Source organism: Mercenaria mercenaria, chromosome 8 (assembly GCF_021730395.1).
Source record: "Mercenaria mercenaria strain notata chromosome 8, MADL_Memer_1, whole genome shotgun sequence".
In the NCBI taxonomy this organism is placed as follows: Eukaryota; Metazoa; Mollusca; class Bivalvia; order Venerida; family Veneridae; genus Mercenaria; species Mercenaria mercenaria.
Window position 1 is genome coordinate 52,921,588 of NC_069368.1, and position 144,179 is coordinate 53,065,766.

Genomic DNA, 144,179 nt, shown 5'->3' on the forward strand with positions numbered 1-144,179 from the left:
GGTGTGGAATTTATTCTGAGTTCTTACCTGATAACTGCAATTCATTTCGTAGGTAAACAAGAAAGCAGATTATGGCGTAAAATTTCGATGGTTCCAATGCAAATTTATTGTGTGAAAGAATGTGTTGTGGGTAATTATGTAGAATTATGCCATTAAAACATAATAAAACATTAATGAACTTTAGTACTTGTAACTCCATCAAGACAGAGAATGATACATTATCTGTTGCCATGACAGTTTTACGATGCTTTGATAGGTACACATGTGTTTCACTTAAAATATACCAGGTTACCTGAAGTATTAGAATCCTACTTGCACACTTTTTTGATATCCTTGTTAAATCGAGCAGAAAGTGTTTATTGACGTTCATATATAGAATACTTCTATTAGCTAAAGAAGTCAGACATACATAGCAAGCTTATAGTTATTTTAGACGCGTAGAAAAACGTGTGAGGAAAATGTCATTTATGACAGGCTCTATAATCAAATATATCTTTTTATAAATTACAACACTTACAAGAGCACAATTTTGATTTACTTCTCATGAGAAAATACAATTGTAAACAAAATACACCCTGTTGCAACGGAAATGGTACAGTGTAGTTTTTTTCCCGAATGTCTCTATTTTGAATTTTAAATATGTTGATATATCCAGTACCAAAATGTTTTATTTACTTTTTTATATATTTGTTTTGCAATTTGACAATATTTTGCAATAAATCGTTGACCAAAGAACACAGTCAGAGTGGTAAAATAGGAAAATGAATGGTTGCAATTTAGTCAGTAAACAATAACTTGAACTGTTGAACTGTTATAATGACATGTATTGACTTGACGTGTCGTGGTAGAACTGAAATTGAATTCTAAACCCTCGAAACAAAGTTTAATTTGTAACACAACTGTCACAGCTTCCTGCTGTAAAATATTTGAGCCGTGCCATGAGAAAATCAACATAGTGGGTTTGCGACCAGCATGGATCCAGACCAGCCTGCGCATCCGCGCAGTCTGGTCATCTTGCTTTTCGCTTTTAAAAGCCTATTGGAATTGGAGAAACATGTTAGCGAACAAGACATGGACGCTGACAGATGCGCGTGCGAGGTGGTCTGGATCATGCGTCGCAAAGCACTATGTTGTTTTCTCATGGCACGGCTCTCATTTGTCTACATCATGACCATCCTGTAAGCTATCACCAGTTTAATTCTCCTGCCTGTCCTGTACATAGATACCAAAGCAAGATCCAGGTATGTTTCAGTGCATGTTTCATAACATTTTCCCAGCAAGTACTTCCATGAAAAATACGAAAGGCATATAACAATCACACTGCTATCATAACAACATCAGTCTGTCATTTTCAACTGTTAGGTATTGCAGTTCAGACATTTCTACGTTCAGTGTGAACGGACCCAGTGTGTGTTTCGCACGCCAAAACCAGCTGGAGAAATGTTCGTCCTTAGGATTTGTTCCTATTTGTAAGTAACAACATGCAACTAGATTTAGACTTTTCTATATTCTTTGAAGGCAGTTACAATGGGGAGTAAATTGTACGGCATTTAAAAGAAATCCTTGGTATCGATAAGCTCCCATTGTTGCGCGTTAACATATTAAGGTATTTTTGTCGCTGTATTGTATGCTTACGTGGTAACCTTTATTAGCTATCACAACAACAGTCTTTATGTGCTGATTGTCGGCCGTTAATTGTCTCGCCTTGCATGGACTTAATGTAACTATAGGGAATCTATCCCTCTACGGTATCAAGTAAAATGCTCATAACAATACATACCTTGCAAAAAATATGAAGTTTCGGTTTAGACCATGAGCATGCGACAACCCCAATGAAATTCGGCGCCGGTCTTCGTTAGTGTCAATAAGCGTCCATCGGACAAAAAGTTTATCTATCCTTCATCTCCAAAATGTCTGTCAGATTTCAAAGAAACTGAGCAGGAGCGATTAATACAAAACTTAGTCATACATATCATTGACACGTCCCTTTCAGATTAGTTTTATGTTCCCGGGAAAAGAGCGATTGAACTGTCCGTTTGTCCCTCGGTCCGTACGAACCTATTGCCTACAGCCTCCTACATAAATGACCCGATTTAAATTACGCTCACACTCAACAATCCTTGTGGCAACACCTACAAACTGACCTATGTATAAATAACTTTGACCCTTATAATGACATTCACTTCCAAACTTAAAACATGAATACACTACATTGTTGGTCCTACATCCCACATATCATGACCCAGTTAAGTTCATACTCACACTAATTAAAACCTTGTGGCAAGACCTACAAACTGACCTATAAATAAATAACTGACCTAAACCTTCATCCGCCGCCTATAGACCACATCGATTACCCAATTTAGCTTAATTATTTCTTTGGCAAGTCATTTTAGCATGTTTTCTGACCAGTACCGAACGTGCGGCTAACAACCTCGGAGCTAAATAAGAAAATCAGGTTACGGGGGAGTTTGCGCCATTCCATGTTTAGCTTACTTGTCTACAATATACTGTTAAATCATTAATATTTGGTGGGATACTTTTTGAGGATTTCAAGAGTACGTCAATCCAAAAATCTAAATACCGAGTAATATTAAAAATCCCCATTTTTTATCCAGATAAGTGGAAATCCATGAATTAATATTTGTTATTTCACAGATATGACCGTTAGGTGACCATCTTCGAAGCCATTTCTCTTGTCTCATAAACATGGCAACCACTGGACTGGTCTGGTTTTCTAAGTATTACTGTATGAAACTATATTTCCTTTTTTGTTTGCTCTTTTTTCATCACATAGTTTTAATTATCCATTTTGAATATAAAACGTTCTTATGTCACAACGAAACATAGTCACAACTATGCCCACAATCATAGCCGATGCAGTTGCATGCCCTTCTCGTAATTTGAGCCGTGCAATGGGAAAACCAACATAGTGGGTTTGCGACCAGCATGGATCCAGACCAGCCTGCGCATCCATACTGTTCGCTTTCAAAGTCTATTGCACTTAGAGAAACTATTAGCGAACAGCATGGATCCTGACCGGTCTGGATACATGCTGTCCGCAAAGCCACTATGTTGGTTTTCTTATTGCACGGCTCATTTATTTACCCCAACGAAAAAGACTGAAGCTTTCCAGTATCACAGAGGTTTGTTTTACCTTGCTTTTTGTGCTGTTAGCAATTGCAACATTACCTACGGCAATCAGCCCAAAGATATTTTTTCTAAAGGAAAGTTGTATGCTGTCTATACTACAAGATATATTTGTTTCGACATTTATTACAACTAAACTTCATTGAAAGTTAACTTTAAATCTAAATCAGGTTAGATATGTAAAAATAGCATGGAGAAGACGCTTGTTGAAAAAAAAGTACATTAAACTAATGTTTCTGTCATTAATATGTATTAATTGTACCCTAAGTTTTATCAGGTTTTTTCCCAGGATTTTATTTACTTTATGACTGTCTATATGTTCCATGACCCTTGCCTTCGAGGTAAATGCGGATACTTCTCAAAATAATATCATAGTCACAGATCTTTCAGTACCGTTTGGTTATGTTGATCAGTTGCATAAAACTCGGACCGCTGACTAGTTTCAAGAAAAAAGATAAGATTGTTTCTATATCATGTCAGGCTACCCAACACCAATTAAAAGAGACAATGAAGTAGATTCTTTAGTTTGCAATATGGTAATGGTTGCTGAAGTATCATCTAAAGAATCATTCTTTATGTCACTGCTTTCACTTCAATGCGCTTCGTTACTCTTAACCCTTACCATGCTAAATTTCTATAATGGACTGGTCCATCTTCCAATTTGGACAGTACCATTTATCATTTGAGAGGGCGTTTACTGAAAATTTACCGACTGAATAGCGAACAGTGCAGACCATGATCAGACTGCATGGATGTGCAAACTGATCTTGGTCTACACTGGTCGCAAAGGTAGAATCAATCGTGTCCAGCATGGTAAGGGTTAAAGCCCACGCGCTTAGTTCAGTATGAAAAGCCAAATCTACGGATTGCGGTGTCGTGAGTTCGATCCTCGGGCGAGGCTTAGTTCTCTGTGACGATTTCATAAAAGACATCGTGTCTGAAATCATTCGTCCTCCACCTCTGATTCATGTGGGGAAGTTGGCAGTTACTTGCGAAGAACAGGTTTGTACTGGCACAGAATCTAGGAACACTCACTGTCTGGTTATGTTAACTGCCCACCGTTACATAGCGGAAATATTGTGGAAGAAACAGCGTTTGACCCGACAAACAAAATCGTCACTCTAAAGGTACATTTTATTAGAATGTCATTGTTTACAAATGGTTGCTACAGTGGTTTTTATGGCGTTTCAGTTAATGAAGGCTGTAAGCACGCGTGTCATACAGGTTGATCGTTTTGTATTCGGAAGCAGTGTAAATATTTAGGTGTGTACGCTTGAAGTAACACAAACACACAAACACATCCACACATGCCCACTATATTATCAGACAAACGTTTCGGTTTACACGACGATAGAACTTCTTTGTAAACAAGTGGCAGCGTTAAAAAGATTCACCGCAACAAAGAAATCGCTATACTTCAAGTTGACATTCTAGGTGGAGGAGGATTCCTTTTTATTACATCATACTTTTATTGCACAAAGAAATGCTATTTTAATGCTCTTTCAGGCTTAAACATATGCAATGCGTAGAAGACACAGACTTTTAAAACACGTTGCGACGTCGTTATCAAACAAAAGGGACGTCATGTTGAACATGTGTTGAAATAGACTTTGATGATATTTTCAGTATGTGTAATATATGCATATCAAATTAAACTTTTTTATGTAAACAATTATTTTCATATAACTTTTATAGGGCGTTTACTCAAAATAAGAATTATGAGCGTTTGAAATGGTAACAGATTTTCTTGAACATCCTGTATGTTATCACGTAGGACGTCATGAAAACAAAATAACGTGAAACAACGTTTTCACTAAAAATAAGTAACCGTTATTTAAGGCATTCGAGTATTATTTCACACACAATAACTGTGGTAAACTAAATATAGGAGTCACATACGCGCTTCAACATTGTGACGTCGTCTGTTGTATATATTGTATATATGTATTTTGCCTTTATCTTAAACATGAACGTTTCAACCGAGCGACGGTTTAAAACATGCGTTAAATTTGTACATTTTAAAATATATATTTTTTTTTGCAAAACGTACATACGGTAAGCTATTACGGAAAAGCCTTTTATTAACGAATCTACCTGTATATCATTTTTGCTATTCACTAAGAAAACCCGTGGCCGAGTGGTTAAGGTCGCTGACTTCAAATCACTTGCCCCTCATCGATGTGGGTTGGAGTCTCACTCGGGGCGTTGAAATCTTCATGAGAGGAAGCCATCCAGCTGGCTTACGGAAGGTCGGTGGTTTTACACAGGTGCCCGCTCATGATGAAATAATGCACGGAGGGGCACCTGGGGTGTTCCTCCACCATTAAAAGCTGGAAGGTCGCCATATGACCTATCATGTGTCGGTGCGACGTTAACTCCAAGCAAAAAAAAAACGGTTGAAAACGGAAGTCGTTGACTTCAAACCACTTGCCCTTCACCATTGTGGGTTCAAACCCTCGCTTTAAGGTGTAAATTATTTCATGCGAGCAAGCCATTCACTGAAGATCGGTTGTTCTACCAAGGTGCGGTTTTCCTCGACCATTAAAAGTTTGGAAAGTCCCGATAAGACATAAATTGTGTCGTTGTTACCTTAACCCCAACAGAAATTGTAGTGTTAACAAACTTCGCTGAAAATATATTAAAGAGGTAAGGCGAAACAGTTGACGTCTGCTTTATCAAGTTATGTCTATACCGTCTTTACCGCAGCAGTGTCAAATACAATGAAATTCGGAGCCTCTCATTAATACATTTATATATTTATTTCTAAGAAATTTACAGCTAACTGTAAAATTAGTTCTGCAAAGAACGTTTCATCGTAGTATGTCCGCCAGTGTGTTCTGTATGCCATCCATCGTCTGCTCGAGCTTCATCATCTAGAGGAAAGACAAAAAAAATAAGTTTATGCTTTAAACATCGTGTCATAAAAAATGTATTCATTGGCAGAAGATGTCGTTTAACTTACACAACTGTACATAAAAGTAATACATGTATATGAAAAGACATTAACACAGCTCATCTGAGTCGTTTCTGCGAGCCTGTTATTTAATGAACCATCCCATAACTGGAATCATACCATACGCGTCTCGTACTATTTTTAATTCAAGTTTTATATCTTTGAATAGACATCTAATGCAGTGTGTATTTCAGTAATATTTTAAACGTGAATAACCGCGGGTAAGAAGCGGCGGATAAGTACTGACTGACTTATCAAACAAGAAATTCTGGAGAGGTGAATGATATAAAGCAATCTGGATTCCAAATTTGTAGAGGTGATTGGTATGAAATCATTATGAAAAGTGAATGGTTTGAACTCAATCTTGATTCCGGTTTTGGAAACATGATTGTGGCAATGTTAAAATTGATTCCAATTTTGGAAAAGTATTTGGGACGAAATAAGTCTTGGCTCTCTTTCAAGATGCTGAACAAATATAATAAATGAAACTATTTTACCTTTCGACCTAAGTTTATTATAGCAGCACTGTGACCTGGAAGAGAATTGTACATACATTGTATTTTGAAATAGCATATGGGAGATACACTCATAATTATTCGAAAGCTCAAGGAAATGAAATGGTCCCCCTGGTTCAATATTTTTATGAACCGATACCTTTCCTTTAGTGATTTCATGACTGAATCTATATTCACTCCTTAAATGCATATTTTGTAGAGCACTTAACCTGGACAGAGCAGATACTTTGAATGATAATCAACGAGATTTTCTAAAATTACTATGTATTGGTTACCGTAGTATCTAGATATAGGATAGAGTTGCATTCAACACTTTACTTCAGCAACGCTGTGAATTTCCCAATGTGACGAATTATACCGTCGTTAGATGATATTGTACAAGCATTCAAGAAATAACATCGTGTCATACATGAAACTTGTGAAGATACAAGTGTCGTAAAGCTGAAACTGGATAACAATACAGATTTGTAAACGTATAAAGAGTGGGTTAAAATCCCCAAAATTACTAAATGTGGCGAAGAGACTACCTTTTAGCAATTGAATGTCATTATGCATTTTGACGTTGTCCTCTGCTAGTGTATTAAGCACGGTTTTCACAGTCTTAGTGTCAAGTTCAAGTTTGGTCAGTTCCTGTTTAATAGCTTCAGTCATGGCAGACTGCCGGCTCTCCATCATGTGCTCTTTCGCTTCCATGTCGTTTACTTTTTGCTCTATAGCGCGTATTTGACCAAATGACCCAAACTGTAAAATTCACATACACAATGTATTGCTATCTCTATTTCTTATTTTAATTGAATTGACAGCATGGTTAAAACAACCATCTATTTGTTTTTATCAAAAATTAGAATGTTTTCAAAATTTACAGAATTCTGGTGAGGAAAATGTTATATGTTTCAAAGAGAATTTTTCTCGCAAGACGATCATTTCGGATTCGGTTAACAGTACGCTTATGCATAAAATCGGGCAGGCATACTTGAGAATAAAGTCTGAAAGTTCCTTTTGAAGCATTGAATACAACCAATCAAAATAATAGCAGACTTGGTTTCATTGAGTCTGTTCATGAGGAAGCAAATATATAAACACAGTAGTTTCTAAAGAAGGTCTTTCAGACAACTTTGAAACAATTATCTGTAAAAATATCTTAAGTAAATATCAAAGACGTATTAAATCAGAAAATGAATTTTGACTTGTATAAAGGTAAAAGCTGTTTTTCATGAACCTTTAAGTAATTTCTACAGGTTTATTGAGAACCCGCTATAGCGCTTATACAAATTTCAAGTCTAGATTTACAAGAGACCTCAATGATTTCACAACAAAACACCTGAAGAAGGTTCATATGAATCTCTAATAAACTTTCAACCGTACCATTCCCAGCTGTATATTAAAACATGGATAAAGATCCAATAGACATGGCCGCCTAAAACCACAGCCATACAGAAGCGTATACATGGATGTAGAGACGAAAAGCACCAACTCAAAAATATTCAGAGTGAAATATCTAGACCACGGGGACCAGTAGGAGTTAATGGCCGACAAATAGGATGCTTTCAGTTGACAAAACCAGTAGAAAATCATATGTCTCCTAGGCTTTATTTATCATTGCCGCATTTTTGTGCATATTTGACGAGCCAAATAGTTCAGGATATGACGCAAATCACGTTGAGAAATAGTTTTGGTTTTTAGGCGGAAAATTCCAATCCAAACAGAAGCACACGAGTGAATTGACCGAACTCTTCAATTTAAAGTGCTGGATCTTTGTTACGTTGGGCAACTTTGAAGCGTTGAAACTATTTCGAGTACCGCCTGCCTATGTAACTGGTTTCATTTGGGCGGCAGAGTTCATACACCTTTGAGAAGTACTTGAAATCTCTAATTAGGCACGTTGAGCTTAACAACACGTTCACTAATTAAACATGCAATTATCATAATACTATGTAATGAATTTCGAGGACGTTCTTATCAACAAAGCAAACTAGCAAATCCTATATTCAAACAAGTTTAGTGTTGCTGACTTTTCCACTAATTTTAGAAATTGCATATTAGGAAACAAAATACCTCAAGAACATGATCTTCCCAAAAAGAAGCGTGTGTCAGGAGATGATAATACTTAAGACTAATAATGATCTGGTTTGCCTTGTTCAAATGCCTTTTTTAACAAAATGTTTGACAAAAAGGAATAAATAATTGCTTTAAAATGACATTTTCTAAAAAAGGGCCATTTCACATTGAACCATATTTCAATGTTACATCTTATTTCTTGTTTTTGTCGAACACGTTTTATGCTGTTATGTTAACAATCACAATTTATGGCAACACTGAATATTAATTTCGACGATATACAATCGATGTGTTTGCAGGAACATTTAAAATTAAAATCATAAATAGAGATGAATCAGAGAAATACTTGATATGCACAAACTTATCTGTTAAGATAACTAGTTGTAAAATGACTTTATCGGAAACTGGTGCTCTACAAACTGTTTGACGAATGATCTTACTTTAACAAAATGTACCATACTTTCGGAACTTACCTGGCTTGGCTCGTAACGACCGCTTGGATCAAAAGGTGCTCCAGCACACGCAGCTACCATACAGAGAATAACAATCTTTCCAAACATCTTCAATAGAAACAAGAAGTATCTTTAAAAACAATACACGGCCGTATTAGCCAATGTTCACTTTAAAGTATGAAACGTGTATGCACTCTGCACTTTAACATGCGATCGGGTATTTATAAAGCAAAACAAACTGTAGTTTTTAAAGTAAAATCTTCATGTGCTTTATGTAGAACATATTTTACCGAATGCCTATTTTTCATTATGATTATATAAATCAAAATCTAGGAAATTTTTACACAAAATAAGACTAAATAGGAGGGGATCAAAAGTGGGTGACAAAATTACCAATTTGAAATCGTCAAGGGATACGAATGACCAAAATGGGGACGTGTTGACTGGAGACAAGTTGACTAGTGGCGAGTTGACTGCAAATCGTTTACGGGAGATCACTCCGTATCAGAGTGGCAAAGGTGGCAAGTTTGTAGTTGAATTCGATACCGAGGGGATTTAGGTTTATAATGAAAGCTATTTTCATAGGAGTCTTGCAACGGATTATACTGTCTAACACTACAGCTCGGAGCATCCGCACATCCTTTAAGAAAATATTATCTATTCCATTCGAAAACCTTTGGAATTTGTCATCCGCCAATCAAAATGCCCAGTTTTATTCAGCTGTTAAATGACCTTCACCCCAGATATTTACAGGAAGTAAAGGTGAACACGGCGTCAAATCAGTGAATCCAGTATCAGCCCATGCTTTTTCAGCATTCCATTAAGTTTATTTGGTAAAGTTATACTTTTCAAAATCTGTTGAAATAGAATATTGATATAATTGGTGCCCTTGACAGCAAATTTATTTACATAACATGTTTTTATAAAAAGTACAATGGCTGTGATGGAGGTTGATGTTTCAAACGACTTAAAGGTGTAACGTTCTTTTGAAGTGAAGGCATAGCAAGCATTACACAAGGGTTTTACATATTTACTTGCATTGCAGACGACAGATAACGCATTCAAGCTCAGTAATTCTAATTACATATGTCACAACATCTTGCTTAACTTTTAATTAATGTAACCCGTTGGAAAAGTGAAAATATGGAATGAATTAAAGTTTATCTAGTTACTATCTGACTTTATTATGGATCGGAATGTTTAAAGCACGCACTGAGGCGTTCATATTAACATTTTCATTATATATAAACTAACTTTCTGCCTCAAATATAGCATGTATTTCACTAACGGATACAAAACCCTGTTTTCAAATCCAATCGAATACAGACAAATGACGTAATATAGTGGCGTCTCGCTGTTCAATGAGTCAAAATTTTCACCATTTCAAATGAGTTTTCAATCTTACGTATGTCAAATAGTACTCAATTTTGACTGGTACGTATAATGTAAGAGAAGTTATTTTTAAGCGTCTAGCGGGATCGTGGACTGACAAAGTCCGCTCGAGCCAAATACAACATGGCAGATCAAGGCACTGTGGTAGTAACCCTGTTTTATTAGCATGGTAATTATATATCCACAATTTATTCCTTAAAGATATATTCTTGTTGAGAAACACCTTTACAGTTTATAAAAAGTAACATCTTAGCATTATGAAATGCTTTATAAACCAATATTTTAATACCGAATAATTTAAAAATGGAAATGCAAACATAAAAGACAAACAGGAAAAGCCGCATTTCAAGAACACAGCTGCCCATCAAGGAAAAAATAACAAGAAAAAGCAAAACTCTCTAACCTTACAGTAATGTTTTTAAGGATAAAATGCAAACAATTAACATTTGGAAGAAAGTGTAAATAAAATATATTTTTTCATGGTTAAAACTGACTAGGATAGTTACTATATATTTTTGGCGCAAATCTATGATCATGTGAATATTTTATTACTGAATGGTGGATAATACCACAATCAGTTAGCTACAGCGATAGGATGATAATTTGATAACTAAACTGGCCATAGTAGGGTCGAAGAAATGATAAATGTTATTCAAAAATTTCTGCAGCGTTTAGCTTCATTTGCTATCATACTCTTGTTTTGTATATATTATTCATTTTTTTGTACATTAGTCACAAATATTATCCAAAACATCTTTATGAAGTGGCAGGTATCTAAAAAAAAATGCTTTTTCACAAGGCAAATAACTTCCCAAGGCTTTTCGCCGTTTTCTGACGTAAAACGTATTAAATAAAGAAAAGTTATTCTTGTAAGGTATGGGAAATATGAAAAATGCTACCTGGAATAAATTGCTAGCTTATATTTTGTTCAAAAATAGAAAACAACTTGTACAAAAGAGAATTAATTACTTTCCTTAAACGTACCTGAATATATATGACAACGGCGGTAAATTTGAAAGTGGATATGAAAAAAAAGCAGTTCTTGAAAGCTAAAAAAATTGAAACAAATATTAAATAATATTTCTTTGTGTAAAAAAATAGCATAGGTCCTTTAATAAATTAAATATTTTCTATAAATGTATTTCAATTATAAGAAAAATAAAACAAAATTCCGATTAAAATCTGTATGACAATCAAAACTCTATTAGCGTTTTCTTTCTGAAAGAAAAAAAAACTTTCCTTAAAGAAAAGATAAAACCACAATGTATACAAATTAGTAATTACCTTGTAATCGTCCTACTTGGAGCTTCTGGAGAGTGAAAAAATAAAGTACTACGCACTTGATTATCTTATTTAGTAATGAATGAAAGCTACTTTGATAAAGGTAAATAAATGTGTTACCGCTAAATGACTTCTGACACTACAAGCCTCTGATAAGATGTTCGCTCGGCAACATTCCTTTCATTTGAGGTACTCGGATTATTAAACAAATAAACACTGTCGTATTAAGACGGATGGTCTGGCGGCCACATTCCCCATTAAGCTAAAATTAATTGATACTGTGTTGGTCAGTCATACATTTCGGCATGTTAGTTACGTGTACAGATATGTACATCAATGAAGGTTGATAATATTTAATACGCAAATGACAAATGAACGTACTTGATTAACAAAACATAAATGACGTATACATACATGAAAGGCATTTAGAAGAAATTTTATAGGCACTATTTAAAGTAGCTGAAAAGACCACACTTAACGAAACTTTTACGCCTCCCCATTATCTTCGCCAATATTTTTCATGTTACGAAAGACGAATCTTGAAGTTGTTGACATTTTTAGAAAACTATTATGTAAATAACATATTAAAATTTCAACAAAGCTGGAGTGATGCTGAAATATCATCTAATTTATTCTACTGCCTTAGTCCAATTTTAGAAATGTCATAAAACTATACGAAACATTCTAGAATTTGGAAATAATCGAATTCTTACAAGCAGGAAAATCATGACAAGAAAACTTCTTTATCCTGTCATATCTTTGGAACAATTTTAAATTTGCTTTGATATTTGATCATATACATTTTGTATTAGTAAAAGTCACAATGTATTACTCAGTATATACTTTAGCTCGTTTAAAAAAAACTTCATCTGTGTTTCTTTAATATGTGAATTTTATAGATTCTATTTAAAAAGGATACATGTCCTAAAGTAAATAAAATAATATCTTTGCACTTTATGATTTGTTGAATTTTATTACGTTATCAACAACATATTGTTATAAATGTTTGAAAAAAAAGATAGATGTATTATTAGAACTATGTAAGATATTGCTAAAGATATCAAGGGGGTGAATGTGTGTGTGGGGGGGGGGGGGGGGGGGGGCGGGCATCATTGGATCTTTATTTTCTACCATTCAAATATATTAAGTTTGGTTTCATACAGAACTGCAGAATTTACTTCTGTTCATTATATAAATGAATGAACGTATACCACAGAAACCTCTTTCCTAGTGAAAAAAAATAAGATCCGAAGCTTATCTGGGAGATATGATTTAAGGTGTTCGTACCATATTCACTTCGAACAATGAAATATTCACAAAGGTTTCATTTAAGCACCGGAAGTAGAGACACCAAACAGTCGGTCACTAACAATTACGCTTTTGAACGGAAAGAAAATTGAAAACTCTAGCTGTTGAATATATTTTTTTTTTAATATATATGAATATTATCTTCAATGTTCAACCGTTGACAAACCTCGTGAATATTCATACTTTGACAATTAAAGGTTGCACTATGATTTCGTCGCTGACTCGTTTTTCGTACACAATACTTTCTAAATAATATAGGTACATGTATTTTAAAGGCATTTATTTTCAAGTGTTTATCTATGTTTATAAAGCTTTAGATCCCTACGGACGATTAATTATTGTGTAAAATAAATGATTGCTTGAATCGGGTCTAAATTACCTGAGATGACAGAAGTCAAATGGAACGAACACGCTCATCCATCTATCTAGATTAAGTTCAATTTTGTGCAAAAACGTTAACGGTTATTAGACACATTTCTTCCCACCATTGTGTTCGTCTGGTCACATGCTTAAAAATGTACACTTGTTTTAGGCCAGTATTTTAATAATAAAAGGGACAGGTCGCGCTAGGTATGCAATACGGACCATTTTGTCTTTAAAATTTAGTGGCCCGGAACTTAAATTTTACTCGTTTTATCATAAAAAATACAACGGAATTGGCAGGCTGAAAATTTCGCAATATGAAGTGCTAGGTATATGCAATATATTCCCTCTACTCTCCTCCGACAATTCTCAAAACTTTTTTTAATTATTCTTTCTAGTTGTGGAACTTAAAAGTATTTTACGTGCATGTTATCAGATATACGCGTGAGGTCATGTTATCAGATACACGCGTGATATTATTTTTTATCACTTGTACATTTTCTCAAGCTAATTAAAGTCCTCAATAAATGTGTATGATAGCTGTGAAATGATTATGTTGCGTAGATTGAAACTTACGCCAGAAATTAAGTAACTTTTAATGGAAAAGTTTGCTTATAAGTTAACTAACAAATGGCACAAACTGTTTAAACATTTACGGAAATGGGACACGGATTTGTTTCGAAAGATAACAGTCATAGACGTTTATACACTTCTGTGTGATCACAGACAAATATAACCCACCACAAAAAAAACTGTCACCTATGCAGAATGGGTATCTATATTATACCTACTTTTTAAATGTTTAAAAGACAATATGAAAGAAAAAGTATACACTTAATAAATAGTCTTTCGGCCTTCAGTCAACAGCAAAACTATTTGCCCGAAGTCGGACCTCGGGCAAACGGTTTTGACAGTTGACTGACTGACAACCTATTCTTATTAAATGACTTGTCGGTCAATAGTCATATCCATTGCCCGCGGCGAGAAAGATTAAGGGCCAAAAGGTTTGACAATTGACCAACCAGCCGTTCAGTATTTTTTACAATAACACCAGGACTAAATTTTCAAGATTTCGAGAAAAAACATATGTGTGTTTCCAGTCTCCTTAAAAAATTAGGTAGGTAGGATTTTTTTTTTTGTATCGAAGTACAGAACATTGAATAAAATTCTCAATTTATAACTAACGCAATATGGTGTAGACACCGAGGGAGAATTCCTTACAGAAAAAGTAAACTTGTTGTGTGCAAAATCCTATAGAATTATCTGAAATTAAAGACAATTTGATACTTGGAACATGTTAAACGGTGTTATATATTTTCGGGTCTCCTGGGACCTTTGTTGAATTTCTTTACAAATATAATATCCTGATATCAAGAGGATTTTTCTAGGGGATCTCGGGTTTTTTTAAGTTCTAAACCGTTTAAAGTTTTTACCCATCTAGAAGAAGAAATATAGGCATAGCCACTAATAAAATGAAGCAAAATGTACATAATTCTTTTTATACAGTTACATACTCTTGTATAATATTATTACAGAGCAAATAAATTATGGTGTCTTGTATTATGCGCGTCTTAGTGTTTTGGTGACTGTTTTAGTGACTTAGTGTTTTGATTTTTTTTCAAGTTTTTAAATATAGATTGCAACAATCAAAAAGCAGAACTGGCAAGCCATTCGGTCCCCTGCAGACAACAACCCAGTTAAAGCAGAGAATCCAAAATTACAGTAAAGCTGCTGTATTTTATTCTGTTCTTGGAAAGTGCTGATGTCTAACCAGTTCTTACACAAATATCCATGAATCAAAGGCAAAGCAAACTCTCTTCTCTGGTAGAATTTGATCCAGTGTCCCCCGGATCTTAGAGTCCGCTGCTCTGCCACTACTACATGAGACCAGGGAGTCCAACATGTGGGTGACATCATACAAGTCATGTGAAAATAATGTTCACCCAAAAATAATTTGATGACACAACAAATTTTAATTATATTGATACATATTGTATTAGAAAACAATGCAAAACTTTATGTGCCGGGACAGACTTCTGGAAAGTCATTGGTCCTGACCGGAATTTTTGCCCTAGATCAGACGATTTCTGGGCAACTGCCGGACCGTATGTACGAAGCTTTGTGAAAGAAATACTTTATTTAAAGATGGAATACGAATCCAGTCATACCATGTCAATCATTCAGGATACAATTCCAATTGTATCTGATAAATGCCTCACTACTGACACATTCTTCTCACATATTTTAGTGTTTACATTTATTAGAAGTACCTCTTCTTAGGAAACCAAAAAAAAGGGTCGACTTTCTGACCGGAAAGTTTTCGTTTGGACATTTTTTTTTTGGCTTTGTCGGTCCGTATGACCGGTAGATTTTTTCAACTTTTTAGAAGTCTGCGGGATCGGTTTTCACATGCGTCAGGCTTTTGGATGCACTGATATACAAATCTTCTTGCGTATAAAGACAAAAATATTTTACATCAAGATTCACAACGAATATCTACAGCAAAAACATGACCGTGCAGGGACACTGCCATTTAAATCCCTGTATAATTACCGTTGCAGTATCGTAACGTACATGATCCGTGTATAATAACCGTTACCGTACTGTACCTTTCTCTACGACTGCTGTAGCGCTTGTCGGTGTGTGCCACCATAGAAACAAATTTTGATTTTTTTTCAAAACCAATCAGGTCGGGGAGAAATGGTTCAGGTCAGTCGTGAGACTGGAAACACACCTTTTTTTTCCTTACTGTGACAGGATGTAGAAACAAATACGCAAATGCGCAGACAAGCGCCGAGTTACAAAAAATGCTTCTTTAAAACATTGTTTTTACATTCTCTTCTTCACTTCTGTATTATTTTTGCACTTCATATAGGCGTATATTCCATGTTTTATAGAACTTACTATTTATTTACAAACTAAAAATAAAGACACTGCGTATTCTTTTTGAAACCTCTGTCAATTATAATAACATCTAAATGATCTTTACATGTTTAAAAAAAAAATCCAAAGTCCTTTCGCATTTTGAACGGCATTGATATCAAAGAAGCCGAGGAATGCGTTCATTTAAAGGATGTACAAAAGACCTGAGATTAAACTATATTTTATAGTAATCTTTTTCTGCTTTTTTCATTTCCTTCTGTTTACCAACTCGGTTTGATCAGGAAACTAGGGTGATGTCGTATAGTTAAAAGTTAGAGGCTATCGTCTCCCGCCTCGCTACATGATCATTTAAACTATGTCGGTATACTATCAAAATATTTGTCTATGTGTGTGAAAAAGAGCGATAGATAGCTATTTCACTTTGATGCACACACATTATTTAGACTTCGTTATTTCGATTAAACATTCCAATGGGAAAACCAATTACATGCACTTTGGCTAACAAAGGTATGTTAAAACAAAAGTAAATTTTGATGTGGGTTGTTTGGTGTAGAACAGCAACAACAAAAACGAGGGGCTTTTTTCAAGTGCACTATAACACGGTACAGGAGATATTTTCATGTACCTTAGACAGCTTCTTATTATTAGAAAGTATATAAGAAATACTTTCTTAAAATGGTCAACTGATAAAACAAATCTGACCATAGAGCAGGTAGTTACAAAGAGAGATTAGCGTTACCCACAATACCAAAAACGTTTAACCGTGTTTTTACAATAGACCCTGTTGGGGGAACCGTGACCCGGTTTTTGAAACATGATTTGTTTTTTCCAAATTTTATTAGGCTGACCTTTCATACGTTGAAGTAGGTATAGTCCCCGGTTACTGCAGATATAAGGACATACAATATTTAATTACAGGTGGTTCCCACAGGCAGAGAATACTGTATAGAATGTGGTTCATTTTCTGTGGATTTTAGGGTTTCATCCTCAGTAGAAAGCCTTGGTTATAACTGATAACTTGTAGGACATTTTATTCTCTTTAGTGATATTACGCAGTCGTAAGAAAGATTTCCTTTTACTGTTCAGAAATTTCAAAGACCTTTCCAAAACTACGTAGGTTTATTTTATTAGCGGGATAGGAATATTAAAAAGTGGCAGACTCACTTTGACTCTTAAAACCATGTAATGTGACCAAGATTTAAATAATTTGTTATCTTGTCACTTCTGACAATTCAAAATAAATAACAAATGCTGATTATATATGGGTTAAGGCCGTGACTTTATGATTATAACGCTATTAGAGAAATTTTGTAGGATGTCATTGCATATTGTATGAAATATAAGTATCATGAAAATAATAAGTACTAGTCAATGAACGCTAGGCAAGTCCGGTAACAGAAAATCCAAGGATAAATGCACCACGAATTTTCAACATAATGATACTATCTTAATGGGAACAAGAAATATCTTTAAAAAAAAGATGGTCGTCGAATTGACAAAACGTTTATGAGATTTTCATATCATTTATTTTATTCTGTCATCTATAATAATTACAACAATGGTGTGGAAGACAATTCTCTACCTAGAAAACCTTAATCGATCGGGTAATCACACCCTTATTAATGTTATACGAAGACCGTATTTAGCTTTTTCTATAATTTCATACATGTTGGTATTTGAATAGGTTTTTGTTATATTTATTAAACTTATTTATCTTTTTTTTTTAGATTTATCAACATTTTTCTAAATATACTGAGCGAAACGTAGCTTTAAAGCTATAAACATCGTCATTAATAACAAACGCTTCGTCGCTTCGTCTGTCATTTCACTCAACGTTGCACAATCAGCAGAGTGAAAAGAGAAAACACCCTCGTCCAATTAGGCAGTGTTGCAAAAACCTTTCATTTTGATAAATTATCTATAATGCGTTATCAAGTAGTCTGATTTTCAACTTCATTCACGTAGCATGGGTCAGTCCAGGTCACGAATTCGTTCTTAGAGGGCGTTCGCCGAAAAAAGATATGATACACTTTTATATCTAGAGATCAACATAGAAAGTGCGCATGGATTTTTGTGATACATCCTTTGTGTCAAAAGCCATTTAAAGGTGTGTCGAAAGTTTTAGAATTATATTGTTAAGCTTTCTAAATTTGAGAATGATGAGGTTTCACAATGAGATAAAAAAGTGCACTTTTTTCAAATAACTTGGCATGAATGTGTACCACAGTAAGACGACGTGTCGCGCGCAAGACCCAGGTCCGTAGCTCAAAGGTCAAGGTCACACTTAGACATTAAAGGATAGTGCATTGATGGTCGTGTCCGCTCCATATCTTTGTCATCGATGAATGGATTTTCAAATAACTTGGCATGAATGTATACCACAGTAAGACGACGTGTCACGCGCAAGACCCAGGTCCGTAGCTCAAAGGTCAAGATCACACTTAGACGTTAAAGGTCATTTTTCATGATAGTGCATTGAAGGGCGTGTCCGGTCCATATCTTTGTCATTCATGCATGGATTTTAAAATAACTACGCATGAATGTGTGACACAATAAGACGACGTGTCGCGCGAAAGACCCAGCTCCGTAGGTCAAAGGTCCTAAACTCTAACATCGGCCATAACTACTCATTCAAAGTGCCATCGGGGGCATATGTCATCCTATGGAGACAGCTCTTGTTATTAATGTAATAGAGGTATACTAGACCCAGATTTCATATTTGAAACATAAATTCATCACGTTTATATGTATGAACAGTAATATGCATTAGGTTAGGAATAGTACACGCTGTAAACATGTGTGGCTGAAGACAGTAAAAAGTGTACACTGTACTACCATTAAAAAAACTGGAAGTCTTTTAAACAATCAACTAATTCTGAATGACATTTAATTTTGAATGTAGCTCTACATATGCAACTGATTTATATATTTAGTAAAGTTAAATATATTTGTTGAGGATTTTTTACATTTTAAGTAAATATCTAAATATGAAATATTTTAGTGAAAGATAGCCATTTGATATCCTTAATCTTTTCTATAAAACTACGTTTTACCTTTAGCACAATGAAATCAATTCACGTTAACATAGATAAGCGACGGAAGATACAGGTTGTGTTAAATATCAAATGGTCATACATCAGGATGTGTATCCCAATATAAACAATCAAATATGTTTGAAACACCTAACACAGGGAATATTTACAACCAAATTGTAAAATTAAACATTGTGCGTTTAAACATATGTTATTATAACAAACCACTATTGCATTACAGTTTTTGCGTGCAATTATAAAAGGCATGTATTTCTGAACGAAGGTCAAAGGCACACTACTGGTCCACAGCTCCATTTCTGAATAAAGCATAAATTATGTAGTATTTGGTAGCAATATGGCATGAGTCTTGTATCAGAATTCTGCCATTTGGCGTTTCAGTATTTGCCAGAAAACTTTTTTGTCTTACCAGAAATTATTGCTCCTAGGATTTTCTTCGCTTGTTTTTTTTATAATCTACAAAGTAATTTTGTCGATAACTTAATTGTGAAAATCATTTGAGCCATTGTCATTACTTCCATTCAAAATAAAAATGCATTCATCTTAGCATATTTTTGTATTACCTTATCTTGAAGTTAGTATTCACACTGAAAGTCTGTTCTTCTCCCTCGGTTATTAGCTCACCTGAGCCAAAGGCTCACGGTGAGCTTTTGTGATCGCTCAATGTCCGTCGTCCTTCGTCAGTCGTCCGTCCGTCTACATTTTCTAAAAAAATCTTCTTCTTGAAAACCACATGGCAGAATTACACCAAACTTCACAAGAATGATCCTTGGGTGGCCCCCTTTCAAAATTGTTCAAAGAATTGAGTTGCCATGGCAACCAAAAGGAAAAACTTTTAAAATCTTCTTGTCCAAAACCGCATGGCATGGAGCCTTAAAATTTGGCATGTGACATTATCTAATGGTCCTCTATGAAGATTATTCAAATTGTGCCCCTGGGATGAAAAGAGGCCCCGCCATGGGGATCCCAAGTTTTACATAGACTTGTACAGGAAAAAACTTTGAAAATCTTCTTGTCTGAAACCGCAAGACCCATGCCTTTTATATTTGGTATGAAGCATTGCCTTGTGGTCCTCTACCATGATTGTTTAAATTATGCCCCTGGGATAAAAAGAGGCCCTGCCCCGGGGGGTCTCAGTTTTAACATAGACTTATATAGGAAAAAACTTTTAAAATCTTCTTGCCTGAAACTGCAAGGCCTAGGCTTTTGATATTTGGTAATGTTTTATTGCCTTGTGGTCCTCTACCAAAATTGTTCAAATTATGCCCCTGGGGTGAAAAGAGGCCCTGCCCTGGGCGTCCCAAATTTAACATAGACTTATATAGGGAAAAAAATCTTCTTTTCTGAAAGTTCAAGGCCTAGGCCTTTGATATTTGGTATGTAGCATTGCCTAGTGGATTTTTAAGAAGATTGTTCAAATAATGCCCCTGGGGTGAAAAGAAGCCCCGCCCTGGGGTTCATTTGTTATATGAGTTATATAGGAATAAATACTTAAATATCATCAGATCATATTTCCTAGACTGTTTAATTATAATTACCTGATGACTCCATTGGATGACATGTACAGTTTTGCACACCAATCCTATAACTGACTTTCAGTGACCGTGAATGAGACCTACTGACCTACTTTCTAATATTTTAGCGTCAGTTTGTCATTTGAAACATGTGGCTCATATTACTCAGGTGAGCGATTCAGGGTCATCATGATCCTCTTGTTTTTATATTAGGACAGATAGTAATGGAACTAAGCATTAATGTACATTCTAACACCTTAAAGATTGTCTTTTATATCAACAAACAAGGATTTTACCGTGTATTGTCTTGTCGATTAGAACACGTTTCGCAAAATGACCTACTTTTGACTATTCCGCCTGAAAAAGGAATCCAGATTAGTATCCCTTCCTGGTGTAATTCGAACGTGTTAGAATGGATATAGATTTTAGTTTTGCTTGCTTTGTTGGCAAATAAAAGACGGGTTTTAGTTCAGATGCGTAGTAATCTAATCACGAAGGCCGAAGACACGTCTGAACGAAAAACACGTGTTTTATTTGCCAAAAAAGCACGCAAAACTAAAATCTATTTCCATTCTAACACATTCGAATTACACCAGGAAGGGAAACTAATCTGGAATAAAATGCGGTTTTAAATACGAGAGAGTAAACCGGAATAGCCAAATGTAGGTCATTTTGCGAAACGTGTTCTAATCGACAAAACAATACACGGTAAAATTCTTCTTTGTTTATATAATTATTAAAAAAAATCTTAAAACTGTTAGAACAGCAAACAATGCACGCAAAACTGAAGTTTATTCCCAAGTTAAACACTAAAGACGTCGCAGCAGAGTTAAAAAGTATAAATGTGCAATTATCTAAGTTATGACCAACTGAATGCTTACTATTTATAAATCTAAGTTTCAAACTTTAAATGATGACGAATTTGGACACTAATAAAACTCTAGTTCTGAACAAATTACTATCAAAATTAATTTATATGTTCATAGCTAGCCGTTTATTATCTCGTACCGAAGAGGGTTTCCTATACAATGGCTCTCTGAGCTTTTAGGCAGGTAACCCGAACAAGAAAAGTTACCCGAATTTTCGGAAATAGAGAACGTCAATGCCAATTTGATATCCAGCATGCTAAAATCTCTCACATGTACATAATGCCATAGGTGTAGATATTTACGCCGAAGCTTGTAAAAACTTCTATCATCAACTGGCCCTTGGTCTTTAACCCTTACCCTGCTAAATTTCTATAATGAACTTGTCCATGTTTCAATTTGGACAGAACCATTAACTGTTAAAAGGGGTGTTCGCTGAAAATTTACTGACTGAACAGCGAACAGTGCAGACCATGATCAGACTGCACGGATGTGCAGGCTGATCTTGGTCTGCACTGGTCGCAAAGGCTGAATCACTTGCCGCCAGCAGGCTAAGGGTTAAATACTGTACCTTTAGTCACGAATTTTGAACGAGGTATTTAAAAGTAAAATAACCTTTATGACAGAGAGTACTATTTAAGTTAAACCTGAAAATAGATCCCCTGGAAGCAAAGAACGTTTGACTGAGATTCTGTGACAAACCGTGGCAATAGAATGTGTTTATCCCTCATGCCCACCGACATTGCGAAATTCTTTTATGCAGCTTCACAGAATGGACTCATCAAAGAAGTCGCTAAACCATTAAATATCTGTTTTATTTTTATTTTTTAAATACTGTTAGGTTCGTATGTACAACATGAAGAGTTTTATGTTCATTGTATAGAGGAAAACATGTTCAAAGGGAAATTGCAATGTAAGTAATATTTTGTTATTTTTTACTTGTTTATTCCCCTTTTACATAATTCTTTCTCTACTGTTTGCGAATGTCTTGTACAGTATTAATGAAATTACATCATTTTTACTTTATTCGAAGCGGGTGAGACATACATTTTACTCAATATTTTACGTTTTTGATGAAAGGGGTATGGGCACCGTTGACATATTATAGTAGAAGTTTTAATTCTTGGGTTTTGTTCAACATCAACGTGAAAAGTCAGGCTATGTCTTTCATGTAAATAACATTCCTGCGCACTGATAAGAAATAAATCAATGGTTTCAATATCAAACGTCACAAAAGTAATATGTAAAAATGTTAGGTCACTGACAGTCTGTCGATCAATACCAAGATAAATACTACGGCAGCAGTAATAGTATTACCTACTTGAGCAAGGTTGCCGTGATGAAAAAAAAACACTACATCATATGAAGTATTGAAAAACAGTCATTCCTAGAATGCTTTTAAGCCGATTTGCAATAATTACCCGCCACCACCCACTCGACAAAAGTGGCAGCCAATATCAAATGATATGCGAAAAACCGAGAAAAATTAGAAAACAAAAATATGTTTGCAGAATCGTTAACACACTTGGTCATTGCATAGGCCTAAATAATTATGGCGATTAACGAATTTATTTCATTTCAAACATACAAGAACACATTTAACACAATTAATCCAATGTCTTGGTGTGGTATTGTTTTCATTTCAAGTTAAAATTAAGTGTCTACATATGCATTTCATTGTCAAATATCTACATTAAACTATCTCAGTTTCACCCTAGACGTAGTTAAAACTATTAAAGTACTATTCAAAGGTTAAAACTTGGTTCAAAAAGTACGTAGGGAAAACTAGTTCAAAGCTTAAGAACATGCGACATGACTAGACGAAATTTGAAAGGTAGAGTATTTCATCCAATTATATGGTTGATGAAGAACATGTATGTTGTTTGCTTACCGGAAGCAAACCAGATGTCTTTATTTCATTTCGGTGGGCATTGGTTCAACAAACCGGATTTGAGGTGGAAAGAAAAATATTCATTAGACTCATAGTGAGTTCGGATGGCAATAAATCTTTCAACAATGGTTAATGTGTAAAGAATAGTTACAGACATGTAATGTCATAAAGGCAGTGTCCGCAGCTCATACAGCAAATATTGTGTATTCATAAAAGGGCTGTAGCTTATTGCGAATGGCATAATGTCCTGTTCTAAATTCGTTCCTTTATTTATATGTAAGCGCAATAGCTTAGTTCCAATTCTTCATAAAATTTGAAAAATCTAGACAGACCGGACAAAAGTACCAAACTTTGCACGGAGGTAGTTTGGACCAATATAAGACTTTTGGCTGTAAGGGCCAAGGTCACAGCTCTTTGGAATTCTATTTTTAGAACATTCAAAATGGCCGCCATTGAAACAGATAGCTATTTTAGTAAAAGTTAGTTTTTATCTTATTCTTGATACATATTTATGTGTAAACTGATTCATACCTACTCTTAGAGTTGAAGTGATACATTTGCAGGAAGTGATGTCAATTTTCACGTCTGTCTGTCTGTAAATCCGTCTGTCTGTACGTTAAAAATGCCGTTTATAAACAGTATACTTGTGGTTATAACTATAAGATGAGCCCCGTAATGTGCAGCTTGACTTTAATTATGTATTGGTGCAGCTGAAAAAAAGTGTTTGACCAACTTTTTGGTGAAGCATGTTATTATTTGTTCCGTCCGTCTGTCCGTCCGTCCGTCGCAAAATTCATATATCTCAGAACAGCTGTTTTGGCTAAATCTGAAGGTTTTTTTAAGAGTTTTGAAATTATCTTTTACTATAAATTGTTAAATGCCTATTGCTTTTTGTAATATTGAAGTGACTGTTCCTGAAATACCCTGTTAAAAATGCCAAAAAAAAAAGGAAAATGTTTTGAAACGATTTGTTTTAACTGCTTAAATGGCTATTATGGTTTCGTTTATTATGTGACTGCCGCATGTGCTGTTATGAACATAAAATATTTTAATAACTTGTTAAATTTTATTTGTGATACTTTATTAATGACATATTTTTCAAAGGTATTTATAGTATGATTCACAAAGTATAAAGTAATACTGAGTCCATTCTTTTTTATTACCTCCCTTTTATGTAAAAGGATAAATACATGTGCAGTACTGAAAGAAGTGCATTTCCAATCACGTAATTATGCATATTCTCTTTGTTTTTGAGAGTTGTTGTATCGGATTTTAACATTATGGAATTTTAACACAGTGCGTGACAAAATATCCTACTGAAAAGTACTTTAGGCATGTTGAACAAGTGTTAAAGATGGTTTAGGGAAACATTTTCTTAATCTCTATTCAAAATCATGTTTGATACATATACCTATTTGTTAATGTCTTGTATAGAGAGCACCATTTGCTACATGTACCTATATTATCTATAACAAATGGGTTATCTTATGGCAACGTTTTTAATGCATTCTAGGGGTTATTTAAAGGTTAGAGAGTTCGGTGTAAGGTCATTTCATAGAATTATTAACTGCAAATTGCTTTATTAATCAATGTAATGATGATTATTGTATAACAGCTTATGTATTGTACCTGTTGAGAAAGAATGCTATGCTTATAAATGAATTATGTATAGATCAATCATTAATTTAAGTAGACCTATATCTGAAGTAAATTAGCTAATTGCCCGAACAATGCCATTTTAAGCCAGTGTGATGAAAACATACTAAATTAACATTGAAGATAAAGGGAAAATAATTTCTCCCATTTCTTTTATTGCTGATGCAGATAGTGTATGCTGCTTTCAATCTATTAAGACATGTTGTCGTCGTTTAAGAAGGAATTGAGGTTATTAATCTAAGTGGGACATTTCTAAGTATTTAAAAGGCAAGATATGTATGCTGCAATCAAGGCTTTGATTGTTTCATTATGCTTTACAATTTTGTTGCATAGTATTTCCATTTATTCATAAGGAATATGTCATAAAGGTGCATATACTTCTGATGATATAATTTGTAGTGAAATGGCATAATTATTTGGGAGCTTTTAGTGATAAATGTCAGCATTCTATATCTATCTTTATCTTCTTTTGGCTTTTAATCACCATTCAGAAGAGAATGTCTAAATAAAAGAAGAGGCTTTTTAAAATAAAAAATAAATCATTATATTCACAAAATTCATGTGCATACATCTAGTCCATCTCTTTTCTATATGAATATCTATAGCTTTTTAGTTTATACTAATTTATCTTTAAGCTCAATTGTGATGAAAGCTAGAAGCTTATCTGAACCACACTCGAATCCTTTTCCTGGAAAATCGAGTACTGGTGTCATTTGAGAAGGCTTGGTTATGATCCATGTCGGTATCAAACTCTGGGTTGAGCAGCCGACACATTAAACTCTAGACAACCGCTTCCCTTACCTATAGTTTCTTAACGAGTGACTTATCCCAACAAAAATGTTCTAGTACCAGAAGGCTCTGGCGTGACCGGGATAAACATGAAAAGTATCAAACCAGAAGACGTCGGTTTGATGATTTGAACAGGAAAAATGTCCTGTGTGGTCAAAGCTTTCAGTTGCAAGTAAGGTTAAATTTGTTTGAGGTAACTATTTGTTCATGCAAAAGAAGAAGTAAGGGGTGCATATAAATCATGTAAACACCTCTAAATGATAAATTACAACAATAATCCAGTAAATAAAGACATAATCATTAAAGAAACGTTTTAACTTTCCATTACAATAAAGCTTTTCAAGATACATGCATATAGATATGATCAAATATTGATACTTAGCTATATCAAAATAAAACTATTTGAATATAGAGATTTTATGTAAATATATGTAATATGTGTTCTATTATGGAAATTACAAAGCTTATAACAAAGCTTATTTAGTCGCCGTATGACCTAGAGTTGTGTGAATGCGATGCTAAAACTACCAAAAACAAAAGAGCAAACCTTATTATTAGATACATGTATATGATGCAAAAGAACCATAAATGAAAATGAACTATGTCTCCCAATATAGCTTTATTTCAATAGAAGGATGAATGAAACTGGCATCTGCATGTCATCTGAGGCCCTAGCGGACATGAAATGCTGCCTTTATATCATTTGGTCTACAATGTTCAACAGTAATATAAATGTGATGTTGCGTTCCACATGAGGTCTCATTATGACTACAAATACAGAGTGGACACGATTTTGCGATAGACAGACAGACAGACAGACAGAAAGACAGACGGACGAACAAAACAAAATGGAACATATCTTCTACAAAAATTTAGTCGTTACACATATTTATCACTTCTAGATCAATCGAGATCAAACAGCGCGTCACAGGGCTTATGATGCATACACGTAAAGGCGTATGGTTTTAAAAAAGATGACATTTTTAACGTACGTACGGACGAATATACAGACTTACCGTTATATAGCATGACCTAACTTTATGCAAATATATCACTTGACCCTAACAGTAAATATGAATTAGTTTACACATAAATATGTATCAAGAATAAGATAAAATTTAACTTTTACTAAAATAGCTATTTGTTTTAATTTCGAATGTTCTAAAAATAGAATTCCAAAGAGCTGTGACCTTGGCCCTTACAGCCAAAAGTCTTATAGTGCCCCAAGCTAATGTTGTGACCTTTGCCCTTACTGCCAAAAGTCTTATATTGTCCCAAGCTACCGTGGTCTCGGTATGACTAAAATACAGAGCGGACACGATTTTGTGACAGACAGACAAACAGACAGACGAACGAAACAAAATGGAACATATCTTCTACAAAAAAATTAGTCTTTACACATATTTATCACCTCTAGATCAATCGTGATCAAGCAGCACATTATAGGGCTCATGGTGTATGTTTGTAAAATCTTACGGTTTAAAAAAAAAAAAAATTAACGTACGTACGGACGAACGTACGGACAGGCCGTTATGTGGCATGACCTAACTTTATAAAAATGCATCACTTGACCCTTAGAGTAAGTATGAATCAGTTTACACACAGTTTACACACAAATATGTATCAAGAATAAGATAAAAACTAACTTTTACTAAAATAGCTATTTGTTTAAATGGCGGCCATTTTGAATGTTCTAAAAATAGAATTCCAAAGAGCTGTGACCTTGGCCCTTACAGCCAAAAGTCTTATATTGTCCCAAGCTATCGTTTTACAAAATTTGGTACTTTTGTCCAACCTGTCTAGATCTTTCGAAATTGGCACTCTACTACAATAGATGATCACATGCTAAGTTTAAACCGAGTTCCAACAGATGTTAGTCTTAGGAATCTGTCACAAAATATTTCAGTCCACCGTCAAACTAACAAAAATAGAAAAACGACACCTTCTTTAAATATACTCACGAAAAATGTCCAACAGTGAGTGCTACAAAGTAAATTATATGTTCCGTGATCTAGGTATAACAGATGATTATTATTTGTTTCGTGATCTAAGTATAACAGATGTTGACATTCACGCATGCACGTATGCACGCACGTACGCACGCACACACACACAAATGGACGTAAGATTGTAATTTGCAATATTTATGTACGAAATACCTGCTATCACGTAGAAAACGTGCTAGCAGGTATTTAATGATTGAGCTTTTATGTTCACGTAAATTAACTACAGCATTTCTAACAGAGTCAATATTTGAATCCGATAGCATTCACAGAAAGCAACGCACATCGATCTTAGGCTTCCGTATATTGATAAAATATCTGTCCACGTGATCGTATCGTATTGATAAATTTCATTAAGACACGGAGTATTTTACGTGTACTCATTTAGCAATTACGGTAATTATGGCTTCAGGTGAAAGGATGTTGGATTTTTCCGATCGGCTTTCAGTTGTTTGTTTTTAGATAATTTTTGTTTGTGTGTTTATATACTATTTCATACACATGTAGCGAAGTACATAACGTTAGCTATTACGTATGTGACATTTTAGCGCAGTAATGACATTTAAAATGAGTGCGTTTGGAATTAAAAACAGTGGCATATGAAAATTAAAATCTAGCAATATGGTTATACGACTTTTATTTGAGATAGTTGTTCGGTTCAAACAAACAACTATGAAAATATTTGGAGGATTGATTTGTACCAGATACAACTGATATGGGTTGTTCGGCATCTGTAGATGAGTCCACAAAGGTTATACATGCATGGGCTATTCCAAGATCGGTGAATAAGAGGCGACATTGGCCAACACCTGACAAAGTTATTTCAAGGTTGACACCAAGGAGTTGGACAAATATTAATTTGTCAGCGATTGGAGGAGGCGGAGCTAGTGTAAGTGGACTTTATACACTGAAGAAATAATAGTTAATAAGAAAAATGTTACTGAGTACTCAGAAAAACTGGAATGTATCACTTATTTAAACAAAACTTTTGAGTTTCTGTTATATCAAATATTTCCAATTAAAACTCTTTTCGAAGTTATACAACTATTATAAACTCTTTACAATTTAAGTTCTTAAAATGAATAACCTTTGGTACTAGATTCATTTCTTAGTAAGCCATTTTAAGATGAAAAAAACTGTTGTAATGATAATAATTATGATAATAATAACGATGAAAATAGTTACCACTGTAGTATGTTTGCGTGTTTATTGAATTGAAATACCATACACATGGTTATTCATACGGTAATTTTGAAAATAGAGGAGCACCACGGGAGTTCCCCAATGCTATTTATCCTGCCTGTCTCGAATCGACTACCTCTCTACAAGCCAGCTGAACTCCTTTCCCGGATAAATTACTTCGACCTGTGCGCCTGGAACCCGTAGCTGTGAGGGCAGACACGAAGGGTGGCATACTCGGTTACCCGGCTTAGTAATATTTTTTAACGGAAGCCTAAAATATGAAAAAAAAAGCACTAAAAAGTCAACAGTTAGTAAAAAAAAAAGTCCTAAAGGGGGAACTTTGTAGGAACAGTGTCATCTGCTTCTTAATGGGTACATTTGTATACTGTTTACTGGCCTTTGATTTTGTAATCACTTTTTGAACCGTTCTTTCTATCGTTATTCCATATCTGAATTTTTATTATCTTATGTCTTTAAAAAGTTGCTCGATCCGTTCGCAGTTATGATATATTTGCCACGTTTTATGAAAAGAAAATCTGTTAAAGTTATCAAACGGATAAACTACATATTGCCATAGCAACAAGTAATGTTTTGATTTAGCAATAAAAGAATGTACACACTTATCATCATACAAGATTGACAACGATTAAAATACCAACAGATATTTCAGTTTAACGCAGTATCTGCAGATTTTTAAATAACTGTGGTCCATTTAAAGACGCTTATACTTCTTTATTAACAGTCCAGTAATTATAGCAGGTCACATTATTAGCAGTCAGATCAATTCCTTAACATTTTCAGAGTACATGTATTTACAACCGCAAGGTGAGTTACAAACATTGTTTTTGCATGTAATACACACTTTTAATGAGTTTTTATCTTCTCTTTTATGACACACACATACATATTTAAACCCGTACATATACAAAATTAGTAATGGCATCCAGAAGGTTTTCGAATGAGTTTCTTTGACCGGTGTTTAAGAAGGTATCATCATTCGCAAAAAGTGTTTGCTTATATTCCTTACCATTGATCGTCGCACCTTTAACAGAACTATCAGGGTTGATATAATCTACTAAGAATGAAGTACATATGAGCCGCGCCATGAGAAAACCAACATAGTGGGTGTGCGACCAGCATGGATCCAGACCAGCCTGCGCATCCGCGCAGTCTGGTCAGGCTCCATGCTGTTCGCTTTTAAAGCCTATTGGAATTGGAGAAACTGTTAGCGAACAGCATGGAGCCTGACCAGACTGCGCGGATGCGCAGGCTGGTCTGGATCCATGCTGGTCGCAAAGCCACTATGTTGGTTTTCTCATGGCACGGCTCAATTATTATGAAAAACACAGATGATAATGGGCAGCCTTGTCTAAATCAGTTGGGTTTAAATTAGACCTACGTCATAAAATAAATCTCTGTTCGGCTCATTACCCTGAATGTTCGTTTCGCAAATTATTTCGCTCATTAGCAAGATTTTGCTTGAGTGCTAAAAAAATCAGAAGCTTTTTTATTGGTCAAAAACTTTACTTTCTTTCCAAAATTTGTATCCTAATACTTCGGAATCTGTTATACAACAGTATATGGAGCGTTTCCGTTTATTTTCAATTCCGATTTTATGCCTGGACCTTCAAATGTCACCGTGACTTGAAAACTGACTGGTCTGCAAATTAATTTAATAAAATGTAGTATATCCACTAATATTTTCATTCTTTTTTTTTTTTTTTGGGGGGGGGGGGGGGGGGGGGGGGGGGGGTTACGGCGCACCAACACAGTATAGGTTATATGGCGCCAAACAGGACTACAAATTTTGATTCCACATCTCATTTACATTGAAACAAAAACATGAGGTATGGAATCAAAATTTGTTTACCTGCTGGAATCACAGAGTTACAGCAAAACCAAGTGTAAAGACCCTATTAGTCACCTCCTACGATCATGCAAGGGTAAGACAGTGGTTCCAATTCTTTTCATACACAGATCGTCCCAGAACCACATATTTTCATTCATATATGAACACTAATTACAAACGGTGTGAAACAAGTAAGACTAGAAAGTAAATGATCTTATCTGAAATTTCACCTTAGTAATTAAACAGCTTGTCCCATGTTTAAAGTAAGTCGAAGTTTTACATTTTTAAAAAATTAATAATCGCACCTTTTCCAAAACTACAATAATTTGTTTTGGTGTGAAAAGTCATCAGAAGCCACACTTTCGACGTCTTCTTTTCTAAATTGTCTTCGTGGGACACCAACGGACTCCTGTAAGCGTTCGGGATTCCTCTCGTATCATCTCCTTCAGTAAGCTGTACTCCTGGAGGGACAAATAATTTGATGACTTATAAAGTGTAAGACTCCATGACGTTTTTCTCCTAAATCCTACATACAACGGACGGAGGGAGTTGAATTGTGTCTTGCAGCTTTCTTAATCATGCCCTTAAAAGCTAGGCTCTTGGCGCTCTGACTTTAGAAGAGTTGTTAAGTACATTGGCGTAATTATACCTTACATTACCTTAATTTTATGTTTTACTTAAAAATTTGGTATTTTTCGCTTATGTTAGAGCCTTTCTCAGCGGGGATTTTATTTACATTGTGTTGTCCAACTTGTTGAAAATAGGGTAAGTGCGAGTAAGGCATGCCCTAAACGCGTTTAAACCCCCAGTTTCCTTTATATAGGTTACTGACCGTTCCAAGGCGGTGCCCCTTTTTTCAATTTTTTAATTTTGCCTGCTTTTTAATTTTGTCTTTTGACAGTTCCTGTGATACGCAGGCTCCATAACCTCAGATCCCCTTCCTATATTCCAGTTTGTTTAGTTCTGCCCATTGTTTTCTCGTTTGGGGCAAACCCTTTACTTGATCTGGACCAAACGCCGCTCTTCATGGAATTACACGCCTCAATGTATCATTGAAGGTTTCATGTTCACCGCCGTTTGAATACATATGCTGATGTCTCTAAATTGCTTTTTGTAATGTTAGCATGTGTAAATGTTGAGTTCTGCTCAACCCGGGGCTAGAGGGCGTGGATGCATTTACACTACCGTCCATGAACAGGCTCAATCAAACCGAGCCTGCAACCTGTGAAGTTTCCACTTTTCTCTATTGTTTTTTCTTCGTTGCGTCTATAGTCTTGTTTGATGCTGGCATTTATTAACGGTCAGTCTTGTATTTTGGTGTTGCGGCTGTTATATTTCGATCTTCTCAGATCGTTCAGCACGACACGACTTTTATGTCGTGTTATTGGTACTGCTTAGTCTCTCGGCTTGAAGATTTCGGCCTGGGTGGTTCCAATATATAGCTTTGAGTAATGTTTTTCAATATTTTACTTTTGCCTGCTTTTTATTTTTGTCTTTTGCAGTTCCAGTGATATGCAGGCTCCATAACCTCAGATCCCCTTCCTATATTCCAGTTTGTTTAGTTCTGCCCATTGTTTTCTCGTTTGGGGCAAACCCTTTACTTGATCTGGACCAAACGCCGCTCTTCATGGAATTACACGCCTCAATGTATCATTGAAGGTTTCATGTTCACCGCCGTTTGAATACATATGCTGATGTCTCTAAATTGCTTTTTGTAATGTTAGCATGTGTAAATGTTGAGTTCTGCTCAACCCGGGGCTAGAGGGCGTGGATGCATTTACACTACCGTCCATGAACAGGCTCAATCAAACCGAGCCTGCAACCTGTGAAGTTTCCACTTTTCTCTATTGTTTTTTCTTCGTTGCGTCTATAGTCTTGTTTGATGCTGGCATTTATTAACGGTCAGTCTTGTATTTTGGTGTTGCGGCTGTTATATTTCGATCTTCTCAGATCGTTCAGCACGACACGACTTTTATGTCGTGTTATTGGTACTGCTTAGTCTCTCGGCTTGAAGATTTCGGCCTGGGTGGTTCCAATACTCCCGCTTTCATAGCTTTGAGTATTGTATAATTACCCCTTGGATATGGTGCCTGCTTTTTATTTTTGTCTTTTGGCAGTTCCAGTGATATGCAGGCTCCATAACCTCAGATCCCCTTTCTAAATTCCAATTTGTTTAGTTCAGCTCCTTGTTTTCTCGTTTAGGGCAAACCCATTATTTTAACTGGGGAACATACGCCGCTTTTCATGGAATAACATGCAATTGTATCATTAAAGGTTCCATGTGCATCGCCATATGAACACATTTGCGGATGTTTGTTTGTTTGTTTGTTTTGGGTTTAACGCCGTTTTTCAACAATATTTCAGTCATGTAACGGCGGGCAGTTAAGCTAACCAGTGTTCCTGGATTCTGTACCAGTACAAACCTGTTCTCCGCAAGTAACTGCCAACTTCCCCACATGAATTATCAGAGGTGAAGGACGAATGATTTTAGACACAATGTCTTATCAAATCGTCACAGAGAACATACGCCCCGCCCGAAGATCAAACCTGCGATCCGTAGACCAACGCTCTCCCTACTGAGCTAAGCGGGGGGTGGGGGTATCTGCGGATGTCTCTAAATTATTTTTGTACTTGAAGCATGTGTAAATGTTGAGTTCTGCTCAACCCGAGGCTAGAGGGCATGCACGGTAGCATGCATTCCACTACCGTCCATGATCAGGCTCAATCAAACCGAGCCTGCAACATTTTCGTTTTTGTCGTGTTAAGCGACCTGTGTTACCACTTTTTCTATTTTCTTTATTGTTAGCATCTTATTAGTACCGTCTTGTCCAACTTGTTAAAAATAGGGTAAGTGTGGGGCTGGCATGCCCTAAACGCGTTTAAACCCCCAGTTTCCTTTATATAGGTTTCTGACCGTTCCAAGACGGTGCCCCTATTTTCAACTGGTTTTCTGTCTGTCTTGTATTTTCTGTTGCGTATGTTGTCTTGTTTGTTGTAAGAGTTTTTTCTCCTCCTTGCTCCCACTGTCGCCCCCTCTGTTCCCCTTGCATTTGCACTCCCCCTTTTTTTGCGTCCCCTCCGCCTTTACTATAAGTTGGTTTTCGTGCCCCCGCCCCCCTCCTTTATTTTGGCAGCCGGGGTCTTGGAGCGGTGCACGATTGTTTTATCCTGCTTGCTTTTGTGCGTTTGTGTGCTTGTGTGTCTAAAGCCGCGGTGCCCTGCAGTGTTCTTATATCTTACTTGTCTGTTTTTCTATGTTAGTTAGTTGAGTGTAGTTGTGTGCTTATCTTTGATATATGTGTGTCTGCGCTATTTTGGTTTACACTGTAGTGTAACTGTGACTAAGGAACGTGACATTCCCTTTGTATATTCATTCTTGTTCTACTTTCCCCCTTGGCCTCCCCCCTACCCCTTTCTACCCCTTACCACTTCATCTCCCTCAATCTATATTTGACATTAATTTATATGTACTTGTTGGATTTTTGAAGCAACCCGTCTGTAATATTTTTCCGTTGCGGCTACTTTTTGTTGTGGGCCTGCTTTGCGAATGCGTGGCTCTGAGGCTGTGTTTTAGTGCTACGTGCTTCCTATAAATCTATAAGTGATCCTGGCAGCTGCTAAGGAGATCTGATGCTTCACAAGTGGCGGCTTGCATAAATACAGGGACAGAGATTCAATAAAAACTGTCACTCAAAGTCTTATATTAATACTTGTACCGGTATAAATGTGTACATTTTGAAAATAAACACAAAAAGCAAGATAAAACAGATGACAACAAACACAAACAAAAATTTAAAAAAAAAAAAAACAATAATAAAGGAACAAGGGGAAAACTGCTCTGTTACAGTCAGTTACAGAAACACCACTGTGGAATTAAGACTGGTTAACTGTGCAAAAAACATCAGTCTAAATGCCAACCATGTTCCAGATTACTAGAACATTTGCTATCCCCACTGGACGAATCCCTCGCGCATTTAATGTCAACAGATGTCAGGGGATGTAAAACAAAACATGCTCGTGTAAATGTATATAACATGCAAGACTAACAAATAAATGCAACATTCCGTTTCAATATAAACAAAATTGAAATCTACTTGAAATGAGTCAGATGCCGAGGCTCCTAAAATATTATTACTGACATATTTAAAATCTTGTTCATAGTATGACATTTAGATATTGTTCGAAACGAAGCACAGAACACCCATTAATACAGTGCACTGTCACGAGGTAGCTCTGCATCGCACTGGTACAAAACGATGCAGATTGGTACTAGAACGTAATCATATATTCCAGGTATCTCGGTATCCAAGGGATTGAGCATGTGTGTTTGTTTCTTTTTTTTTTTTTTTTTCCTTTTTTTTCCTCTTTGTTTTCTTTTTTAGATAGCCGTTATTAGACTTATAACGATATTTTGTTCACTCGTTAAAAGAACGGGACTTGAAAATCTTCCAGAATTCTTGGATAGGCGAGTTCGAGATAACGAGTTTCAATTGTATAATATGACAAATTTTGACCTTGTACGTAAATTGGGGGAAATGGTACAAAAACGTATTGTTAAGCGTAGAGTAACCAATTTAGTTGGAGTTAAATGCTGTTAAGTATATTATTGTCTTTTCTTCAGAAATCAGGCATAAATGGGAGAAAACAAACTGATGGTCTGTTTGTCGACGAACTTTTTCCGCCGAGTACAGAATCCATATTCCAGAAGAAATGTCTTTTAAAGCCGGTCGTCTGGAAAAGACCAGCGGTAAGATATATCATTATACCCTTTACGTAAGATTTATGTTGGACGATATCGTCTATTTTTCTTGATTGATGAGATATAAGAGACTTTTCTTATTGACGTTGTATTGCAAATATCTTACAAAATCTATGCTTTGCTTTGTTTACGATACAAACGACTAGTTATTCAGTAGTATATTTCTTCCACAAAGTACGTATTGTCCTGTCCTTATCATATGATCAAACATTTAAATGTTGTGAATGTTAACGACTTCCATGTTTTTTGTTTTCATTGTCTGCCTTTCTCAATACTATTGATTCCGTTAGGACTGTATAGTCTGGAATCTAGTAAAAATAACAGAAACAGCTGGATTACTTAAACTGGCTGTGGGCGTTTGAAAGACAGTCTTTAATTACACTAGCCTACGATATTTTCAGTGCTTCTGCATTTGAAACCATTAATATATAATTATTACAATTTCCTATAAACACACTTACTTCTACGTCTTAAAACAGAGATCATAACGTTCGGTTGGCTACGATTGCTTATATAAACTCTATGGTATAGGCGTTAGCCATAGAAATGTGCATTGTGACGTAAGAACGTCTGATTTTTGCAATAGAAAATGTAGTTGATGCTTTTGTTTTTACTTCGAATGTAGGCCTATGCAATAACTGACCAAACTCTGAAAGCAAGTTACATATCTTGGTTTAGTACTTTCCATTTGAGAATGAAGCACTGTTAAAAAGTACACATGGAAGCAAAAGATTTATTTCCTACACAAATACAAAATACTAAACTACGATTTATATGTTTAATAAAATATTCCACTTAGTAAAATTTTCTTAAAGTAATATCCCTGTTTATTTTATGTTTTCCAGTGAATTATAGAGTTTTCTCAGTGAAATAAAAATGATAATCCACAGTTTTAAAACAGTAGATTATCATTTTTATTTTTCACTGTTTTTGCCGAACTAGTTCCGGTCCTCAGTCGCGTTGAAATCAAATTGTATACCGAGCGTTTATCGGGAATATCGGGGACCATAATGACGATGACGTCGTTAAAATGACGTCATTTGTGTAATGCTTTCTGCTGACCTTTCCCGCGATTTTCGACATTTTATAAATTACGCAACAAAAGTAGAGTTTTACACATGAAATAAAAAGGAAATTTGTTTGTGTCAGTGAAATATCAATTTTATTTCACAAGTGAGCATCAAAAACTGATAGCCACTCGTGAAAATATCAGTTTTTGATGCTCACTTGTGAAATAAAATTGATATTTCACCGAAACAAATAAATATCCTCTATGTTTCGGGGTTCATTCAATGGTAACTTGTCCCCCATTATACATCTTCCCTCAGTGACGTTACGTAATATATTTACGGGTTTTGAAACAGTTCAGTGCAAATCGAACAAAATTCTTTAGCCTCTTTGAATCAATATATCTGAACTAGTTCTTTACAACTTTAAATGGTTATCACTTAGATTAAGTGCATTTTCTCGCCGGAAGCTTTCTAATGGATAAAGCAGTCTACTTTTCTAATCAATTAAAACCCAGACGTAAAAGCAATAACCATTTTTTAAATTACTAAATTCTCGACTTTAGTCCGAGTAGTATAGCGTTTATGGTTTTTTGATCAAATCTACAAACAAGACCCGATGAACATAGATGAGTGGGCAAATGAGTGACGTGTTGACTTCATCCCTGAAAAAATCTCATTTCTCGTAACATGTACAAATCCATAGTCTTTCTTTATGTAAGCGTGGTGTTCCATCAATTGAGGTGACGTATTACAAGCATCGTGTAGTAATATTTTCAAATGATGGAAACTGGCACGGACATATGAGCCGTGCCATGAGAAAACCAATATAATGGCTTTGTGACCAGCATGGATCCAGACCAGCCTGCGCATCCGCGCAGTCTGGTCAGGATCTATGCTGTTCGCTAACGGATTCTCTAATTAGAATAGGCTTTGAAAGCGAACAGAATGGATCCTGACCAGACTGCGTGGATGCGCAGGCTGGTCTGGATCCATGCTGGTCGCAAAGCCACTATGTTGGTTTGCGGCTCATATAGACAATTTCAATTAAAAGGCATAGAATACGAATCTTACAATTTATTCTTGACTGCAAGACTCTTGAAACAAGCTATCTGTCTTTTTTACGACCCCTTCTGGAGTATTCTGATGTCGTGTGGGATAAAATTAACTAGGATGATGAACTTTGAAGCATGTAAAATCATCACTGGAGCGACCATATTCGTTTCTTTGACAATCTTTATTTAGAGAATGACTTTTAACTCCCCAAATTCTGAGACCAAAACACAAACTCACTCTTTCATCAAAATAAAAATCATTCTTTAAACTTCACTTCTTTCTTTCGTGATACCTGAAACAGTTGCACAAAAATCCGTATACAATCTTGGAAATGCATTTGATTTTAAAATCCTGCTTTGTCACACTTGACTCTTTGCTAACTCATTTCAGCCACAAACTGTCACTGGCTGGAACCAGCTACCATTAGTTTAGAATCTTCAAAAAAATGGCTTTATTCTGATGTACTGAAAGGCCATTGTCAATATTATTGAATAAAATAAATACCAGGTTCTTCATGGAGGACTTAGGACACACTGTAGCTCTCTGAATGAACAAATTTTTTTTCAAACAAATACTGTAAACAATCCATCGTGTGTATGTGGTGATGTAGAAAATACACATCATTGCAGCTGTTCAATATATATCAAAGAGAACGCACTCCTAAACAATATTAGGCCAGTAACAAAACTGAATAAACTGTTATACGGTTACAAGCACACTCAATTAGTCATTTTATCCATATGTACAAAAATATATACAGAAAACTACAGATTGATATATATATGTGTTAACCTTTAGCCTGCTGGCGGCAAGTTATTCTGCCTTTGCGACCAGTGCAGACCAAGATCATCCTGCACATCCGCTATTCAGTCAGTAAAGTGATCACCCCTTGGAATTATAAATGGTATTGCCTAAATTGAATGATGGACCAGTCCCATTTTAGAAATTTAGCAAGATAAAGGTTAAAAAACTTACGGATAAACGAAAACACTGCAAGCAGATCATGTACGGTGGATTATTTATTTCGTTACCATGGTTACCGTTGAAATTACATTATGTACCTGAAAAAGCTTATTGCTCTGTGTTGATATTTGTTATATTGTAAAAATTGCAATTAGGACAAAAAGATTGTTTAAACCAACGTTTAATTTCATTTTACGCATGTACACTCCGGCTTATTTAGTTTAGTATAAATGCATACACGAGTTGCAGTTAAAGCTGTTGTGGTGAAGCTTTCCATGTGTTGTTAATGAATTGATCTATGAAGATAGAAATGTCAAGGGTAGAAAATGTAATGAAATTACACCATGAAAAAAGGGCACTTTACCATTTATCAGGTAGATGTTGTTAATATAATGGGAAATGAAACTGATATAAAGTTTATTGTCAAGAAAAGTTTTGATTAAAATAGCACAAACAGAAAAAAGTGGAATCGTTAATATTTAGGTTATTAATGTTCAAAGAGATGACATTTGATTTTTATTTCATTTTGTGCTCTAAACAACAGCAAGAAAGAATAAAAGCACGCGACTGCTGCAAATATCTCATTTTAATGATTGTTCGGTTAAACGGTAAGATAAGAAATGTATTAATTTTTATTATAGTGACATGTTAAAGCAAACATTAACAAATATAACTGTAAATGAAGCATTTTATTTAAATACCCACCACGACATAGTGACCTACTTTTTTCTCCCACAAGAACTTCGTGAAAATCATTCTAATAATACTGGTAAATTACAGCTATATTACATGATGACAGGTGAGCAGTTTAGGCCCTTCTTGAATTAATATGTTTTCACAACTTCATCTTCTAACTTATTCAGTCAATCGCTTTTCAGTATAGCTTTAAAAACATAGATAAAAATACTATCCTATCCTGTAGAAACAAAGTTTGGTCTAAACGCAATTTAATTTGTCAAATACTGTTCTTAATGCTATATTCATCAGGTACAATTTTTAGACATTAAACACATTGTCTTGGCCTTAAATACGGCACAGTAAATGTGTTAGTAGATACTTGTTCTTCTCATTTTTTTATGCAAATCATGTATAATTACTACCATGGAAATACAAAAGAATGCAGTTATTTTGTGATGCGTCTTTAAGGTATTCCTGCACGTTCGAATAATTTCCGTTCAAGATAAGCTACCGAAATTCAATTCGGAAGATAAAAAAGAATTTGAAACATTTGCAGCCTTCGCAAGTTTTTATAATGGTACGTCATGTAAAAGCACAATCTTTAGATCATGTCGTCAATATAAATTTTTCTTCTTTGTTGTAGTAATTGTTGCTTGTTTTTGTTGGGATTAACGTCACGCAGAAACTATTATATGAACCATGCCATGGGAAAACCAACATAGTGGGTATGCGACCAGCATGGATCCAGACCAGCCTGCGCATCCGCGCAGTCTGGTCAGGATCCATGCTGTTCGCTAATAGTTTCTCCAATTCCAATAGGCTTTAAAAGCGAACAGCATGGAGCCTGACCAGACTGCGCGGATGCGCAGGCTGGTCTGGATCCATGCTGGTCGCAAACCCACTATGTTGGTTTTGTCATGGCGCGGCTCATATCATATGGCTACATTCCTGCTTTCGATGGAAGACCCTAGGTGTCTATCCCTGGTTTATTTCAGGCACGAGGGGTCATTTTGATAGAACCACAAACCTCCCGTAGGCCAGCTGGATGCCATTTTCACTTACGTAAATCAACACAGACTTAATATTCAGTTTCATAAAACTACATATGCAAGTTTCGCCGTTCGCACACAACAAAAAACTGTCTCACAAAAGTGTTTTAATGTGCTTCGATTGATAGAGTAATTATTAACATCTACGAAAACATATTTCTGTAAATTATGTGGAATAAAACCCGCAGTGTCACTCACACAGGAAAATAGAAGAAATACTATCTCACCAAGAAAATAGCGTTATATTGATTTGTAAATACACTTTTAGTTGTAATTAAAGACGTTGCTGTTTTATGTTCATCCGCGGAAGAATTTCCGTTCTTTTTATCTTTATCATCAATTTTTGAAACGTAGGTTTTGTTCCGAATACCACTGTATTATTATACAAAAGTTTAAGTGATGATTGTTGTCGCCACAATATGCCAAACATGCACAGAACATTTAAATCTATACTGAAAAGTGCATACACAGTTAAGTTTTGAAATAAAAAAAGTTAAATTGCTTAGTAGTATGTGTCTCATTTGTCAAGTTATATAAATTTTAAGTTAAAGAGAAAATCTATTAGCTTTGCGTTACATTTTATTCAAATCAATACGTCACTCCTTGAAAACTATTTTATTGGTTTGATATTGCAGTTTTACATTTAATCTTAACTGATATTAAATAATAAAAAAATCAGCAATTCTTCGGATTACTTTACATTGCCTACTTTAACCTTTAGCCTGCTGGCGGCAAGTGATTCTGCCTTTGCGACCAGTGCAGACCAAGATCAGCCTGCACATCCGTGCAATCTGATCATGGTCTGCACTGTTCGCTATTCAGTCAGTAAATTTTTAGTGAAAACCCCTTCGAATAATAAATAGTAGTGCCCATATTGAATGATGGCCCAATCCATTTTAGAAATTTAGCAGGCTAAGGGTAAATAAAGAACATCTGCCTTATAACAAGTTTCCTATGGCCTCTGTTGTTCTCACCGTTCTTGAACCTATCGCACAAGAAGTGTACCTACATTCGTAGGACATTCATACGAGAACGTTTAGAGGAACAGGCTCCAGGATAGTAGACAAAGGTACCAAAGGTCAATATAACTACATCTCAAAAAAATAACTAATATGTGATGTATGACGATGCCTATTCATAAATTTGACATTTTGTTTCAAAATTTTACTGTGAAGTCCGGAGTAGTTCTTCACTTTCAAATTATTAGAAGTTTTTTTTTTCTTAATAAACAAACAAAACATATGAATATATCCTAATTGTCTATGTTCTGAGGAAAATAATGCATTTTGTGTTAAGAACTACGACTGTGCAAAGGAAGTAAACTATGCTTGTTAGGCAAGAGTTATCGTGAAACATTTTAAAAACTTCAGTAAACGTTTTTGTAAAATTGTCTTAAATTTGCAATATAATACAGCCAGGTTTGAAAGAATTATAAGTTATCTATAGATAACAACAAATAACATTTAAGGAGGGAAGGAGTGGTCCGGCTGTTAGGGTTGCGTCCACTCAACCCAGAGGTCTTGAGTTCGAACCACGACCACATCTCATGTGTCATAAGTACTGATATGAACTTGAGAGTGATTCATATACGTTTCAAGCATTCATCACAATCTAGATTATAAAGATTTACTAAACTTGATGTGTCTACACGGCCTCAATTCTGGACAAAATATGGAAAATAATTCCAGGAAAAGCGCTGAAAATGCACTTTGCTGTCATATTTATATAATAAAGATTTTCTATTGCAGGTTTCAGATAAAACAATGGAACATGCTCGAAATTTATCATAAACATTAAACAACGATGCCATAAATTCACATGACATATATATTTTTACACCAAAAGTATATTTAGTAAATGAGGTTGATTGATGTCATAAAACGGCGCAAAATCGAATGAGCTGCGTGCCTTTAGGCATTCAGAAATTGTTCATTTTAAATCAACAACATCATAAGCAATTAATCCAACATGCAACAACAGTAAAAGCTTCGAACCTGCAAAAGCTTAGAGTGTTATACAAATGTATAATTGTGACCAAGTTATTGAAAAACGAAAGCTTGAAATGAACTTGCTCTGATGGAAATAGGAAATTGAAATATCGCGGAAATAGGATTGTTATTCCCGATGCACTTAATGTCGAGTGTGCGAACCTGCTTGATATCCGTCAAGGAATGACTGTATTTGTAAAACGCATGTTTTAAAAATATTTACAGATACATAGAAATGCTCTCACAATGTTAATAGCAATAGCTCAGTTAACTGAAGGTCCAAGGGGAAAAGGTTGCAAATTATCTTTTCCAAAATAATAAGTATCGGCTGTAATCGATAACACTCTAGATGTTAAATATAGAGAACAGGGGAGAGAAAATTTACAATCACACTAAAACACTAATTTGTTTTCGCCTTTTCTTTAAAAGTGCTTTTTATTATCGTTTATGTTAGATATACAGTGACGCTAACACAATTCAGTTCATATGGCGACTTTTCCAGCTTTGGATGGTGGAGGAAGACACCAGACCTCATGTTCACGCAATATTTTCAGTCTTAGCTGAGTTTGATAATAAAACTTTATTTGTCATTTATATCTGAATTACATTTTTAAAATTAAATGTTCAGTTAATGACTGTTTTCAAGTGACTGTCCAGTATAGATATAAGTCTCAACTGCATTTTTATCTTGAAGTTCTAGTAAAACTTGCTTTCAAAATTTCAATCTCAAACTCAGCTGAAACCGAAAAATGTTTTGTGAACATGGAGCCTGGTGCCCCCCTGGGCATGGATTCAAGATGGGCGGGTACATGGGTAGAATCCCGATCTTCCATATACTAGCTGGATGGCTTCCACACACGAATCATTCTTCTATCCGAAGCCAGGTATCGAATGATCTGAAGTCAGTGACTTAAACCACTTGGTTACAATCAATGTATTGTAATTAGGAATATTGTACTTGAAATTTCCGCGCTGCATATAAAGTATACTGTCTTGCACAATGTCATAACTCTACAATACACAATTTCACATTTGTTATTATTTATTTTGTTGGTCTCTTGGCGTAGTGGTTGTATTACTAATTAATTAAGGAGACGATGTTATCACGGAAACAAATATGCAAAATAGAAAAAGATTGAATAACAGTAGCTGTATTCTAAGAACGCAGCCTGTCTGAAAAACAAAACCTAATATATCGGTCCAAATGTATAAATGTTTTACATTTAACATTTACACAAAATACAGGGAGAAAAAAAAATAAAACAGGGACAAACAAATAAAGGAACGAAGTTGGAACCTTGGAACGAAACCGCCACTTGGGGGTAGGGAATAAACCTGTTTAAGGTGCGCATCAAACCCAGATCTTAACACCCAACATGTTTCAAAATCACAGGACATTAAAGCTATCCCCTTCAGATGTTATAACGTGACAGACAGAAACTATTTCAGTTACATTGCTGCATTTATTTTGTAGAGTATACATCCAAATGCGACTCTGATATCAGATGGTACCAGCAGGCATGATATGAAACAAGGTGACTTGAACGATTGCTGGTTCTTATCTACATTATCTGCTATAGCCGAGAAGCCACAGCTCATTGGAAAGGTACGGACGACATTCTTTTTCCAGGCTTTACTATTTATGCACTACAAGTTAATGTTCAATTGGGAATATAAAGTTAGTGCTGTTATAATAGTATGAGGTCAGATACAAAATGTTAAAAAGGTTTGTTTTTTGTCTGACGTTTTAGAGATTCTTCAAAACTTCCCACTAGTTAGGCTTATTCGAACATTTAAAATACATGTATGTGTTATTATTTTCTTTGTTTCAGTGTAGCAGATTACCTAATAAATCAAAAAAGACTGTGGACTTATTGGTTATGATTTTACTTTATGTCAGTCAGCAGTCGCTTTGATCTCATTGTTCGCTTGAACACTTCATGTTTTATCACAACCTTACCTGTAAATGAAACATTATGTCAAGCACTTAAGTAACAGACATTTTCATCTATATTGCCGACCGGTTATTATGGGCAGTATTTACCACATTCCCTTTGGATGTAGTTTTCCTGAAGACTACTATTACATATACCTAAAATCAGTCTAAATCTATGCATAATGCATTATGGGACGTGTGAGTTCTTGTACATTTTATTGCGTTTTCACGAACAGACGGTTATTAACTGTCTTGGCTGCGTTCCAAAATGACCTTTTGCTGATTTTCATTACTCGTAAAAACATTTTTTGGTCTGGTAATCTATTTCCAGATTATACCGGATGACTATAACATCGGATATAAAGATTACAACGGGAAGTTTCACTGCAGATTTTGGCAATTCGGTGACTGGACAGATGTTTACATTGACGACCTGCTACCAACTGTAAATAACCATATACTCTTTGCACACTCATCCGCACCTGAAGAGTTTTGGATATCGCTTGTGGAGAAAGCTTATGCAAAGTGAATACAGTTTTTGATTTGCCGTGAAGTAAAATTTCCATTTACCATAAAATACTTAATGGCACGAGGTATAATTGGCAAAATACCTCTTTGTACTTTTACATAAAGTTACCCAATATAGAACCAAATACAAGAGTATGTTCAACTCATATCGATCAAGCACTTTTAGATCCCATCTTGATTGTTTCTCAAGGTATTGCATTTCAGTGACATTAAGCTGCTGCATTGTCTCTAGTATTAAAACACAATAACATATTGGCTGAATAATTACTGTGGTTTGGAAAACAACCTGTAATATGATAGTAATTGCGATATTATTTCTACGCTTGCTTTATTGTGATATTTTCTCAAATAAAAAGAGACAATAGAATTCCAAACGATATCTATATGGAAAGGTTCTTGAAAAAGGAACATTGTACTTACTAGATAAATTGGAAACCTTTTTTCTCACTAGAAATCAATTCACCCTTTGTTCATTACTAAAAGAGCGGTTCTTTAAAGATGTTGAATACCATTCTTTCATGTTATCATTTATACTTCAAATGTAGAAAAGCCACATCAATTAGATTTCACTGTTAAATTACCAAAGATGTAGATTGAATGCGTATATTTAGCTCCATTAATAATAAAAAGTCACACAGTAACAAAAAAAGCTTCCAGACTTTAGTGGTAGTAAACATTTACATTATATTTTGCTAAAATACATGTATTTAGTGTGTACTGTTTTAAACAAAATACAAAGTAATGTTAATACACGTAATCTTGTTAATTTTATGTATACATAGACCATATGTAGTAATCATTCATGTTTGCAAATATGAAATTTTGATGTTGTATACCTTTACAAATTACCTCAGAAACTTCTTTGAAATTATGAAATATTTTTAATCAATGATAAGAAACAATCCAGACTAAATCATATTTCAGATAATTCATTTTAGAGATATGCACATAATTACTAAACAAGAATATACACTTCTATATACAGATAAACTAACAGACTAATGCTTACTGTAGAGAGAACAGACCTTCTTTAATTTTCATCTGTCTGTGGCTTTATACTAAAATTTATGCAAAGAAAAATTAACTTATTTTTAGTTTTGTTAATTTCTCCCATCTAGATTTACCACAAGCAACATCCTATGAGAAACTTATTCCTCAATTTAATAATATTTGCTTTAGCATGTCGTCATATTGAAGACTTCAATTAACGTAATCAATATAACACCAAAACACTTCTTCAACTGGGCCGACTGCGTAGCTACTTTATAAAAATGTATACATGTGTTTGGCCAATGGTCGCGCGGATACATTTCATTCTAACCCTATTGCATTTCGAAAGCTATTGCAGTTCTGTTGTGGTTTTTCTTGTTGGACATTTGCTCTTATTGTTTAAAAACTCGGTCAAAATTGATAATGACTGATGGAGTGTGATGGATGATGAGAAATGATAATTCTGGCCTAAAACTAAATGTAACATTCCAAACACAAAGGAAAACAAGGTAGAAATCTATTCCAATGAGAATAAAGTATTTATGTCATTTTACACAGTCTGTTTTCCGGATGTTTTCCATGCTGTCATGGGAGTTGTTTCAATCATTGCTATATGTCTTTTATCTTTTCCCATTAAATGATAAAACAATATTGGATTGTTTGAAGAACTCACAGCATCAAATTGAAAATCGATCATCTGTCATCTCGAACAATAACAAGTATAAGCATTTCATATTTGAGCCGCGCCATAAGAAAACCAACATAGTGGCTTTGCGAACAGCATGGATCCAGACAAGCCTGCGCACCCGCGCACTCTGGTCAGGATCCATGCTGTTCGCTAACGGTTCCTCTAATTGCAATAGGTTTTGAAAGCGAACAGCATGGATCCAGACCAGCATGGATCCAGACCATGGATGCGCAGACTGGTCTGGATCCATGCTGGTCGCAAAGCCACTATGTTGGTTTTCTCGTGGCACGGCTCATTTAGATTGATTGCATTTATAGCATGAACGTAATTTCGTTGCTGTTTAAGGTGCGATGTTCAGAAACTTCCTTGTTGTCAAGTTGCAGGTAGAGAGAAAAATGCATTTTATAAAGAATGCAGGAGTGGTAATTTCTCAGTTCCACCGACTTTTGTCTCTGTTTAGTATCTAAGCTGACAAGCACAAGGCATTAATTGTTATGGTTGACATGTTCCAGAGGTGAACTATACAGGACGTTTCTAAGCTTTAAATTCCACCAATTTGTCCAATACTTCTGAAGTTTGTTCACAAACAATTAACTTTTCATTTCTTTTTCCCCATTATTTTCTGCATTGAATAAGTGAAGATAAAACATAGAATGACAGATTTCTTTTTTTGAAATATCGCCAATAGATTGTTGGAAATATATCGAAGTTAATGCTTCAAAGATCAATCAAATAATCTGTGAAAATAGGCAATACTCGTTTTTAACAAAAGTGACAATTTCAGATTAAATGGGTCCTATGAAGCATTAGAGTACGGATTCGAGGCTGACGCGTTTACAGACCTGACTGGAGGACTAGCCGAATGGTATAATCCTTCGGACTTGAAAGAAGATGATTTTTATCTGGTCCGTGCTGCTTTCCAAAGCGGAGCTGTGATTGGCTGTCTGAGTGTTGTAAGTTGAATAATCATAGTTTAAAATAGTGGCGAAAGTCTAATGTGCTTTTAAAACATATGTGCACAGGGAATTATACGTTATTTTTTCTGTATTCCAGTTATACGTTATATGTTTCTGTAATCCAGTATTTAGCTCGAGTATTCAAAGAATAGATAGAGCTATTGAACTCACTCATGCGTCGGCGTCCGCGTCTGCGTCGGCGTCGACGTCCCGATTTGTTAAGGTTTTGTATGTAAGCTGGTATCTCAGCAACCACTTATGGGAATCGATTGAAACTTAACACACCTGTTAACTGTGATAAACTGACTTGCACTGCACAGGTTCCATAACTCTATTTTGTTGTTTCTTTTTACAAAATTATGCCCCTTTTTCGACTTAGAAATTTTTGGTTAAGGTGTTATATGTAAGTTGGTATCTCAGTAACCACTAATGGGAATGGATTGAAACTTCACACACTTGTTCACTGTTATGATCTGACATGTAATGCACAGGTTACATTACTCTACTTTGCATTTTTACCAAATTATGCCCCTTTTTTGACTTAGCAGTTTTTGGTTAAGTTTTTGTATGTAAGCTGGAATGTCAGTACCCACTAATGGGAATGGATTGAAACTTCACACAATTGTCCATTGTCATGAACTGATATGCATTGTACAGGTTCCATAACCCATTTTTGCAATTTTACAGAATTATTCACCTTTTATATTCATTCAACTGACAAGGATGTTGAATAGTCGAGCGTTGCTGTCCTCCGACAGCTCTTGTTTCTTTTAAATTATATGTTTCTGTAATCCAGTTAGGAACTTTTGTCAAATTACTTGTTACAGAAGCACGAAACAAGTTATGTATTTTGTTATGAATCTTATATCGAATTTCGTGTTTTTAAGTGACTTGTCATACAAAATGCCTGCTACTTCAAGTTTTCAGTTGTAAATAATGCAAATAATATACAACGGCGGGGTACTCGCGGCACAGGTCCCCTCTAAAATTTGGCATAACATCGTATCAGTAGTACTGGTAACTGCTTAATGGGTGAAATAGCAGTCAAATTTAAGGCAAACATTTTAATCATACTACCACCAACATCACCGCCAATCATGATTATGTTCTATGTATGTTCCGATGAAATTCAAATATATTCAGTGAATATTCCATATTATCTTTACATAAATTGACGTTCTCATGTCTTAGTCTTTTTGTTGTTTTTTTTTTGCTTACATTGATGATGTCATAATTTATTCAGAAGTCTAAGCATGGTTGAATTTGCACTTACTCTCTAATGGTCGTAATATTTAACATTACATCTCTTGAACAGACTTAATTTTTCATGTTTCCGCGGGATATTCTTACGGATTCATCCTTTCATTGACGTCTTATTTCGTGAAATTTTGATGTGCCAAGGACATCGTTTTTTTTAAAAATCTGTTTACATTACCTTTACATTGCATAACAGAAATTTAATTATACCGTGTCGTATCAATGACATCATAATTCTGTTGGCGAATAAATTACACAAGATTTCTACAGTTCAGGGTTGATTATGTTACAATCATTTCATGCTAAATACCTTGGAGAAATGTTTTGTAGTTTTCTAATGGGTATAACTTCGAAAAGAGAGTAAAGGCACACGTCAGATAAGCAGTCCATTTTATTACTAGTTTCTTGACTTTGTTATGCACATTTGTGCTGTAGATCGACAACGTCTCGGAACGCACCCTTCTATAAAATGGCTGTCTTTGAACAATATTTTTATTGATTTTAATATACAATGAAAACGTATATATTTTGTTCAGGATAAAGAAGGCCAGGCATTACGTGACAGAAGGGGAATGGTATCAAATCACTCGTATGTTATCACTGGTGTAGAGGAGGTTCAGTATCTGGATGGTACAGCCAAACTTATTCGTGTCCGAAACCCTTGGGGCGATACAGAATGGGAAGGAGCTTGGAGTGACGGGTAAGAATTATTTTTATGGTATTTTCTCTAAATTTGAAGAAACAGGTAGAAAATCGAACAATGATCAAACTCCTGATTATTAGTAAGATCTTCAAGTTAAAAATATAAAATATCCGCGCGATCCATACATAGTCTGATTCATGTCATCTGATTTCAGTAATCAGGTGAATTATTTCATGACTGTCTATTCGCAAGGAACTGGCAATGTTAGCCGGATAGGCATGTATCTAATGGATTTCTGTCTCCCTGTTCTTAGAAATTTCTTTTACCCTGTCCCTCTGGTCAGATGGAAGTTGGTGTTGAGGATACACTTGGCGCCCTGCATGCAAAAGTGCTTTTGAAGGTGTTTGTCAGGAACAAGACGTCATATGAGCCGTGCCATGGGAAAACCAACATAGTGGCTTTGCGACCAGCATGGATCCAGACCAGCCTGCGCATCCGCGCAGTCTGGTCAGGATCCATGCTGTTCGCTAACAGTTTCTCCAATTCCAATAGGCTTTAAAAGCGAACAGCATGGAGCCTGACCAGACTGCGCGGATGCGCAGGCTGGTCTGGATCACCCACTATGTTGGTTTTCTCATGGCACGGCTCATATAAATCTGGTAATTCATGAATTGTTATACACGATCTACGAAGAACAAACCTTTCTTCTCTCTTTGAAAACAACCTAAAGGATTAGATGATGCACTTTTTTTTTGTTGGGTGCGTGTGGGGGTTGGGTTGGGGGGAGGGTATGGGTTCTGGTGAATGCTTCAATTCATATTTTTCTTACTTACGTTTATTCATCGCGTAGGCATACCATTTCAGAAAATACACCAAATCAATTATCGACAAAGACTTATGAATATCAGACCTTCTTTTACTCAAATTTACTTTTTTGTAATCATTTTATAGAATACTTGGACATAAAGTATCAAAGGTCTGTTAATGTTTAAGGAAAGAATGTAAACTTAATATGTTTGATCACTTGTTTGAATGAACCTTGTAATGTACACACATACACTTGGCATAAAAGCATACCTAATAAAACAAATGAATGTTATAATTTTACAGAGGTAACAAAAGAAATAGAATGAAGACATTTTATCAGATATCTAAAGCCTTTATCTGGCAATATATGACACCAGGAAAGAATATAACAATCTCTGTTTAACCTTTACCCTGCTAAGTTTCTAAAATAGATCGGTCAATCATTCACTTTGGGCAGTGCCACTTGTTTATCAAAGGGGTGTTCACTGAAAATTTACTGACTAAATAGCGAACAGTGCAGACCATGATCTTGGTCTACACTGGCCGCAAAAATTACTTACCGTCAGCAGGCTAAAGGTTAAGAGCAATGGAAATGACTAACCGAAAAATCTAAATAATCTAAATAATTTGTCTTGATAATTAATATTAGCAATCACAATTAAAATAAGACAGAAACTCATAGTATCACGACAAACTACTTCTTTTATCTTACTCGTACAAAAATACTATAATTAAATGTAGTTAACAAAACTGCGTTCTGGTGATCGAAATCAAAATGTCTGTACCCAACGCGAATCAAAGTGCATAAAACACCATAACTACCACTACTGGAGCTATATTTGGATATATTTATCCTAATGGCGTGGCGCAAATTTACACTTTTGTCATTAGGGAGTCATATTTCATATGGGTGTTTCCGAGCTCGGGGAATTTCTCATGTAACATTTTGTAAATAGTGTTCATACGACACGTTTTTTCTGTTCTGATTAGGGAATAGAAATGTATATTAACGTTTTTTCTGGGGGTTTTTTGTTGTGACCAAGGAAGTGCGATTGCACATGAGTTCATGGGAGATTTTGTTCCATCATTAGGCAATAATACCACTTTTAGCGGACCATCAGTTAACAGACTATCCTGTTTGTCTTATATATGGTTCGCCAGCATAAAGAGCTGTGTTGAACTGTAGATTTCGCAGAAACGAAATCGCCAAACATGTGAGGAATTCGTGCGAAACTCTTCACAAAGTTGAATAATGTGAGAATATTACTTTAAGGGGAAATGTCATAGCTGTGTGGGTTTTTATATAGGCAAAGAAGGAAAATTTTAACTAGCGGAGAGAAATTTTTAAACTTTGCATGATCATAGAGCATCATATTAGAAACAAATTTATGGAAACAAAACTGGGGGTCCCGGTGCTACTTTTTGAGTTATCTACACCTGAATGCGAGATAATATATTCAATTGTTTAAGCAAAAACTCGTTATCCTCTTTAAGAAAACTTTTTGTCTGGAAATTCTAGGACATTTCTGGCAACCAGTAAGACGGATTAACCCACTATAATGGAGTGTTAATGTATAATCCGATGGCCGATATTTCGAAAGGGTAGTGTCGTAACTGTGTTAACAGTAACAGTGCATAGTCCCCTTCTTCCACCCAGATCGTGATTCAGTGTTAATAAAGTTTTTGGAGTTGTACTCAGGCTTCAACTCCGAATTACTTTACAGTTTATGTTGAGATGTTTTATTACAATCTTACCGTTCAGACTCGGGGTTCAAATCCCCCATTGTCGAGATCTTCTTCAACAACGAGTCAAATATTGCCTTAATGTTTAGATTTGAATTGTTTTGATCATTCGTCTGGCAACTTGCGTTAATTTGCGGGTGCCTACAGCGAAGAATAATGTATCTTTTCTCAGACAATGCACCTTGACTCGGCCTTAATCTATGCACGGCAAGTTTTAGGTGGAAGACGCCGGGTCAATCTCATCCACAGCCCCATTCGTCATCGGTACGGCGAATTGTTTTGTATTTCTATCATAGGGCCCGTTAAGAAAAGAACACGAAGGCACAAAATAATTTTGAAAATTTAAATCGTATTACTTTCATGTCACCACTAAGCATTCGTGTTCCGTGACTTTGTGCATTGGCTAAAGACCGAAGCAGCACGGATGCTATTGCACAAAGGTGCGATGATGAAGTCTGGAGGTGGAAGACGAAGACATGATAGTGACGCACGATAGTTGAGATGGTGTTGCACAAAGGCGTATCGTACCTTACCTTGAATGATCGCTTTGATGAGACACTTTTACTTTGAAAGTGTCTCGTACAAAAAAAGAAGAAAAAAACACATGAGCTGAAAGATAAATGCAGCACTTGGAAGTTACTGGAAAAATTGGAGAAAAATACAACTAATGTGATCAAACGCACACCTGGAACGTATAGGGAGATCATTTTGACAATACAGCTTCTCTGTTCTATAACATCCTTACTGAACAAAAAAAATGAAATAGCTTGATACAAGTTTTCGCAGTGCCCGTCAACAACTGACACTAAATCAGATAACCATCCTTGTGACAACTATGTTTAACTGACCACAAACGGCACTAACAAAACCTTTCAGGAAGAAGCAAGAATGTCATGTCATGACGGTAAATAGTATAGGCTTGTGATATTATTTCTAAATTTAGATCACAGTAATTCAATAATGGTAAGTGGCTTTCTGTCGTCGAATCAGGAACACTACAATTTACTATGAATCAACCTACCAAACATTTAACTTGACCAAAATGTAATATTGCATATTACAAAATCGAGGGCAATAACAAGGTAGGATGTTTGCTAATTCTAGGACTGTAACTTTGGTTAAACCGGTACAATCTGGACAATAACAAAACTTTGCCGAAAAAGTCGTTTGGTTTTAGGCTGACAGGGATTGTTGCAAAATGTGGGAGCTGTATAGAATTAGCGACAAACTAGCATGTAATCGGGCTGTGAAAAATACGTTTGTATAAAATGCTGAAAAACACGAACCTGTATGTCATATTTCAAATTAGTTTATTTTTGGCTGTAACAAATGTGTGAATTCGTTTCTTTGAAATTTACTACGTATTTTAATCAAAGTCATGTCCAAGTAAATGCTAACATATAATGAAGATTTAAATAAAATACATAAGATCAGACAATTTTTTTGTAAAAATCATTACTTTATCTGACGATTTAAAGAAAACCTGTCACATTTTCTGGAAAAATAAAAATGTTTATTGAGCTTTTCTATTCATTTACAATTCTTATTTTAAGCATGAAATTCCAAAACTGTTTCAAAGCGGCAGTATGTTACATAAAGAAATGTAAGAATTGGACTATCAAAATTAGCCCCTCCTGCTTTCACGCTCGTGAGACCCAACGAAGGCGCAGATAACTAATTCTATTTCACAATGAGCACATGATAAACGCACATTTTAAAAACAAGAACAGCAGTAAATACTGGCATATTTATCTAATAAATAATAGCATGGGCAAAGGAAGTAGTTACCTCTGCCTGTTTTTACATAAGTCTGACAGATATTTTGGGGCAACAAACCGTTCGATTTCGTCGAACTTAGGCAGAATGCTGTCTTTCGATGCTTTCTTTTAAAGCTCGTAGCGTCTCAAAGGCCTCTTCTGTCTGTACACTTGTAACTTTCAGTTTTTCGGGCTCAGAATTTTCCGCATATTCATCATCATCGGGCTCAGCTGATCGACACTCACTCAACCCAGTGATTATGTCACAGTCAAGGAAAAATGAATATATCTCTATGTACTCTATCAACCTCATCAGCTTCGTTGTGCTTAATGCAAGACGGTATTGCATACTACAAAACAAAATTGTGCGACAGTCAGCTTCAAATTTTAATTAAGATAACAGTGTGTTGTCTGATAAGAACAGTGCAGCGAATAATATGATGATTTACATGCAGACGACACGATATCACTTCTGTAGAGCTTATTACCATATTTTAGAAATTGTATTCTAACCTAAGTTTTTACAAGGCTATTTTATGCAGAAAATGTAAATATTACTAATTAGATTTAAAACACGTAATCAGATTTGAGTTTTCTATAAGCAACAAGATATTCTTAATATATCTACCTTTTTCAGGTAATTTTGAGCATTTTCGCAATAAATTATGGACTGTAAGCAATTCTTCATTGAAAAGTGTTTCGTAATGGCTACCAATGGCAACAGAAGCTTTACATAAATATAAGAATTTTACTAAGAACTTTCAAATGAGTATTAGCTCTACATAAACTACATTATAATAAATCAGAGCGTCGAAGGTAAAACGATATAAAGCACGCTATGTACTTTTAACTTGAACCAGTAGTAACTGTAATCTACTTGGTTTACGAAACAAAAGTTTGAAGACTATGATGGGTGTCCAGCATTGAGCCCAACTTGTAAAACCCCCGTCGTTAATTATCCCTTTAAAAATACAGGGCGTATCGACCAGATATTCTGCATGAAGCAGAATTCAGTCATTCGACGATGCTTCAGCTCTATGTTATTGTCCAAAAAGGATAAAAATTCACTCGACTGTCAAAACCTGTGCATTTGGTACTGCCTTCAAGGTGCCCACGACGTAGATTACTATCCTTATGATCTGCAACAAAAGCCCTTTGAAATGTTTCCCATTAAAACAAACGGAAAGCGATATATTTATAGAACAAAACGAACGGAGCATATGTCACATTGTAGAGCTGTCTATGTCATTTTAATTATCTCATGAATACCGAATTAAGCTCTCTCTATACATCGAGTGATTGGTGTTGCACTCCCTGAACAAATGTTTATGGTTTCAATCATTACTAATTTTTCTTTCAAGTTCTGATGAATGGACCCATGTGCCAAATGACATAAAAATAGAATTAGAACTGACGTCACAAGATGACGGAGAGTTCTGGATGTGCTACAGAGATTTTCGGCGGGAATATTGCAACATGATTATATGCAATTTATCACCTGACTTTGACCACGACGGCGTGAGTGATAAAGCCGGTAATTATATATTTTCAATACTATTGACTAAACTCATTAAAATGGTGAAACTCTTAACTTAGGTTTGGTAAGGCCAAAATATTATTTTTGTTCACATATATATGCCATTTTAGAAGTCAAGCGAAGATTATGTACCTGTATTAATGACTTATTCCAAAGGAATTTCTTCTCCCTTTTGACGAACATTCAATAATAAATCTATTAGATAAGGGTATATAATCTATGATTTTGATTGGTTGAGCGCCGTTTTTCAACAGTATTAAAGTTATGTAACGATGACCGGTGTTCCTGGATTCTGTACATGTAGCAAGTATATGAATGAGAGATGAAGGACAAACGTTATCGGCAACAATATTTTTGATCAAGCGCAATGGAGAACAGATCGGATTTACACTGCGATCCGTAGATCTGCGCTTTCCCTATTGAACAAAGCAGGCTGACATTGAGCGCGATATATGTATACAAATGTTTAAACTCGATAAAAATAATGAAACATACACCATCCTTTTTCATGAAAGTATGCGGACGATGTCCCATTTTAACGCAATATGAGGTCTGTGTCCATCTTATATACTTTTCTAGATACATACATTTATTACATGAAAAAATGACATATATTTTATATATGATAGTATAAATATTCCAATTATATTTAGATTATTTCTTAAAGAAGTTGATTACTGTTTCTTTCAGAATATCAGTTGAGCATGCGTGGACGTTGGAAGGCTGGATTTAACGCTGGTGGCTGGCTAGAATGTCCATCATTTGTGATCAATCCACAATACATTATTACTTTGCATGCTGACGGTAACTGATTCTTTAAAATGTGCTGTCTCTCAGAGTATTTATCTAATTAGTAACCATACTTACTATATCTTTTTGACATTGTAAACAGTGAAATTGTTCGTCACATGTCACACGAGCTGTCAGGATAATTCTTATAGCTCAATTCTTATCAGATATATTCAGTCCTCACTTTTTGTATTTCGTAGATATTTCATCTAGATCTTAATACGTCCTGTTTTTTAACTGTGACTGTAAAGATCTTAGGCTAATATATGTCTCCAATGCAGCCGGTCAGCTGCCTTTAGGCCATTATGGAATCATTTAACACGTTGCCGTTAATCTAAACGGTTTTGACATAAACGTTAATTTCTTCGTGACATAAATTCATTGATTTCAAATTATAAAGATGGAAGGAATATGACTTTTTTGTTGTTCGGTTTAATTGAGTTTTGTGAATTCACGCAACCAGTATTTGGGAATGTCTACTTCCCTGTAAACGATTCTAAAGTTCTAAGCTGTAACTCCAAACCATTCGAGTAACAGTAATTGTACTGCAAATTATTTTTTATCTAGTGTGAAGAATTAAATATACAACATGACTAAATTTACCGTCATGTTTTCAGCGTCAATCCAGCGTCGTTTTAGTGGTCGTCTTCCTTTAGTGGTTTCGCTGCTGCAAGTTTACCGCCGACAGCATAAACTCGACGGTATTGGACTCTATGCAATAGGATTTGAAGTATTTCAGGTAACACTTACTAGTACATGAGTTCTGCCGTATAGGTGCAGCCGTTCCGTTCGTTTTGAGTCAGTTTGTTGAAGGCTTGCCTAATATAATAATAATATGCAGAAACCCTTCTCGGATGACAGAAGGGCAATATGTTGGAATCTAAGAGAAATTAGTAGCTTATAATTCCCCTAATGTACTGCCAAGCGGGTAATTTCTTTTTACATTGAAAATATTTCTGTAAAGGAAATGCAAATTTCAAAGATATAATTATAATCTGTCTTTTTCTTCATTCTAAACAATATTCGTTGACGTTTTCTGCTAAAGATCGCATTCACAATACCATCTGTAATGCTTAGGCATCCGGTGGTCATGTTTCCTGGAGTTACTGGTCCGTTAAGTTTTTGCTTCCGTATTGTACCAAGAGTAACACCTTTTCTCTTGTCATAAAGTTAATGCAGTCAAAATCGGAGGGAGACCAATGTACACATCCAGGGGCTATTTCAAGCACGGATGGGCTTTTATGGGAAACCATCGCTATCTAATTGTTTAGGAAACCAAATTTGGATTTTGAATACAGTGGTCTTTGGTCAGCAATTTAGTAATAAAAGAAGTAGGAATTGAGCAGGCGGTTCTGACAGATTGTAGCTTAGTTTAAAAATGTAAAAAAATATTACAGTATTGTATTTTGTGTAAAATAATAGCGTTGTGACAAAAATGAGTGATAGCACTACATTATTACTTGAAGTCATCACGTATCTACTTAAGTCTTCCCAATTGATCAATAAAGCGTGGGCTTAAAAGATATATTAATGCTTGTGAGGTAGAGCTTTCAGTCAATACGATTGATTTCATTTGATACCCTATTTTCACAAATGAACACGACGGTGATTTGACGGCATCGAAAGGATAAATGTATGCACAGTTGAGGCTGAAATAGGTAAATGAAAAATAATGGTGATGACGAAATGCTAACGGCATCGAGATTCATTAGTGTCACTTTCAAGTTTATAGCCTTGACTGACGTATCTGACACAGTTTTAGCCGTTATGTTAGGATTGTTAATTTCATTCGTGTTAACTTTTAATTTTTTTATCTTCATGCAGAAACTAGAAACTAGCATATTCTTATTCAGTTACCTAATTAAAAGCAAATCAATTTTTACAATATTTTCTTTTTGTCATGATATCTGAAACTTGAAAGCACCCGTGCACCATTGAAATATAGTGTATAGAGTAAAGGCCCATTATGATACCAAACCTATCCGCTTAAGTATTTATTTTTCGCATAATTTGTAATATAAATTACTCATTATGTAACGCCATGCACGACGACGTCATACTGCTTCATAACGTTCTTAACGTCACGCTTTTAAATGCTATCGGTAACTTACTTAAACGTATATAACGTAAATCTTGAATAGTGAATATAATGTTTTCAAACTTTCAGATTTAAAAGGTAAAAGAATGCTTTTGATGAATATTTTGTTATCTCAATTTTGATATATCCACTGATACGGGTTTTTTCAAGGAATGTTCCACTCGTATATACGGAACTACTACAGTCATTACTGTACCATCCGTTAATCAAATAAAAATCATATTTACTTCAGCTAAAACATTGTGTTATACAATTTCCCTCTAATTCTTCTATTCTAGAGATATTCCTGTATAACGGGGAAGATTGGTAAATCATTTTTCGATCAAACAGACCCACTTATGCCAGAAAATGAAGAAACCTATGCTGAATACAGAGAAACATCAGGTTGTAATTTACTTTCTTAATTTTACCTTTTTCAAGTGTTAAAGCTCGAATGAATTTAGGCACGAAATTTGAAAGCGGCCCCTGAGAATGATGATAGGAGTATATAGCTAGACCTTTGGAGTGTTATATGTTTCGTGCACTGATGCTGTCAATATACGCCTGTTATGGATTTAAAGCATTGCGTTATTTGCATAAACTTAGTTGGATGGGGGAAAGTGGCGTTTTGTCGGTAAAAATGGAGTGAGTTGTCAGATTCTGTGTTGTTAAGTGCTGTCGAGATATATTTATAACCCGTTCTTGGCTACTTGATTATCACAACGGCGCCTTTTGTTTTGTATATGAGAATGCCTGATATCGTGCTGACGTTTTGGTCATTTTGGACAACATATAGTGTTGTTGTATTAACGCGGTAATCGGAATCGTTATTGCTGGGAGCTATGGCAGTGTGCTGCGGTATCTTTTCTTGGTACAGCCTATTGGATCGATTCCTGCCATCTGCTTCTATCATTTATATGAATGAAGTACTAATAATGTAGTTAAATAAGACTTTAATAGTGACTGAATGGTATGAAATAAGGGAAGATATAGAATAGTATATATGAATACGTTACATGCTTAGTAACGTAAATGGTATTAATATTGAAACGTTTTTTCCAGGTCGATTTTTCTTGGATCCAGGAGAATACATTCTAGTTCCAACAACTCAACAACCTAATCAAGAAAGATCATATCTTCTTCGCCTATTTGCAGTTGGTCATATGGAATGCAGGTAAATAAATCTATTGCTGTTTCGAATGGCAGCCGATAATCTCATTTTATTTATAACCCAGACTTTATGCCCTGACTAAAATACCATGAATAATTTGAACCCTGACATAATATACAGTAAACAATTTGAAAACCAGTAATAACATACATTAGTGCAAAGCAAGATACTTAAAAGCTTCTCTGTTTTTAGCCAAGATTCCTTTAAACGTAATTTCAGTATCAGAATGATATTAACTCACTTATCTGTTTGTTTATCTATACACCTTTTCGATGCCATAAGTGCGAAGACAAAAAAACAAATTTGATTACTTTGTTTGCTCGTTTATTAAACGTTATTCTATCATTAATCAAGTGCATTGATTTTAGCGCTTTATTCCGCAAAGCATTTGTTTCGAATGACAAGAAATCGCATTTTAAGAAATGTGTATGTGCAAACTATTACTAATTGTTTAGATCTAATAGCATGTTTGCCTATAATCACATACAAGGGAATGAGGAATAAGAAAGAATCAATCAGTTTGCACAGTCAGTTAGATCTCTTCACATGTTATGCAAGTGCTGCTGCACTTTGTGACTTTGTTTTCTTTTGATCTGTCACATCATTACAAATACAAACGTATAAGCATATATCAGCCTTATCAGCAGCTTTTTAAGTTAGAATTTCATTACTTCAAGCAATAACGTCTTTGAAAGATGCTTTTGAACGTAACAAAGATTTGTGCAATTCATAATTAAAGAGTTTCTTGTCTATCAACACTGACGGTTATGCTCTTACTATTGATACGGCATGTTCTTTGGATCCCGAACAATGTTTCTCTTATGCCCTCTCTTCTGCAAAGACGTTGTGTACATGCTAGCTTTTTATATCAACTTACAAAGTGTACCTTCTGTTGGTACTGCCTTTGTAAGGGATTCACTGGACGATGATAACTTTAGGACGGTGTTGTGTTCAAAAAGTTTGATGCACAATTAACCAAAAGCAGTTCCAAATTGATGCCCAGGTGCGTTACCATATGTCTTCGTTTTGTCCTCACTGTAACTATGTTTTACATTATGTATGATTTTTTTATAAATATATTATCTTGTACGCATACATACAATAAAGGGATGATGTTTGAGGTTTGTGGCTTTTCCTGCTGAATATTAATCCTTTTGATTATTGTCGCCTACTACTGGGACTCAGAATTTTATTATTCTAGTCATATTGTTTCATTTTGTCCTTTCACAGTATAGTAGATGTTCGGTTAAGATGGCACAAGGGAAGTCATTTTATTACCTTCTATGAACAGATTCAGTCCAACCCAGTCTGCTTTCATTTTGTTTGCTTGTATTTCATACATCTAAAAAATCTAAATAAGATAAGTTTAATTTGATTGAAATGTTTTCTGGTCGATTTGGCAGATGCTGTGATCTGTAGGTAGTTGATATCAATTTTGATTTTAAAAAAGGATTGTAAGAAAGTGCGATTTGGACATCCTCCTCAAGCAAAAGAGTTCACTTCCTTTTTTGGGAAAGAGCATGGGACTTGTTATTAAGTCGAATATAACCAACAACTGTCTTGAACAATAAAACATAATCTGTTTTGTTTGCCGCTAATCGAAGGCGGTGCTCATTGCGGGTCATTTATTTGTCTATAAACTGAACATTTATACAGACATATACCCTCCTGTTCGGTATCGGTTTCAGGGAGGATGCGTCCTGTTGTATATCCTCCTGAAGGGTTGCACTTTGAAGGATGTGGGTTTAGGGGCTCCGTCTACGGTACCTTTCGTTTATTATTCTTCTGTTTTATCTAAAGGGCATTTGACGTGACATGATGTCGATATAAGTTTGACGTACTTGGATTCAGTTTGTATATTTTCTTCAGAGTATAGAGTCAATCCAGTATCTATGTAATAGAGTTTCACTTTAGTCGGTTCTAGGGGGCGTGGACTCAATCAAACCGAGTCTGCTATTATGCTGCTTGGTTGCCTTCTTTGTTTCCAAAGGATCTTTTCTCAAATTTTATTGATATATTATAACAATTTAAGGGGAAGAAGTGAAGAGATTAAGAACATAACTGTTATAATTAATAAGTGTTTACTTTTTCTGATTTACTTTTCACTTTTTTCCGGACAATAGCTTTAGGTTACCGAGAGTTGATGCATCCTAGAGGGCCATTATAAGCCTTCAAATTAAAATATAAATCACCAAAAGCTGTTCCGGTTATATTTGTATTTTTTCTTTTTCGGTTTAACGCCGTTTTCAACAGTATTTCAGTCATGTAACGGCGGGCAGTTAACCTAACCAGTGTTCCTGGATTCTGTACCAGTACAAACCTGTTCTCCGCAAGTAACTGCCAACTTCCCCACATGAATCAGAGGTGGAGGACTAATGATTTCAGACACAATGTCGTTTATCAAATAGTCACGGAGAACATACGCCCTGCCCGAGGATCGAACTCAGACCCCGCGATCCGTAGACCAACGCTCTACCTACTGAGCTAAGCGGGCGGGCTAGTTATATTTGTAATAAATGTTTTACTCTAATATTCCATAATATTAATCGACCCTTCTCTTTAATGTTTTGATATATTACCACTAATTTGAAACATGATGAAACTAAGGCCTGCGGTTAATGTTTGACACCTGTAAGTACAATATACAATGCCATCATGTTGATTAAAAAGCTATTGATTAAACGTTTCAAAGGCACCCAAAGATTAATCTGTTGACATTGGATTGATAAGTAGTTTCATTATAGTTAATGGATCTCCAATTCATTCCACCGTAATTACTGACTTCGTCAAATTTGATCAAGTAAAAAAGGAAAAAATGTGATAATTAAAAAAGGGGTAAAATATCATTTAGTGTGTAAGTTGCATCAAATTTCATAAAATACTCGCAGTTCTGTCAATATCGCAAGAATTTCCATTGGAACCCGCGCCATTAAAATTTATAAATGTATAATTCATTATTTGTTATGATAAGGGAGGTCCAAAAATCAATGGCCAAATGGCAAACATTGGCATAGCGGCGAAACAATTACTTTCGGAACCAAATAAAAGAGTTTTCGAACAAATCTACAACACTTTTACATTGTTATATATGTTCTACACTTTTGTTTTGAAGTTATATATAATATTCATATGAAAAAAAACTCTTTATAATCGTATAAGTGAAATAGATAGCTATTCATAACTATTCACAAAACAATTAAATAGAACACGTCATTAACACTACTGAAAACTGGACATTTTTTTTCACCGTCTCAGACGGACAAGCAGTACAATCTATGATCCTTAATCATACATAATAGTCCATCTAAATTTCCAGTCATATCATTCTACAGTGAACAGGCTTACAGTTTTATTCAAACTAATCAGTTTCATTCTACAAATGATTACGAAAAAGATATTTGGTTATGTTTCAGACCATACGACAACCATTACGAAGGCGAGTGGGATGTAGATCTGCACTGAAGGAAGAGTACTGCAGCTGTTGAGTTAGTCTTGTACAAATAGCCTTAACCATTCACAACATTCCAATGGGTGAAATGATATTTATTCCAGCAGGAAGGAGGATGACTGACGCTGCATCTAAACCGTACAATAAAACACTGCTGCAAAACTGTGTAGCAAAACAGTACAGCAAAACAGTGCAGCAAAACTGTATAATAGAACTGTGCAGCAAAACAGTACAGCAAAACAGTGCAGCAAAACTGTATAATAAAACAGTGCAGAAGAACAGTGCGGCAAAACAGTGCAGCAAAACAGTTTAGCAAAACTGTATAATAAAACAGTGAAACAAAGCAAACAGTACAGTAAAACAGTACAGTACAACTGTCGGCATAAAAAGAAAAGGCACGATTACTGTTCGGACTGGAAAATTACCACCAAGTGTCATTATACCACCAGATATGTACAAACCATACAACATTTTGTCCATCCGTCCATTTGTATTTTGTTCCCGCTTCATATCTTTTTATGCCCACACATATGAATGTTTGGGCATATAGCGTTGCTGCTGTCCGTACGTCCGTCCCGAAACCATGCGTGTCCAACTCCTTCAACACTATTAGCTGATTTGCTTCAAACTTTCACAGATGAACGCTCTTGCTATGCAGTTGATCATGAAGGGATGAACGTTTGCTGTGACAGTTTTACCTTTTGATAGTTTTGCTAGTTAGAATATAGAGAAATACCTTGTGTGTCTAACTCCTCAAACACTATTGAAAGGAAAGGCTTGAAAATTTCACAGATTAACAAGTTTGATGCGAAAATTACCTTAGATAATGGACTTTTCCGCGGCCATTTTTTCTTAAAAAAAATTACCCTTTCTGAATTTCACAAACTATGCCATAGTGGAGAAATTTGTTGTGTTCAACTCCTCATATACTTTTTAAAGGAATGCATCCAAAGTTGCTCTGATGCGCAATCTTTTTTAGTCGAACAACTTCCTTGTGAAGATGGTTGGTACTAAAATCTTTGCTATTTAAAGGATGTCGCAGGATGTGGTGGCCTCCGTGGCCTATGGACACAATTCAAGTTAACTACAGGGATTTTCATGTAGTATCAGTTATTAGCCTCATCAGTCCGACGTACAGAGCGCACAATCAGGATCCAGGGACACACTTGGAGATTAAAGGTTAGATAGCTTAACTTTGTGTCCGTTCCATATCTTCTAAAACCACTGGGAAATTTTTCATAAAAGTTGCATCAACAATTTTCATTTTGATAAAACCAGCATCAGTTGCTAAACTCGTCAAGGCGATAAGATCGCACAACCCAGGTCAGTAGGTCCAAGGTTCAGGTTACAATTAAAAATCAAAGATCGTGTACACAACATTTACTTTGCCTGTACCAAAGCTGCGTATTGGGATATCAGTTGCCTTCGGTGATAGCTGTAGTCAGTCAAAAGATTGTCTCAGTCCGGTGTTTCCTTGAAATCATATAAATGGTACATATATATGTTCATAGAATATATTTTTTTACCTTTTTAAAGATCGTTTTACATGTAATTTGACAGTGAATGAGAGCTACTACTGTAAATATCTATTTTTTTTAAATCTTATTTACACCAGAACTTTTATGAAACAGCTAAAATGATACGATATTCAGTTAGTTTAACCTTGAGAATAAAGTTGTAAGAAGCCACTTTAATCTAACATATATTTTGTACACTCCTCCAGGTGAAAATGGACGCTTTTCAGCATAAATTCTGTACAGATGGACTAGATATTTTTTCTAATGTATCTGACACAGCATAGGAGCATGGTTTGATAGCCTGAATATGTAAATAAAGAATTTAAGTTTGATTATATATACATATCCATTGTCTTCATATAGATGATGAAGCCGGCTATTAATTCTAAATACATATGTACATTTCATTGTTACAATTGTGATAAATATATGTTTCATCTAATATTGTATTGTATCTTTACTATCTCTTGTTTTACCATACCCCAGAAGGTGGGTATATTAAAATCGCACTGTCCGTCCGACCATGCATGCATCCGTGTGCGCGTCCGTGTAAATTCTCTTCCGGGCTGTAGCTCTGCCATCCATAAAGGGATCTTGAAATAACTTTGATGATAAGACGACGGGTCATGTGCAAAACCCAAACCCTAGCTCCAAGGTCAAGGTCACGCTCAGAGGTCAAATGTTAACAGGGACTGTTTCGTGTCCGGTCAATAACTCTGCCATCCGTGAAGGGATTTTGAAATAATTTGGCATAAGTGTTTACCATAATAAGACGATGTACCATGCACAAGACCCAGACCCCTAGCTCTAAGGTCAAGGTAACACTAAGAAGTCAAATGTTAACATGGTCCGTTTCTTGTCTGGTCCATAACTCTGCTGCCATCGATGAAGGGATTTTAATATTACTTAGCAAAAATGTTCCCTATAATGAGATGATGTGTCATGCCCAAGACCCAGACCCCTTGCTCCTTGCACACTTAGAAGTTAAAGGTTAACATTGTCTGTTCCGTCACTCTGCCCATTTTTATGAAGGGATTTGAAAATAATTTGACACAAATGTTAACCATATTGAAATGTGTTGCACTTATGACCCTGGTCTCTCAGGTAAAGGTCACAAAATGATACATACCTAAACTATTCTGGTATCTTTTGCACAGACAACTGAAGCATTCCTGAGCACGCTTTGGGGGCATTTGTCACCAGTAGTGACAGCTCTTGTTTTTTTTTTCAGAAGAACATGTTTTATCAATCAAACTAGCCTGCAACATTTTCGTTTTTGTCGTGTTGAGCGACCTGTGGAGTTTCCACTTTTTCTATTTTATTATTTCAAGTGAATTTCCGCACTTTAAAAATCGTTCGTGATATCGAGCATTCGCACCAGATATCGTTTCTGCGAGTCTCTCGGTAATATACACCAAATACTATTCATTGCTGTCTCCTGAACCTTGTATGTCACACAATCTTATGCTGTGCACATACCAAAATTTTCAAGGTAACCGCAATATGTGTAACAGTAACAGTAAGTTTGGGCCCTTGTACTTTACTGTACTACATTTGTACAACTTCTCTCTGTGTTAATCTTCCAGAGGATCGGCAGCTTTTACCAAAGCTTTTCAGCTGCTTTTGTTGCATTTTAAGTTCATGCCGGATTTTGTGTAGCCAGTGTCACTAATTTAGATTTATATTCACTGGCTTTAAGATATATGTAAACAGATGACACTTTGTGTCGATGGTTGCACATGCCTGGTTTTGTGAAGCCATTGTCACTAATTAAAATTTGTATTCACTGGGTTTAAGATATGTGTAAACAAATGACAAGAAACTCTGTTTCAATGGTTAGCACTCTTCACCATCTATATCCTTTACTGACTGGCGACGTTCTGTAAGATTCTCATTAATTTGTGCTGGGGAATAGATTCCATAGACCTAAACTCATCTTTGATGGCTACATATATTCGCTTTTTGTCTGTTTGTGTTCTTGTTTTCCTAATTTGCAAGAAAACTAATTACATCAGATGAAGCTATTGTTTTGTAAAACCTCATTGATTTGTCGCCATCTCATGGTTGGGGCGATCCGTTAGATTTGTATTACTAACATTGTCATATGAATTCTTTGAAGGGAGAGAAATGGGACAAAAATGGTGCACTGGGAAGGGGGATAATGAAGAGTAGTCCAACTATGTCACTTCCAAGAAGCGATACGGATTTTATGATAAAACACACTGGGTATTTCACCGGTTAGCATAAAAACAAAATACAACTTTGTTTAAACTGGACAACAAAGTACCAAGAAGCTTATTTAAACGTCAAATATTTTGTAAACACTTTCAAGACAGAACGATGATTTTTCTGATTATTTATAATTAAAAAGGGAGGTGTAAAAAGAATTTTGGGAATTTGAAAGAAAATTCTGAAAGAATATTTGAAAAGGTTGTCAAAATATAACAGGAAATTACAAATTATGTACCTACGCACTTCGCGTGTCCTCTCACAAACGCGAAGCGCGTGGGACTAAGTACGGACGCAGTAGTCAAGTAGCGGCAATTTCTGACATCGAAACTAGGGATTCGAACCTCCATATCGTGCAACTATTAATTAATAACTTTGGGATAAGATTATTTCTGTATGTGGGTGCTTTACACCTCAGTCCTAGCACGCTTAATTCACTATCCCCCTACTGAAATTCCTACTGGAATTACTAACAGTCTTCTGTAGGATACGCCCATGTGCGTTTCAGGTGACGACTATAGATAAATCTAAATGCAAACAGTCGAAGATGAAAGAGGATTTCAAGAGATCAGAACCGGGCAAAACTGTTTCCGAGAGGCTTCGGTGGCGCCTAGCCATATGCTAGAGGTGCGGGGATCCACATAATCCTCCTTCTGAATCAACGACGGGTATAACACACGGGTTCTACCATTTGTCGTTTGATATTATATGTGCATTTTGTACGTGAGCACTGCATTTTCATTCCTGCCCCAAGTCATACGTTGAAGATATTTGAAGACCTGTTAAAAAGGTTTCCAGGCGCCTACATAGACATGATGCAGATCAATTGACACATTTATTTCTTACACATAAAATAATTAATTACAGAAACGTCGACGTTCTCGACATTAGCAAACAGATGAAATACAGAAAAACATGAAACCATATAGCTAAATGAACTTAGAGGATTCATCAAGAGTAGGTGGCTACTAATGTACGCTCGTAGATGCAGAAATTTAGAAGAAATATAACTACACAGTCAACGAAATGCAATTCATTTTCACACAGGCGAGGATAAAGAACGTTACATCATCATCATCATCATCATCACTGCTGATGTTCACTGGCGAAGCGCGCAGCTTCTACCGTCATACCTTCACGAAACGCGAATGTACAATAGAGGAGTTTGATGGTATAATCTTTTCACTTCGTGTTTCGTATGTCCCTTTATAAATGCGAAGCAAGACTGAGCTGCGGCGTAGCTATGCTGGTGAAGCTCTCAACTTCGCCATCATATCTTTGCCATCGTCCTTCCGCGCTTCTCGTTTCTATAGGAAAACGCAAAGCACGAAGTCCGATTGTTCACAACTTCGCGGTTTGTTTTTTTCGTACTCATCCGTTCGCGCTTAACATTTATAGGGGATCACTCGAAGCGTAGTGGTTATAGGCGCTAGCGATGACGCACTGATAAAAACTTCGCGCTTCGCCATCATACCTCCGCGCTTGGCGTTATACATGGAGCATGTGCTGGCCCTAACGCAACACTGTACAATACCGTAATAAACGTTTCAACCTAGGCTTGTTGTGTTGCCTTTCCTTTACTCACCAGAAAGACTACTAGTATACTTTCCGTCTTCTTGTCTTGTGCGATATAATTTGTGCAAAATGACGGACTGCTCGAGTTATCGATATTTATTGAAAGCGTATGAAAATTGTATAATTAAAACACTTTTACCATTCAATATCTACCAGTCTCCGAAAGACTGGATACACAACAACGTTGGTAGAAATAATTTATTATGTTATAACTTTAACAAACGTCTTAACAAGTTATATCGCTCCTGTCTACGTTTTACATTGATTTGGCGACCAATACGTCACTATTATCAAATAGAAATTGGAAATGATTACAAGAAATAAGGTCATGCGTCTTTTTCTATTTAAAGCCAACAATTCAGTCTATAGATATACATTTGCTAAATTATCAATAACACTGACAACAAATACAAACGCTTCAGTTTAAATGGAGCTGACATGTTCTTATTCATTACAGAAATATAAATATAATTATACTGAAATATTGTTGAAAAACGGCGTTAAACACAAAACAAACAAAACAAACAAAAACATTATGTAAAAATTAAAACAAATGTAGGTCAAGTTTGTTTTAAAACATTTATGCTGTATTATGTTTAACCCTTAGCGCATGACAAAACAAGAAAATCAAATACATTTCAATAGTCAGAAAAGTAAACATAAGGACGCTATATATTCAACTTACAATAACTTTGTTTACCAAGTACCTATACTGCCGAAATGCTTCTTAATTGTCTGAAATTGTAAGAGCCGCATTTTTGAACATTTTCACACTAGGTTAACAATCATAGATTGCAAAGATTATTTACTCTGGGGACATTGTTGAATATGGCCCTTGATCTTTTGCCTTGCAATGTCTGAGGTTTTTCTAAGATACCAATAGTCGATGTCCATCATTGGTTTTCAAGTTTATTTTGAAATAATACCTGTACTATGAGATTATTTCTGTGGTGGCTCTTTTCTGTGAATATAATTAACTGACCATCGAAATATCAGTGTCTAATAAAGGGCGTACACATGTACATGTTATGTGGTTTTATCCAAACAACTTCTTTTATGTAATCATAAAATTGTGTCAGGTGATGCTTCAAGTTGTAGGGATATTCTAAGCTATGATGATAACAAATGTCACATGATTAACGTGTGTCTATTTAGCAGAATAAAGTGGAGAGATTTTTCTGTCATTTTTCATGTAAATGATAGTCGTTCTAAACAAAATAAAAGATCTTTTCTAAAGTATCTAACAAGCACAAAATATGTGAAACGGGCATAAAAATCTGTATGAAACTTTATGCAAACCACATGAATAGAACAGACAGGTAGAAAGCCGCCAGAATGTGTTCATGAGTAATACATTGGTAATACAATGTGTATATTGTAAATAAAAGTATATGTAATGACTGTAGCAGTATACAAATTATAACCGACTCCTTGCAGTCTTTCTCTTTACTGAGGAAAATGAAAACGTAAACCATAGCTTTAAATATTCAGTCAGACATATAGTGACGTAAGCATTATATAATTCAATATAAACAATACTAATATGCATTTTCAAAGAATGGAAGACAAAATGACTGGACAACTTACAAAAGACATGAATAACAGGTTGAAAATTACAAACAGAATTTCACCCCAATTGAAAAGGGAGATAGAAATGAATAAATAAATAACAATATTGTACATAGTTAGTATCGTCTATGTTTTCTACCATCTCTTCCGAGATATACGTCTGGTGTTTGGACATCTGTACGAATTGATGTTGATTTGTAGTCGGGCGTTCCTGATGTTCTATAGGATGGCGGAGGGCTTCGTATATACACATCTCTGTTAGGATTATAATAGTGTCGTATTTTCTCCTGTGGTGTCACTGGTGTAGCTGGAGTGAATCTTCTGTTGTAGGAATAATCATGGTTCCGAACTTCGTCGTATTTCGACGGTCTGTAAACGGCTGTGGGTCTGATTTCCGGTTTAACTTTCAGTGCCTCGCGACCGCGGCGTTGCTGGTAATTTCTTATATCCGGTATCATTAAAACTCCCGCCAAAAACATCAGGACGAAAGCAAGAACACAGAGTCCAAAGGAATACCCAAGATAATGGTTTGAGGGAACCTGGGCGAGCCAAACTATCATTGCTATTACACCGAATGTAACTGAAAATACAGAATAAAATGAATACAGGTCAGTCAAATAAGCAACGGCTTCTGTGAAACTGCATGGCTTACATTCGTATTGTAAAATACCCATAGCGACCTACTTCGTGGTACTATTCTAGTACTATATTAACAATTTACCACGTGAGTTTTTTCTGTGTTGAGACTACGAGTTGTTACTTTTTTAACGTCAATTTAGCAAAATAGCATTTTCAATAATTTACGAACATTTCCAGGCAAACATTTATGGATAATGTTTTGGAAATACCAAACAAATGCTTGTTCATTATACTTTATTCATATACATTGAAATATCAAAATATCCCTACTCCAAAAAGAGCCTGTAAATGTTCCATTCACTGACACCGAAAAGTAAGTAGAAAGATAAAGAAACAGCGATCAAATCGGATTGTTCTATTTCTATCAATTGTCATAAAATCTTTGCGATTGTTCCAAGAAAAATGATAAAGACTATTTATCTAAAGAAGATAACTGATATTCAAGTGCATTCTGCTACAGTAGTTTCCCTCTGCCCATCAATTAAACGCTAGGTCATTGTATGAAAAAAGGTAATGTTGTTATGATGAAAAGAAAAATCAGCAGTCACGTTAAATTTGCAAGTTACCAGTATGTATATATAACAGTTACAGAATTATAACCTAGAATAGATTGTTTTAGAATAAGAACATTAATGTGTTACAACTAGACGATATTCAGATAAAAAGCTGGTCTGCACCCACAGACCTGTAGTCCCCACAATAATTCAAAGGCCCAGTGTATTCCTTCTATTTGGACTGTCTTTCTTATCAAATTGTTTTGTGTTGTCTATGCATTTTGCATGAATGTCAGTCATTGATAAATGCACTACCATAGGGCTTGGTATTAAGGACGCGGCAATTCCTGTTGTTTTCAAAACCACTTAAGTTCGATTTATATACAGTAACACCGCAATTCATTATTTGGTTTAGGCTGTTAAACGCATATTACACATAATGAATTTTGACCTCTTAATCGTATTTACGCAAATACTACGTCAATTTTTACAGACTTTATTTTTCAAATGTATGTGGAAAACAGCGGTAGATTTACTGAAGTTTATCATATTTGTAAAATACTTTCATGTTTGTATTGCTTTGGAATTGATTTTAACATTTTAGGAGAGGATCACGTTTCCTACATCTACTTCGCATAAAAGTTCCATTCAAAACTGATGAAACGTAAACGATTACTTCTTATGCAGGAGTGTTCTATAACCCAACAAGAGACGTTAGAGTCTTGTCTATGAAGTTGATTAACCGTTGTTAACCTAGTGTAATTGTACACGACACTACTCATGTCAGTTTTATTATTGTGCTGGTTTAGTATCGATGGAAAATAGCCATGACAGGCGTATTCCTATAAATGCGTCTTATGTTTAAAGCATCTTTCGACTTGAATATACGAAAATACACCCAGCACCCTCAAACAAAAATAAATTAAAAAAAAGGTTAAAATTTAGGACACGTTCACTTTGGACTTTTTCATTATCCATATTCTTTGTCGTCCAAGTAAAGATATCAGTTCCAAAGCGTTGTGTGAATTCTTTTCGCTGCTTGAAACAATATGTCTGTCTGGTATCAACCAACCATTATTTATTAGTAGAACTTCAAAACTATTAAAAATCTATCAAGATTTTTCTGGGGTATAATTGGAAGCGCCTGGAAGCTCAGTGTTCGCCTCTGTTGAATTAACTAGTATACTTATTTTAAATGGTGATATAAAATAATTAGCAGATCAAATATGGTTGCACTCTTCCTCTGCACCTCTATGGTCCAAATATGTCGGCTGACGCCGATACTTCCGTGTTTCAATGGAAATCCGAAATGTGTTCGGCTTTTATTCATATTAGGAATTTGTGTTGATAATTATACATTACCCGCCAGAAAAGACACGACTGCAACGCATACTGCAATAGACATTTCACGGAATCTCTCCGTTGCCACATAGAGAGCAGCCACCACCATTGCGATTGACACCAATATCAAAATTGTACACTCAAATCCTCTCACCACGTTGAAAGAGGCTGAAATATAGATCATTTTTTTTAAAAATCATGCTTTTCAGATTTTTTAACTGAAATATAGCCAGACGTATTACATCACTGGCAACTGCGCAGAAATATTTAAATTTGAAATACAATAATAAGGTTGTGAACCGATATAAAATATAATCAATTTTAATAACCCATTTCTCAAAGAAACACAGCTTCGATGAGGTGTTATGCATATTGAAAAAAGAAATTGTGTGCCGGTCAATCTTTTATTCGTTACATAATAGACAAATACCGCATATTTTGTCTTCTTTGACGTAAGTTGTTTTTTTTTCTGTCATCTTTAATAATATTTTATTTCTACTCTTATGATAATCATAAAGTAACATATTTCACATATAAAATGAAATTTAATCGTATTCGTAATTCATTTTCTACATTTGGACACGAAAGAACATTATATAAATACCATATGGCAGCGTGTGTGACATTGATATTGTCAACCCGAGGGCAGAATGTCACCCGAGGCGAAAGCCGAGTGGTGACATTCTGTTCCGAGGGTTGACAATATCAATGTCACACGCGCTGCCATATGGTATTTATTTTATTATACCGAACAAAACTAAACACAAAAAAAAATAAATATGTTTTTGATTCATTTAATTCAGTAGTTTCACCTTTAGCGCGGTAATCAGTTGTGTACACATTGAACAGCGACGTCATTATCATTACAATATGATATTCTGTACAAGGGAGGCAATCATATGGCTAAAAAACTGAAGTAGTTATTTGCCCTTATATGACATTCAAAATATCAGCGCGGTCACATGACCTGACAGTCACTTTCGCTTGGTCACGTGTTAAAAAGATTAAAAATGTTTCTGACAGTCAAAATATCTCCTTTTCGGGTAATGGGATTTTACCATTGTAGACAAAAGTGAGGTATAATAATACTCAGTATCGATTGGTCAAAATAATTCAATATCTACATGTAGATGAATATTATTTCTTGCAAAAACATTTAATTAAACAGGTAATTAAGTCTCTTAAGATATCATTTATTGGAGAATAGCGACTATGTATAAAAGTAGCATGTTTGTGTAAATTTAAACACAAGGAATAATATCTGTCCCGCGGAATATTTTAAGGATTGCATAGACCGAGTAACTTATTACAATCAGTGTTGTTTAGATTGACTAAATCACACCTCTAATTATGTCTTCTTGTGACGTTCTAGGCAAAGTATGACAGTACTATTTCTTGGATAAATTAGATAAAGTCAGGTTCCGTACATACAAAAGATATAGAAATGATGAGGAGTTAATGTAATGGGTAAATGAGATGCGATACGCAATAGGTGATCATTGGGAATTATACGTAGTGGAGAGTCAAATAAACTAATATAGATAAGAACTGATACTAAAACAACGCCAGTGTATTCTATAAATAATTCCGATCGAGAGGATGAACAGTCTTTATTCGTGTCAGACTCGAATTGCACTCTCACTTAATCGCTCACCCATTCACTCACACGCTCACTCTCTTTTCCTTAACTCACACTAATCATATTGTTTTATCTCCATGAGCTACTCAAATTTTGTGCAATGATGTCTCTTTTCTTTCCCAGAATATATAACAGAATTTTTTAATTTTTTTTCAAAGGATATCTAGTCTGTAGCCAGACCACCCAAAGAAATGTAAGACGTATGCAAAGCAATCCTGGTGTGAACAAAATTGTCTTAGAATTTCCAGTATACTTGCTGCAAATATAGAAGCAGGGATATTTTGACTGCATTAAATAAAATACAAATATTTTCCCTACCAAATTTGGCGATGTTGCGTCAATAATCATCATGTAAAATAAATGATGAAAAATGGAACCGAAGCCAATATATCTTTTTCGTATATATATAAAAATTCCTCCCAAAATTACGCCAAGGAATCATAATTAATACAAGTATTGTTAATTTGTAAACCAGTTATTAATATCTGTTAATTTTTACAAAGAAGTAATATATTAAAATGGATCCTTTTGTATTCATCAATTCAATTACTTTTATGATTTATAATGTGCTATTTAAAATATAAGCTATAGCAAATTTAAACCCAGTGAACTGGGAAATTAAGTTCAAATCTGATAAAAAAAAATGTACTTTGATAGGGGCGTTCTTTTTTCAATACATGCATGCATCTTATGGGATCTTTGTTATCAATCTAACATTGTAGGTTTTGCCATTTCGCAACAAGCAAATACAGCAATGTATACACGATATTACATTTCAGAAGTAAGATATACAAATGTCTTTTCTATATTTGTTTAAAATGAATCGATTCGTAAAATGTGCATATAAGCCTCGGGTTCTTAACTTAGTTAAAGTACAAACTAAGAAGAAATTGTGCGAATTCATCTTCCTTCTCCTCTTGATTTTAATTGCTTATTTCTGCTATCTTGTTCTGACGTGTTGGAAGGATCTTCATCTGGCAATTTGTTTTATCAGCATTGGTGTCATTATTGTAATTGAACTTGCCAATACTTTATTCACATGTTGGGCCAAATATGCAAAGTTTCAGATTTTATCTAAAACTTGATTTAATTTATAGATGCGTACAGCTAAATTTGTTCAATTTGCTGAATTTGCAATAGAAAACCGTAATTGTTATATTAAGATAAAAAAAAAAAGATTGCATAACCATGTATACATTATGGTCGAGGTATAGTATGAGGGGTTACACAGAGTTCATTAATCGAGTTGTTTGACTGAGAATAATATCTGTTGTGGAAACCCCGAATGTTATACCGAGGCCATGATGTATATAGTTTTATTATGATTTTGTACGAATTTCTATTCTTTAACTGTTTTATCACAGGAGAAGTTTGTAAATCAAAAAAAAGGAGGATTGGCCATAAGTAATTCATTTCATTTTTACAATTTCTATTTCCTCTTTGAATCCCAGCCAGATTTTTTTTACAAATTATCAAGATTATTTAACTGAAAGCCTAACTATGTATATTTCAAGGGAACGGGAGGTCAAACCTAAGAAAACAATTTTTGCGTCAGTTTCATCCTTAAAAGGTTTATTTTCTACCTATTTTTTGTGAATAAATATCATCAGCGCAAAATGAAAGCTTTCACGCATTACTAGGCATGCCCTTTTGCTCGAGACCATCTTCAAACATACCACTGTTGACGTTACAGACCACTAGTTTTATTAAGAAATTTAAAAAGTTCAGTTTATGTTAACCTATGAATTAGGAAAACGAGCGCATAAGGACCGGTCACCAAGCTTACAAGTTTATTTCATTTTCATCCAGAAGGTCTTAGACCCATGTGGCTTAAACAACAGTATAGACAAATATGGTGACAAATCTTTGAATGACATCATCTTAAAACAAGTACATATCTAATGTCTACATAATTTCAAGTCAATTACAACATAAAAAGTTACATTTATTGTACCATACAATTGAAACTGTACATGCGTGTATAGAATTAAATGCTTATTATTTAAATAATTAATTGCTCTTTATACATTTTGTATTCTATCTTAAAATCTTTATTTTCTTTTGTGATGTTATTTTAGACGTAATAGCAGTAAGCCCCATTCTGTCACCTTTTGACAATCTGAGCATGTTCTTCAGATTCTAACCTGTGCTACAGACCATCAGTGACCAGAGACCACCTTGTTCTATAGACCAATATTTTTTTGTTCATAGAACCAGGAACTATAATTGGAAGGTGAGATACAATTGTTGTACGTGGCGGGTGTTTTTGGCTGTTCTATGGAAAGCAAACCACTCATTTATGTAGCAAGCAACTGTAAAATGTAACTAACATAAGGATTAAGATCTACTCATAGACCTAATACCTAATGCATTTATTCTTTATTTATTCTATTTATTTCTTTTTTTTATTATTTATTTATTTTTTTATTAATTATTTATTTATTTTTTTTATTAATTATTTATTTTTTTAAATTATTTATTTATTTATTTATTTTTTTATTTTTTTTTTTTTTGCTTTTAGACTTTTATACGGGTAGCAATCATATTCCTGTAAAATTTCAAGTATCAGAAGCGCATTCATGGGTTCGCAAAAAGTCCAAATATGTTTTTAATCCGTGGAAGATCAAAACTGATCCGGCTATTTTCACTATTGGAAGGCGAATTAAAATTGTACTAAAATTGTACAGGTGCGGATCTTTCTGGTTGTTCTGTTTAAATAATGAAAAAAAAATCGATATCCTGAAATGCATTTCGATTTTCTAATTATCTTTGAAAGCAAATCACTTATTGTTGTACAGTCCATACAATAAACAAACGTGTTTGTAAACATGAAAGGATCCATACAGTAGGGGAAGAAGCATTTTATAGAAATATTTTGATAGAAAATACAATACATATCGTATACCTGACCAACCTATAACCCGGATCAGTCTATTATATAAGTACAACAACACGGCTGACCCATTTAAATAAGCTGTAGCAAGCTACTGTAAAAATATGAATATAAGGATTGAATGCTAAATGTGTGCGCTTATTTGGGACTTGTAAACTGCCTTGGAAATTACCTGATTAAAATATTTGCAAGAAGCCTCAATGTGATTTATACCGTTATAAACTCATTCTGTTCTTAAATAATCTACATGCAATCACTGGTATTAAATACCATGCATAAGAATTTTCATTATCTCTATCTATGTTCGATTAAAATATAGAAATACTGACCGTTGATATAGGAATCTGGAATAGAAACTTTATCACAAGCTGAGTCATGGCCTCCTGAGCAGTTCTGTGCATTCCAAAGTCCAATATCGTACACAACATTTTCTTGTATAGTTTCTGTTTGTTGCCAGTAATCTGTTGCAAAGCCAGCAATTTGCAGAGCAAAGGCGATAACTATCAACACAAGCGCTATCTTTGCCCATACTGTAGCTGTTCCAAATAAATTCATGTTGTTCCCTGAAATTAATGCGAACATTTTGCTCTATTTTACTTATATTATCAAATATATCATAGAATTTATCGAAAAGCTATCAATCGTTTCAATAACCAATTTGTCCCAATATTAATTTTTCTATTGTAGAATAAATCAGCATTATCTACACAAAACGTATAACTGAATGTTTTTGGAAAACGTTCAGGTGTACTATAATTAGACGTTCATGAAATCATAATGGCAGAAAACGGGATGAATGTTCTTGATGTTGAAGAGATCATGGAATCCGCTATGTGTTGTATATAACGTTCCATTCTTATGTTGTATCTTACAAGTTAGGAGTGTGTCTTTTTGAAATAATTTCCAGTCATATAAACGACGATGCCTACTTACTAAAGTAAACACAATGCCCAGCTTTATAGCACTGCCTAATTGGAATATCACGCCGTAGACATGTGACATGATACCACATACAGTCGCAGGGTCCCGTTCATACTGAGCGCCACGCGAGGAGGCTACTTATACTATTTTTCAGCCCCCATCCCCCTCCCCCAGTCGGCTGAGAAGTGACCTATACTCATCAAAGATGCTCCCTACTATTTAGGCAATTTGGCAAAGGAATATTGTTTCTCAAAATTTAGATCCTGAAACGCACCAAAGGCCACCATTTCATGCCTTTATTTTATAATTTTCCAGGGTTAGAGCCGCTTGATCCCCCATCAAGAGGGGAGTAAACCCTCCATTACCTCAAAGTTTAGACTTAAAATGCATGTCTGTATTTCAAAAATTTCCAAGGGGAGAGCCCCCTGAACCCCCTAATATGTGGGGAACTACACCCACCATTAAGTGTGCCAGAGGACAACATTTTATACCTGTATTTCAACAAAATTTTCAGGGGAAGACCTTCCTAACGTGGACAAAGGCACCCCCTAAAATACCTCGCTATGCGCCTCGGCGGTGACATCTTCGTTCTAGACTGGTGCCCCCCCCCCCCCCCCTCCCACACACAGAGTCCGGGCCTGTTTTTCACTACTATTTAGAATACCAAGGCTTATCTTGTTTAGTCACATACGTTCATATATTACTATATAAAATATGTGCATATTTGTATACATTGTATCTGAAATTTACATGCTTACTTATATTAGAAAGTATAATTTGCTTTAAATTATGTATCGTGACATATTCTGTTTAGGCACATTTAGGCTATATCTTACTTTTCCTCATCATGTAAATTGTTAATGAAAATTTATAGTGATTATCAATTTCTGTAATTTTAATATACTTTATATGATTGTACTACCATAGAACAAAATATACTATGCATCGTTTATATAAAATGTGAACTCACGGGTCTATGACCTTTTGTTCAATCTATCTATCTATCTATACATGTATATACAATGAAACACCAGAAACGCAATAATTTTAAAAATGTTCTAAACATTACCGCCTATACACAAACATTTATTGCATCAAGAGACAGAAATGTAAGATTATTGCTATTTAATTCAAAATGTGAGATAATGTTCTATTTTCTTATTTAAAAACCTGCGAGGAAGTGGTTGCACCCATATATTTAACTTAGGAACTCTACTTTCAGTGATTTGACAAACATTGCTGTAGTAAAAACAAAAGCCATGGACACGGTCATTCCCACGCCAAAGCAAATGTTTGTTTTTTTTTTTTTTTTTTTTTTTTTTTTTTTTTTTTTTTTTTTTTTTTTGCTTGTTTGTTTGTAAAAGAGACCGAGAAGACAAATTATGCATATAAAAAGGTTATCAAAACCTACTGAGTTCAACATGGTTTTATACATACTGTTACATAATTGTTAAAGGCTGCATTTTAATGGCATTGCTTTAAGGGATATTTACGAAAGTATGAGCGACTCCGAGACACTTGTATATCTTGTGAACAATTGTCCAAGAAGATTAGCTAAGTTCTTAGTTCCTAAAAACATAGATATTGTCTGTTTCATTGATTAAAACACGATCAATTCACTAATTGTAGATTGCGTCAAACTGTTGTTGTTTATTATATTGATAATTTTGTTCACCCTGCATCTGTATATATAAACGTCAAACGTTTTTGTATAGATCTTACTACGATCAGAGTTTCTTCTCGCAAATTGCATAATGAAACTGGCAGATGGACTAAGCCAAACAGTGCACCTCTAAATGAAAGAAAATGCTTTTCTTGTGATGTTTTAGAAGATGAATATCATTTGTACTGGAATGTAAAGTACATAATGTTCTAAGGAAACGTTTTATTCCCATGTATTACTGGAAAAGACCAAATATGCCAAAATTTATTGAATTGTTAAATTCTGAAAATGTTTGCATAATACGAAAGTTAGAGAATTTTGTGAACAGAGCTTTTGCTTTACTAAAAGAAAGGTTATACCCAATTTCTGTTAATGAAAATAATGATAATGGTTCTTCTGTTACAGATGTATGCATTTCGTTCTGTAGTTTGTATAGATAAATAAATGATTTAATTAATTCAGCAAATGAACATATGTTCTATATACGCCTGAACACGGCATACTATACACTTTTAACTAATGTTCTAACCATTCAGTAAATGAACATATGTTCTATATACACCTGAACACGGTATACTATACACTTTTAACTAATGTTCTATATACGCCTGAACACGGTATACTATACACTTTTAACTAATGTTCTATATACGCCTGAACACGGTATACTATACACTTTTAACTAATGTTCTATATACGCCTGAACACGATATACTATACACTTTTAACTAATGTTCTATATACGCCTGAACACGGTATACTATACACTTTTAACTAATGTTCTAACCTCTCATTTATAGTCATTTTAATTTGTATTTTCTTAAGGCAAGCTGCCATTAGAATCATAGTTTCTTTTGTGCGTTGTGTTAGCTATAATTTACATTTTAATTGATATGTTGATCTTGTGTTTCGTTTCGACAAGATCAACATTCAAGTTGCGCTAAGCACTGATTTATGTCACTTAATAATAAATGAAATCATTATTGCTGTATAATCATGTGTAAATGATATGCAATTTATTATATACCTTCTCCGACTAACTATACCATTGTATGCATTTGTTAAACACTGTCCTCTCATGTATTATGTTTTGTTTGTCCTCATGGGCCATTAGGCCTTATGGGATTTTGGAAAATGAAACTTATCAGACTCATCAAACTTGTATATGTTAAAATAAGAGATGACTTATAGGCCCACAGGGCCGGATGCAAATATTTTGTTATATGAAAATTGTGTTATTTATTTGTAAATTGCGCATGTCATATTAATAAATATTTACTTACTTACTGCAGTTTATTAACTGTTCTTTACTTGTAAAGTTTAAATAAATCCATTCAAAAAATTAAAGAAATTTACTAAATGGAGATAAGACAAATTGCGGTTTATACTCTACGTGGCATTGCTATGCTTCATTGTGTCTGAAAGGGCGGATGGACCGTTATTAAACTTAAACACTGACAGATAAACCAAAAACTCAAGAAGTAGAGTTACGGTTCGTGTATTGTGATAGGTTATAGTAAAATTCCTTCAGTAGTTTTTAAGTTATGCTCCGGCCAAAGTTTTAAAAATAAAATAAAGGGACATCTTCAAAAGATGAGCATAGTAGAGAAATGGTTCTTATAATATGGCATTTGCTTACAAGCAATGCCCTTCATCTTTGTATGCAGTTTCAAGAAGGTCGCATGAGAGAGTATAGATCATATCATCGATAACAGAAATATACTAAACAAGAGCTTCGCCTAGCGGGGCAATATACGCCCGAAAGGTTTTTTTAAAGAAGAAGGGAAGTAAAATTTAAAGAAGACACATAAGAGTTTTTGGCGGGGCATGTAAGGGAATGGGAGGAGAGGGAGAGGAGGATTTGTGTGTGCGGTACTGGTGACAGGAGACAGTTTACCAAACAGCAAGAAACTAAATAGAACAAAATACAGGGTGCGGGAGTGTTTGGAGTTTGGATGTGACAGAATACTAAAGGGCAAGAAGCTAAATGAAAAGAAAAGGCAAAAACGAGGAAAAATAATTGGTGGAGTGCGGGGTTGGTGGGACAGCGAGCGGGGTGTAAATGAAAATAAAGATGTTATTTTTTGTAGGCCATCGGATGTATATGTTCTGGATATGAAATATGATGGGGACATTTGACCTTGATCTTTGACCGTCCACCCTAGTTTCAACACTGCATATCGTCTCATCACCACATACCTACACCCCAAGTTTGAAGTCGATACCTTGAATGGTTAATAAGTTTTTTCCCGGACATGAAATTAAACTAAATAAATTTCATCTTTGAGCTCAATTTGTGACCTTGACCTTTGATCTTCAGAGCCGGTTTAAGTGCTCTGTACATTGTCTTATCGCAACCTACGAACATGCCAAGTTTGAAGTCAATACCTTGCATGGTTATTTAGCTATGCTCCGGACACGAAATATGATGGTCAGTTTTGACCTTTTAGCGCAGTTTTTGACCTTTTTGACCTTGACATTTGACCTACAGAGCCGTTACAAGTGATCCGCGCATCATCTCATCGTCATCTTCATATAAGTTTAAAGTCAATACCTTTAGTGTTTACAAAATTATGCTCTGGACATTAATTATGACGGACTGACAGACGGACGGACGGACGAACGGACGGACGCACGCAACGTCACATATTTACGTCCGTTTTTGTTGGGTTTTTTTTCAAAACCGGCGTATTAATAAAATGCGCCGCAGCTGGCCGCAGATTGGTCGCAAAATAGCAATTTACCCAGAATTCTTTCGGACAAATATTTTAAGCAGATAGAATAAATATTTACGTTTTACTCAAAATTATTATTGTTGCATCGAACAAAACTTTTTGGGATTGAACAAAAATATTAAATTTTTGATAATTATTTTGTGATATACAGTTTTTTTTTATTTGCAATAAATATTTTGTAGGATTGAATAAATAATTTGAATGTGAATACATATTTCAGTTTTACAATAAATATTTTATGACATTGAACAAGTTTATAAAGATAGGCAATAAGTATAGAAGATATAATATTGCAACACATTACATGCTATAGTAGAGGTATGGTTCTTGTACAGTGTACTTCCTCTTATAGCGACTAACCCACACATCGTGGTGTCAGATTTTAAAAATTTAAACTTTTGCTATATTCACCTATATGCTGCATATTCGATGTATTTTTCATCAAATTCTGTTGAAAATCGTTGTTTTCTTAATAAATTTAAGATAAAAACATTCGTGTACAATTATAAGGGTTTACCGGTTTATATAAAAACGGAATTCCCGTCAACAAACATCAAGTGATTATCAATAGAGCGCAGACGTATAGGTATCGCACACTATTGTGACGTTTTTGAAATAAAAACAAACAAAACAATAACATAATATGAAGTCAATACTCTTTGTACGTTTACGCTGCAGTCAGTGATTTCCCGTTGGCCAGAGCGATTACTGTATTCGTATTATACTTTTTTCGGCGTGAGTTCGATTCCCTGACCCGTTAAATTTCGTCTTTATTTCTTTTTTCTTGAATACAATTCAATGAAGGTAAAACAAGTTAGTAAATCTAGTTCTAACAAGTTCACTAAAATTAAATGTTGCAGTTGACATGCAATTATGTCTAAATACACTCAACCTTTAATATGATCTACTGTTTTCAAGCTTTCCTGTGATATTTTTTAACCTGTATGAGTTAGTTTTATAAGTTTTATAACAATCTTACACTTCACTTTAATGAAAGAATTGCTCGGCCATAATTTTAGGATTGATTGATTTATAGATACTACCAATTTTATACGAAAATAAGAAACCAAACAATAAATTAGAAACCAGGGGAAAACAAACTTACACTAAGTATGTAATGCAAATCGAACTCCCGGCAAAAATGTTTAATAGAAATACCGTAATCGCTCGGCCAACGGGGAATCACTGACTAAATCATAAACGTAGTGCTTTGACTTAATTTTATGTTATTGTTTTGTTTTCACTTCTAAACGCCATAATATTGTGCGCCACCTATAGTTCGGTTTTGCGGCGAGCGATGTTTGTGTACTTTTAATATGGTGGCATATTTCTGCTTACCACATATCCACTTATTTAATATGCCGAAATTTTTCGTAAAAATGTCACTTATTCAGTTACTACTGCCATCCACACACCTTACGTTAACTAGGTATCTTGATTTTTGTCAGTTAGTCAGTTATGATAGGCAATATCCCGTAATCGTCCCCTTTCATTACGGAATAAATGAAAATACGTAAAGGAACATATCAATTATGCAAATTTATCATTCCAAATCCTATCTATCGGCACAAACCATTAGGGGTGGCGGTAGGGGATGAGGTGGATATACACTATTCATTCTGAAAAAAATGTGAAGCCAGACCTAGACTCGAACCCGGGGCCTAATGTGAAGCCAGACCGAGACTCGAACCCGGGGCCTCGGAATACTGTTCCGTTAATCTACGGACTGAGCTACCCGACCGCCTACACATTTCTCCCCGTTTCAATATTCAAGTTCTATACCGTGACAATTCCGTATTGGGGATGAATAGTCTAGCCGTATTTCCCCACCATTTTGAAATTCGTCCTAGAATTTCAGTGGGTACTGAATTAATCAAGCAATTACAGGCGTCGGAGACTAACCAGTGTAATGCCGTCAATGTCCAACGTTGGGCGCCGAATGTCACAGGATGAGAAAAATGTGCAGCCAGACCGAGACTCGAACCCGGGGGCCTCGGAATACCGTTCCAATGTTGCACCGACTGAGCTACCCGACCATTTACTCCCCGTTTCAATATTCAAGTTCTATACCGTGACAATTCCGTATATGGGACGAATAGTCTAACCGTTAATCGCCAATTTGGGTACGAATATTAACTAGATATCAAGAAAACTTTCACAATAACCACTTTTATCCTGTCACTTGCAGTATTTACGACCCAATATCAGGGTGTCGTATATCTTTCTTGATATACCGTCAGTTGACACGTGACCAGTGATATACGGTCACTTGATCATGTGACCTTATGATCGATATTGTTGTCATAAGAAATTTTGATTTGAAACAATCACCGTTGTGTTGGAAATGTCCGAACTAAGAAAATGAGTGGTCAAATAATGAAGTTATTGCGATTTTGTCGGTGATTACGTTATTATATAAGTGACGTCATAATGAATATGACGTCATTAAAACGGTTGTCGCACACTTGTGTTTTAAAATTAAATTGCTAAATATCGGAAAATGAAGTAATGACAAGATAAATAGAATAATAGGTTAGTGCCTAAGATGGAGAAAGTTTATCTGGCTCGGCTCCGGACGTTATCAGGTTCGCCTTCGGCTCACCCGATAACCTCCTCCACCTCACCAGATAAACTTTCTCATCTACGGCACTAACCTATTATTCTCTATATCTATGTGAATATGTGGATGGCAGAAATGGGCAGTTTTGTCCTGTTAACACAACTATCTGGATAACACGCAATTTTGCCACTTGCCAGATAATAACTGGATATGTGACATTTTTTGAGAAAACTGTCTACATAAATAAGTGGATATGTGGTTGGCAGAAATATGCCACCATATTTTAATAATGGAATGGTCCGTTATTTAGGTAGTGTTATTCGGTACGATACATTGGTTCTTACCTAAATAAGGCAAAGTAAATCATGCTGACTTCCCTAATCGGTAGACGGGTATATAAATTGACCCATCAAACTACATGTGCACTTTTGATTTGCTGCTCACTTGATGATAGCGTCTAAAATACTGTCGCGTCTCGTTCTGTATTTATCAATGTTTACAAAATAAAGCGTTATAACGGTTTATAAAAGTACATGAGAAAAACTGCTAAAAAAACTCAAATGCTCCCGTAATTCTGGAAACTATAAACTCGTCAACCATTAAGTTTCATGCAAACATATGAAACAGTGGCGGAATTGGCCTTTCGGCGATAAATTATTTTAAAAATACAATTCACAATGTGTGGGTTAGTCGCTTTAACGTTCGCCGTCATTGCCTGAAGTTGGTTTTGTTTTTCGTGACGTCACTACCGGAACCGACATTGTATTTCGCAGTAGAGCAGGCATCATTCAATTGAACAAAAAGATTAATAATATTAATCAGAAAAGAAATTCTTTAAGAATGCCGTCCATTTAATTGATGAATTGATAAAAGTATTTCATAAATAATTTTTGAATGGAAATGGAACAAAATTGTCATTACTGCTAGAGGCTAGGAGTAAACGGCGCCATGCCTATTGTGCCCGGCGTCATTTGGTTACGGCTGAGGTTACCCGGGTGAATAGTGTAAATTGTTGCTAAAAACCATTGAAAAGAAATGAAATTAAGACATGCAAAATCAGAAATATTTTTATATCACGATTTAAATTTTGCAATATCACTCTGGTACTACAATAACAAAACTGAAAAAAATGCCTAAGTATATCAAATTAGAATATTTTTTGAAAATTTGTTTCATTCCTAATTTTTGCAGACAAAGAACAAAAGAGGCTTACTGAGCAGACACAATAACTGTACATGATCGGGTGGGCAACAGATTATCAAACGGTAGTGGCGTAATTAACACTCCTAATACATATATTTGATCAAGGGCTGCACCTTCGAGCAAAGACTTTAGTCGTGCTTATAATACTCTTGAGACCCACCGTTACCGTTTAATAAGGATATAGTATAAACTTATTGAACGGTTTGCCGGTCATAGTCAAAACTATTGCCCAAGGTCCGAATGGCTGCTGACTGACAAGACATTCAATTTTTGTTTTGTAACATGACATCAGAAATTAGTTTTTACAACTTTGTTTTTAATTCAAAACACATTTCCCCAGTTAACATGTGTTGATTTTTTCCGGTCGTATAACACAAACTATGGATTGGCGATATGTATATTCATTAAATGATAACTGGTATTGGGCGGTTCGGACGTTGAAACTACAATCGAAATTAAATTAGCAGTGACATTGGTGGGACGGTGTTTGATCGGACTTCGGCGAACGACATAACAGCGTAAACTTGTATAATATAACTAAATATCACATCAATTAATGCAAATGTTCGAGTGTCATATGTACTATGAACCTAATCACGCTTTCAACTATTACACATTGTTCAGAGAGACTGCATTTGATGTTGAAATCTTTATATTTTATGTGCCATTTTGTTTTTGTTTTTCTGTATCTTTTTTCGCTACTTCGGTACAATACTACGCCTTGGGTTTGTAACGAGAGCGCACGAGGTTGTATCAAAGCACAAGTTCTGTGTAGTAGTATTATTTGAACATCATTTTCTATGCAGTAGTCTTTTTGATAAGAACGATTACATTTGAACTACTTTCTTGCACGTATTTATGCATGAAACTTATGTACATAAAAAGTACGAATAAAAGATTTTAAAGTTTTCGCTGAGGCGTAACTTTCCTTGAACATATAACATAACTCCACCGCAGTCGGGTATATGTTTAAATTGAATAGATTTTGCTTAATTCGCTTTCCAAGGCGAGTTTTAAATGATGTTATAATAAAAACTTATCACAGCGGTGACTTATTTTCAACATTCAGTTATAAATGCGAAAAAAAATCTTAAAATTACTGCACGTAAAAAAATTCGTAGATCAGACATTTCTCCATATGCACTAAGCATTAAATTTTAAAACCATTTTTGAGACGAAATTGTATTCACAACTTTAAATGTTTTAAATAATATTGAATTAAGAATAGCGAACTTACTTATGCGAGCAAACTATCCTGAAGATTTCATTTTTTTTTAAAGTTGATTTTATCCCAATATGTCCTTCATGCTGTATTTATTTAAATGCTTTACTCACAAATTAATAGATTGAAATGATGTATATATTTTAAACCGTCTACGTAGATAGATTATGTTAAATTATAAAGATCAATATATAATTATAGATGCGACATCAATAATCGAATAACCTAACGACAATATTTACGGGTCTTTTTTGTAAGCATCATTTTTAAAAGATTTCTCTATTCCTGTCAAACCAGCCATGTCATACCAAAAGAATTCAAAAAGATTATTGACTTTAGTATTCATCTACTTTTTAAAAGTTATGCTACCACATTGTGTCGTGTTTTTTTCTCTTTCTCTCTCCTTTTTGATATCACAGGATCCCCCATACTATGACATTGAATAGCCATCTTTTAAATCTCTTTTGGGAATGTAAATAAACCCAATTGATAAAGAAGTCTTTCACAATTTCAATGCAGTAATCATATTTATGTTTGAAATGAAAATAAGGCCATGTACGTTTCTTTTGCACCCAAAATAAAGATAAATAATGAAAACAACAATGGAAATGTACATACAAAGCCAAATGAATTGTATATTATCTGTAGACATTTAAACTTCAGTATATACCTTTTTATATAATACCACGTTTAACAAAGAAGCCACTGGCTTAAGTAAATAACCAACACTATCAATTACCATCAAATTTCCATTCGATAAGTTTAAAAGTGTACTGAAAAAATAAATCAAAGTCTGTTATAACGACAAGTTTCATTTAAGTTTCATATGTAATAATAAAAATTTATCTATCTATGCCAATTACATAATTAAGATACTGGTACTTTTGTACCATGATACCAAACCATTATACATGATAATTAAAGCAATTAAATGATAATATATAAATTATAACCATTGTAAACCAGACTATTAAAACACTGTATGACAAAATATCCAAGTCAAAGTATTCAAACATGATGATTTTAAACGAAACACCCGGTGTCGAAGACAAGGCCCAGAGTTCACGAAATATTTTTCGGTCTCAGCTGAATTTGAGTTTGAAATTTTAATATCAATTTTACTTAAACTTCAACGTTAAATTCCTACTGAGACTGACCCATCAATACTAACTAGCTACTTGAAAAAAGTTATTAACTTAAAATTTTGTTTTAAACATGCTATTTAGATATAAATGACAAATAAAGTTTCATTATCAAACTCAGCCGAGACTGAAAATGTTTTGTGAACATGGGGGCAGGATAGCACATGTTGTGTTAGACTGGCATCAGCCGTTTGAGTCCTTTAAGATAAAGGAATTTATGTTCTCTTGAGAAATAAATTTATGTTATTTTTCAGTAGGCACGCAAGAGCTATAATTTCTGCTTCTGTTATTCTAATCCAGTCCATATAATTTAACGTGCCTCGATTAATCAATTTCACGCACGAGCAGTTCACGAGTGTGATCATTTTGGTCATTTTATATTTCAAACCGGTTCATTCCTTCGCACAAAACTAAGCAGGCAAGTCGACACTTCGTGTACAAAAAGTATGTTCATGACATGTTTGAAGAGCCAGCGTTTTCCAGTAATGTTGCCACAGAGAGGATGCAAGCAAAATGCAGATAAGTTTTTGAACAAATTGTCTTTTTAATTTATCGCGTATTTCATTAAATTAAAGCTGAATGGATAGATATAATTATTGGTCACTATAGCTCATGAAAACATTGTAATTTCAAATACTAGTTCATGCGTTATTTAGGTCATTGATTATTTACGATAGCAAAAGCTGGGTTCTTTTTTAGGGAAACCCCCGTTTTTATTGAAAAGTAGCAACAATCGTCATTCTTTATTTGTTACCATTTTTTTGAGACATTGTGTTTTGGATATTGGATGACGGTTTTACATTTCTCATGTCCTAGCTTTTGACACGTTGCAAAATTCTAATAATTTAGGGTGAAAACCCAAGTTTTCACACTGCTTGTACAGTCAAACCTGAACGACTATCCTAAGCGAATGAATGAAATGCTTTTGAACATTTTAGGACCGAAGGTCTCAATGCGTGCATATTTTATAACAGCATTATCAACAACATTTTATTTGTTTCAATACTGACTTAGATATACACTCTATTAGAAATGAAATGCAAAAATTAAAAAAACATGATTGTAAGTTCAAGAATGAACGAACGCATCTTTCTATGGTTGTTGATACTATCAGTTGAATACTTTGAATGCGTGATAGTTTATCATGCTGTCCATTATGGTCATGTTGCTGTCGTTGCAGATGGTTATAATACAAAGAACACTAGAACGGATTTAGTAGATTTATGTACAGAAAAGAACGATGTTGATGAACACGACTAGTGGTCAAGACGATTCTTATGATGATGTTGGAATGGACGAATTTGATGATGATCACAATGATTATAATTTCTATTACTGACGTTGTTATTTAAGAAATATAATATTGTTGTTATTTACTAATTGTTCTATTTCATCATTTTCAAATTGATGGTATCTACATGATGATGATGGTGATGACGACGATGAGCTATTAATCATACTTTTAAACGCAAAAGTAAAATATGATGATGATGATGGTGGTGGTGGTTATGATGATGACGATTAGACTATGCATTTTACTGTTCATTGGGTGAAAATTACAGCAATACTATGTTGACCTTCTGAAACGGGAAATGGTTCAAAAATTAATCGTGCATTAAGTATAAGATTGTGTCACACTTTGTTCAGTATACAGCAGTACAGTCTTTTGTTTTGTTTTATTTTTAAGCAGGTATTGAAAGGAAATTTCTTTTGGACCATGGGCAAAGAAAACACACATGTGGACAATAGAAAGTTATGCTGGTATTGGGTAATGTAGTTAGAATATGTTATTTGATAGCAATACCTGAAGGTAAGTAGTCAGGTAAAAGCTATATGTTATTGAACCGTTGTCTTTGGTCCCTTTTGTTCTACCATCTATATCGGTTTGTGTCTAAATTATTTATGTTATCGCTTGTTATTAAAACTATTTTGCTGTGGTTGTTGTAAAAGCGGAAGATAAAATTTAAGTATTATTGAAACGTTGTTGTTGGTACATTTTGTTCTACCATATATGATACAAACTATACATTGGTTTATGTCCGTAATATCTATGTTAACGCTTGTTATTGGTACTCTCAAAAGACTTAAGTAACAGGTATATAAGATGGACAGCGTTTTACTTTTTCAAAAGCAAAAGATAGTAAACACAAATACAAATGTACACAATTTTATTACTGAACTTTAAGAATGGCAATTTCTGGGCGCGGCTCCACAGTTTTTAAAAGAATGTCAATATTTATCCATTTTTCCGCACTGTCAACGTCCCAAGTTTCACTCAACGAGCACAATATTTCACTTTTCACAATTTTAAATTTTCAACAACAATTCGAGATACTCAGTCATTACAAAGGACCATTTAGGGTATCCCGGCAACTATGAGTTCATTAAAGTCACAATAACGCCCCACATTGGCATTGTTTAAACAACAACAGCAACAATTAGTTCCAGTCGTTCGGACCATAGAGGATTTGAATCAGGTTAGTTATTGTAAATTTGGCCCTGAGAAACAGAGGCTTATATCACATGCAAGAGGTAAAGTTATGCGTCCGAAGTTCGCTGGCCGCTAACATAAACGGGGTCATGCCGGGATTCCGCTTATTGCTGAGGTTTTGGATTTCCACCGTCCTGCTGGAGCCGTACCTCGATCCTGAAGTCCTTTCCTGGTTTTTATGGATGCACTCTGAAATCATACAGGAGAAAGAGCGGCAGTATCTACAATTCAAAATGTCAATAGAATCTATATCTACTTTTCGCATCTTTTTGAAGTGATAAGGGAAATTTCTACGAAACCAAAAGAAATATAATTTATCCTTTAGCTGCAAATTCACACAACATATAGAATTTGTAAATATATCCCAGTAAGTCAAAGAGGATGGGACCGGGTGGGTTTTAAATTGTCTGAATTTCTACGCACCTTCCTCAATGCAGCTCAAGGATGAAAAGAATGTGACGTAGTACGATGACGTGGTATATGCGCCACGGACAAACACCACTAAATTTGCTTTGACTTACGGACATATACCACTAATTTAATAACCCAACAAATAAGATATCGCCCAAATAACATGGGACTATCCATATGAGATAGTCCCCATTATTTGGTACTCTCAAAAGACTTAAGTAACAAGTATATAAGATGGACAGCGTTTTACTTTCTCAAAAGCAAAAGATAGTAAACACAAATACAAATGTACGCAATTTTATTACTGAACTTTAAGAATGGCAATTTCTGGGCGCGGCTCCACAGTTTTTTAAAAGAATGTCAATATTTATCAATTTTTCCGCACTGTCAACGTCCCAAGTTTCACTCAACGAGCACAATATTTCACTTTTCACAATTTTAAATTTTCAACAACAATTCGAGATACTCAGTCATTACAAACGACCATTTAGGGTATCCCGGCAACTATGAGTTCATTAAAGTCACAATAACGCCCCACATTGGCATTGTTTAAACAACAACAGCAACAATTAGTTCCAGTCGTTCGGACCATAGAGGATTTGAATCAGGTTAGTTATTGTAAATTTGGCCCTGGGAAACAGAGGCTTATATCACATGCAAGAGGTAACGTTATGCGTCCGAAGTTCGCTGGCCGCTAACATAAACGGGGTCATGCCGGGATTCCGCTTATTGCTGAGGTTTTGGATTTCCACCGTCCTGCTGGAGCCGTACCTCGATCCTGAAGTCCTTTCCTGGTTTTTATGGATGCACTCTGAAATCATACAGGAGAAAGAGCGGCAGTATCTACAATTCAAAATGTCAATAGAATCTATATCTACTTTTCGCATCTTATTGAAGTGATAAGGGAAATTTCTACGAAATCAAAAGAAATATAATTTATCCTTTAGCTGCAAATTCACACAACATATAGAATTTGTAAATATATCCCAGTAAGTCAAAGAGGGTGGGACCGGGTGTGTTTTAAATTGTCTGAATTTCTACGCACCTTCCTCAATGCAGCTCAAGGATGAAAAGAATGTGACGTAGTACGATGACGTGGTATATGCGCCACGGACAAACACCACTAAATTTGCTTTGACTTACGGACATATACCACTAATTTAATAAACCAACAAATAAGATATCGCCCAAATAAAATGGGACTATCCATATGAGATAGTCCCCATTATTAAACTGTTTTGCTGTGGCTTTTTGTGAAATCGGATTTTCTACGGAGGTTAAATTGATCGAACCGAGTTGAACGGCATATGTCATACACATTTTGCTTTCGTATTGCGACTCTGACTGTCTTTTCTGTGCTAGACGCTTCCTGTGTACACATGTGTACGCAAGTATTACGTAAGAAAATAGTCCGTATTATACTGCCCATGGCTTAGTCGCACAGGAATTGCAGTAACATTGAGTATTGCATCAGTATGAAATCTTACTGCCGCCATCTAGTTAATGATTTTCGTCCAAAGTGCCAAAACTAGGGCTGTGCGCTTTGTGACATTATCGTAATAACGAAATCATTCATCAGTAACTGATAACTGTATAATATTTCTGTTAAATAAATAAATTTGATATTTGATTCATTTTTATTTAGATGTTTGTGTATGCAGCTTCTACATCCTCTTGTCATAGACGTTGTGGTGTTGATATATGCTATTATACCGGAGCCAAGGAAGAAGCACTGCCGACTCAAACAGTACACTAGGAATAGAAGGGTGGCATGAGAGCACTGTCGAACCAGTTGGCGGATCTCATGAGAGACTTTGTCAAATCTAAATATACACTGGGAGTGGCAGGGTGGCATGACCTCGGTAGAGTTCTTTTACCTTAGACTGGTGAAAACTAATGGAAACTTTGCTAGCAGGGTAAGCAAAAGACTATTAAGTAAAATTATTGATATATTCAAATATACGTAATTACATACTTGAATAATGGCTGGATTATAAAGTACCTGACTTATTAAGATTACTGCCTGGTCTATTTCGGGTTACATCCAACAAATTTATTAGGAAAAAAGTAGCTGCTGCATAGTGTTGATTAGGTAAAATCAAGAGAAATTATGGTCAAATACAGCTGAATATAGCTTATATTGTCATCTTTGAAAGTAAATAAGCCGGAAAATCTGATTATTAAAGAAACGAATGTTTGCATGTCAGTGGCTATTCAGTAATTAGATGTGATATTCAATGTACCATCTTATGGGCAAATTTTATTTCATAAAATATTTGGTGGCCCTCAATTTTAATACACTTTGTACATTTCGGTATGCAATATTGTATACATAATCATTAGCATACATTAGGCAATCAGGGCAAAATCCATCATCATTATGTTGAGAATTCGAGCATCTTGGCCTCGGATTTTTAGTAGCTGAACTTGCTAGCACAATGCATTCTCCTTGCATTGTCTAGTACATGTGTGCTTATCATAAATAGAGCTTCAGCGTCATAGCGTTGTCTATCTCATACAATATTCCATGATATTTCATTAATTTTCTATAATGATATAATAATAAAAGTCACGGCCTTATCCCCTTCAATCACCATTTGTTATTTATTGTCAATAGAAGCGACAGGCTGCTCTTACTGATATATGGTTTAAATCTTATTACAGATAGCTTGATCTCAACAGACTTTGTCAGTCTAATATTGTTTGAACTGTTTCCATTTTATTCAGATGAAACTTGGTATAAATCTTCAACACCGAGTCGACATACGCCTATGCTTTGGGGTTTTGTGTCAGTTTTTTTAGTTAGCCCCCTTTTTACATTATATTTTGTTCCATCAAGCATTATCGGGGTGGTGGAGGGAGCTTATTTCATACAATGTTGACATCAGAGTTGTTGAATGGATGCAGTTTCCACGCAAGCATTAGTGCAAAACCAGTCACTGAGAGATATAATTGTTCTAAGAAATAATTGGTTGTTAAAACAAAAACACAAGATATGAAAAATCTAGCTGGCAGTACCCTTGGAAAAAGTGTTTGAAAGTATGAAGTCTTGGTTAAAAGCTTTTACAAGTAAGAAGACTCGCAGGTCCAATATTATCAAATAGGGGCATTCACAAATTTATTAAAAGAAAGTGTTGTTGTTGTTGTTGTTGTTGTTTTTTAAGACCTTAATTTCCTGAACTATCGCCAAGTTTTCTTGTTCCGCTGACGTACACAATTGCGTTTAACTTGCTTTTCCCTTATTTTTGTTGTTCTTTTTTGAAAATAATGTTATGTGATACAAAGGTCCCGAAGGTCACTTTGGAGATTGACAAAACTAACATAACTTCAATTTACTGTAGTGTGATTTACGAATGCAAACGTCAGAACAAAAAAAAATGCGTCTGTAAGGGCTGATTTCGGCGATCTGATTTTTTTAAAATGCCTTAATCTTGGTTTACTCATATCATACTGCCTATTTACATTTCTGTAAGTAACGTTCTTGTGCACTTTGGCTATAAAAACAAATGTCAAGAATTTTACTTCAGATGCAGGTTGATTTTTCATTTTGGCTCGTTAATGTAATATAAGTATAACATTTTAGATCAACATATTTATTTTTACAGGCTTGTCTCGCTGTCAATAGCCTGAAGTAACCTTTAATAAACAACTTAGGCAAATTATATGCTAAATGCACAGCACGACAGTCACTGGAGTATTGAAAGTTAGTGACGGGGCGCGTTCACATTAAACCCACAGACTGTATATCGTTAGTATTTGAATAGCGAAACTGTAATGACCCTAGAAACCACACATATGAAAGAGCACTTCTAAATAACATTAATAGTGCGAGAACCCCGTACATACTATAAAAACAGCGGAGGTCATCCCTGATGGAGGACTGGATGGGGGTTAGGAGTTACATTCCGCATACAAGCCTCCCCTCCTGCCGTGAGACACACGACTGATAGTCACAGAAGACAGTGTGGTTCTGTCGGAAATTACGCTAGGCAAATACTCCGTGGCCGAGTGGTTAAGGGCGCTGACTTCCAATCACTTGGGGCGTTGAATTCTTTATGTGAGGAAGCCATCCAGCTTGATAATGCATGGAGGGGCACCTGAAGTCTTCCTCCACCATCAAAGCTGGAAAGTTGCCATATGACCTATAATTGTGTCGGTGTGACGTTAAACCTAACAAAAACAAAATATGCATATCAAAAAAGGTCATTTACCTTTTAGTAAGGATTTTCTATTAAAAAACTTATGGGTGCATAATGTACCTTTATGTGTATCAATAAAATGGCTAAGCCTGTAATCACATACGGTCTACCTTAGTAAAATATATATCAATTTCAAAAAAAAAAAAATAAGTGAATAAGTTTTGTCACAGATCATTAAAATGTACAACTCTATTAAATTAACAAACTCGACAAGAACCAAAGTGAAAACTGTGTTGCTTCATTAAAAATATTCTGGTTTATAACTGGGGATCGACCGTGTTTTTGTGTGTGTTTTTTTTAATTGACACCTGTATTTAATAAAATAAGTACCTAATTTTCTAAAAATTTACCTTTACACACTTCAATTGAAGCCATGTACAAGTAAATATACTTACCGGTACATCATCTGTAATTTCTTCTTCAAATGTTCGCGTATCATCTGTGTTCCATCCAGCATTTTTGTTACACACTCACGTTCCCCTCTTCACCTCTACCTTACGTATAACATATTAAAAGTAATTGATAATACGCAACACATAATACATCATACATAAGAGGTAATGCATAAAAATCTAAGACAAAATGTCCCGAATAAGCTTCCGTACGTTAATGTTCTCTAAGTTTAACATTTTAGATGAACATATTAAGTTTTCCTCGTTAAATAAAGGCTTTATTATTATTATTATTATTATTATTATTATTATTATATTTATTTATACAGGATTTTCTCTCTTATATTTTGATTATATCAATAATTTGAAGTAACCTTTCATAGATAACTAAGGCACAACATAAACTAAATTCACTTTCCCTAAGCACAGCGTGATGGTCAATGGAGTACTGAATTTTACTGACGGGACACGTTCACGATAAATTTACCGACTATATATTAGCGAAACTGGAAGGAGCCTAGAAACCAAACATATTGAAAAGCACTTCTGAATTATATTAGTATTGCAATTATAAAAACAGCGGAGATCATCCCTGATGGACGACTGGATCAGAGACAAGAGTTACCTCCCGTATATAAGCCTCTCGACACAAGAGGGATAGTCACAGTACTCTGCTGAAGAAGACAGTGTGATTCTATCGGAAATTACACTAGGCAAATACACAATAGCACCCATTTAGTTGTATTTTTGATAGTTGATATTTGCATTACATATGAGGGCGGTCCAATATTTTCTCCCGATTTGCCCTTTCAAGAATAAAATATTCCATGCACATCTACACTTCATAGTGATTATATGTATACGTTTCTTTGAAACCTGTGTGGAAACAGTTTGCGCTTGAAGAATGGCAGGAGTACTGGTGTCACCTTCAGTCTTTCATTCCAGTAAAATTTGTGCCGTGCACATCACAGTTCGTTGCGATTATGCGCATGGCGTTTCACCGGAGTCTATTGATAACTTTGGAACAACTGTGCACCACAAACTTAAGAGGAAATTGGCACGTGGGTACTCTATACCCCTCCTTTATACATCCTACAGAAAACTTTGTCACTAACATTTACACTTCATGCTGATCATATGTATCAAGTTTCTGATGAAGAAAGAACTTGTAGCGGAGGGGGAACGTTGCCTCCACCTCTGCCCCGTCCAAAATAAAATATGTCTTGCACATTTGCGCTTCAAGCTGATCATATGTATGAAGTTACATTGGAATCCCTTTAAAACTGTGAAAGTTGTTTGCGTCACAAACTATGGTGGGATGGGAGTACTGGTTGTCCCCAACCTTCGTCCATCCCAGAAAATATATGTCATGCATATCTGCGTGTGTATAAAGTTTGGTTGGAGTTTGTCGATAACTTTTAAACATGTCATTTACATCTACACTTCATGATGATCATATGTATGAAGTTTAAAATGTAGGGAGAAGGATAGGTGCCCCCACCTCTGCCCATCCAAGAAAGACAATATGTCTTGAATTGGAATCCCTCTAAAACTGTGAAAGTAGTTTGCTTAACTAACTTTAGAGTCTCCATTCTTGTTTATCATAGACAAATTACTTCATTTTGATCATTGAATGTATGTATGAATGTATGAAGTTTTAATGCAATCCCTTTTAAAATGTGGAAGCCATTTTATGGGTCCCACATTTGTCCTTCCAAGAAAAGAAAGATATCAGTCACATTTGCACTTCATTGTCATTATGCGTAAGAAGATTCCTTGAAACCCCTGTAGTTTGTTCCACAATCTTGCTGGGGAATTGGGGCCTACGACAAAAAAGTATGTCACGCACGTAGGAGATAATGACTATGAAATTTATCTTGTGTGTGTTCGTCTTTTTCAACAATTTTTCAGTCATACAAACGACGGTGTATACATGTAACAGTGAGCACAATGCCTCACTAAAATATCACGCCGTAGACACGTTGCATGATACCTAACCCAGTCACACTATACTGACACCGGGCTGACCAGTCCTAGCACTATGTGCCAAGAAATGAAGCTTCTAGTACTATGTTTTACGTCTTTGGTTTGACACGGCCAGGGATCGAACCCACGCCCTTCCAAACTCAAAGCGGGTGCTCTACGAACCCACGCCCTTCCAAACTCAAAGCGGGTGCTCTACGCACCCGCTTTGAGTTTGGAAGGTCGTGGGTTCGATCCCTGGCCGCTAGGCTACGACCAACGGACCGACCAAACACACTGACTAGCCTTCAGATGACTCCAATATACATCTCTACACTTCATTTCCGGGGGTATAATTAGATGTGATCATAACAATAAAAACGGAAAAAGTGTCGACAGTGTCGATATTTGTATAATTTAAAACAAGAGCCCTTTCTTTTGAGAGAGTATTGAGCTATTGCAAGAATGTGGGTATAGACAAATTATGTCTTAAACATATGTACAAGTAATTAGATTATATCTTCTTCCAACAACTGAACAATAACACCATTTTCTGGATTTCGAAAATTTTGATAAAAACCTGTGGCGTGCCACATCATAAAATGAAGCGGACAATGCTTTCTTTTCAAATTATATTATCATTTTTCTGTTCCTTTTAAGTGAACGGAATGGGAAGTTAGAGAATAATGCCAAATTAAACAAGTGACAAGGCTCCGGACAAGCTCTTTACATAAAGGGAGATAATTCAAAAACGTGGTCAGCTAGAGTTACAGGTCTTCTTTGCAATGACCTCTATAATTGTGTGAAGTACCAAGGCATTCCTTCTAACAGTTTTCAAATTATGCTCTGGACAACCTTTCTTCACGTAAGGGGAAATAATTAAAAAATGGGGCTAGCTAGAGTTGTGGTTCTGTGACATTGTACTTTCTCTCACTGACCTCTATCATTATGTAAAGTATCAAGTCAATCCCTTTAATAATTATGGACTTAGGCTTCGGACAAGCTTTAACAAGAAGGGAGATAATTAAAAATGAGACCATATAGAGTTATGGTTCCTTATTCACTGCACTTCCTCTCAGTGAGCTCTAATTGTGTGTAGTTACAACGTAGTACCTTCAATACTTTTTGAGTAATGCTCCGGACAAGAAGTGTGACGGACAGACGGACGTAGAGCATTCCTTTAAACCTCTCCGGTGAACCGGTAGGGGACAAATAAGAATAATTTTGACATAATTCGCTACTATAAACATACAAGAAGAAGAGAGTAGAAAGGCATTTTATATTTAATAACACTTGTAAAATATTTAAGACAGTTTTATTCTTCATGAAAGAGGACATTGTGTTTTACTCTGACGGGATGCTATTCTTGTGATCTATATATACTTTCTACAAAAGCAAACATATGCTTCAGGAACAGCTGGGTAACATTTTGAATATTGTCAGTTACAAATACAACACTGTAAAAACACAAAACCACATTCACACATAAATATTAATCCCAAAATAAACACTATCTATATTTATGACGTAGCGTCAACAATATTGAAACAATTAAACAACAACAAAAAAACATTTATTTAGCTTCACAGGCGTGTACATGATATTAGCTAATGATGACAGCAAAATAGGTAACTGTATAGAGTTCAAATTTTCATCTCTCCATAAAAAATCTAATATAATTATGTTTAGCGTCCAGGGAAGCAAACCAAGATGAAGCGGTTACAGGCGGTAACAGTATAAGCAGAGTTAGCGGCTTTATTATTGACAAACCATGCAAATTGACTTCATAAATCCACAAGTTGGTTCAAACCAATATACTAATTTATTTAAGCCCTATTATGATGAAAGCTTACACCTAACGCGAATGCCGGAGAATTTGTATGAAGATGGAATTGGAGACCAGTAGTGGCCGTCAGGCTAATCACAACACCATTTGTAGATTGTTAATGGCAAGTATACGTGCAAAATACTGATGTGTTTAAACTTTACAAAAGCATTGCATATGTTTTCAAAGATGACCCGCTTCCTTTGTAATTACGTGATTTTGAACATCAAAAATGTAGATTCTCATTGCGATATAATGCTTCAGACACGAAAGGTCTTACATAAAACTTATATTTCAATTCTCTAAAAATGTAAATTATATTTAAAGCACGTTGTTTGCTAAAGTTCATGACCTGCAACTACAAGCTACACGTAAACGGCAATGGCGAAGATCATGTCAGATATGGTGTATTTATTTCGGAATGAAATTGCTATTCTAAGGCTTATCAGTATTTGCGTTTACATGAAATAAATTCCCCACTGAATACAATAAAAAGAATATGACAAAACACAGGTGAATATCCAACAGAAAATCCAAAGTTCCAGAAACAAACACCTTGGTGCTCTTGTTTTCCGGATTCTCATTGGGGATTTAAATATCACGTCAGTGATAGACATAATATAAAAGAACCATATGGTTGACTTGGAATATGTGAAATACATAGGCTGATTAGAATCTCTAAAAGAAAGGTATATTAAAACGGTTTATATTCCCATAAACTATAGGGCAGTTTCCCTTATTCCTTCGACAATTTTCCGTTCTAAATCTGAACTTTATACCCCTGCAAAATTTTAGTTTACTGATGTCCTTTTCCGATACATGAAACAGATAAACAAGATTAAAAGACATGGAAAGAAAGTAACATTTGCACTGGTTAATTATTCAAGATTTTTCTCGAAGCCATTTAAACTAATACCGGAGTTTTGAGAAATGGCAATGGCCGTCTTGTGCTCTTTAAACTTACTTCACAAAGACTGGGTCATGCACAGCTAATTCAAACTAGACTGTTTCTGCGCACTACCGTTTAAACTACACAAACTCTTCTCCTTGGGTATTTATTTCATTTGTGTGTTCATGTAACTGATGCTCAGTTTTGTAGATGACAGTATTTGCAGGTTGTATAAGTTTTCCAGGTAAGAAACTATGAACACGAATAGGTTTTTCCTCCCAATACATGCTTTTACATCCCGCATTTCCAACCAGTTACCATCTGTTTGAGACAATCAAAAACAAGTCGAATAATGATATCTTTCCTCAACATTCGTCGGGATGTTTGAATGCAGTTTATGATAAATCATCTAATAATTAAAATATTCAGCTTTCATCAGCTTCGTCGTAGTAAGTTTCGTCATAATAATCAGGATTACATGTCAGACAACATCGCTGTTCAAAGTTGGAATAATGGCACATATTCATTTGGTATATGATACTGCAGTATTCACTTTCATCTTCACAGACTGAAAAATAAAGACACGTCTACTTAGAAAAGTATCAAATATGTTTCATCAATTTTTTTTCTCATGGCTTATATTCATATACAAGGTAATATGATAAGGTAGAGTAGCTCAAGGTAATGTGGTGATTCCTATGATAAAGAAGAGTACAAAAAGGTAATAGCGTCACGTATGACAATAAAATGCACAAAAATGTACATTTCCTAATAGCAAAGGGAACTGTATATTTTTATGACAAAGTAATTTTTAAAAAGGTAATTTAGTCATTCTTATGTTATGGGTTAGGGTTAGATAATATATAATGCAGCACTTCTTATCTCAACATATAATTCAAACAACCAATAAAATATTCACTCGTATGATAAAAGTAAAATAGTCATTCTTATAATACGATAATATAGGAAAATAATGTTTTTTCACTCTTTTGACAAGAAAAAGATAGCGTTGTCTCTCTTTCAATAAATTCGGGTAGCAAAAGGTAATGTACTCATCAAATATAGTAAAAAGTGTAATGCCGTCATTCTTATGTAAAGGTAGATTTTAAATAGACAATGTAGCCATTCTTATGATAAAGAAGGGTAGCAAAATGTAATATAGTCATTCCTACGTTCAGTGAGGATAGAAAGTAAAGGTGTAATTATTTTCATAAGGTAGAATACGAATAGGTAATGTGGTCATTCTAATGATCTGGTAAGTGAAGGTAGTATAACATAACACTGCCATTCTTATAATATGGAAGTATACAAACAGGCAGTGTAGTTATTCTTATGGTAATGTAGAGTAAAAAAGGTTATATGGCCATTCGTATGATATTGTGACAAAGGACGGTAGAAAAACGTGACGTGATCAGTCTTATGGACAAAGACAATGTTGAAATTCGTATGAAGGGGAGCAAACTCTTATGAAAAGGTGAACAAGCAAAGGATAGTGTGGCCATTCGTTTGCATTGGTAGGATAGTAAAATGTGGCGTAGTCATTCACATAATGAGGTAGGGTAAAAATATGATGCAGGCATTCTTATGGTAAGGTAACTAAGAAAACAATTATTGGTAAGATATGGTAGGAAAACGCAATATGGTTATTCTTGTGATACGGATGGGTAAAAAATTGTAATTCCTCTATACTTATTTTCAGGTCGGGTAGCAAACGGTGATTTAATCATTCCAATGCGAAGGCAAAGAAGCAAAAGGTGTTGTTTTCTTACGATCAGGCAAGGTAACAAAAGCTGATGTAGTCATTCTTATTAAGGTTGGGTAGAAACCGGTAATGTGGTCATTATTTTGATATGTGTAATGTGGTAATTCTGTGGTGAGAAAGGCTTAACAATTTTCTTTTGGAAAGGCATAGTATACAGGGTAATGTGGTCCTTCTTATGATAAGGTCGCGTAGCAATATACGACGCGGTAAGTCATCGTTAAGGCGGGGTAGCTAAACATGTAGTCATTCTTATGATAAGGTCATGTAGCAAAAGGCGATGTGGTCAGTCTTATGATAAAGTAGGATAGCAAAAGATAATGCAGCATTCTGGAGATAAGGAAGTGTAACAAATGGGTAGACTGGCTCCCGTCCCCATGTTTGTTCTTATTCACATATATCAGTTTTCTTCATTAAGAGGGAAGTAACTCCAGAAGGTTGTTTCTACATCGAGATTTTTTATTGCCCCTGGCTCCGAACATAGGGACTGGTGAAAGTTGGCTACCAGTGTCTCACAAATTTGTGCGACAAATTCCCATTAATTTCTTTTAGTGACAATCTGCTGCTATTACAGTGACGTGTTACCTAAGGGTTTCATGTGCTAACCATCATTTAATGAGCCGCACCTAATTTACCGATTTATGGCCTGCCCTCAGCTTGTATTGGCTTATCAGACAACAGGAATGTGCTTAAAAATTACATATTTATCACAGGATTTATGATCTTTAGATCAAGAATTAAATCATTTTAAACTTCACTTTTAATGATGAAATGGATGAAGCTATAATTAAAGGTTTTTAAATATGAACAAATAAAACCAAACCAAGCGCATGTTGTAAAAGAATATTTAAAAGGATATTATGTTTTATTCTGTTGACCAACTGGCAGTTGCAAAAGCTTAACTTTTGAAATTGCCCCATTTGCATTTGATTTTTTTTTCATTATGACAGCACACAATGTACCATTATTGTGGAGTCACTTCATTTACCTGAAGCGACGTCCCAATTAGCTTGACATGTATTGGCCAAATTATGCCCCCTTTAGGACTTAAAGTTTTGCGTGCAAGTTCCCATCTCCAAAACTAATGATTGTAGGTACTGAATTGAAACTTCACATGTGACTTGAGGGTTATAAAACTAGGTGATAGCATCAAGTTCCATAACTCTGACATGCATTTTGGCTGAATTATGCCCCCCTTTTAGACTAAATCCTGGTTAAAGTAAATTTTGCGTGCAAGTTCCAATCTCCATACTGGATTGAAACTCTATAGATATTTTAACATTTTTAATAGGGTAATATTCCTGCTTCTGGCAAAACAATCTAAATAGTCGAGCATTGGCTTTCTTACAGAGAGCTCTTGTTAAGAATAACACTCTAACACATAGACCAAAAAATATGAATAAATACAAACAGTTCATCACAGATTGTGACGAACTGATTTAAAACTGTGTGTAAAGTTTCATTTAATTTAGAACTTTAAACTATGAACTCGGGTCTCCAGCATCTGTCATGTTGTCATTGGAAATTGAATTAAAAATAATCTACTGACTTGGTGTCATGAAGAACTGGCTGTAGCTGAAGACATCTCACTGTCGACCAAAACAGAATTCAAGGCACTAAGCACTTTTAACATCACCAGCACCCTTCATTATTTTGTTGTTTTTTCTTTGTTTAATAACAAAAATTTCATTTAAACCAGTGAAACAATATCAATAACCCAAAAGTCGCTCAATTATGTACCAGTACAAGTCTGTTTTTTTCTTGACCATGAAACAAGCGCTGTCTTTCTTTCTGTTTTCTTTCATTTCTCCACATAAAATAAACTTGAACTTTTTTGATGCAAAGGTTAATTTTACCACAACAGTAAACACTTTCTTTAGTTAGAGTTTTCATATCTAACATTTAATAAAACTTAAAAATTCATAATAAAAAAGATCCTGAGTTTATGATACCTCCAAATATTATCCGCATACAATATTTCACACTTACATTTACTAGTAAACTGTTGAATCATGAATGGGTTCAGTATCATACTCTTCTAGAAAATAACAACATCTGATGTTTTCTCAAATGACCCTTATCAAATTGGTAAGGAGAACTTGTCATTACATAGGATAATTAATTGCCTTACAATTGATAGGGTTCTCAGTAGTTAACAGTTTACAGGGGTAATCTAGGGTTACATTGGCCAACTTTCACCAGGCTGTATGGTTCAGCCATCAGATAAAATTGATCTATTTTAGAGGCTTAAAATTTTCTAATAAAATGTTTCCTGTCTTTATATAAAAATATAACCATGCAGCCAGGGAGCCAGGCTAACAAATAGGTTGTGTAGTCACACACATGATAAGGCAGGGTAGAAATGGTATGTTGCATTCTTATGAAAAGATAGGGCAACGATATGTTAATAAGTAGTCATTCTTGATATTTAATGCAGTCATTTTTATGATAACGTAGGATAGCAAATGATAATGTGGTCATTCTTATGATACAGATAATGTGGATAATCTTATGTCAAACTAGGATAGCAATATGTGATGTTGTCATCTTATGATAACGTAGGGTAGAAAAAAAGTAATGTTGTTATTCTACTGGTACTTTACTGTAGCAAAAGGCAATGTAGTAATTCCACTGATAGGATGAGGCAGAAAAAGTAATAAAAGTTTCGTGATCATTCTTATGTTAAGGCATGGTAAAAAGGTGCTGTTGTTGTGGTTATTGTTTTGAACATTATCATGCTGGACACGATCGATTCAGCCTTTGCGACCTGTGTAGATCATGATCAGCCTGCACATCCTTGCAGTCTGATCATGATCTGCACTGTTCGCCATTCAGTCAGTAATGTTTTTGTTAGCACTCCTTTTAAATTTAACAGTTAATGGTGCTGTCCAAATTGAAAGATGGACAAGTTCATTATAAACATTTAGCAGCGTAAGGGTTAATAAAACAACCATCATTCTAATGGTACGTTCAAACACTTAATTTAGTCATTCTTATGATAAAGGCGAGTCGCTAAAGGAATTGTGTTAATTCTTATGAAAATGATCATATGTGATCAGGTAAAAAATATTTATTCTTAAACAAATGGCTAATAAGGCAAGTTTTTATATTTGTGCAGAAAATTACTAGCATGTGATAATGCTTGTAATAACAAATCCGATATATGTATTTAAATATATATGATTTTACCCAAGCTGTTACACGGTGCTCCTTTGCATTTTCTTGTTGTTTTCGGTTGTGGTAACGTGCTGCAGCTTCCAATAGGGGCAGTCTGACCACTTCCTGACCAGACACAGGTCAACGTTCTCGTTTTATATCCTTTTTCGTCGCAATTGGACACACACTGAATATGAAAAATAACATTTTGTACCAAATTAAAAACGCAGAGTAATAAAACATTCCCAGGCGACCTCATTTTTTTCATGTGTGGTTTTAAATTTGTTTGTTTGTATTATTTCTTTACATATATGTTCATATTTTTTATGAAAATGGAAGAGTGAGTTAGATTATGTTATGCATTGATATGCTTTTACTGGTATATGAGCTGACATCAAATGTACATGAGACATTTTTCGTCCAGTTTGATATCAGATAATGGGTAAACTGGTGGTATTTTCATTCAGGATGCACATGTCACAAATCCTCTCGTGAGCAGACTCTATCAAACCTAGATTGTTATCATATTGCTAAGCTGCGTTTTATGGATCCGAGAGCTTTTCTTGTATATCTTGTTATTAGTATACTTTTTTTAAAAATATCACTGTTTTTCATGTAAAATGCAGAGTTATCTCTGTATATAGGCTATAGTCAAACTGTTCATAAACATTCTGATTGTCCCACCTTCGACCATCGTGATGTTTCCCATTGGAAAGTACAGTTAGGATTGAAGCAGTCCCTGATATTGTCTGGTGGAAATCCTAGAGAGGAGCAGAATGTAGCCTCAGTAATAGAGTCATTGAACTCATTGACACAGTCAACGTCTCTCCTCTCTATGGAGTATTGGTGACGTACACAGTCGTCATGGCTACACTGAAATAGATAGGTTAAAGGTATATCTATTTATACGGGTAAGATAAATGCAACACATCCGTGGAGGCTTGGAAAACTTAATGGAATTATTTCTTCATACAAATAAGAAGCCTCAATTTCCACACAAGATATTTTGATGAAGGTTGCAACAGTTTTGTTTAAGGCCAGAGCAGACTTTAGGCGTCCAAGCAGTTTTTTCTACGACAAATTTCACCACAATTTATTGTGGAGCACTTCATTTTTGATATCGTGTACATACATTTACTTCTTATGGTAAACATAATATCAGTAGATGTTAAGCATTTTCTCATAAAAATTTAATCTTTACAAATGTTGCTTGCTTTATCTTATTATATGAAATCCAGCTTAAAGTTGAAGTAGCCTGCTGCATATCAGTAAAATAATTGGAATATCTTTGTAAGCATCAACTGTCTAGTGATGTTTCGCTGGTGTTCTTGTTATATTTTAAACAAGCATCTTATAAAATATGTTACCATCGACCAATCTCCTGTTCTCCATTTCACACACGGGTTTGTATTGCAGCTTTGAATCATAGATGGCTTCCTTGACGACGCCTTAAAACAAACTTCCTTCGGCAAAACTTCATAATAATCACTTGTAATAAGTTCACAACTTAGGTTCCTAGACTGAAGTCCACCACCACAGGTGACACTACACCTGGACCAGTCTGTGGATATCAAAGTCAATGGTTTTCTCACCCTGTCCACTGGATCAGTATATAATACAGTTTTATTGAGCAATGAGTACTCTTTGCTGGCTTTTCCAGTTAAAAACTTTTCTCTATACACTCTTGCTTGTAAAATGTCAAAAGAAGATCCAAATGAAATCGACACATTCGCTTCAAGTCCACCTACTAAGCAATTATAAATGGCATCGTCTCTACCAGGAAGAGCATTACGTATTCTTAAAGCACCAGATTTTGAAACTCGCGCTCGTTTAGAACGTCTAAATTTCAAACCATTTTTAAACCAGGTTATTTTCTGTCTATCTAAGCCAACATGTGGGCATTTTAATATAATATTTGTTTCAGGAACAACTTTAGCTTCCATTCCAACTATAAGTTTCACTTTAGAAAGTTCACTTAATTGATAAAATTTTATATTTCTACTTTTAATCATTGGTTCCGGACATGACGTCATATTGCACGTCATTTCCGTATCCGGTTTAAGAGTTATGTCACATTCCGAACGAGAAACATTCACCAATTTTTCATTTCGAATTTTCTGACACAGAGGAAGCCTTGCTCGAACTCCGAGTCCACAAGTTACTGAACACTAGAATGAAATGAAATGATTATTAGACATGTTTTAGAATTAAGAACAATATAAATAAATGTAGACGGGAGTCCCAAACACCAAATACAAAATAAAACCAAATTTCCAAAAAATGAAGCAGTTATATAAAAAGTAGCGTTTACAAAACAACAAATGATATATCTGAAGGTACACCTTCAGAGATCCTTGTTGAAATTCTGTTTTAAACACCAATGTGTTACATTGTATATATTCAAACGGTTATCAATTGTTATACAGATATTGAACACGCCAGAAATCATAACACTTAAAAAACAATTATTCAAAGATTTAAATACTTCAAACATCACAACTGTGCTTGAAGCTAGATCATGACTATTCTTAAGATGTACTGAACCATTTCCAAATAAATACAGTTACTGGCTTCAACGACTGAACTTAAATCACTACCCAAAACAATTATCAAATTTGCAATCATGCACAGACAGATAACATTTACATTTTTCTTCGGGAACCTGAGAACTCCTGAACTTATCATGTCAGATCATTGGAAAGAAAACGTGAAGATTAAAGTAAACATTCTCTTCTTCAGGTTATTACCATTTTCTTTCTTATTGAATTACAGATTAAACTGAGTATTTTCACAAACCTCAGACCAGTTGCCAACAAACCACTGCCCAGGACAATCTATAGTATTACAGGGTGATACTCTGTCCGGAACAGGCTGGCTACACATGAAGTCTGAATAAAACAAAACCAGTAACAAAGTTAATTTTATATTATCGTTTCTGTTTTTGTTGAGGTTAAACGTCACACTGGCACAATTATATTTACATGGCAACTTTCCAACTTTTCATGGTGGTGGAAGATCATAGGTGCTCCACAGGGGCGAACACGTGGGTAGAACCACCGACCCTCCTCAAGCTCGATGGACGGCTTCTTCACGTAAAGAGTTCTACACCTCAAACGATATTTCGAACACCCAGCGGTGAGAGACAGGTTATTAGAAGTCAGCGACTTTAACCAACCAGCTAAGGAGGCCCTTTAGTTTGACATCATCAACAATTTGCAACAAAATACGATTAAGTATGCCAAAATATGCCTCGTTAGCAAAGTGCTGATTTAGAATATTAGTGGAAATAGCCTTACACTTCAAATATTTAATTAAACATTTTAAGGTATGAGGCAGTAAATGGAAAAGTTCTTGAAATACTGCAAATATTTTGGTAACTGTAAAAGTTATTAGTTGTAATTCTTTTATTATGTCAAATGGTCTGCTGTATGCAAACACCAGTAAAATTGCCATGCTTGAAAGTACAAAACAGATGTTATATACCTGGCAGGTTCAGTATTGTAGGCCCTTGTGCATATTCTTGTATACATTTCACATTTCTTGACATCTGACCGCCTCCACAAGTCGCAGAACATTCGCCATAATCACCTAGTTCCCATCTTTAAAATAAAATACTAATGTCAGGTCCAACGAAAATGTTAGTGTTTAAACGCTAGTTTTATTAAAAGTGCATTCCGTGATACGGGACAAGGGTAAGCATTATTAAATAACCAAGTACCGTTTTCTCTTAGGAAGATCTATATTGCTTCCAACTATGACAGACACTTATCGAACCATGACCTGTTACACTATATAGCCATAAGTATGGGATACTGGAAAAAAGTTACGTTTGTTTCAATGGTCAATAAATAATAAATAAAATAAGTGACGAAGGTCTATAATCGAACCATTTGTTATAACCCGATTATTTGGGACGGCCGTAAGTATGAGGTATTGGAATTAATAGACACATTTAATTTATACACATCTAAATGTGCAACAGCTGCGTCAGGTGACAATAATACATAAATATCACATTTCGGGGAAAGTCTTCTTTTAAGAATATAATTTGTCATGAAAGATGTATTTTCCAAAAGCTGTAAAAATAAATAATTATCTGACATACTGTTAAACTCTTTATAGATAACGTGGAAGGTAAGTCAAACAACGGAGTAGGAAGGGACATAAAGCATTTATCATCACATACTGTTTCTAGGCTAAACTATAAACAAAATACCAATGTCTGATAATGTATAATGTATGTAAAATCCAACACCTTATTTTTTAAGCTTTTTAACTCTTTCAATGTTGCCACAATATTTAACACCACAGACAAATCGCAGTTGTACGTCAAAAGTAGTATTCGTTGTATAACTAAAATACTTTTAAAAGTTTGACCTAAATTCCATTTAGAGAAGCTGACTCACCTTTGTGGGCATGGTTTCACATTACATATTCGTCTTTCGGTTTGTACATGCGGGGCCTCGATGCAAAGAGAATCATCCACAATTGTTTGGTTTTCTTTCGTCTTACATTTCAGTATGGACTCTTGTATTCCTTTAAAGAGTTAAACGACAAAAAGTAAAGGTAAATCTTAAACAGATCATATTGTAACTTTCAAGACGATTGTCTGATAGTTTATAATAAAAGTTTAATATTGTAGAAACAGAAAACAGGCCCACAACTAATGACACAATTGATTCAGATTCTAAAATTAATATAAAAATGACTTGTGACCTAACCATTTAATTTATAAAAATGGCTGAAAACGGAACACACACGTTCTAAACAGTGGTTAATGTTAGAAAAACCAAGGCAGCGGACGACTGCAAAGGTTCTCACAGACATTTAATCATGATCAAATTAAGAAATGTTAAAATGTTTTGCAAAGTAATTAGAATGAGAGAAGGCAACGAAATTCCTAATGATGTTATGTACTACACAATGTTTGTCTGGCTTTTCGAAACAAAATTAGGTTCACTAAAAAACAAAAACATGGTTTTACCCCCTAGACAGGTATGACTACATTCCGTCATGCCATCAGGGACCCACTCGTACAGATCATAGCAGGGCTCGACCATACACGTCTCGTACTCAGCCGGCTTCGTCTCTGAATGTTAAAATTAGTTTTGGACAATAGTTATGTATGAACACACTGTTGTGTTTGTAAAGGAAAAAAAAAACATTTTCTATTTTATATGCAACCAGATGGATTGGTAAAAGCAGTTTTAGGCAGTATAAAGATCACATCGAACAAAGCTCCTCGACAAACATTATCTGCATTATATTACTCCGAATAAAGCTCCCAGAAGCGGGGTTTTTTTTTTCGAAGTTACCAGGTCAAACTAATTTTTTACCATATGATGATCAAATTAGTCAGTTCTTATAAACTTGAAGTGCTTAAATTGTGAATAGTCTAGAAGAGCACACTTGTCGAGCTAGATAAACATTGTAGTTGTTTAAGTCGTGACAACACTCAGTAAATTTTAGTAAAAGTAGCCGTTCCCAAACCTGGAGGACATTGGCTGATTTCGTTACATAAAACAACATATCTTTATATCTGAATAAAATGCACAATGGCCGTGCAAGATAAAGCTTCTAGTTGCTAATACCTAAACATGAAGCTGGTCAACTTTGATTAACCTTTAAAAGGTCTTTAAGTATAATACAGCTCGCTGTTATTATCTATTATTGCAGATTTAAAGAAGTTATACCTACCATTGCAATCCTCATCTGGAAGATCAGAAAAGTCATTAAGGTACCACAGAAACACCTGGCAACGAACATATCGAAACCTAACACCTTCTCCACACGAGGCACTGCACGAATCCCAGGTAGTCGTTACAAATCTGACAGGAAATTGTTTTCATATTAGAAGTTGAAGAGTGTCAGTGACATCTGTGAGATATTCTTCGAAAATTAGACAATGATGGCATAAGCTTAATAAATAAACCCATGAGAAAAACAGACACTAACAGGTGCTATATTTCATTTACTTATTATTCATACTATTGCAATCTAAGAAAAATTTCCAGTCGGAATCGTTTTAATGTTTTCTTTCTATTCCATTAATTCAACGGAGCCAGGACGTAAAGAAATTGAGTATTCATCTCTTCTACATAATCAAAACACAGCAGGAAGCTTGTTATACTGTAATTACAATACCATAAAATGAAAAAGGACAATACCTCGAAACTCTATTGAGATATAACTGAAGTTACTTCGAAACATAATTGAAACTCTCTTGAAATATAATGCAAGCTCTCTTTAAAGACGAAGAACATTAACTGAAGAAAATGAAAGTTGTTTAAGCCTTACAGAGTGTCCCGTAAAAACGAGTTACCATAAGAAACATGTTATACTAATTAGATTCTTCACTTTGATGTTCTAATTATCAATATAAACGCGATAAGACACAAAGTTTCATGACAAAAAGGTAATAATAACAATTAACGTCAATAACATCATACCCAGCTGATTATATGAGATTATAAGATGAAATAATGGTAGAGAAGTACGGAAGCTCCAACCTGACATGTGTGCGGTTTCTTTTATCTTGTGGCCAACAAATACTAGATAGTATTTCGTGGTGAAGAGATAACTAACTCGTGGCCACGAGATAAAATACGCTCACTTGTAACCTCAGAGCTTCCAAACAGAAGTCGTCAATTGTATTATTTTCCCAATAACAGTGAGGAGAAACAAGTTGAAAGATACCATTATCAAAAACCTATGACCAGCCTCCAAAAACCATTGGCTCAGAATATTGTTTTCGAACAAATGCAATTACCACAAGGTACCATTACATGGTGAAACAAATTTCAAATTAGTAGCAACGAGTTCAACATTTATTAAGGACTAGAAATATGCAAACGACAGAAAGCGATATTTTGCAAGCTTGACAGACACTTCATGGGAATGATCCTCCCTATCTTCTTATTATGGTAAACAGAAGTTCATTTCATTCGAACAGAAAAATGAATGAGCTTCCTATTCACCATATGTAAGAGCACTAACAGTAACAAAAGTGAACTGTTAAATGAGTAAATGTCATTACCGGGGTTCAAATAGGTCCTCCTTTGTGATTGCCTGATCTCCTTGAGGAATGTCGTCAGAAACTTTTAACTGGCCAACCTTTCTTTCCTGGATGTCTCCTTAATACAAGAAGTAAAACAAAGCGGTATTGTATATGTAAATGAAACTGTTTTAATGTCAAATTCACAGATTACAGAACATTTTAAGAGATCTTACACAATCTAGTAGTTCATATCCGTCCGAATTAGGATCGAGTACGTGATGCTTTAGCCCTTATCATGCCAGACACGACTGATTATGCCTTTGCGACCAGTGTAGAGCATGATCAGCCTTCACATCCATGCAGTCTGATCAAGATCTGCACTGTTCGCCATTCAGTCAGTATCTTTTTGGTAAGCACCCCTTTTAACAGTTAATTGAAATTTGGATAAGTTCATAGAAACTTAGCAGGGTAATGGTTAGAGTTAATCGAAGTATATACCGTATACTATGTAGAAACCCTTCTTTGCTTAAGATACTTTACGGTTTGAAAGGAATGGACAGGCAACCGTATGAACCTCTATACCAAGCAGTAACATCTATAAAAACTATCTTTTATTGTGTTCAAAGCTATGAAATCTGTTGGATAAGTTCAAGAGAACAATGAAAGATGTGATCGTATTGTTGGCTTTGTCGTAAACAAATTCCATATAAAAATGGAATTTAGCTAACAGTGAAGTGCTACAGTCAACAACTGATGGTACAGACCGTTAAGATCATAACAAGGTATTCCCGTTGTGCACTTCTTCTCTGTCCGTGGTTTGTCCTTAACATGGCAAAATTTCTCCCCGACATGCCGGCAGATTACCTCACGTGTCTGTACACCAGTTCCACAACTTACACTGCACTAAAATTAAAAGTGTGACACAGGTTTTGTTATATTTTTGTCATATCAAGCAGGTCGGACAATACAGCCTCAAGTAATCTAGCACTTAAAATACGAGTTTAAACATACACTGCAGTTTGTTGGATCAAGTGCGTGAAATCCTTTTCAGCTCAGCCATCTAGAGAAAGCTTTATGTCCTTGTATACCTCGTCCATACATAAAATGCCTAATTTACAATAAAGTACAGATAATATGTGACTGTGTATTTTAAATATTCAGGAAGATTAAATTGCGTGCCAGTTTTGGAATCTCGAGTTTTCGAGATTAAATCTGGACGGAATTTATTTGTTTCTCATCTTCTTTGCAGACAAGATACACGAGATAACGAAGCCAGATATACAGTGCAGAACAATAATTGAAAATTGAGTAACAAGACTTTTGTTGCAGTCACTCGGGTGTGTTCTGGCACACTTACCACAGACCACTCCCCCGCATACCACGTGGGACATATATATCCGTTGCATGATTTTCTCGAAGAAGGTCTGGTAGCGCTGTCACAGTCACTATCCCGCATCAACTGTTGTGTACCGTCCTCAAACGTCTTGATGCACGTGACTACACGCCATGACACTCCTCCACCACAATCACGTGTGCAGTTCTGCCAAGGACCAACGCGCCATCTGTAAAATAAATTATCAAGTGATAGCTATTTGGGGTTTTCTAAGTGTATGGGAGAGGCATTTTGATACACGGTTTCAGCAAGTAAGAAAACTGATTGAATCCACTCACGATGGGTCACATCACATAAAGTCCGGAATGTTACCGAGAAATTTCATTTTCTCTACATCTATATTAAAGTAACAGTACAAAATCACACAGAGTGAAATTACAGTTTGATAAAAACTCATATGTAAAATAGTCTGAGTATATACTATAATGATATGTAGTATGCTGCGATAAGAATATATTAGAACTTTCTATATAATTGAACATTTGCAAGGGGTTGGGTGAGGTTAACACGATTTTATGCGTCTGGATTTGTTTACATGAAATGAAACTCCGAAGATCACAAGAACAAGAAACAGAAAAAAACAAATTGTGTCAAAAAGAAAATTATCAAAACCTTACCCAGGTGGACATGACCCGGGTCTGCACGTTGTTCTCGTGTCTGTAGGTCGCTCTATACTATCGCAATGAATTGAGTCCATCACCCGGCCTTTGTAAGAATCAAAGCACAGAAGGCGTTTGTCTTTGACACCTGTCTTACAAAGCGAACAAAGTCATTTATTCATAAAATTTCAATCATGTTTTGGCAGGGTTTTTTTTTCTTCAAACAACGGTTTTGAATTCTGAAGCAGTTTTCCCATGAATGGTTAGGTTTATGAACTGTTGTAGGAAACTTACTGAACTAAAGATTTCAAACTACATGTATATAACATTCCAGAATGATAACAGATGGTAAATGGCTCGAAGAAATTTCCCTTCTTTGTTACACAATAGTGTTTGATGGCGCCCTTCTTCTCCGTAAACTTACCGTTATTTTCCCTACTTTTCAACACAAATATCTTTCATGTGATAGAAAAGAAAAATGCAAAGCTGTTAAAGAGCGAAACAGAGTTGTAATGCTTTGTAGATAAAAGTATTTCGATAAAAAGTTAACACATATGAACTTCTTACTGTGCTGAAATCGTACTCAAAACATGTCATCAACACCCTATTTACTTCACTTCAGACTTTTTAGACTATATCAACGTGATCTCAGTGAAAAGGAAAAATCGTTATTGCTTTTTATCATACTAATTAAAGACTTTATCTAAAATAATGATAGTCTGACAGCTTATCTGTAATCTCGTTGTATGGCTATATCATATTAAACAATCTGCACTAGACTAGACTAAATCAAATAAGCCGCGCCATGAGAAAACCAACATAATGGCTTTGCGACCAGCATGGATCCAGACCATCCGCGCAGTCTGGTCAGGATCCATGCTGTTCGCTTTCAAAGCTTATTGCAATTAGAGAAACCGTTAGCGAACAGCATGGATCCTGACCAGACTGCGTGGATGCGCAGGCTGGTCTGGATCCATGCTGGTAGCAAAGCCAATATGTTGGTTTCTCATGGCGCGGCTCAAATGGAGGCTGCTCATTCTATTATGAAGGTATTGTCACTTTTTCTTTGAAAAACGTTCAGTTCTGAAGGTGGTCGATGCTTGTCAGGAAAATATTTGAACGAAAGTTCACACTTATTTAAAACACTCCCTTAGAATTTGATATTAAAAACATCTTATTCATCCCCAGCATATTTATATCGTGTTTTAGTTAACCTGGTTGTCAACCAAAATAAACGCCGTGATTTTTATTTTTTTATCAGTGAGCTGTTTTTTTTTTTTTTTTTTTTTTGTTTTTTTTTCTCATTTGAATTGCAAGGAAAACCAGTATCTGGCTGATGCATGAACATGTTCAGCCCTTTAGTCTTTTTAGAACATTTCGTATGTTATTTGATACCATTCTGTAATATTTTTCATCGTTGTCATTAACTGTAGGCCGTCTCGCTGTTTTACCATTTTACCCCTTTTGGTCAGTTAACTGTTCTTCTGGTATTTAAAAAACAAATTAGATTTGATAAAGTAAAAAAATGTGCAATTCTTAACACAGAAACGTCTACTACCTACACCGCACGTGACAGAGCACGATCCGTATCCGGTTTGTATCCATCGGTACCGTTCCGATGACACGTGCTTGTTACTGGAGCACGTGCTATTATCACCCCCACATACTCCACAGGAGTCCTCGGTAACTTTGGAATGCAGAACATGATCACATCCTACTGGCTGAAAATTACAAACATGTACTATTAGAATCACGTTACGTGAAAATATCACGAACATCAATTTTGAATGAATTCGCATGAATTTTCACTTGCAGTTCATGTTATCTGGTTTTCGAGTTACCAGTCTGCATAAAAAAATACAAAATTTCCGCAAAACTTTAGCGCTGTTGCCTGTAATTATGTCGACGTGAAATTGCCAAGTTTGAAGAAATTTTACCATTAACGCGACGGCAATAATAGGGTTCCTTACTTACAGAACTCACTGTATTTATAGAATATGCCTATTCGAATGTACTTCTGTAAGTTTATAAATCGCTTTTATGTACAAAACTTCGCATGAAGAAGAAATCATTCGCTTTACAAAATAGTTTTGTTGATACGAAAGATGTTTGGAACGTTCGTTCCCAGTCATTGTGCTTCAGTTTCTAAATTTCAAGAAATCATGTAAAACATATTCCGCAAGAATTGCATATATACATAGACACTTCGTAGTTGGAACACTTGCTCCCAGTTAAGCCCCAGTTTATGTAGTTGGGAAGAGATGATTTTTCACAACTAGCTCAGATAAGCTCTACATCTTTTGTATGACTAGTGCCTGGGTCGGTATATACAATCCTGATAAAAAATGGTAGTGATTAGGGTTGAGGGGTTCAGTGTTCAACACCGCAAGTCTCTGTGCATTTATACAGATAGTACGAGGTGTACGAATGTCCAACTGATAGCTGACGTATATGGCAAAGTCCGTACGCGTAAATGTCTATGGGTGTCAATAAAATTATACTATGTTTCCAAAGTAGTACTTTAACTCGGTAATTGAAATTATGTCATTATAACAAATGTTTAATCGACATTTTGTCAAAACTTTCAAAAGAATGAGAAGAACTCTACTTACCAGTGCATGTAAGAAAATGTAGAGTGGATAGGAAACGGTATGTGTGTATACTTTGTAACTACTAGTATTTTCTATCACAAAACTGATAAAAAGGCAACCGTTGACTTACCACACATTTTCCATTTATACACATATTCAAGGTACTGTTGTAACATCGTGTTCCGTCCAGGACTTTAGGTGCCAATATGGCAATCATCTGAGTTCCCTCTGCAATACAGGACAACGCACATGGATGCACGGGATCGTGGTATGTGAGCCATTTAAACGTGTGACCAGAATAGGAGGCGTCATTATATGCAGCACATTGCTCCGACCGGAAGTCAGGTACACCGGACTTACAGGCCTGCAGGTAAATAATATTTTATTTATTTTTCTCTTTCATATTGTTATTAGTCGTATGTCTGTATAAAGTACAATTTTTTATATGTTAAAAGTTTAGGGGGATTTCTGAATTTTGAAATTTCAGCATCGCCAAATTATAGAATAAAAAAAAACAGCATATGTAATGGGAATATTATTCTAAAAATAAGATAGTCAATTCACTGATATATGCTTTGAATTCAAGAAAAGGACCCAATAAAAGCGCCAAACTTCTGCGCTGTTGAACGCCATTAAAAATAAATATTTCTAAAGAATGGTAACAATTATATTCGTTTTCATGCATTTGCATTTAGCGTCCCATTGCTGAAATTTCACATAACTACGTTATACAATGTTTTCAGAACTTTTTTTATAAAATCTTTTATTTCTTTATTTCTTTACAAATAGCTTTCTTTTCGTAAGAAGGGCAGCGTTTTGAGAATGTTTTATGTTCAGAACAGTACGTGACAGTACGGTGAAAAAATGTAGTTCGCAAAGAAGTTTGTTTACATTAATTATAATAAGTCTGTTTTATGTTTTATATTCTATTTTTATGTATTCATGAAAATCATTATGTTCATTTCTTAACAATAGTTGTCTCTCTTTGATTTAAATGCAAATGGCGATCTGCAAAAACTTTCTTATGGTGGACAAATAGAAGATAATGATTTAATTAACAAAAACATACTTATGTTTGTGTAACAAATTCCTGGAGTCCTTTTCCGAGTTTTAAGACGTATGTCAACAAAATGGTAATTCATATTTGTTTTATTAATGTTCAATTTCCGAACTTATAACACATCATCTTTCTTTCCTGTTGTTTGGTGGCATATTGCTAAACCCTAACCTTTTATCAGATTATATTAGTTTGCAATACATTATATATTTGATAATTTTTAATATAAATTGCATTGCGGCAATAATTTCTGTTGTATCAATAGCCGCCGGTTTCTTTTTGCCACGCCGGTATTTGGCAAATTCAGCCTATATAAATATGCGCTTCAGAAAAATGAAAGCCGTTTAAATTGTATTTATTAACCGAGTTCAAAGTTGGTATGGATTTATTTTTTATCAGTACTAATTTTTTGTAAATCTGTATGGAAAGTGGCATTTGCCATGGCAAAAATAATTTTGCCATGGCAAATCGGTCTTTTACCATGGGAAAATGATTTTGCCATGGCAAGAAATTTCGTCATTTTGCCATGGCAAATTATTTTCTAATTTTCGGAAAAATATATTTTCTCTATTTCTGGACATATGTACATGTAGAATTATAACTTTTTATACCTTTATCTCATTTTAAAATTTGCCATGGCAAAGAACTGCCATTGCAATTTTGCCATGGCAAGTCCACGGCAATTTTTTTTGTTGGGTTTAACGTCGCACCGACACAATTACAGGTCATATGGCGACTTTCCAGCTTTGATGGTGGAGGAAGACCCCAGGTGCCCCTCCGTGCATTATTTCATCACGAGCGGGCACCTGGGTAGAACCACCGATCTTCCGTAAGCCAGCTGGATGGCTTCCTCACATGAAGAATTCAACGCCCCGAGTTAGGCTCGAACCCACATCGATGAAGGGCAAGTGATTTAAGTCAGCGGCCTTAACCACTCGGCCACGGAGCCGCCCCCCCCCCCCCCCCCCCACGGCAAATATATTTGTCATGGCAAGTCCATTGCAAAAGTCGGTTATGACATTATTAATATATGCTCTCTCCTCCCTCCTCATCATCATCACCATCATCGTCATCATTCCACCAGGCTGTCCATCCACTCACCTACCCCACCTAACTATATTTATCTATCAATGCCATAAACAGCCATGCATTAAGCTTACTTTATTATTGCAGGTTGAGTAAAGAATTCCGGAACCAGTACATCTAAAATCCTGTGATCGCCGCCTGATACACCTCCGTGTTTGATACTTAGCCCCGCCATCACACGTTCGCGAGCACTCGCTCCAGGTACTCCATTTAGACCAATAACTTGCGGTTGTTTCGGACAATAACTGAAATATCAAATAGTACAATAATAAGCATACAGACGAGCGAGTTTTCAAGGCAGCTATAGGTAGTATATGTATATGTGGATGTTGCTCTAAACTCAGTCTGCACATTTAACAATAACGATGATATTTTAAACTGGGTGGCCCATCCCCGTACACACGGAGAAAAAGTCCTGATTCAGGTGACATTTTGCCTATATTTTCCTTATTACCATACGGATTTTCAAAAGATAAAGAGCGTCGAAGACAGCACAAAAAGTATGTAATCAGTCCTCAGTACATTTCTCATACACTTTGCCCAGCTGTGAAAGTGATTACGTTGTCTACACAGTTAGTCCACGAAAAGCAGATGGGCAAAGTGTTTGAGAAAAGTACAGAGAACTAATTGCAGACGTTTTGTGCGGAGGAAAGCACTCATTATGCTGTTTTCGATGCATTTTATTCAATGAAAATCTATCGCGGAATAAGGAAAATATAGGCAAAATGTTACCTGAATCGAGACGTTTTCTCTGTGTGTACGGTATTCAAAAATCATGTGAGCTGGCCGCCCTATTAAAGCAATGTACCCTCGGCCCCTTGAGAAATGAAAATGTATATATGCATTCCATAATGATAATATTCTGGACATTGACATGTTGTTTTTTTTCTTTCAAATCCCAGTCACGTGACAATGGCATTATAGTCTCCGTAATATTCATTTCGGCTTTGTTTTAATCCGTTCCGACTATTTTAGACAGTTTATACATCATTTATTTTAGGTCGATTGTGAAGGAAGTTCTACAACTTATATTAATCACTCTCTACACCTCATTCCTGATGGAATCCATCGCCACGAGGGTATGAGAAAAGAGGCCAGTTTCCCTTTTAAGCTGAGCTCCAAGCAAGGGAGCTACTGGTACCATTTTTCACGTCTTTGGTATGACGCGGCCGGGGATCGAACCCACAACCTCCCGCACTCGAAGCGGATGCTCTACCACTACATATATTTCCAAAATAATGTTCCTGTGGAATAGACAGAGGAAGCAGTAATTTTGATATTTTTAAAAAATCATAATTATGTAAAGTTAGTCCCACTTTTGACGACTCGGTATAATTTTGGTATTAAATTTCGTATGTATTGAAAACACGATAATCTACCACCATTTTTAAAGAGCTGTAAAAAGACTGGAATTTAATCTACACTTCATAAATATGTCAATCTACATTCCGCATTATATATTATGAAATCAAAAGTTTATCTAAAAAGCCATTTTGAATAACCACCATACTGTGAAGTATTTAAAAACTTTACGGATCGTGGAATATTGTATGGTGGAGGTTATCATGAAATGGATCTATGACATGTTTGCTCATTTTAATTTAATAATAAAAACGAAATGTAATAAGACCTCCGACATGTTTGTTCAATTCTATTCAGTGATAAAAAGGAAACTAGACCTTGTTATCTGACAATATATAAAAGTTTTCGAAAAGATGTGAAGAAACGCCATTTCAAAACTGATGTAGTCGGCGGTAAATATGAGCGAAATTTAAATGATATATCGTTTAATTTATTCTACGCAATTCCATGTTATATCACATAAGTGTTAGTAAAATCCTGAAAATTATAAACCCAGTTCGCATTATCTTAGTAAAAAGATGTAAAAGATGAAATTTGCGATAAGTAATTTTTCCTCAATATTTCGACCTGAATCGCCCCAAATTAGAATTACTTTGACAGCCCAATTAGCAAAGAACTCAAATAGAAGTAGTCAGGCTACGCTTCAAGTGGAAAAATCTGTTTGCACTTAACTTTGGCACATATCTCGATGTTTTTTTCTATCGTGAAACATTTATGATTTAATCAAGGTATTTTTCTTATCAGTTATTGAAGTGATTGAAACAGTTTTATCGCAAGATGAATTATGGAATTCTAAACATAGAACTTAATTATTTATGACAAAAATACGCATCAAAGAGTTACAGCTTATAATTTTGACAACTCTTAACATTTTGTCAAAATCACTTTTCTTTATTACGGAAGCGAGATAGTTAGGAATATATGTTTAGGCAAAGTGCAAATTTGTAAAAACTTTTCTTTACTTGATCATATATAGGAAAATTGGACTGAGCTAAGATTTCTAGTAGGAAAATACTATCAATAAAATAGTAAAATATTTATTGGCTCTCCACAAAAATCCATCTTCAGAACATGGTGTAGTCTAGTGGTCAAAAGAGTTGGTCTAGCATGGAATAGTCGCCAAATTAAACAACGATGTGTGTAAATGTTATCTCTCTTCGAGATAAATCAAGCTTTAAATTTTCGATACTACGAGAGTCAAGCGACGATCTTATAGTTAGAAATAAAGATTTTTGCAATTTCATTTTTGTCACAAATTTGTGAAAGCAAACTCTAATAATGAAAATAATGAAAAAAGAGCTAATTTTTTATGAAGTCACGATTATCAATATTGCTTTAACTACCTCAAATTGTTTATGTAATGACAAAAAAGACATTGCACAACAAAACTTTTAAGGAAATAAACATGTTGGAAAGACGAATAGACAAATTTATCCAATAAGAAAAGTTTGCTTTTAAGAAAACACTTAACCTTAAGCCTGCGGGCGGCAAGTGATCCTGCCTTTGCGACCAGTGACGGATGTGCAGGCTGATCTTGGTCTGCACTGTTCGCTATTCAGTCAGTAAATTTTCAGTGAACATCCCTTTGATGAACAAGTGGTACTGCCCAAATTGAATGATGGAACAGTCCATTTTAGAAAAATTTAGCAGGCTAAAGGTTAAACAGGTTTCGCCTTTTATCTATAATGTTTTGTTTCAATAATATATAAAGTATAGTCAATAATATATTATATAGATTTGCAATGTGTTCACCTGTTAACGGATCTACGTATCAATTTTCTACCACTAAGATAAGAAGATCCCCCATTTGGTTTGCAAGGAAATATTACTTAGACCACAGTGCAATAATACAAAATAATATAACTGCAGCGCTTGTCGCCGCCACCCATCCCGAACGATCTGTACCTTTGAGAAACTTATCTTTCGAAAACCAAATTATTGCAATTAAAAACAAACAATGTATATCAAACATGTATATTGGATAGTTTCTTTTGCTGTACCCAAGCTGTCAATGCGAATTCTGTTTTGAAAAAGTGTGTCTCTACATGGATTTAGTTTACTTCACAATCTGATGGTAAAGTATTAGTGTCATGCACATGATAACTACTTTACATTGACACATATACTGTGAAGATTAAATTTCAGCATGCGATCTTTCAACAATTATTGAAATCAGTAAATGCTTTAAAATTTAAGTAAATGATGTGGATAAATACTATGGATGAATCGTGGATAGCACTCAATGGAGGTCGTTTTACTCCTGATCAATATGCCTTAATTTCGCACATAATTTCTCACATTACAAAATTTCGATTTCGGTTATGTTATGTTCTCTATAACGATTGACAGAAGGCAATATGTCATCAGGTATTTGTCTTTCATCTCTGATTTATACTGATTTTCAGGAACCGCTAAGTACTGTTGAAGCACATAATACATGCTAGAAAATATAGGAAAGGAAGTAGTTAATATAAATTTTACAAAACAAAAGAATTTATGGATAATTCTCATGCTGAGAACTTTATTCAAAGACCACGCCTTTCTGTTTTCAGGTTTGTTGTTAGAATTCTATTATTCTGGGCTTCCCTATGTGTTTTCTTTCAAACCAGATTAACTGCATTGTTTATAGTTTAATTAACAATATGTATGAAACTGCAAATGCTCATTTCCGAACTCGAGATATTTCTCATCAGAAGTCTGCCAAATAGTAAACGAATTAAAAGAGGCCAGTGTTTTCAAGTTCATGTGTAGTTGTAAAAGTAATTGTAAACGCGTGTATCCAGATTCTACGGAAGCTTATAGTTGGCATCTGAATGTTACCTTAATGTCGCCTTAATGCCGAATGATTTAAGTCAAGTTGCTATAATAGGAGGCAGTATATCGACTTACATATGTCGACATATTCTCTTGCTGTCTTGTCTCGTGATGATAAACCAGTATGATAGACTTGAAGTCCGTTATTGAATCTGTCACGTGTGTTCAATTTAAAGTTAGTCTGTTTCTATTTATTCAACAGTTCGGGTTCCGTAAATTTTCGATTGGCGTCCGACAATCAAAAAACGTCTTCAAAAAAGTACAGGCATGTACAAAGTTATTACCGATGCATAGTTATATTTAAGATTGTCTGTCAATGATTATTTCAAAAGAACCATGGCATTACATGGAATGTTATCATCCATTGATGTTGAAAATTGGGAAATTTTTATTATAAATGGATATCATTTATATAAATTTTCTGCCTCTTACATGTGAAAATTCCCTTACTTTGTTTACAGCGGGTTATCTAAACAAAGTCATGATGGCCCTAAATCGCTCACCTGAATTACACTGCTTGCTTGAACAGTTTTGGAAGATAATTATGAAAGCAAAATGTCTGTGAAATTATTTTGAAATGATATATTTGTACAATCTTAATAAGGGTCATCAGTTTCTGACAATGAGATTTTTAAGGTTCAGCTTTATGCATACAGTTGACCACTCCCCCTGGTGGCCATGTTTTGACGAATAAGAATAATTTGAACATTCTTCATTAAGAGCCACTAAAAGTAACACATGTGTACAATTATTTTAAAATCGGGAAAGCAGTTTCATACAAGAAGATATTTAAAAGGTTGCACTGTATACATATAAGGAAAAGAAACCACGCCCTCTGGCGGCCATATTTTTTGACTGATCGGAATAAAACGAACAATATTGGTAGAGGATCACACAAGGACTACTTGTGTGAAATTATATTAAAATCAGGCCAGCAGTTTCATTCAAAAAGATTTTGTAAAGTTTCCACTTTCCATATATAGGGAAAAGTGACCACGCCCTCTGGTGGCCATGTTTTTGAAGAATCAGGATAATCTTAACAATCTGGATAAAGAATTACATTAGGAAAAATTACGTGAAATAACTTCAAAATCGGACCAGCGGTTAAGGAGGAGATTTCGAATGAATTGCTTTCTATCTCTGGGGGCCATTAGGAGCCACCAAGCGGAACCGTTGAAACAAACTACTTTAGAAGGGGACCACCCAAGGAACATATAGGCTAAGTTTCATCAACTTCCACATATGGTTTCAGAGGAGATGTTGTTTACAGAAAAGTGTGGACGGACGCCGGCCGGTGAGCGATCACAATAGCTCACCCGAGCACGAAGTGAGCTAAAAACTATTTAACAATACCAAATGTCAAATACGTATTATTATTCAGGCGACGTTGATTTTTATTATAGCATTCAAGGGATTGAAATGTCAATTTTTAGAGCAGTACTGCACATCAAGGTGTAACCTTTTAACTAAATTGCCTGCTGTTCCTTTAAAACCTTTGAATCGTGAAATAATTTCCTACGTTCTAAAACATAGTTGCGGATTTAGTTATGGAATAGGTATTTAAATTATGCGTCTTTTTGCAATAATCTCGTAAAATGCAATAGAGCACCGAGATTGATTGAATAAATGCACATAGAGTGATATCGTTTATGAGATATTTACAACGTTTCAAACAATTTACGTCTTCAATGACTCAGCAAGATAGGTCTCGTATAATCGTTCGTAACAGCGGTCTTTAAGTGCATTGAAGGGTTCGTATTTTGACACGTTTTCATAATTTCTTGCCAATTAGGTTTTGGCAGTACCTTTTTGTAACGTATATGTTGTTGTGTTGTATATCGTTGTTGCTACACCTCAACTTAACCCAATCCCTCCTGCTTTCATGGTTACAAATTGTACCACATTGATAGGCAATTAAAACTCGCTTTTAAATCATTTTAATTATTCTAACTTAAAGAGTTAATTTCAAGTTGGCCTGCACTCCTGTGGTTGGTATTCTTTGTTTTCGGTGCCCTGATTTTCTATTGTTTGTCAGATTTGTTGTGGCTGGCTAACTTTGCAGAAGTTTGTTTGCTTTGTGATCGGCCTGCATTGATGTGGGGGCGGCTTGCATTGCTATGAGTGGTTTGCTTGGTTGTGGTTAGCTTGATTTCCTTTGACAGGACAGGTTATTTTTGTTATGATTGGCTTACTTTGTTATAGGTAGCTACTGGTACTTTATTGTGGATGGCATGCTTTGATTCGGGTGGATTGCTTTCTTTTGGCTGGTTCGCTTTGTTGTAGGTGGCCAGGTGTAATATGGTTGGTCTGCTTTGCTGTGGCTAGCCTGCTTTGCTATGACTGGCCTGGTTTGTTGTAGTTGACCTGATTTGCTATGAATGGTCTGGTTTGTTGTGGTTGGCCTGTTCTGCTATGATTGATCTGTTTTCTGCTTTGCTGCGATGGACCTGCTCTGAAGAAGCTGGTCTGTTTAACTGTGGTTGGCCTGTTTTTCTGTGGTTTGACTGCTTTGCTGTGGTTGACCTGCTGTGTTGCGGCTGTCCTGTTTTTCTGTGGTATTCCTGTTCTGCCTAGGTTGACTTGCTTTGTTGTGGTTGGCCTGTTTTGATGTGAGTGACATGCTTTACTGAGGATGGAAGTTTTACTGAGTAGTCCGCTTTGCTGAGATTAGCCTGTATTGTTGTTGGTGACATGCTTTGCTGTGGTTAGCATGTTTTGTTGTAATTAGTCTGGTTTGCCGTGGGTTACATCCTATACTGTGGATGTTCATCTTTGCTGAGGTTGGACTGTTTCGTCGAGAGTAACATTGCATGGTGCGGCTGATCTGTTGTTTTTCTGTGTTTGATATGATTTATTGTGGGTGCAATGCTTTACTGCCTGAGTCATGCTTTACTTTGGTTATCCTGCGTTATTGAGAATGGTCTGCCTGGTTGCGTTTGGCCTGCTTTGTTGCGTTTGGCCTGCTTTGATGCGGTTGGCATGCTTTGATGCGGTTAATAAGATATCATCTATATATATCCTGCCACTTGGAAATGAAATTTCATTTTGTTTACACGGGATTTCTTAAGTAAATCATAGAAGCTCGCAATTCAATCCTAAATATAAAGTATACGTTTCAATCAATATTTAATGATAACTATCATTCCATATCATACCAGATTTTGTTAGATAAAATGCTAGGTAACTTAAATCGACCTTAGTATGTAATTGTTACCAGGTTTTAAAAGAATCATTTAACATTATGTCAATCGCTTGTTAGTAAGTATGTAAACATGATAGTTACTATATCTATATGACTGTATCTACCTAGTCACTATTTACACACGTCTGATAATCTGACAAATTTCTTTTTCCGTCGGTCTCTTGGAATAACCTGAAGTAAATTGTATGTAATTTCTGGATCAAAAAAGCGCTAAGACAAGTCTCAATTATCTTGCAATCACGATTTAAATCCTGGAGGCAGTTTGAGAACTGAACTTAATGCAGTGTTTTCTACTTCCGGCAGATACAACATCATAGTTTATACAATGACTTTTTTGTTACAATCAGATAGTGATGAAACGATGATCGAGTTAAATCGAATAATCGTCGCCGGCAGCCGCAGGTCGCCGACTATCGATGTTGGAGTTCTGAAACCGATGTCGCTAGCGCTTTTCGCGCAATTGATCCCTTTCCGTTCATTCCATATATCCTTTATTTTCATGCATTTCGTTAATTAAATCGCAAGGGACGTCACTCTCACACGTTAAAATGGCAGAAAAAAGTGTCAATGCGGACACCGAAATATTTCCCTTTCCAGGAAAAGTTCGGTCGACTGTGTGGGCTTATTTTGGCTTCGAAAAAACAAAACAAGGACCACCTATTAAAGAAAACCTCAACATGCAATCTGTTATTTGCAAACTCTGCCGAAAATCATATGTGAACAAAGGTATGTTTTCGTACCCAAACTATTCGAACCCTTCGTAATTCGTATGGACTTTGTGAATTATTAAACAATGATCCCGATGTTCCTCTCTGTGTCTGTCAATTTGTCAACCTTATTTTGAAATAGTCTTGAACTGTCTTGTTTTATATTTGTCTTATCAAGCCAACGAGATTGAGATTAAATTAATCAATTTTATACTTATAGAAATTTATAGTTAAAAGTAAAAATGCATTCCCTAGATACAATAAATGTATTCACCATGATCACTTGATACTTGTTATTGGTTTAATTTACTTATCAAGAAAAGTAATTACGAGTACAATTTTAATAAACATCCCTAGTCCCAAGTAATGATAAAAGCATAGTATATTTTTGTTTTATAGGTAACACTACAAATCTGCAACAACATCTTGACAAACATCACAGGCACCAAGTAGATTTACCACCAGAATCGGCTTCAACACCTACCCCCAAGAAGGAGAAAACCACTCAGCCAAAAATTGATTTTCAACTTCGGCCTGTCGGAAATGTCTCTCTTGAGAAGAAACGGAAGTTAGATGACCATGTTCATAAACTGATTGTGGGGAAAGCTCTGCCACTAAGTCTGGTTGATAGTCCTTTCTTCAAAAACTTTGTAAAGGAGCTTGATCCTAGGTAATTTTTAGAATGACTTATGCATTTTTTGTATCATTTGTTACACTATTAAATTAACTAGTTTGACCAATGAATTTTTTTGTAGATAATGAAGGTAATGATCACAAGGTTCTCACTCAACTTCTCAGTAATTTTCAAATGCAAACTTTTTACACTAAAATATTACTTTATCTATTTCTGCTAGTAAAACATTTTCCTACTTTTTTCTTTTTATACTAGGTATAAGCCACCAAGCAGATATGATGTTCAAAAGTCTCTGGATGGAAAAATGCGTCAGATGACTGTCAAGCTACAGAATGAATTGCCACCTGTAGGAGGCCATCTGGCAATAACACATGATGGTTGGACCAGTTGTGCGACTGAGAGTTATGACACTGTAACAGCCCACTTCATCAATAGTAACTGGGAACTTCGCTCAGCTGTACTTCAAACTACTAAAGTTGAGGGCTCTCACACTGGTGAACATATAGCAGAGCGGCTAAAAGGTATAAACAAATCTGAGAAATTCCCAGCTATACTGAATAAAATAAACTTTGGTCAATTTTTCTATTATTATAATTGTTGCAAAAATTCTGCATACATGTAGCCATTTCTTTGTTTAATCAGTATAAAGCTGGCTCATAGCTGGTGTTAGGGTCATGAAAGGTGTTGCATATTTCATTACCTCTCATGAACAGAATCAAAGCAAGTCTACTATTATAACTTTTGATTGCATTCAGTGCTTCAAAGGGATCTTTTTACATAAATAAATTGAATTATAGATGTTGATAACTCTTTGCACACAATTTTTGTAAAGCATCTTATAAGACCAATATATGCAATTTTATGCAAATGTAAAATCTGTAAACCTATAACATTGTTTTTGTTACTCTATTTCAGAGATGGTGTCTGATTGGAATATTCCTGTCCCAACTGTGGTAACAGACAATGCTGCAAATGAAAGGAAGGCGATACAATTGTAAGGATGGGAGCGATTTGGCTGTTATGGACATCGGCTGAATTTGGCAGTGAAGCATTCACTGGATGTTCCAGAAGTCTCTCGAATACTTGGGAAATCTCGAAAGATTGTAACCCTTTTCTACCAATCTACAAGTCTCAATGATTGCCTGCTTGACAAGCAGATACTTGTGTACTCTGATACACGGAACCTAATAGGACATAAGTTAATAAATGATGTCCCGACTAGGTGGAACAGTACTTTGGCAATGTTACGACGGCTCTCTGAGCAGATTGCTGCAATTCTAGCCATTGCTAGCGACGATAAGCTGAACATTAATAAAACTACATGCAACAATCTTAGGTCATACTATCTTACTTTTGAGGAACAAAATATTGTTGAAGGCTTGATCAAGTTTTTGTCTCCCTTTGAAAAGGCCACAACAATACTATGCGCTGAAAACAGCCCCACTATGAACAAGGTTCTAGTTAGCATGGCCAAAATCAGAAACATTCTTGAGTTACAAAGTCATTCAGAATCAGCTACCTTAAAAAAAGTTGTTGGAAAACTGCAAGAGCAACTTACAAAGAGAACAGATTATGAAGAAATACCTGTCATGGCTGCCCTCCTGAACCCTGACACAAAGTCTCTGTCTTTTTTACCTGTTCATGAGCAAGAAGCTGGGCGTCGTCTTCTTTTGGATAAAGCACTTGGTTTAGTAGACGAGAATGGAAACTTGCAAGTTAAAGTTAAAAAAGAACCTGAACTTGAAGTTTCATCCACCGAAGCTCTTCCAGAGTTACCAAATTTACCAGATAACATTGTTGTTGAACAAGATGGCATAGTTACTGAAAATGCATCCACTTCAGGTGGTAATAATATTACATCAGACTGTGAACCAGTAGCAAAGAAAATAAAATGCTCTGACATGGATGAGTGGTTTGATGATGTCATGGTCACACGAGTTGAAAAGACACCAGTTTCAGCAGTTATTGAACAAGAAATTGAACGGTACCTTGCCTCAAACAGGGATGCAGATGATTCTAAGTTAAGTCTTCTGCAATGGTGGGAGAAAAACCAGTACGTTTATCTAAGGTTGGCTGTCTTAGCAAAAAAATACCTGGCCATCCCAGCTTCCTCTGTCCCTAGTGAGCGTGTTTTCAGTTTAGCTGGATCTTTGGTTAACAAAAAGAGGTCAAGGTTGAATCCTGATTTGATCAATAAACTTATATTTCTTAAAATGAACATGGACCAATACTGGTAAATTGTAGAATGAGAACACTACTGTATTGTTACATAAAAGTGTTAACTGTTAATGTGCAAGTTTGCAAGTTTACTGAACTAAATTTTTCTTTGCTAGATGTTAAGATAATAGATGTACTTTGTACTTAAAAAGAACTAAGAATTACCAATTAAAATTATTTTTGTATATTTCTTGGATTCTGTTGTAAACCTTCTTTCTTTAAAGGACTAACAAAACATGCATGAAATTATCTGAAATGTATTGCCTAAATGGAATCTATAATAAGAGTATAATTATAGGTAAGTCTGAATGCTTTTACTTTCGATTATATAATCAATTGTGAATGGAAGTAGCTGTTCAGATTCGATTCGATTATCGATTTTGTTTTGAAACCGATTTTACAACACTACAATCAGAATGTTAGACCAATTTCAATCTTAAGATATCTCTAGAGGATGTGAAAAAGCTGTTTTAGTATAAGGAACATACCTTTTTGTTTACATTTCTCATCTAGTTTGTTTACAATTATACTTCTGACATATTTTCGCGTAAATATATTATTTTATTTTTCAACATGAGTATTATTTGTTTACAATATACAACTGTTCTTTTCATTCAGATGTTCGTATGAATATTTAGGGTAGTGTTTTTCCAGTTATTCGCATGTTAATCAAATATCTAAACTGGCTACTTCAATTCTTACCATGAACAATGTGATTTCGATTGTTTTATGATTTCAGCTTATGACCGTTATCTCCGAAGTTATTGTACAAATCTTTACAGGAGGATTTGAATGAGACGTTAGTGGTCTTTAAAGTTTCACCACCTTAGGGGTAATGGAGTCGTTGCCCACATACACTGTAATAACTATCGCAGCGAAAATAATTGGATATTTTATAAAAGTATTTTATATTTAAGAAGAGACTTGTTCGGTGAAAACTACAGTAAGCACACTGCATTTTGTTACAAATATTAACATTTACATAATTATGTTATAAACATGATAAACGTTTTGATTGATTCTTTTGTCCCAACTGTTGAGAACACTATTTTGAGGAATTAGACCTAATTTCCAAACTGTAGAGAACACTAATTTGAGGAATTAGACCTAATTTCCTAGTCTTAAGCGAGCGATAGAACGAAAGTTCTCCGAGCAGCATCTGTCGTCTTTTTGCTTTCCCATTTTGAGAAACTTGAACATAACTAACACTTAACCATTAACACCATCCCCGTTTTAAGCATCTATTTTACTTGCCTCTATAAGTAAAATTGCAGCATGTTAACTGATGTCTGCAAATTATTTGAAATGTCATAACAATTACATTCAATGGCTCTGGGAAGAACGACATTGTTCGTCTGGTAATATATCAAACTGGGTATGGAGGTAATATTTACGAAAATTAGTATATCTAAAGTTCTTCAGTAATGTAAACATTATAACAATATGTGGTGACTTATGAGATTTTTGTTTAGGTTCACTTTCCGCCACTTAGAAATGAACATTTCCCCGTTTGTTTACACGGAGATTGCTTAAGTAAATCAAAAAACCTCGTTATCAGTTCGAAATTCAAAATATGTTTACAATTCAATAGTGTTGGTTTGTTAAATTTCCACCATAGGAATTAATAGCTACCGTGCCATTTACATAAATTAAAATATAATCAGCATTTGAAAATGATTGAACATAATGTCACTCGTCATGAAATGATAGAAAAGTAGAAAGCCACAGGTCGCCCAACACGACATAAGTGAAAATGTTGCAGGCTCGGTTTGACTGAGCTCATTCGTTGACGGTAGTGGAAATACAAGCTACCGTTAACGCCCTCAAGCCCCAGTTTGAGCAGAACTCAACACCAGGTGCAATTGCTGTTACTTTACATCTGTATCTACCTAGACAATACTCACATGGTTGTTCTGAAATACAGATCAAGCTTGTCAGTTTCTGAGTATTTAATAAAAAGTACGCATTTCGTAAATGAAAATATACGCAATTCGGTAAACTATATATAACATCTGGAATGAAAGAAAATCAGAATAAATGTCTGCAATAGCGAAAAAAAACGAGTAAAGATATACGTCAAACTTAACATTTACAATGATCAACTTCTAACAGATTCAACAATGATTTTTGTTTTGTTTCCTCTTCAGGTGTCGCATAAATGCATGAAAATGTTGTTTTTGATTTTTACTGTACTCATTACTCTAGAGTACACTCTGTTCTTTGCTTTTACTGGCGTATTTTTTTCTTCTGTTCATTAATGTGAATCTGTTTTACATGCAAACTATTCCGCAACATTATTATTATACCCCGGTATATATGGATTTCCTCAGTCTCCGTTCGTCTGTGCTTCAAAAATATATTTGTTTACCAGTGAACAACTAGAAATTGTTTGGATCTATAGTATTCAACTTAAAAGGATATATACCTGTGGCCAGTTAGGAATCCCGATGTTGTGGAGGGCTAAGTAAGTTACAGGTCAAAGTAACTTTGGCTTAGAAAAATAAAATGGTTTCTGCTCAATAAATACAGCCGAAATACTATAACCTACAATCGTCAGTCTCCAAAAAAGACTGTCTGTGGTCATATAATAAACCTTGAGAGTCAATAGGGGAAAGGTTCAGGGCACAGTGACCTCGAGAATGAAAATGGTTTCCGCTAAATACGTAAACACCAAATTAGATTACTACCATCGAACATTATGTAAGTAGATGAGACATAATATTTTACTAAGGCTGGTTAGCAAGTCAAAGGTCGTAGTCAAACTGACCACGAAAACAGTAGCAGCGTAGTAACATAAACACTTGTCAGCTACATTTTAAATTCATAGACTTATTTGATGTGGTCTTCAGATGAGTCTCTTGTGCTTCAATTTTCAAAATTGCAGTGGCATTGAAACTGAAGACGGTCTCAAAACAATATCTGGAGCACATTTCTACTTACAGCTATTACCTTTCACGGGATTATTCTTATTGTTTTAGGATTCAGTACCAATTACTGAAACATGCTTATGGTGAAGCCCTTCATTAACTGAAAGTCTGTATTCTGTAGATGATCTATGTAGTGTTTAGATCATTTGGTGAAAGGCAAGGCTACAGTATACAAAATTATATACCAGGTCACCATCGAGACATATGTGTTTTATAAACAGCATATGTTTGTTTACATTTTACGACTGTTTGTGTGTTTCTAAGTAATTCGTCTGTGAATAAGAGCGCCATGATGTCCCTAGATCGCTAACATGATTTTCACAGCTTAAACGTGTTTCTTTGGGTGGATTACTATTTTAGAAGAGGGATAGCCCCATACACCGTACATGGCAGTCATGATTTCTAGTTATCAGGACATCCATCCCTGGTAGAGGTTCTCCCGAAGAAATTAAAAGTAGTTATATAGTCTTACTACTAGTGTGTGTTCAGACCCTGTGTTTTGTTCACAGAAGATAACTCCTAAGGCTATTCAAATTTTGTATAATTATGTCCCTTGTCTTCTCAAAACTAGATAATCAGAGCCAAGACTGATGAAGTCAAACTATATAACAGATTTATTTTTTCTAAAAAAAAAAGATTATCTTACTCCATGTGACTACAATTTGGTATATCGGCACGTTACATATGCTGGTAACTATATTGGGAAATTTATTATTCTGGACTGACCTAAGTGTTTTCTTTCAAATCAGATTAACCGCATTGTTTATAGATTAATTAAGTATATGTATGAAACTTTAAATGCTTATTTCCGAACTCGAGATCTTTCTCATCAGAAGGCTGCTAAAATAGTAAACGAATGAAAAGAGGCTAGACTATTCAGGTACATGTGAAGTTGTAAGGGTAATTGCAAACGTGTGTATCCAGTTTCTAAGGAAGCTTAAAGTGGGCACCGGAATGTCGCCTCAGTGTAGTCTAAGTCCGGATCTAAGTCGTGTTGACATTGTAAGAGGCAATATGTCGACTTAAATATGTCGGCGTATTCTTTTGCTATCGTGTCTCATGATGATAAGCTAGAATGACTTGAAAGTTTCATATTTTAAACGTGAGGATTATAACGCGAACGCTAAAATAATATCTTATTTAATAAAAATGGACATTGTTGAGATAAAAACGGTAGTTTCATTAAAATGAAACCACAGAAGTTCATGGTCTGTCACCATATCATTTGTGTATATGCGACAACAACTGGCGACATAAATGTTTTGAGTCAAGATATATAATATAACAACGTATTTTGTCATCACGTGTATATTCGACATGTCACGAAAACAATAGAATTCGTCTACATCTATGATGGCAACATGACTTACACCACCCAGATTCAGACAACATTACGGTGCCCACATTAAGCTTCCGTAAATTTTCGATCAGCGTCTGACTATCTGAAAACGTTTTCAAGTAAGTACAGACATAATTATTTCCGAATTATGATTAAGATTGTTTCGCAATAATTATTTCTAAGGAACCATGGCATTACATGGAATGTTATCATCAATTGATGCTGCAAATTGGGCAAATATTATGGCAAACGGATATCTTTTATATCAATTTTTTGCCACTTACATGTGAAAATTCCCTTACTTTCTTTACAGTGGGGTTACCTAAAACTATTTGTAAAATACGTATTATTACTAGTATTCAGGCAAAATTGCTTTTGATCATAGTATTCAAGGAATTAAAATTTCAACTTTTAGAACAGAATTTTACATCAAAGTTGAACCTTTAAACTAAATTTTCTGCAATCCCTTAAACGTCTTTGAATCGTGAAATAATTTCTTACCTTCTTGAGCATAGCTGTGGTATATTAACGAATAGTTATGGACTAGGTATTAAGATTATGCGTCTTATTGCTATAAAATCGTAAAATGCAATACAGCACCAATATTTATAGAATAAATGCACATAGAGTGATATCGTTACAACGTTTCAAACAATTTACGTCTTCAATGATTCAGCAAGATAGCTCTCGTATAATCGTTCGTAACAGCGGTCTTTAAGTACACTGAAGGGTTCGTATTTTATCATGATGTTCTTATAATTAATTTCTTGCCAATTAGAATTATGGAATTATGTGTTTGTTCTTTTCGGTAGTACCGTTTTGTAAGGTATATGTTGTTGTGTTGTATATCGTTGTGGCCACACCCCCACTTAAATCCATACCCTCCTGCTTTCATGGCAATAAATTGTATTTAGGTCAATTTAAAAATCGATTGCTAAATCATTTCCTTTCCACTTTAGAGTCAGCAGTTGCATTTGGCCTGCTTTGTTGTACATGTCTTGCTTTACTGTGGGGCTGCTTTGTTGTCGGTGTCCTATTTGTCGTGGCTGGTCTGCTTTGCTGTGATTGGCTTGTTTCTTGTGAGTGACATGCTTTGGTGTTGTTGACATGCTATGCTGTTTTTCTGGGTGTGGCATGTTTTACTGTGTCTTACATGCTTTATTTGGGTCTCATGCTTTACTGATGGTGTCCTACTTTGCTGTAGTTGGCCTGTTCAGCTGTCAGTGACACTCTTTATTTTGATTGTCCTATTTTGATGTGAGTGAATTTTTTTTAGTGTTTTCTGTGGATGTAGGTTTTACTGTGAGAGTTCTGCTTTTCTGCCGTTGGCGTATTTTGATGTGAGTTACATGTTTTATTTTGCTGGAGTTGGCCTGTTTTGCTTTGCCGTCGGTGACATCCATCACTGTGGGTGTCCATCTTTGCTGAGATTGGCCTTGTTCGTTGTGAGTAAGATGATATCATGTGGTTGACCTGTTCTGCTGTGGTTTGCCTTTTTTCTGTGTTTGACATCCTTTACTGTGAATGTCACGCTTTACTGTCTGTATCACGCTTTGCTTTGGTTGCCTGTTTTATTGTGTTTGGCCTATTTTGATGCGGCTGACACGCTTTGCTGTGTTAGGTGTGCCTTCAATCTGGTGCAAGTGATGTACTCAAACATTTTATTTGCATTGAATGATATGTTAGTACCAACGCTAAATGAACAAAATGAAGTCTTTAACCATTCTGTCAAGAGTGCCTGGACGGCTTGTTTTTAATACTGTTAACAATCAATGGATTATAATTGAATTACACAATATCTTAACAATAAATTTCGTTTTTAGCAACATCGCTACTTTTAACAATAGCGTTATCACTATCAGGTATGTTACTACCTGTAAAGTATCATCAAGTCAAATTTCTGTATGTAGATATAGTGAGTTGAAGAAATAAAATTCGTTCTTGGTATGGAGCCATAATATCAACAGAAGTTAAACTGTAGATATCTCATGTTCTTCAGTATTATGCACAGACTCTGAAAACACATTTGTCCCGTTATGTGACTTTGCTTTTAGTTATTCCTTCCTGGATAGGAATAACTTTTTGTTAATTGTTAAATTGTTGGTAGAATTATTTGTCAAGCAGGTATCATTTATATCAATATCATGCCACTCTGAAATGAAAATTTCTCTGTTTGTTTACACGGGGATTTCTTAAGAATATCAAAGAAGCTCTTAATTCAATCCTTAATCTAAAGTGTACATTTCAATCAATATTTAATGATAGCTATCATTCCATATTATGTCAGAATAGTAGGCAACCTAAATCGACCTTAATAATGTAATAGTTATCAGGTTTTAAAAGATCATTTAACATTATGTCAATCGCTAGTTAGTCAGTATGTAAATACAATAGTTACTATATCCCGTATCTACCTAGTCACTATTCACACACATTTGATATTCTGACAAATTTCTGCTGCTCGTCAGTATCTGAGCATATCCTAAAGTAAATTGTATATAACATCTGGATTAAAGAAAGCGCTAAGGAAAGTCTAAAACAATTATCTTGCAATAATGATTTAAAATCCTCAAGGCAGTTTGAGAACTTCAACGCAGTGTTTTCTATTTCCGGCTGATACAACATCATAGTTTATACAATGACTTTTTGTCGAAGTAAGAAGGTTAGACAAATTTCAATCTTAAGATATCTCAAAAAGTTGTGAAACGATGTAACTCATTGCAGACTTGGAGCGGTCTTCTGCGCATGCCCGAAAGTGATTATCAATTGTAGCGCACGGCAAAATTATGCATATTTTTGCATGTCCGCATGCATTTAGTGTACAATATGCATAAAATACTGACTAAAGGTTAGGGTTAGTATCACCATGGTTACAAAATATATACATTTAAGATATTTTCGTTTAAATTTAGTTAATCCGGCATGTACCGGATACTGTAATTTATACCGGCGCTCCAAGTCTGCATTGAGTCACAGCCGTTGTGAAAAGGCTGTTTTAGTATACGAAACATATGTTTTTCTTTAAATTTCTCATCTAGTTTGTTTACAATTATACTTTTGACATATTTTCGCGTAAATATGTCGGTTTTTTTTTCAACATGAGTATTATAAATTAAGAGAAATCACATTGTTCATGTTTAGTATCCAAGTAGCCAGGTCATGATTAACATGCGAATAACTGGAAAAGCACTACCCTAAATGTTCATAATTATGATAATCTAAATGTAAGGAACAGCTGTATAATGTAAACACATAATTTTTGCTTATTATCTCCGAAGTTATTCCCATGTACACATCTTTACAAGAGGATGTGAATTTGACGTTAATGGCAATTAGCTCTTTAGTTTCACTTTAGGGATAATGGAGTCGTTGCCCACAGACACTGAAATAATTATCGCAGCGAAAATAATTGGATCTTTTTACAAAAGTATTTTTTATACTTAAGAAGAGACTTGTTCGGTTATGACTACAGTAAGCACATTGCATTGTGTTACAAATGTTAACTTTTACAAATGTTATAAACGTTTTGATTGATTCTTTTGTCAAAACTGTAAAGAACACTTTTTGAGGAATTAGACCTAATTTCTTAGTCTTTTTATTCTTAAGCGTGCGACAGAACGAAAGTTCTCCGAGCGGCATCTGTCGTCTTTTTGTTTTCTCATTCGTATTATTGTATCACTCGGTATGTGCCCTAGTTCGCATCTGAACTCCAAATAATGATTCTTTTCAACGACAAATTACTGTTTTGGGATACAATATTTCTTAAACAATACAATCATCAATACATTTCTCATTTTGAGAAACGTGAATATAACTAGTGTAACACTTAATCATTGACACTGTCACCGTTTTAAGCATCTATTTTACTTGCCTTAGTAAAATTGCAGCATGTTAATTGATGCCTGCAAATTATTTGAAAAATCATAACAATTACATTCTCTGGCTCCAGGAAGAACGAAATTGTTCGTCTGGTAATATATCTAACTTGGTATGGAGGTAATATTTACGGAAGATATAACCATATAATCAGTACATCTAAAGTTCTTCAGTAATGTAAACATTATAACAATATTTTGTGATTTATGTGTTTTTGTTATGTAGGTTCACGATGTCAATCAATTTTTGTAAACAGTTAAAGGCAGGTTTTTTTACGGCACGCGAATATCATTTATATCAATTTTCTGCCATTTAGAAATGAAAATTTCCCCGTTTGTTAACACGGGGATTGCTTAAGTAAATAAAAAAATCCTCTTTGTCAGTCCAAAACTCAAAATATGTTTATCATTCAGTCAACATTAGATGACAGCTTCGGTTTGTTAAATATCGACCATAGTAATTTAATAGCTACCGTACCATTTAGCAGTTTAATAGCTACCGTATCATTTACATTAATTCAATTTATTAGTTTTTGAAAATGATTTAATATAATGTCTCTCCTTATAAGAAATAATAGAAAAGTGGTATCGCCCAACAAGACATAAATGAAAATGTTGCTGGACCGGTTTGATTGATTCTGTTCGTGGGCACTAGCGGAAAAGCAAGCTATCGTAAACGCCCTGCAGCCTCGGGTTGAGCACAACTAATTATCAAATGCAACATCTGTATCTACCTAGCCAAAATTCACATGAATGTTCTGAAATACAGATCAATCTTGTCAGTTTCTAAGTATTAAATAAAACGTACGAATATCGTAAATGAAAGTATACACGATTCGGTAAACTGTATATAACATCTGGTATGATAGAAAACACTTAGGCAGTCCAGAATAAATGTCTGTCAATAACGCAAACACAAGTAAAGATCTACGACAAACATAACTTTTACAGTTTTCTGCTTCTGACAGATTCACGAATGATTTTTGTGTTTCCTTTTCAGATGTCACATATATACATGAATATTTTGTTGTTTTTTTCTTTACTTGTTGCTCTAGAATGCACAAAGTTCTTGGCTCCCACTAGCATTTTTTTCATCAGTTCCTTAGTGTGAATCTGTTTTAAATGCAAAAACATGTTAAACATCGTTGCACGCAATTAATTTGTTTCCCAGTTAATAACAAGAAAATGATTAAGTCTGCAGTAGTGAAACTTTATAGATATATTCCTGTAGCCAGTTAAGGATACCGATGTTTTGGAGGGCCCCGACGGTTACAGGTTACAAATATTCTGCCTTTACTTTTTGTTTACTTCACAGTCTGATGGTAAAGTATCAGTGTCATGATTACTACTTTACATTGACACTTTTATAATGTGAAAATTAAACTTCAGCATGTGGCCTTTCAACAAGTATTGAAATCAAGTTAATTGTGTCGATAAATACGATGAATGAATCGTGGATATCATCTAATGGAAGTCGTTTTACTCCGAAAATTTCGCACATAATTTCTCACAGCTTTCGGTTGAATCTATGTACTCCAATGATTTACAGAAGGCAATATGTCTTAAGATTTTAATCACCCATCTCTGATGTATACTTCGTCCAAAATTAGTCTTACTTGCATAGAACAGGTACCAGAAACTTCGCGAAACGAAGCAGAAATGGACGACGAAAGACACTATCAGCATCAGCCTTGGCACGTTCCTTTCAGTCACAGGTTTTCAGAGCCGCCTAGTGTCGTGAAAGAACATATTTCCTGATAGAAAGTATAGGAATGTTGTAATTTTATGATAGCAAATAGTGAACATGCTGCACTTTTGAATAATTCTCATGCCGAGAACATTACAGCATGAAGACAGTACTCAATAACTTTCTGTTTTCAGATTTGTCGTTGTTTTTAGAAGTTTATCATTCTGTGCATATGTACGTGTTTTCTTTCAAAACAGATTAACTGCATTGTTTATAGTTTAATTAACAATAATATTATGTATGAAACTTCAGATGCTCATTTCCGAACTCGAGATCGTTCTCATCAGAAGTCTGCCAAAGTTGTTAACGAATGAAAAGAGGCTAGGCCTTTGTAACTGTATCCTATGTCTATATGCAACAAAATCCAGGTTGACACATAATGTTGAGTCAAGGTATTTACCATCGTATTTTGTAACTGCATTTATTCGACTTGACACGAAAACAATAGAATACGTCTACATATTTAAATCGGCTTTTTGCGTCTGACATACACCATCCGGATTCAGACGATTTTAAGACAACATTCCGGTGCCCACTTTAAGATTCCGTAAATTTTCGATTTGCACAAGATCATCTGAAATCTTTGACACCTATAAAATATTACCAATATATAGTTGTTTAAGATTGTCTGGCAACAATTATTTCTAAGACACCATGGCATTACAGGAATGTTATCATCCATTGATGCTGAAAATTGGGAAAATTTTATGGCAAATGGATATCATTTATATTAATTTTCTGCCACTTACATGTGAACATTCACCCACTTTGTTTTCAGTGGGATTAATTAGATAGCTATTTATGAATGCCAAATGCAAAATACGTATTATCATTAGGGCAACATTAATTTTTATCATAACATTCAAGGTTTTAAGATTTCATTTTAACAGTAATGCGTATCAAATTTTAACATTCAGAATAAATCTTCTGCTGTCCATTTAAAATCTTTGAATCGTGAAATATTTTCCTGCATTCTTGAGTTGCAGTTTTTAAAAGAACAGAAACTCTTATGAAAAGGGTATTTAAATTATGCATCTTATTGTTTTAAAATCATAAAATGCAAATGCCAAATGCAAAAGAGCACTGAGAGTTATAGAATAAATGCACATAGAGTGAGCTCGTTGATGAGGTTTTTACAACATTTCAAACAATTTACGTCTTCAATGATTCAGCAAGATAGGTCTCGTATAATCGTTCGTAACAGGGGTCTTTAAGTACATTGAAGGGTTCGTATTTTGTCACGTTGTTTTTATAATTTCTTGCCAATTATGATCATGGAATGCATAACAGTGTGTTTCTTTTTGTGTGTTTTTGTTTTGCTTTTTGTTGTTGTTGTTTTTTGTTTTTGTTTCTTTTTTTTGCTACTTTCCCCTAGCCAAAAATAGCTTAAAATAGTGTTTATTGTGCTATATGTTCACCTTCAGAAAGCCAAAGGTTGTTTTGAAATCCCTGCAAGAAATAGCGTTTTGTTCTGGTCGTACCGTTTTATAACGTATATATTGTTGTGTTGCTACACATCCACCTAACTCCAAGCCCTTCTGCATTAAAGTTGATTAATTTTATCACCTTGATATGCATTTAAAATCGCTTGCTATTTTTTTGTATCCTTCAACTTCAATTTTGTTTGTCTCCTTTGTTGTGTGTTTGTCCTGCTTTCCTATGGTTGACCATCTTTGTTGTCGGTGACCTGCTCTGGTATGGTTTACCTTCATTGCTAAGGCTGGTTTGCTTTGTTTATGATTAGCTTGATTAGCCGTGGCTTGCTTCTTGCTTTACTATGTTTTTGTCTGCTTATTTGTAGGTGTTATGCTTTGTTGTGGTTGACCTACTTTGCTCTGCTGTGGTAAGCCTGTATTGCTGTGAGTTACATGCTTTGTTGTGGTTGACCTACTTTGCTCTGCTGTGGTAAGCCTGTATTGCTGTGAGTTACATGCTTCGTTGTGGTTGACAACGTAATAACGTGGCAGATTTGGTTTACCTTGCTCTGTGCTCTGGTTGGCCTGTCTTGCAATCTACATAGTCGCTATTCACATACATTTGATATTCTGACAGAGTTCTTCTGCTCGTCAGTTCCTGGGCATATCGTAAAGAACAGATTGTATAAAAGAAAACGCTAACAATTATCTTGTAGTAATGATTTAAAATCCTCAAAGCAGTTTGAGAACTTCAAAGCGGTGCAGTTTTGTCGCAAACAGAAGACGAGATCACTTTCCATCTTAAGATATCTCATAAAGCTGTGAAAAGACTATTTTAGTACAACGAACATATTTTTTTCTTTACATTTCACATCCAGTCTGTTTACAATTATACTTCCAACACATGTTCACGTAAATCTTTTTTTTTTCAACATATATATTATTTGTTTACATTATACAGCTGTTTCTTACATTTAGAATATCATATGAATATTTAGGGTTATTCGCATGTTAGTAATAATCTGAGCTTGCTCTATACATGAACAATGAGATTACTCATGCATTATAATTTTTGCTTATTATCTCGGAAGTTATTCCCGTGTACAAAGCTTTACAGGAGGATGTGAATTTGACGTTAATTGCAATTAGCTCTTTAGAGTTTCACTTTAGGGATAATGGAGTCGTTGCCCACAGACACTGAAATTTCCGATAACTATCGCAGCAAAAATAATTGGACTATTTTTGACAAAAGTGTCTTACATTTAAGAAGAGACTTGTTCGTTTATGACTACAGTAAGCACATTGCACTTTGTTACAAATGTTAAAATTTACATCTATTATGTCATAAACGTTTTGATTGATTCTTTTGTCAAAACTGTAAAGAACATTATTTTGAGGAATTAGACCTAATTTCTTAGTCTTTTTATTCTTAAGCGTGCGACAGAACGAAAGTTCTCTGAGCAGCATCTGTCGTTTTTTTGTTTTCTCATTCGTATTATTGCGTCATCCGGGCTGCGCCCTAGTTCGCATCTGAACTCCAAATAATGATTTTATCAACGATAAATTAATGTTTTGGATACACTATTTCTTAAAAAATACAGTCATCAATAAATTTCTCATTTTGAGAAATGTGAACATAGCTAGTTTAACACTTTACTCAATAACATAATTCCCGTTTTAAGCAACTATTTTACTTGCCTTAGTAAAATTGCAGCATGTCAATTGATGTCTTCAAATTATTTGAAAAAAAATGATATTAGCAATTATAATCTCTGGATCTGTGTAGAAAAAAGAAACGCTCGTCTAGTAAAATATCTATGTTGGTATTGGAAGTAATTGCATTACATTTTTATTTGCGAAAGATTAAGCCGCATAATCAATATGTCTTAAGTTCTTCAGTAATGTTAACCTTATATAAATAATTTGTGACTTATGTTCTGTTTGTTATGTATGTTCACGAATGTCAATTACTTCCTGTAAACAGTGAAAAGCAGATTTTTTTACGGCACGCGAATATCATTTATATCAATTTCCTGCCATTTAGAAATGAAAATTTCCTCGTTTGTTTACACGGGGATTGCTTAAGTAAATCAAAGAACCTCTGTATCAGTCCGAAATTCAAAATATGTTTACAATTCAATCAACATTTGACGATAGCGTTGGTTTGTTAAATAACGACCGTAGTAATCTAATAGCTACCGTGCTATTTACATTAATTTTACTTATCAGTTTTGAAAATGATTAAACATAATATCACTCGTCATTGAGAAATAATAGAAAAGAAGTGAAAACGACAGGTCGCCCCACACGACGTAAGTGAAAATAAAGTCTGTTTATGGACGGTAGCGGAAATGCAGGCTTCCGTCCACGCCCTGTAGCCCCGGGTTGAGAAGAACTCAACATTAGGTGAAATTGCAATTAATTTACATACAGATCAATATGTATTTAATTAAACGTACATTGTATGTATATCGTAAATAAAAGTATACACGATTCGGTAAATTGTATATAAAATCTGGTATGAAAGAAAATTCTTAGACAATAACGAAAATACGAGTAAAGATATGCCATAAACATAATTTTTACAGATTTTCTGCTTCTGACAGAGTCAATAATGATTTTTACGTTTCGTCTTCTGATAACGCATAAATACAAGAAAATGTTGTTGCTTTTTTATCTATCTTTACTCATTACTCTAGAATGCACTCTGTTCTTTGCTTAAACGAAACATTTCTTAAACATGTTTTTCTTTAGTTCTTTGGTGTGAATCTGTTATAAATGCAAAAATGTTCAACAACATTATTATCAT

General features: G+C 35.1%; 5 protein-coding genes across 7 annotated transcripts in view; 2 read left to right on the plus strand and 3 right to left on the minus strand.

Annotated features, from left to right (window-relative positions):
* Positions 1-5,890: 5,890 nt before the first annotated feature.
* Positions 5,891-11,972, minus strand: LOC123565734 (uncharacterized). Its single transcript, XM_045359530.2, has 5 exons — positions 11,922-11,972; positions 9,150-9,236; positions 7,146-7,359; positions 6,601-6,635; positions 5,891-6,023 (listed from the first exon to the last, which is right to left on the minus strand). The coding sequence occupies exons 2-5, from the start codon at positions 9,234-9,236 to the stop codon at positions 5,961-5,963; spliced, it is 399 nt and encodes a 132-aa protein (XP_045215465.1). The 5' UTR covers positions 11,922-11,972; the 3' UTR covers positions 5,891-5,960.
* A 16,464-nt stretch (positions 11,973-28,436) lies between these two features.
* On the plus strand, positions 28,437-64,941 carry LOC123566327 (calpain-2 catalytic subunit-like). The gene is made up of 12 exons (XM_045360303.2): positions 28,437-29,013; positions 35,777-35,902; positions 44,130-44,261; positions 44,923-45,116; positions 47,582-47,750; positions 49,547-49,710; positions 55,322-55,494; positions 56,188-56,301; positions 56,904-57,025; positions 58,663-58,768; positions 59,426-59,537; positions 62,948-64,941. Exons 1-12 carry the CDS (start codon positions 28,840-28,842, stop codon positions 62,994-62,996), a joined length of 1,635 nt encoding a protein of 544 aa, XP_045216238.1. The 5' UTR covers positions 28,437-28,839; the 3' UTR covers positions 62,997-64,941.
* A 2,609-nt stretch (positions 64,942-67,550) lies between these two features.
* LOC123565335 (uncharacterized) lies at positions 67,551-87,419 on the minus strand. The gene is made up of 4 exons (XM_053549987.1): positions 87,198-87,419; positions 77,208-77,441; positions 72,368-72,514; positions 67,551-70,452 (listed from the first exon to the last, which is right to left on the minus strand). Exons 2-4 carry the CDS (start codon positions 77,431-77,433, stop codon positions 69,989-69,991), a joined length of 837 nt encoding a protein of 278 aa, XP_053405962.1. The 5' UTR covers positions 77,434-77,441; positions 87,198-87,419; the 3' UTR covers positions 67,551-69,988.
* An 11,627-nt stretch (positions 87,420-99,046) lies between these two features.
* LOC123566325 (ADAMTS-like protein 3) overlaps positions 99,047-144,179 on the minus strand; it is a 61,966-nt gene continuing 16,833 nt past the window's right edge. The window contains exons 2-17 of one of the 3 annotated variants that reach the window (XM_045360301.2): positions 119,206-119,376; positions 117,119-117,352; positions 115,960-116,118; positions 114,416-114,549; positions 113,763-113,967; positions 113,170-113,308; positions 112,445-112,541; positions 111,106-111,236; positions 110,393-110,497; positions 109,815-109,944; positions 108,892-109,007; positions 108,205-108,296; positions 106,776-107,576; positions 106,093-106,281; positions 105,442-105,595; positions 99,047-101,061 (exon numbers count right to left, since the gene is read on the minus strand). In XM_045360301.2, the coding sequence (XP_045216236.2) occupies positions 100,919-101,061; positions 105,442-105,595; positions 106,093-106,281; positions 106,776-107,576; positions 108,205-108,296; positions 108,892-109,007; positions 109,815-109,944; positions 110,393-110,497; positions 111,106-111,236; positions 112,445-112,541; positions 113,170-113,308; positions 113,763-113,967; positions 114,416-114,549; positions 115,960-116,118; positions 117,119-117,352; positions 119,206-119,376 (3,000 nt within the window). In that variant the 3' untranslated portion in view covers positions 99,047-100,918. Of the gene's footprint in view, positions 101,062-105,441; positions 105,596-106,092; positions 106,282-106,775; positions 107,577-108,204; positions 108,297-108,891; positions 109,008-109,814; positions 109,945-110,392; positions 110,498-111,105; positions 111,237-112,444; positions 112,542-113,169; positions 113,309-113,762; positions 113,968-114,415; positions 114,550-115,955; positions 116,119-117,118; positions 117,353-119,205; positions 119,377-144,179 lie in introns of those variants that run through there. The other 2 variants (XM_045360300.2, XM_045360302.2) reach the window with 2 other exon arrangements.
* On the plus strand, positions 127,009-130,987 carry LOC123529658 (E3 SUMO-protein ligase ZBED1-like). Its single transcript, XM_045310083.2, has 4 exons — positions 127,009-127,235; positions 127,616-127,886; positions 128,106-128,371; positions 128,766-130,987. Exons 1-4 carry the CDS (start codon positions 127,058-127,060, stop codon positions 128,846-128,848), a joined length of 798 nt encoding a protein of 265 aa, XP_045166018.2. The 5' UTR covers positions 127,009-127,057; the 3' UTR covers positions 128,849-130,987.

Coding starts and splice junctions, on each gene's coding strand:
- LOC123565734 (XM_045359530.2), bottom strand. CDS start 9,236: ATGTTTGGAAAGATTGTTATTCTCTGTATGGTAGCTGCGTGTGCTGGA. Junction 6,636..7,145: donor TGACATTCAATTGCTAAAAG/GTAGTCTCTTCG, acceptor ATTCTCTTCCAG/GTCACAGTGCTGCTATAATA. Junction 6,024..6,600: donor TAATAAACTTAGGTCGAAAG/GTAAAATAGTTT, acceptor TCTTTCCTCTAG/ATGATGAAGCTCGAGCAGAC.
- LOC123566327 (XM_045360303.2), top strand. CDS start 28,840: ATGGGTTGTTCGGCATCTGTAGATGAGTCCACAAAGGTTATACATGCA. Junction 45,117..47,581: donor GTGGAGAAAGCTTATGCAAA/GTGAATACAGTT, acceptor TGACAATTTCAG/ATTAAATGGGTCCTATGAAG. Junction 57,026..58,662: donor TAGGATTTGAAGTATTTCAG/GTAACACTTACT, acceptor CTTCTATTCTAG/AGATATTCCTGTATAACGGG.
- LOC123565335 (XM_053549987.1), bottom strand. CDS start 77,433: ATGAATTTATTTGGAACAGCTACAGTATGGGCAAAGATAGCGCTTGTG. Junction 72,515..77,207: donor TCCAGATTCCTATATCAACG/GTCAGTATTTCT, acceptor TCTATATTTCAG/CCTCTTTCAACGTGGTGAGA. Junction 70,453..72,367: donor AGTCGTGTCTTTTCTGGCGG/GTAATGTATAAT, acceptor CTGTATTTTCAG/TTACATTCGGTGTAATAGCA.
- LOC123529658 (XM_045310083.2), top strand. CDS start 127,058: ATGGCAGAAAAAAGTGTCAATGCGGACACCGAAATATTTCCCTTTCCA. Junction 127,236..127,615: donor AAAATCATATGTGAACAAAG/GTATGTTTTCGT, acceptor TTTGTTTTATAG/GTAACACTACAAATCTGCAA. Junction 127,887..128,105: donor GTAAAGGAGCTTGATCCTAG/GTAATTTTTAGA, acceptor TTTTTATACTAG/GTATAAGCCACCAAGCAGAT.